Below are 144179 nucleotides of genomic sequence, written 5' to 3'. Positions count from 1 at the left end.
AGGCCATGGCCCAGTCTCTGCAGGCCATCGCTGAGGGCATCGGCGCCAGTGGCCATGTGCGAGCCGGCGTCGCACTGTCACAGACAGGGTTTGCCAGCCCCCTGGGCTCCATGGCTGCAAACCTGCAGACCCCTGTCGATACCAGCACGGGCCTCCAGGACTGGCAGCGCCAGATGTCGGGGGGGCGTCGGATGGCCAGTCCGTTCGCATCCCCCACCCATGTCGAGGCCTGGGGGCCATCGGGCATCCCGAGGGAGGAGGAGGTGCTGTGGTCCGTCCCGGCTCCCTCTGTAGGGGAGGTCCCGGTACACCGCGACACCTCGGACTCCCCCCCTTCCGTCCCAGGTGCATCGGGTGGGCAACGGGCAGGACAGGCTGGCAGCTCGCCATCCCAGTCGCCCGGGCCGCAGCCTGGCCCATCTAGGCCAGGACGCCCCAGGAAACGGCCGCCAAAGGGATCCAGTGTCAGAGGGCAGGAATCACAGGAGTCCACCTCCAGTTCTGCTGTACCGTCTGGGGAACCACGTAGACGTAGTCAAAGGGCCCGTAAGGCCAAACAATTAGACACTGAGTAAGTTGGCACGGTTGCAGGGCACAGATGAGTTTTAGGGGCTAGGGCACGTGCATGAACTCCTTTGGTTATTAAAGTCAATGTTACACCTACAGAAGCTGCCTTTGTGCTCTGTCCAAAGTGTGCAGGGGTGTCATGTACGTTGAGCGCAAGTGTGTGTGTGAGGGGTGGTCTTACTTCAGCCCTAGGTGAGTCTGCCCCCTTCCCCCTGGGCCGCCATCAACATCCCCCGGGCAGAGGACGGGACCGTGCGCTGCAGTGTCACAGCCGCATGCAGGGATGGTCCGGGTGGATGGTGGTACTGTGGCCATGGGTCAGACATAGTCCAACGATGTAGAGCCAGGAGCTCACCGCAGGGCGGGTTGTCATCATCCTCCATGGCCTGCGATAGACACGCGCCCACCCGCAACTGTGTGAGCCCGGCCCGTTGTGCCGCAGGTGGATCGGCAATGGGGGGGGGGGGGGTGCATGCGGGTGGGGTGGGTGGGGTTGGGGAGGGGGGTGAGGGTGCTGGGTGGGTGGGTGGGTGGGGGGGGTGGGTGGTCGGCTGTTGCCATGGTGTGCGGTCTGTGGCCATACTACCCGATTCCCACGCCCATCTAGTCAGTGAAGTGGGCGTCTATCAGTCTGTCCCGTGCCCGCTGGGCCAGCCGGTAACGGTGGACAGCCACCCGCCTGTGTCTACCCCGTCTGCCCTGACCATTACCCCCATCCCCCTCATCTGGGGAGGACTGCGCCTCTTCCTGCTGCTCCTCCACTCAGCCCTCCTCTGCCTGCGGCACATCGCCCCTCTGTTGGGCTATGTTGTGCAGGACGCAGCACACCACAATGATGCGGTCGACCCGATCTGACCGATACTGGAGGGCGCCCCCAGAGAGGTCCAGGCACCTGAAACGCATCTTCAGCACGCCAAAGCCCCTCTCTATCACTCCCCTTGTCGCTACATGGGCATCATTGTAGCGGTTCTCCGCCTCATTGCGTGGCCTCCGTACAGGCGTCATCAGCCACGATCGCAATGGGTAGCCCCTGTCGCCCTGCAACCAGCCCCTCAGCCGGGGATGGCGTCCCTCGTACATGCCGGGGATGGATGACCGCGACAACATGAATGAGTCGTGTACACTGCTTGGGTGACGGGCGCAGACGTGCAGGATCATCATGCGGCGGTCGCAGACCACCTGTACGTTCATCGAATAGGTCCCCTTCCTATTAGTGAACACGGCCCTGTTATCTGCAGGTGGCCGCACGGCGACGTGCATCCCATCGATCGCGCCCTGGACCATGGGGAACCCGGCCACAGCAGAGAAGCCCACGGCCCGGGCATCTTGGCTGGCCCGGTCCACGGGGATGCGGATGTAGCGGTGCGCCATGGCATATAGGGCATCTGTCACTGCCCGGATGCACCGGTGCACCGATGTCTGCGATATGCCGGACAGGTCCCCACTTGGTGTCTGGAATGACCCCGTTGCATAAAAGTTCAGGGCCACCGTAACCTTGACGGACACGGGGAGAGGGTGTCCCCCGCCAGTGCCACGCGGTGACAGGTGTGCCAGCAGGTGGCAGATGTGTGCCACGGTTTCCCGGCTCATCGGGAGTCTCCTCCTGCATTCCCGGTCCGTGAGGTCCTGGTATGACTGCCTGGGCTGGTACACACGGGGCGCCCTCGGGTGCCTCCGTTGCCGTGGGGCCGCGACGTCCTCCTCCCCCTCCTCGTCCTGTCGGTCGGGTGTCCCTCCAGCCTGGGCGGCTGCCGCCTGCCCCTCTGCAGCAGCCTGCGCCGCCTCTCTGACACGCTCCTCCTCCTCCTCCTCCTCCTCCTCCTCATCCAGGGCAACATAGACATGAGCGGCTGCCGCCGCCGCGGCCAGCATCGCTGGATGATCTGAAAACATGACGGCCTGATGGGGGGAGGGGAACGACGACATGTCATCATTGCCCATATCCCCTCCTCCCCCCAGCCAGGTGGCATGGACCGCACGGGTCCAACTGTTGAAGGCTGGCACCTGGCCAGGTGGACCAACTCACTTGCCCTCCCATCCCCCTCCCCAGCAGGGACCCCCCCCCAACCTCCACCCCGGCACGGACACCCCCCCCCCCCAACGTCCACCCCGGCACGGACCCCCCCCCGAAACCTCCACCCCGGCACGGACACCCCCATCCCCCTCCTCGGCACGGACACCCCCCCCAACCTCCGCCCCGGCACGGACACCCCCATCCCCCTCCCTGGCACGGACCCCACCCCCCAACCTCCACCCCGGCACGGACACCCCCATCCCCCTCCCCGGCACGGACCCCCCCCCAACCTCCACCCCGGCACGGACACCCCCATCCCCCTCCCCGGCATGGACACCCCCCCAACCTCCACCCCGGCACGGACCCCCCCCCCCACCTCCACCCAGGCACGGACCCCCCCCACAACCTCCACCCCGGCACGGACCCCCCCCAACCTCCACCCCGGCACGGACACCCCCATCCCCCTGCCCGGCACGGACCCCCCCCCCCAACCTCCACCCAGGTACGGACCCCCCCCCCAACCTCCACCCCGGCACGGACACCCCCATCCCCCTCCCCAGCACGGACCCCCCCCAACCTCCACCCCGGTACGGACACCCCCCCCATCCCCCTCCCCGGCACGGACCCCCCCCAACCTCCACCCCGGCACGGATACCCCCATCCCCCTCCCTGGCATGGACCCCCAACCTCCACCCCGGCACGGACACCCCCATCCGCCTCCCGGGCACGGAACCCCCCCCCCATCCCCCTCCCCGGCACGGACCCCCTCCCGGCACTCCCCCGGAGCCCAGCCTACTCTAACCACCCCCCCCCCCGCCGCACACACACACACACAACCTGAGACACACCTCTCCTCACGCATTCAGACTGCGGCCACGCCATCGCCTGCCCAGAGCCAACCCCCAGGCCGTCACTCACCTCCACGCTGGTCGGCGTGAACCTGGAGCACAGGGTCACGCCGATGAAAAGGAGGTTTGATTTACGTCGACGTGAACGGTCATCACGTCGATGGGACTTCGGCCCATCCGGAAGGGAGAATATCGGCAGGCCGAAAATCGGCTGCCTTGCGCAGACCCGTGACATTCTCCGCGGCAGCGGCGCCATTAACGCCCCGCCGACTTTTCTCCCTTCGGAGACTTCGGCAACCGGCGGGGGCGGGATTCACGGCGGCCAACGGCCATTCTCCGACCCGCTGGGGGGTCGGAGAATGACGCCTATGGTCCTGGGCTGTTTTTTAGACCTTCTGCTGATGGGGCCTCCATTATTGTGCTAAGCAGGAAAATGCAGGGGTTTTCGCACAGTGGCAATAAGAAATATAGGTCCGTAATCAGGATGGTGTGTGTCTGAGGAACTTGCAGTTGATGTTGGCCTTGTGAATTTGTTGCTCTAGTCTTTCATGGTCATTGTATCTTAGTGTTGGGATGGGTTGCAGAAGCAAGCTGTAATAATTTCAAGAGGTGCGGAGCCAAAGTCAAAACCGGTTTACTTTAAACTGAAAATAAAGCTGCTACCTTGGCACACCAAACAAACGCCCCAGTCCAGGACCATTGGGAACTGCTGGTCTGGGTCTGGGAGCTACATTTAAGGGTCCTGTGAATGTGCACCAGCTGTGTGGGCCTCCACCCGCTCACCACAGGAATTTGTATTCTATGAAGCCCATGGGGAGATCAATCACCGATTCACTCCGTGGCCCTTGTGAGGGTTATCACCTAAGCCTTAGCATTACTACAGTGCATCCTCTAGATAGCATGCGCTGCAGCCACAGTGTGCCAGTGGTGAAGGGAGTGATTATTGAATCCATTTGCAAAGATGTCAAACCTGTGAATTGCTTTGTCGTGATTGACGTCAATCTTCTTAAGTGTTGAGAAGATTCAAACGTGCAGGTGAGCAGCTCATGGTAAATGTTGAAGAAGCTTTGAGGTTACCACAGAGTAACAAGCCTCCGGCCTTCATCTGTCGCCATGGAATTGATATGGCAGGTCCAGTTACGCTATTGGTCAATGTTGACTTACAACTTGTTAGTACAGTATAACATTGTGCTTTACTTTTAAGAAAGTACTGCTCCACTAGATATTAAATATAATTTCTCATTGCCAGATTAAGATGTCACAAAAGATCATAGTTTATCCTTATTCCTTTTTCACCTGCAAGCCATGACCAGACATTCAGACCAAGCTGTGCTACTATTGGAAATTATACAAAATAGGTTTCTAGGCCAACCTTGTGATTACAATTTATGGAATCATGAAAAATAATTGGACAGTTGTTCAGCTGATGACTTTCATTTTGGTAATCGGAGGGAAAATATCCTTTTTCACCATTTTAGCACACTGTAAAATGCACTTTCACTGCTGATAATGAAAAAACCCAGCTCATGACAGTATTGCTGCAATAATCTAATTTAATTTAAGGAGCTAATAAGGCTCTTGATACTATGGGCTGGATTCTCTGCTTCGCGACGCTGGAAGCAAGAATCGCAATCGGGCGGAGAATCGCACAAAATAGAAAACAAATTTGCTTGGTGCCCGGTGCCAATTCCAATGCCATGGTCTGGTCCCTCGCTGGCAGCGATATCGATTCCAGGACCGGTGAACGGCTAGCAACGGTGATACACACGGCTCCCGCGCCGAAAACGGCCAGAAAATGGACAGGTCGCTGGCCATGCATGCCCATGGCTGGCAACCTGCAGCGGTCGCGCCGTACAACATGGCGCCGGCCGCGTGCAGACCCGACCCCCCCATCCGCGGGATTCTCCAGCCCCCAGCCGCATGTTTCTCAGCAGCAGGAGGCATTGCGCTGATCACTGGCGGAGGGATTCTCTGGTCCCGCCGTGTCAATGGGAATTTCCATTGAAACCTCCCCACGCCATCGGAAGTCCCTCGGGGGAGGGTGTGCTGCTGGCGGGACCCGAGACCAGTCAATGGCCGGAGAATTCTGGCCTAAAAGTGGAGATTAGGGTTTGACGAGCAGCAAGTGAATCTATGCAAATAACGTGGAGGCAATTACAGAGGTGGGGCCATTAAGCCAAGCAGGGATTTCAGACCAAAGACATAGGAGCAGAATTAGGCCATTCGGCCCCTTGAGTCTGCCCCGCATTTCAATCATGGCTGATAATTTTCTCATCCCCATTCTGCTGCCTCCTCCCCATAACCTCTGATTCCCTTATTAATCAAGAACCTATTTATCTCTGTCTTAAAGACGCTCAGTGACTTTGACTCCACAGCCTACTTTTTACAAGTACAAAGCTGTTATTGCCAGTACAGGAAATTAACGGAGCTTGATGACAGCAATGTGACAGGCTGCAGATTTTATTCAGTGTTTCCACTTCCCAGTATTTTGAACAATTTGACATCTGTGGGGGTTGGAAAATAAAGTGGTGATGAAGGCGTGTTGGTAATTCTTTTTATGAATTCACGGGATTTGGGTGCCACTGTCTGGGAATTTAAGAGTCAACGACATTACTGTGAATCTGGAAACACATGTCGGTTGGACCGGATAACAATGGCAGATGAACGAGATGGGGTTCAATCCAATCATTTCATGGTCATCAACTTTTAATTCCAGATTTTTATTGAATTCAAATTTCACCATCTGCCATGGTGGGATATTACCCTGGGTCTCTGAATTACTTGTCCCGTGCAATGCCACTGTGCCACCGCTTCCTGATGGTAATGGCTAAGATGGGCAATAGTTCAGACGTTGAAAACACCAGTGGCAGACAGGACATGGTAAAGGATATTCAGGCCAGAGTTAACCTGGACATGAGTATCTCATGTCTTTGGGTTAAACTGGGAGGTCAACTGAAGAGGGTTGAGGAAATGCAGGCCAATGGCATTGCTGTGGTACCAGGAGCCAAAGAGAGGGCTAGGGCTTTTCTAATTCAAACTGAAGTAAAATAATAAAATGAATAAATAATCTTTTTATTGTCACAAGTAGGCTTACACTGTAATTAAGTTACTGTGAAGAGCTCCTCGTCGCCACATTCCAGCGCCTGTTTGAGTACACAGAGGGAGAATTCAGAATTCTCAGCTGGCAGCAGGTCCAAGAATTGAACCCGCGCTGCTGGCAATGTTCCGCATTACAAACCAGCTGCCTAGCCCACTGAGCTAAACCAGCCCAAGTAAGTCAGTAAGTTACAACTCATCAAAAACTTAATGTTGGACAGGCAGTCGAGAAGGTCGAGAAATGATCATCGAATCATAGAATTCCTACAGTGTAGGAGGCCATTCGGCCCAATGAGTCTGCACTGACTCTCGGAAAGAGCACCCTACCCAGGCCCACCAACCCCACTGCCCTAACCCATGACCCTATCTAGCCTGCACATTATTGGGCACAAAGGGGCAAATTAGCATGGCCAACCACCTAACCTGCACATCTTTGGACTGTGGATGGAAGCCGGAGCACCCGGAGGAAACCCCCACAGACACAGGGACAATGTGAAAACTCCACATAGATAGTAACCCAAGGCTGGAATTGAACCCCGGTTCCTGACACTGTAATGGAGCAGTGCTAAACACTGTGCCACCGAGCTGCCCAATGGAATTGAACATGGAGATAGAGTTTGGTGTCACATGTGTATACGTGAAAACTGGCGACATACCTTCAAATTATTCTGCTGAGTATCAGTGTTTAAATGCCAGAGAGGGGTGGGTCAAGAATGATTTAAAATAGCAATAAGGCGAAAGGCTTTGTATCTTAGTGCACAAAGAATTTAGAATAAGGTATACGAAATGACGGTGCAAATCCCGGTAAATGGATATCATCTCATAGCCATTACAGAGATATGATTACAAGAAGATCAAAACTGGGAACTTAACATTAAGTAATATTTTAGAAGGACAGGAGGGAAGGAAAAGATGGTGGGTAATACTGTAACACTGTTAATAAGAGATGAAATGAGGGCAGTTATGAGAGACGATCTAGACTCGGATGATGCAGAGTCCATTTGTGTGGAGGTAAAAAACAAAGGAAAGAAGACATTGGTGTTGTGGTGTTATTTGTGGTTCCAATCCGAGAATGGTTGGCATAGTGTTCACAAAGACGACAACTCGTTTTTAGATTGAACAAAGCTAAAGATTTATTTACACTACTTAATTGGATTTGACACTCTCTCCTATATAATAAACAGTTGATAATAATACAATCAACACTCATTTACTACTAATCTGCACACTAATACAGTAACTATGAAATGCTCTCACTCACACTATCTTTCCTACAGTCTATCTTCCAGCCTTCTCCTCAACCTCTCACCCAGGAGGCTGAGCAACGATGTCTTATATAGTTCTGCATCTAGCTCCCTCTTGTGGTTGATTTGGACATAGCATTAACCCTTCCAGTTCTGTACATTTATCATAATGTCAAAGGTAGAAGTAGTTTGAGGCCCCCAAACAGTACCCACACTGTAGGAAAGGCTATAAATCAACAAAATAGGAGTATGAAAAAAGAATAGAGCAATAATTATGGGTGACTTTAAACTTCATGTTGTTTCATTAATCAAATTGGTAAGGGTAGCTATGTCAACAAATTCATAGAGTGCATGGGGGCTGGTTTCCTGGAGCAATATGTCATGGAGTGAAGCAGGGAACAGGCTATCTTTGATCTGATAATGGGTAATGAGGCAGGTTTAATAAATGACCTCAGGTTGAAAGGTCCGTGAGGAAGTAGTGATCATAACACAATTGAAATTGACATTCAGTTTTAGAGTGAGAAACTTGATTCAGAAACAACCATGTGTAACTTAATTGAGTTAATTGAGGATTGAGTTAGCTAAAATGGACAGGGTGTATAGTTTAGCAGGAAAGATAGTAAAGAAGCAGTGGCAGATATTTAAGAAGGTAATTCATGACTCTCAACATAATTACATCCCAGTAAAGAGAAAAGATTCTGAGAGAGAGATTACCCAACCACGGATAACCAAAGCAGTTAAGGAGAGCATTAAGTTCAAAGAAAATGCTTTAAAAAGGCAAAATTCAGTGAGGGCCCCGAAGATTGGGATAATAAGATTGGGATAAAAAGAGAGAAAATAAAGTACGAGGGCAAAGTCACAAGGAATATAAAAACTGACAATCAAAGCTTCTTGAAATATATAAAAGGAGAGAGAGGTCAAAGTGAACATAGGCCCCTTAGAAAATGAATCAGAGGAGATAGTTTTGGAGAACATGGAAATGCCAGAGCAGTTAAACATGTTGCATCAGTCTTTATGGTGGAAGATACTTTGAACATCCCATTGATATTAAAGATTAGCAACGAGGAATTAAATACCATCAAAATCATTGGAGAAGTAATAATAGACAAACTAATGTGGATAAAGGCAAATAAGTCCGCTGGTCCCGATGGCTTGCATCTTAGCATCCCAAAAGAAGTAGCTACAAAGATAGTGGATGCATTGGTTGTAATTTTCCAAAATCCTTGGATTCTGGAGAAGTATCGGAGGATTGGAAATTTGCCAATGTGACACCCCTATTCAAAAAGGGACGGAGGCAAAAAGCAGGTAACTATAGGCTGATTTGCCTGATATTTACTGTTGGAAAAATGTTGGAATTAATTATTAAGGAAATCATAGCAGCATATTTGGAAAATTATAAGCTAATCAAACAGAGCCATAAATCATGAATTTATTGTCTTGCTAATTTATTAGAGTTTTTCGTGGAAGTCTCAACCAGAGTAGATAGTGGGGAACCAGTAGATGTAGTGCATTTGGGCTTGCAGAAGGCGTTCAACAAGGTACTTCACAAAAGGTTAAGTCATAAGATAAGGACCCAGGGTGTTGGATGTAGTATATTGGCATGGATAGAGAATTGGTTAATGGGGAGGAAACAGTGAGTGGGAATAAGGGGTTCTTTTTCAGTTTGGTGACCTGTAACCACAGGGATCAGTGCTGGGACCGCAACTGTATATCATTGACTTGGAGGAAGGAAGCAAATGTACTGTAGCCAAATGCAGATGACACAATCTAGGTGGAAAGGCAAGTTGAGAGAGGGATATAAACAGTTTGATACAAAAGGATATTGGTAGGTTAAGTAAGTGGGCAAAATTAAGTACAATTCGGGATATGTGAAATTGTTCATTTTGGAGGGGAGAACAAAAGAATAGAGCATTACTTAAATGGAGAAAAACCACAGAAAGCTGCAACACAAAGGGACTTTGGGGTATTTGTGCAAGAAACACAGAAAGCTAGCACATAGGTGCAGCAGGTAATCAGGAAGGCTAATGGAATGTCAGCCCTTATTTCAAGAGGGTTGGAGTATAAGAGTCAAGAAGTCTTGCTGCAACTGTACAGGGTATTGGTAAGACCATATTTTGAATATAGTGTGCAGTTTTGGTCCCCTGATTTAAGGACAGATGTTGGCTGGAACTCCGACCTTTGGCATTCTCTTTTTCCACTGGCAGCACACACCCGCCTGTGCGTTTCCCGACAACATGGGGTGACTTCAATGGGAAATCCTATTGACAAGCGACGGGAAGAGAGAACCCCAGCACCAGCGAGCAGCGCACTGCCGAGAAAAACGTGGCTGGGGAAACCGGAGAATCCTGCCGATTATTTCATTGGAGGGGGTTCAAAGAATGTCAACAGAATGGAGGAATTGACTTGTGAGCAATGGTTAAACAGGTTCGGACTCTACTGATTGGAATTTGGAAGAATGAGAGGTGATCTCATTGAAACATTTAGGATTCTTAAGGGGTTTGACAGAGTAAACGCTGAGAGGATGTTTCCCCTCATGAGAGAGTCTAGGACCAGAGGGCATAGTCTCAGAATAAAGAGCTGCCCATTTAAGATTGAGATGAGAAGAATTTCTTCTCTCAGAGGGTTGTGAGTCTTTGGAACTTCTTGCCGCAGAGAACTATAGGGGCAGAGTCCTTGTATATATTTAAGGCCAAGATAGATAAATTCTTGACCAGTAAAGGTATCAAGGGTTACAGGTAAAGGGTAGGAAAGCGGACGTGAGGAATGTCGGATTAGCCACGATCCTATTGAATGGTAGAGCAGACGCGAGGGGCCGAATGGCCTACTCCTGTTCCTATTTCTTATGGTCAAATGGGTACTTGGCTACACTGGAAGGGCCACCTGGACACAGGAGTGTTATATTACACTTTGTGGTAATATGTCATTATTCTTTGCCTTTTCATCCAAAATGGTCCAAATGAGTTGATGATAAAGAAACCACCAATCTTTAGATTGAAACAAACCTAATTTATTGAATAACGATTAATTAAATAAAATTCGCAGAGACTACAGAGCTATAACTACTAATAAAGTAAGGGTGAATCTGTTAAACAATAATCTATAATCTAGTATGAACTAATGATGACCTCGTGCTAATTCTCTCTCATCTAAACTATTCCTTGTGCTGTTATCAGTCCTTCTCCTGTGTTAACTACCCAGCATTCCCTGAGGTCTGATATTTATACTGGGAACTGGTGGTGCCCTCTAGTGTCTGTATTACACTGAGATGTAATAATTAACCCTTCACTGGCGTGCCTATATACATATCATTACACGGAGGAAATGGTTAAAATCAATGGTGTGACTCATGATGGATAAGAATCGATTAACAAGAAAGTATTTCAATGAAAGTAGGCTGTGAGAGAGGAATATTGAGGAAGGTTTGAAAGTTTGATAAAGGAGAGATTGGCAAGTGGAAGGGGCATAAAGGGCCATGGTTAAAATCACATTGGAACTTGACCTAAGTAATCTCAATGACGTGGATAGGATATAAAGTAGTTTGTAAGGTGTCAAAAAGATCAAAAAGGGAGGAACATTAAACAAAGAACAAAGAACAAGGAAAGGTACAGCACAGGAACAGGCCCTTCGGCCCTCCAAGCCCGTGCCGACCATGCTGCCCGACTAAACTACAATCTTCTACACTTCCTGGGTCCGTATCCCTCCATTCCCATCCTATTCATGTATTTGTCAAGATGCCCCTTAAATGTCACTATCGTCCCTGCTTCCACCACCTCCTCCGGCAGCGAGTTCCAGGCATCCACTACCCTCTGTGTAAAAAACTTGCCTTGTACATCTACTCTAAACCTTGCCCCTCGCACCTTAAACCTGTGCCCCCTAGTAATTGACCTCTCTACCCTGGTGAAAAGCCTCTGACTATCCACTCTGTCTATGCCTCTCATAATTTTGTAGACTTCTATCAGGTCGCCCCTCAACCTCCGTCGTTCCAATGAGAACAAACCGAGTTTATTCAACCATTCCTCATCGCTAATGCCCTCCATACCAGGCAACATTCTGGTAAATCTCTGCTGCACCCTCTCTAAAGCCTCCACATCCTTCTGGTAGTGTGGCGACAAGAATTGAACACTATATTCCAAGTGTGCCCTAACTAAGGTTCTATAAAGCTGCAACATGACTTGCCAATTCTTATACTCGATGCCCCGGCCAATGAAGGAAAGCATGCCGTATGCCTTCTTGACTACCTTCTTCACCTGTGTTGCCCCTTTCAGTGACCTGTGGACCTGTACTCCTAGATCTCTCTGACTTTCAATACTCTTGAGGGTTCTACCATTCACTGTATATTCCCTACCTGCATTAGACCTTCCAAAATGCATTACCTCACATTTGTCCGGATTAAACTCCATCTGCCATCTCTCCGCCCAAGTCTCCAAACAATCTAAATCCTGCTGTATCCTCTGACAGTCCTCATCACTTTCAGCAATTCCACTCACCTTTGTGTCGTCTGATTGAAACCGAACAACACATTCTCCAACTTTGGAGAGAAAGGGAAGTTGCAAGTTTAGTGGACCAGCGGAGACAGTGGGGGAGTTGGAGAGGTGGCAATCCTAGTACTTGTGGAGGAGGTAGCTAGGCAAAGTGCTAGACCATCTATTTACAGCTTACTTGAGTATAATAAATGCCTTGCTTTGAAGAGATTGCATGTCACAATGACTTTAAAAAAATAAGATGACAGTTCCCAGATGTCAAATAAAATATGTACATTATGTAATTATTTGTGTAAGGTGCTTTTTGCTCTTGAACACAAAATAAACTTTCCAGATCAAAGTTCTATTTTAAGTCATCTGCTGTGGGCAATAATTTGTTCTGACTATGTGCCAAAACCCATTTCCTGAAACCCTCCAGTCAAAAACTAGTATCCAACGTTTGTGTTACATCATGAATTGATATAGGGAATATTGCATGCTTAGCAGTTTCACTGTTTTCTTCCATGTAAAGGAGAATAACAGCAAAGCTCATGGGGTTGCGAATTCCATCTTCATGGAGCTGCTGTAGATGCTGATATGTGAATCTTGTAGCCTCCTGGAGGTGCGTGCTTCAATGGCAGGTGCTTCCAGAGTGGTCTGGATAGTGCACCCTCTTGGAAAGTATGTCCATACAGATGTCGTCACGAACACCAGAAACAAGTGACAAGGCACATAGAACATAGAACATTACAGCGCAGTACAGGCCCTTCGGCCCTCGATGTTGCACCGACCTGTGAAACCACTCTAAAGCCCATCTACACGATTCCCTTATTGTCCATATGTCTATCCAATGACCATTTGAATGCCCTTAGTGTTGGCGAGTCCACTGCTGTTGCAGGCAGGACATTCCACGCCCTTACTACTCTCTGAGTAAAGAACCTACCTCTGACATCTGTCTTATATCTATCTCCCCTCAATTTAAATCTATGTCCCCTCGTGCTAGGCATCACCATCGGAGGAAAATGGCTCTCACTGTCCACCCTATCCAATCCTCTGATCATCATGTATGCCTCAATTAAGTCACCTCTTAACCTTCTTCTCTCTAACAAAAACAGCCTCAAGTCCCTCAGCCTTTCCTCATAAGATCTTCCCTCCATACCAGGCAACAGTCTGGTAAATCTCCTCTGCACCCTTTCCAATGCTTCCACATCCTTCCTATAATGCGGCGACCAGAATTGCACGCAATACTCCAATTGCGGCCGCACCAGAGTTTTGTACAGCTGCAACATGACCTCATGGCTCCGAAACTCAAACCCTCTACCAATAAAAGCTAACACACCGTACTCCTTCTTAACAACCCTCTCAACCTGAGTGACAACTTACAGGGATCTATGTACATGGACACCGAGATCTCTCTGCTCATCCACACTGCCAAGAATCTTATCATTAGCCCAGCACTCTGTCGTCCTGTTATTCCTTCCAAAATGAATCACCTCACACTTTTCTGCATTAAACTCCATTTGTCACCTCTCAGTCCAGCGCTGCAGCTTATCTATGTCCCTCTGTAACTTATAACATCCTTCCGCACTGTCCACAACTCCACCAACTGTAGTGTCATCTGCAAATTTACTCACCCATCCTTCTACGCCCTCCTCCAGGTCATTTATAAAAATGACAAACAGCAGTGGCTCCAAAACAGATCCTTGTGGTACACCACTAGTAACTGGACTCCAGTCTGAACATTTCCCATCAACCACCACCCTTTCTCTTCTTCCAGCCAGCCAATGTCTGATCCAAACTGCTAAATCACCCTGAACCCCATGCCTCCGTATTTTCTGCAGTAGTCTACCATGGGGAACCTTATCAAACGCTTTACTGAAATACACCAAATCAACTGCTTTACCCTCATCCACCTGTTTGGTCTCCTTCTCAAAAAAACTCAATAAGATTTGTGAGGCACGACCTCCCCTTCACAAAACCATGTTGACTATCTCTAATCAAATTATTCCTTTCCAGATGATTATACATCCTATCTCTTATAAACCTTTCCAATATTTTGCCCACAACAGAAGTAAGGCTCACTGGTCTATAGTTACCGGGGTTGTCTCTACTCCCCTTCTTGAACAAGGGGACAACATTTGCTATCCTGCAGTCTTCTGGCACTATTCCTGTAGACAAAGATGACTTAAAGATCAAAGCCAAAGGCTCAGCAATCTCCTCCCTAGCTTCCCAGAGAATCCTCGGATAAATCCCATCCGGCCCAGGGGACTTATCTATTTTCACACTTTCCAGAATTGCTAACACCTCCTCCTTATGAACCTCAAGCCCTTCTAGTCTAGTAGCCTGAATCTCAGTTTTCTCCTCGGCAACATTTTCTTTTTCCTGTGTGAATACTAATGAAAAATATCCATTTAGCACCTCTCCTATCCCCTCGGACTCCAAGCACAACTTCCCACGACTGTCCTTGACTGGCCCTACTCTTACCCTAGTCATTTGTTTATTCCTGACATATCTATAGAAAGCTTTAGGGTTATCCTTGATCCTACCTGCCAAAGACATGTACCCTCCTGGCTCTTCTTAGCTCTCTCTTTAGATCCTTCCTAGCTAACTTGTAACTCTTGAGTGCCCTAACTGAACCTTCATGTCTCATCTTTACATAAGCCTCCTTCTTCCTCTTGACAAGTGTTTCGACTGCCTTAGTAAACCACGGTTCCCTTGCTCGACCACTTCCTCCCTGCCTGACAGGTACATACTTACCAAGGACACGCAGTAGCTGTTCCTTGAACAAGCTCCACATTTCCATTGTACCCATCCCCTGCAATTTTCCTCTCCATCCGATGCATCCTAAGTCATGCCTCATCGCATTATAATTGCCTTTCCCCCAGATATAACTCTTGCCCTGCGGTATATACCTATCCCTTTCCATCACTAAAGTAAACGTAATCGAATTGTGGTCACTATCACCAAAGTGCTCACCTAACTCCAATTCTAACACCTGTCCTGGTTCATTACCCAGTACCAAATCCAATATGGCCTCGCCTCTCGTTGGCCTATCTACATACTGTGTCAGGAAACCCTCCTGCACACATTGGACAAAAACGGACCCATCTAAAGTACTCGAACTATAGCGTTTCCAGTCAATATTTGGAAAGTTAAAGTCCCCCATAACAACTACCCTGTTGCTTTCGCGCCTATCCAGAATCATCTTTGCAATCCTTTCCTCTACATCTCTGGAACTTTTCGGAGGCCTATAGAAAACCCCTAACAGGGTAACCTCTCCTTTCCTGTTTCTAACCTCAGCCCATACTACCTCAGTAGACGAGTCCTCATCAAACGTCCTTTTTGCCACCGTAATACTGTCCCTGACTAACAATGCCATCCCTCCTCCTCTTTTACTACCTTCCCTGAGCTTACTGAAATATCTAAACCTGGCACCTGCAACAACCATTCCTGTCCCTGCTCTACCCATGTCTCCGAAATGGCCACAACATCGAAGTTCCAGGTACCAGCCCATGCCGCAAGTTCACCCACCTTTTTCCGGATGATCCTGGCATTGAAGAAGACACACTTTAAACCACCTTCCTGCCTGCCGGTACACTCCTGCAACTTTGAAACCTTACTCATGACCTGATTACTCTCAACCTCCTGTATACTGGAGCTACAATTCAGGTTCCCAAGCCCCTGCTGAACTAGTTTAAACCCTCCCGAAGAGCATTAGCAAATTTCCCCCCCATCATGATGTCTTACAACCTTACCACTGATGTGATGCCAGACAACCTAACCTGGACCATACAATTCCAGGCAACAAACTTGTGCATCGGCCTACAAAACCCAAGTGCAGAGCTGTCGGATGGGCCCAGCAACAGTGCTATTTAAAGGACTAGGCACCCAAACCGACAGGTAAGGTGATTTTGATTAACCTATGCTATTGGAAAATGTCTGGTGTTTTTGGGGGTGAAGTGGTGAGTCCCTAGATTTGCCATAAGGTGTTGCAGGATTCTCACAGCAAAGGCAGGTGATTAGATGAGTGTTCACAAAAAAGATGTAACATTTGTGGAGCCGAGGTGGCAGTGCCGCTGAGTCAGGAGGACGACACAGAGTTGGGACGGAGGCTATGGAGAAGGAAAGCTCTACACAATGCCCTCTTCTAACTTAGTGCTCTTTGACAGTGACAAGGGGCTTTCCAACACGCCAGCAAACACACCCAGCATCTCGATGTGCATACTCAAAGTTACCCTGTATACTGCCTGCTTGAGGTTCTCATCTGAATCCTCTGTAACAGGTCTTTTCAGTGATGTCACTCTTTAGGGAGGTCGTAAATGAACTCTCCTTAATGCCCAACCTGGCAGAGGTCTCACTGGTACCCGATGATTCACCATGTGCTGATCCCATCTCTATACTCGGGTCCCAGGTAAGTGCAGTGTTAATATCTGTACCTATGGTTGTGTGTCAGCTGAAGTGACGGGATCCATTCATCAGTCCCCTGCTTTGTTTTGCTCTGCCCCCTTCTATTGTGTGTCACCTTGGCCTGAAAGACAGAGGGAAGAATGTCTGTGATTGTGTCACACTATTTAGATGATATGTCATATCTGAAGGTGGGTGGAGGCAATGAGGGATGGGTGTGAGGCTGTCAGTATTGATAGGTGTGTGAGGGTGAGGTAGAGTTATGGATGGTAGGCTTGTGTTCCAAGTACTGCTGCTGGCTGAGTGATAGGGATGAGGGGCGTGAGCAGTGTGAGAGGTAGGCTGTGTGGTGATCCCGTGTGAAGATACATTCACTGACCTTAACCAACTTGCAGAGATCAAAATACTTCTTGTGCTGTTGTGAGATCTTCAGGTCCAGACGCTGTTAATTGACCTCCCTGGTCACTTTCTCCGATTCCCTACTGAGGGTGATCCTCGAGGGCCTCCTGCACCTCCACAGAACCATTGTGACTCTCCCCTGGCACATCTACATCACTTGTGCCAGCAGCGCAGAATAAATCTCCCTGGTACCCTCTCCCCACTCCGGTGTTCCTTTGCCATGGATTAAATTGCGACAGCAGTATTCAGCGCATCTTCCCTCTCAGACTACCTTTAAACGGAGCCATATTAGCACAATACTGTTCTTCCCCATGCAAAGTGTAGAGGCAGCCAGCAATGTGACAAACACTTCACCCAAAGTTACAAGCGTGGTAATGAGATGACAGCACCAAATTTAGGTCTTGCCTTGCTGCAATAGAACCAGTCTTGGATCGTAAACCAACAATCGGGGTAAGCCAATTTCTGGCCCCAAAGATGAAAATGAAATGAAAAGATGAAAAGGAAATGAAAATATGCAAATGGCGGCACGGTAGCTCAGTGCTTGGCACTGTTGCTTCACAGCGCCAGGGTCCGAGGTTCAATTCACGGCTTGGGTCACTGTCTGTGCGGAATCTGCACGTTCCCCCCGTGTCTGCGTGGGTTTCCTCCGGGTGCTCCGGTTTCCTCTCACAAGTCCCGAAAGACGTGCTGTTAGAAAATTCCGTGTACCCGAACAGGGGCCGGAATGTGGCAACTAGGGGCTTTTCACAGTAACTTCATTGCAGTGTTAATGTAAGCCTACTTGTGACAATAATAAAGATTATTATTATTATTATATTTATGCTGCTTCTGCTTTTTTACAAAATTTCTTGTCAGATTGCCCGACAATAAATGTCGGGTCAGAATGCTGGAGCTGAATTCTCCGTCGGTGGGATCCTCCATTTCGCCGGCAGCGCACTCAAGCCCGCGGATTTTCCGATGGCGTAGGGGTGCCCACAATGGGAAATCCCATTGGCCGGCTGCCAGGACGGAGAATCCCACTGCCGACGGGGACGCGCCGCACCGGAAAACGGGTGCAGCGGGACAGAGAATCCTGCCCCTGATTTGTGTGATCTCACTGGTACGGTATGTGATATCCTTATTTTTAGCCTAAAGACGTAGACATTGACACCCCAAGAGTTTGCACCTCAGACCAGCAGTTGCCAATGCATCTAATAGTGGTGCAGGCATTTCACTATGGTGTAGTACCTCCCCCTCATCTGCTTCAGTATTCTTATGAGTCACTTCATGCTTCCAAGTCTACCTCTCCTCCGCCTCCTCCTCCTCCCGTTTCATTGTGTTATATGTGACAATTGCTGTTACACAGAAATCCTCTGAAACAACCATCTGTGCCCAATTTGATTCTGTCGCTGCTGCGGTTATTTTTCAGCTTATTTAGCTCCCTAACATCAGGTCTTCTCTGATGTTAAATGCTCACTTTATGGTTTTAACGTGCACACATTGCTAATCAGAGCAAGACCCATCAGTATGCATTCAGTGGTTTGCTTCACTTTTCGTCAATGATCTTTCCTTCATTATTGGGAAGATAGAAGTTGTCAGGGCAGAAAACAGATAGGGAATAAATTTCAACTGCAAGACCAGCCATATCAAATCAGGACTGACACACTGTCAGATTTTCCCTCCCACTGGACTCCAAAGTTGAATTTTACCCTCATTGTTTCTTAATGTTTTCTATGCTGCTGCACCATCCCAACCAACACTGCCAATTCTGTGAGGGATTTTGTGCGAGCATCAGGAAAACGTGGCTAAACACACTGGCTATGAGACTTCACTCCCTTTTGGTTGAATCACACCCTAAGCGTTGACGTTGGGACTGAATTGCATGTGGTTTGCATTCCGCTGGAGGTCTGTGCGGGGAGGAACTCAGGACATGCAAATGAGCCAGAACTCTCCCCACATGAATCTAGAGCAATTCCCATTTCCGCCAGCGTCTGATCTGCTGGGGTCAGAATTGATGCTGGAGAGCAATGCAAGCTAGAGTTGTTTATAAGCACTCCATCCCCACACTCTCGTTCCAAGATGTCACTGAAGAGATCTGCACCATGATTACTGGACGGTGATTTGGATCGGATGCTGGATGCAGTGGAGGAGAGACGGGACACCCTGGGCTGGATTCTCCAATTCTGGGGCGATGTCCCCCATGCCGGCGTGGGAACGACGGCGTTTTATGCCAGGAAAGTTGACTCAAAACGACCACCGATGCCCCGTTTTGCTGGGGGCTAGCAGGACGGCAGCGTGGAGCACATGGCTCTAGCTGCCGATACGCCCTGGGGAATTGCTGTGCCATGCTTTACGGCGGAGGCTACTCGCGGACCTGGCCCGCGAAATAACCTCCCCCCTTCGGCCGGCTCGCGCACAGCCACAGTGGCTAAGGCCCCCCCCCCACAGTACCCCCAGCCCCGAATATTGAACCCCCTCTACCCGCGAATTGGCCCTTCCCTGAATGTGGCGGTGCTGACCTGAGTCCACAGATGCCACGCTGAGTTCCCGACGGGCGAGACGCTGAGGGAGTCCCACCATCGGGAACTCGGCCGCTCAGGGCGGAGAATCGGGGGCGGGCCTTAGGCAATGGCCTGAGGCAGTCGATACGGTGTTCGGTGTACTCTCCAATGGGGCGGAGCATCACGAAAGTGACGCCGCCCCTGATTCGGTCGGGAAATGTGATTCTCCGGCCCCCTATTCCCCAGGGTGGGCAGGAGGCTCCATCCTGCCATTTTGAACCGGGCCTGAGAGGAGGTGGTAGAGGTGGTCAGCGGTACCGGCCAACCAGAATGTTGGTGAGAAGGTGTTTAATGGTGACTATGTACAGGCAAACCGGCACCCAGTGTCGAAAGGTGAATGAGCTCCTTAGGGCAGCTCGTGTGAGTCATCACCTCTCTTCCCCTTGCATCACCTCTGTTCCTCACTCTTCACGTCACTAACATCACCGCCCCCCCCCCTCCCCCCCCCACTCTCCTCGAGGCCAATCAAAACCCATCTGCCTGCATCTCCCTTACATACAACCCAACTCCAAACCTCAACATTTGTATTGTACTCAGGTTTCTTGCACACACGTACCACCAACTACAGATCCCGGCCCCGTATAAATCCCCTTCATGCATCTCACATATCATTCATGTGTCCCTTGGAAAAGACAGCCCACAATTGAAGGGAGTGGGAAAAGACCGGAGGGCGTGTCCAGGACCTCAGGGCTCGGACACCCTTGGAGCAGAGGGCGCTGGAGTTAGCCAGAAAGTACAGTAGAGGGCTGTGTCTGAGGTGGAGGTTGGTATGCGCCAACCAAGTGAGCCACTAATACAAAATGATGTCCCTAAAGCAAATGATTCACCCCACCCACAGACCATTCCTTCCCAAGATCTCACCATGTGTCTTTTCTTTTTTCTTGCAGGATCAGCATCAGATCATTCCAGGCCTACCAGGGTACCTCGGCCCCAGCCTGATCACCAGCACACCCCGGAGCACCAGTCCAGGAACTCGTTATCACTACTGTCACCTGCACCCTCCACCATCGTAGAGCCTATCATCTCAGTAGGGTATTTTAGTGACAAGGCTCCTGGGTCACTTTCTGATGCACACATCACCCATGCTGCGGCACATCAGGTGGAGTTAGGGACTGCTGAGGGAGCGGACAGTCGGAGGTCTGCCCAATCCCAGGAAATGGTAGAGATGCAGGCATGGAGCCAGGATTTGCAGGAGCTGGATGGGCCTGGCCAACTTTCTGGTATCACGGGTGATGAGGGGCTACCCTGTTCTGCCCACTGACCATGAGATGTGCCAGTGTCAAATGGGGGAGGGGGAATTCAGTGGCTCTGAGGTGTTCCAGCACCTCTCCTGGGGGAGGCACTGGCATGGACCCCATCACTTCCTCCTTCCTTGGGGTGCCCGATGGCTACGGGCTACTCCATGGAAATGAGCTGAGGCCGGAGCAATCTCCAGCGGCTCCACTGTCCTCTGGTACTGCCAGTACTGGAGGTAGTGTGGTAGTACCAGGTATTGCGGTACCTAAGACGCTGATGACCATTGGTTAGACCCAGGAGTCTACCATTGGCTGTTGTTACATAGCTCCGCCCTGACAGGTGGGGTATAAGAAACAGTGCCATCCCAGCAGCCTTCACTTTCTGTACTGAAGCTGCTGGGGAACAAGTTCTAGCAGATTAAAGCCTTCAGTTATGAAATCACTTCGTCTTGAGTGTAATTGATCGTGCATCAGGTAGTGCCAGATGACAGCGGGCAGAACAGGATGGCACCTCGTCACCTGTGCCATCAGAAAGTTGGCCATGCCCATCCAGGTCCAGGCGCTCCAGAGGACAACCACCAATGGCATTTCAGGTCACACGGCTTGAAATGCAGCAGGCCACCTCCATATCTGTATGAGGTTACACCCAGAAGGAACATTAGGGCATGGAAAATTAGAAATCAGATACCAGTTAAGTTGGGACAGGTGCCGCACATAGATTAGAGTTAGGGGTCAGGGCACATCAATGTATATAGTCACCTTTAAACACCTTCTCACCACCATTCTGACCTGCCTCAATGCTTTGTCTGAAGAGTATTAGGGATGAGCAGGGCTGGGTGTAGAGGGTGTGCTGGGTGGGGGTGTGGGATGGTGCTGGGGGAAGTGTTCGAAGAACAGCATGGGGCAGGACCTCTAGGGCACTTGAATGTTCCACCTGGTGTCACAATCAGAGAGGTGGCAGGGAACGGGACCAGAAGTACTGCCTTGCATGACAGCTTACCCAGTGACTGACCCATTCCACTCATCATCTCCATAATCATCCCCTCCCCACCCTACCACTCCAAAGAATATATGGGGCCCGTGGGATACAATGGCTAGAATACATGCAGATATAACCGGGGCGGACACTGTCAGAATATACACCAGTATATCATGGTGCAGACAGACAATGATGGACACACAGTGGGACCAATCAACATACACAACACCGCAGCCAATCACCAGTGAGAGCACATGCACTATAAAGACAGGGGACATCAGAGTTCCCGCTCTTGGGAGTAGCAGCCAGCAAGGAGCACAGAACTCGCAGCCTGTAACACAGACATTCACCATGTGCTGAGTGCATCAACTGGTTAGGACCAGGCGAAGGTCTATAGTTAAAGCTGGTATTGTATTTACCAACAGTTCAAGTATGTTAATATAGTTAACCTTGTAATAAAATAGAGTTGCACCACTTCAAGTGTTGGTGACCTGTTTGTGATCCAGAACACCCAACACATCAGACACGTCAGTGGAATGTGATCCTGAAGTTAGGAATCAGCTTTGTCAAACAATGAGGAGCAATAGAGTTCATCTCACAGTGGGTCATCATCCTCCACTCTCCCATTACAAGGCCCACTGATACTGCCTGCCCAGTGCCAACACCCTGTGGTGATGCTATAGGATCCTCAGATGGGCGAGGGAGAGCTGGGGGGGGGGGGGGGGAGCAAAGCAAAGGTGCAGTGAGGGGATGAGGGACAGGGAAGGTGGAGTGAAGGGAGGAGGGACAGGGAAGGTGGAGTGAATGGAGGAGGGACAGGGAAGGTGGAGTGAAGGGTGGAGGGACAGGGAAGGTACAGTGAAGGGAGGAGGGACAGGGAAGATGGAGTGAAGGGCGGAGGGACAGGGAAGGTGGAGTGAGGGAGGAGGGACAGGGAAGGTGGAGTGAGGGAGGAGGGACAGGGAAGGTGGAATGAAGGGAGGAGGGACAGGGAAGGTGCAGTGAAGGGCGGAAAGACAGGGAAGGTGGAGTGAAGGGCGGAGGGTCAGGGAAGGTGGAGTGAAGGGAGGAGGGACAGGGACGTTGGAGTGAAGGGCGGAGGGACAGGGAAGGTGGAGTGAGGGAGGAGGGACAGGGAAGATGGAGTGAAGGGAAGAGGGACAGGGAAGGTGGAGTGAAGGGCGGAGGGACAGGGAAGGTGGAGTGAAGGGAGGAGGGACAGGGAAGGTGGAGTGAAGGGCGGAGGGACAGGGAAGGTGGAGTGAAGGGAGGAGGGACAGGGAAGGTGGAGTGAGGGAGGAGGGACAGGGAAGGTGGAATGAAGGGAGGAGGGACAGGGAAGGTGCAGTGAAGGGAGGAGGGACAGGGAAGGTGGAGTGAAGGGCGGAGGGTCAGGGAAGGTGGAGTGAAGGGAGGAGGGACAGGGACGTTGGAGTGAAGGGAGGAGGGACAGGGAAGGTGGAGTGAAAGGAGGAGGGACAGGGAAGGTGCAGTGAAGAGTGGAGGGACAGGGAAGGTACAGTGAAGGGAGGAGGGACAGGGAAGGTGGAGTGAAGGGCAGAGGGACAGGGAAAGTGGAGTGAAGGGAGGACGGATGGGAAGGTGGAGTGAATGGAGGAGGGACAGGGAAGGTGGAGTGAAGGGAAGAGGGACAGTGAAGGTGGAGTGAAGGGAGGAGGGACAGGGAAGGTGGAGTGAGGGAGGAGGGACAGGGAAGGTGGAATGAAGGGAGGAGGGACAGGGAAGGTGCAGTGAAGGGCGGAGGGACAGGGAAGGTGGAGTGAGTGAGGAGGGACAGGGAAGGTGGAGTGAAGGGAGGAGGGACAGGGAAGGTGGAGTGAAGGGAAGAGGGACAGTGAAGGTGGAGTGAAGGGCGGAGGGACAGGGAAGGTAGAGTGAAGGACGGACGGATGGGAAGGTGGAGTGAATGGAGGAGGGACAGGGAAGGTGGAGTGAAGGGAGAAGGGACAGGAAAGGTGGATTGAAGGGAGGAGGGACAGGGAAGGTGGAGTGAGGGAGGGTGGATGGGAAGGTGGAGTGAATGGCGGAGGGATAGGGAAGGTGGAGCGAAGGGAGGAGGGACAGGGAAGGTGGAGTGAAGGGAGGAGGGACAGGGAAGGTGGAGTGAAGGGAGGAGGGATAGGGAAGGTGGAGCGAAGGGAGGAGGGACAGGGAAGGTGGAGTGAAGGGAGGAGGGATGGGAAGGTGGAGTGAAGGGCCGAGGGACAGGGAAGGTGTAGTGAAGGGAGGAGGGACAGGGAAGGTGGAGTGAAGGGAGCGTGCATGGGAAGGTGGAGTGAATGGAGGAGGGACAGGGAAGGTGGAGTGAAGGGAGGAGGGATGGGAAGGGGGAGTGAAGGGAGGAGGGACAGGGAAGGTTGAGTGAAGGATGGAGGGACAGGGAAGGTGGAGTGAAGGGAAGAGGGACAGGGAAGGTGGAGTGAAGGGAGGAGGGACAGGGAAGGTGGAGTGCAGGGAGGAGAGACAGGGAAGGTGGAGTGAAGGGAGGAGGGATGGGAAGGTGGAGTGAGGGGAAGAGGGACAGGGAAGGTGGAGTGAAGGGAGGAGGGATGGGAAGGTGGAGTGAAGGGAGGAGGGACAGGGAAGGTGGAGTGAAGGGAGGAGGGACAGGGAAGGTGGAGTGAAGGGAGGAGGGACAGGGAAGGTACAGTGAAGGGAGGAGGGACAGGGAAGGTGGAATGAAGGGAGGAGGGATGGGAAGGTACAATGAAGGGAGGAGGGACATGGAAGGTGGAGTGAAGGGATGAGGGACAGGGAAGGTGGAGTGAAGGGAGGACGGACAGGGAAGGTGGAGTGCAGGGAGGAGAGACAGGGAAGGTGGAGTGAACGGAGGAGGGATGGGAAGGTGGAGTGAAGGGAGGAGGGAAGGGAAGGTGGAGTGAAGGGAGGAGGGATGGGAAGGTGGAGTGAAGGGAAGAGGGACAGGGAAGGTGGAGTGAAGGGAGGGCGGATGGGAAGGTGCAGTGAAGGGATGAGGGACAGGGAAGGTGGAATGAAGGGTGGAGGGACAGGGAAGGTGCAGTGAAGGGATGAGCGACAGGGAAGGTGGAGTGAAGTGAGGAGGGACAGGGAAGGTGCAGGGAAGGGGAAAGGGACAGGGAAGGTGGAGTGAAGGGAGGAGGGACAGGGAAGGTGGAGTGAAGGGAGGAGGGATGGGAAGGTGGAGTGAAGGGAGGAGGGACAGGGAAGGTGGAGTGAAGGGAGGAGGGATGGGAAGGTGGAGTGAAGGGAAGAGGGACAGGGAAGGTGGAATGGAAGGAGGAGGGATGGGAAGGTGGAGTGAAGGGAGGTGGTTTGGGAAAGTGGAATGAAGGGAGGAGGGACAGGAAAGGTGCAGTGAAGGGAGGAGGGACATGGAAGGTGGAGTGAAGGGAAGAGGGACAGGGAAGGTGGAATGGAAGGAGGAGGGATGGGAAGGTGGAGTGAAGGGAGGAGGTTTGGGAAGGTGGAATGAAGGGAGGAGGGACAGGGAAGGTGGAGTGAAGGGAGGAGGGACAGGGAAGGTGGAGTGAAGGGAGGAGGGATGGGAAGGTGGAGTGAAGGGAAGAGGGACAGGGAAGGTGGAATGGAAGGAGGAGGGACAGGGAAGGTGGAGTGAAGGGAGGAGGGACAGGGAAGTTGGAGTGAAGGGAGGAGGGATGGGAAGGTGGAGTGAAGGGAGGAGGGACAGGGAAGATGGAGTGAAGGGAGGAGGGACAGTGAAGGTGGAGTGAAGGGAGGAGGGATGGGAAGGTGGAGTGAAGGGAGGAGGGATGGGAAGGCGGAGTGAAGGGAAGAGGGGCAGGGAAGGTGGAATGAAGGGAGGAAGGATGGGAAGGTGGAGTGAAGGGAGGAGGGATGGGAAGGTGGAGTGAAGGGAAGAGGGGCAGGGAAGGTGGAATGAAGGGAGGAGGGATGGGAAGGTGGAGTGAAGGGAGGTGGTTTGGGAAAGTGGAATGAAGGGAGGAGGGACAGGAAAGGTGGAGTGAAGGGAGGAGGGACAGGGAAGGTGGAGTGAAGGGAGGAGGGACAGGGAAGGTGGAGTGAAGGGAGGAGGGATGGAAAGGTCGAGTGAAGGGAGGAGGGATGGAAAGGTGGAATGAAGGGAAGAGGGACAGGGAAGGTGGAGTGAAGGGAGGAGGGACAGGGAAGATGGAGTGAAGGGATGAGGGACAGGGAAGGTGGAGTGAAGGGAGGAGGGACAGTGAAGGTGCAGGGAAGGGGAAAGGGACAGGGTAGGTTATGAGCAGCTATGGGGAAGGTGGCACAGCTTGGAAGGGAAGGTGGGTATGGAGTGGTGGGACAGGTGGGACAGGCTGGTGGAGCTACTGGGGGCAAGGCCTCTTGGTTGGCAGATCGTGAGGCGATGAGATTGTCCTACGTGCGGTAGCCCTGGAGCACACGTTGGTGGCCTCCATTGCCAGCCCGGGCTCCAAGCTCGATTCCTCCTGGCCATCTTCATTATCCTCCTCATCAAATGAAGCCTGCCGCTCTTCCTCCTCCTCCAGCATATTCCCCCCTCTGCTGAGCGATGTTGTGCAGGATGCAGCAGGCCAGCACGGGGTTAGAGACCTTCCAGGGGCTATATCACGTCACCGGAGCTGGCCAGGGATCGGAAGCGCACCTTGAGGATGCTGATGCACCTCTCAATGACGTTCCTGGTTGCTGCAAGGGCATTGCTATAACGGTTCGCTGCAATGGTCTGGAGCCTCTGGCCAGGTGAGATTAGCTAAGACCTCAGTGGGTAACCCTTGTGTCCCAAGAGCCAACACCTCACCCGAGGGAACATTTCAAAGGTGTCCGGAACCGCCGAGTGCGACAGAATGTTCGCGTCGTGCACGCTGCCTGGATATATGTCACGGCTGTGCAGCTGGTGGTCGCATCCAGGTGTGCCTTGTCCAGACTGAAGTTTCTATAGTCCTCTTCCCGGGTGCACAGGGCATCCATAACAGCGCTGATGCACCTTTGTACGCATGTCTGAGTGATCCTAGACAGGACCCAGCTCAGCACCTGGAAAGACCCAGAGGCATAAACATTCAGGATGACCATCACCTTGACAGCCACCAGGAGTGGATATCCTCCTCGAAGCCCCAGCGGTGCCAGGTGCGCCACAAATCTACGGACCTGTCGCCAAGTTGCTGCCCGCTACTCCCCTCAACCAGGACAGCCATCCCAGCAAGTGCTACAATTTTGAACACTTTTAAAAAGTTTCCTTACCTTCTCGCTTCCTCTCGGCAACCATGGCACCCAGTCCCCGTTTGTAAATGTTTGTAGTAAATCGTGCCCGCGTGTCTTCCGTTTGAGAGGGCCCGAGCATCGGGGAAGGGTGGACCGTGCTGTGTCCAACGCACTAAGTAGATTTAAATGCGTGCAAGTGCCAATTTTGTATGCCCCCACCTGCTCCCCAACCTTGTTTCCACCACCAGGGAGGGACCAGAGCATGTCTGGCAACTATCGAAGTTCGGTAGTTGCCCGACACCCAATTCTCCGCCCAATCCCGATTCCCGTTTCCGGCAAGGCGAGACGGAGAATCCAGCCCGATGCATGTGTTTGTTCCTTGACATACTGAGCCTCATTGCCTTGAGATTGTTTTCTTTTCTTAGAATTTTTGCCAAGTGCAGGAAACAATATTTTCATTAAATTTAGCAAAACGATGAATGGCAGCCACTATATCTTGGAGAACTGATCGTGCAAAATTATGCTGGTGGCAGTAATCCTCACTCACTAGTCACCTACAATTGTAAAGGTGGCCTATTTGTGTATCTTTTATCCTGTCATTCTTTCATATTGTTATTCTGCAAAGATGTTGGTCTAATGTGCTGTTTTTGTGCTAAACCAATGCGTAGTTTTCAAAACCGAACAATGCTGAGACATTCTTCACAGAAGGACAAACAAAAAGCAGCTTACTGCAAGATCAGCTTCAATCAACATTAAAATAAATGGAATCCTGTAGATTATTTCTGGCAGTGGAATAAGTTGCCATTATTTGAAAATTACTGTGGATTCCTGTGGTCGGAAGTGTACAAGATTCTGAGCTCTGGTTATAGTGCAGGAATGGGCCATCTGTTAACGTCTGTCAGACATTTTACTGAAAGGTTTCCTCAGGCCACGATAGGGAAATTGTTATGTCATCGAGCAGACAATGGGGAAGGGATGCAAATATCTGCTGCCTTCACGCAATCATATTTGTTTTGATGTCAAGCCTCTTTTTTAAAATTCAAGGAAAGCATCTAGTCTTGAATTTATATAGTCATAACATCAGCCAAAGCACTCTACAGCCATTGAAGTACTTGTTGAAGTGCAGGCGCTGTTGAAAATGTGGCAGAAAATTTGTGCACAGCAAGCTCCCACAAGCAGACACATGGGGCGAGATTCTCCGACCCCATCGCCGGGGGCTGACGTGAATTCCGCCACCGCCAGTTGCCGAATTCTCCGGCACCGGATATTCGGTGGGGGTGGGAATTGCGCCGCGCCGGTTGGCGGCCCCCCCCCCCGCGCGATTCTCCGGCTCGGATGGGCCGAAGTCCCGCCGCTAAAATGCCTGCCCCGCCGGCGTAGATTAAACCACGTACCTTACCGGTGGGACAAGGCGGTGCAGGCGGACTCCGGAGTCCTGGGGGGGGGGGCGCGGGGCGATCTGGCCCCGGGGGTGCCCCCACGGTGGCCTGGCCCGCGATCGGGGCCCACCGATCCGTGGGCGGGCCTGTGTCGTGGGGGCACTCTTTCCCTTCCGCCTTCGCCACGGTCTCCACCATGGCGGAGGCGGAAGAGACTCCCTTCACTGCGCATGCGCGGGAATGCCGTTAGCGGCCGCTACCGCTCCCGCGTATGCGCCGCCCGGAGATGTCATTTCCGCGCCAGCTGGCGGGGCACCAAAGGCCTTTTCCGCCAGCTGGCGGGGCGGAAATTTGTCCGGCGCGGGCCTAGCCCCTTAAGGTTGGGGCTCGGCCCCCCAAGATGCGAAGCATTCTGCACCTTTGGGGCGGCGCGATGCCCGACTGATTTGCGCTGTTTTGGGCGCCAGTCGGCGGACATCGCGCCGATACCGGAGAATTTCGCCCATGTTAACCAGATGATCTGTTTTTGTGATGTTGATTGAGGGATAATTATTGTCCAGGTGATCAGAGCTAACTCTCCTTCTCTTCTTCGAAACAGCACCATAGGATCTTTCATGGTCAATTAGAAATCAGAGAGGACCTTGATGCAATACCTTATCCAAAAGAGATTCTGACAGAACAACGCTGCCTCCGTACTGTAAGAAATGGTACTCTTCAGAATATTACAGAATTGCTATAGAACTAGCAGAAATAGAGCAGGATTCTCCGTCCTTTCACGGGAGCTTAATTCTCCGGTAGTGGGGCGGACGCGCAATGGAGAATCTCGGCCAGAGAATTGTGAACTCCCAGAAGAAGGAAATATGCTTCTCTCTCTTCAAAAACATTCATTAACAGTCCTGAGAAATGCTTGAGATCTCCAGGTTCAGGTTTCCATTTTGACATTCCTCAGTGGGTAGGATGGTGTCTTGGACCCTTTTCTCTATTCAGGAGTCTAGTAAAGGCTGACAATGGCACTCAGCATGAGATAAACTTACCTTAAGCTAAAGTGGTGGACATGTGGGAGGTGACCTGATTACACCTTTGGTTGCTGTCTTACAGCTAATGGCCAGAACTATTCTTGTAAGTGATTGATAGTGGATAAACAACCGGCGCATACAAATACAGCATATTAACAGGTTCTCGGGTCAAGGTAGTCCTTGTCAGACAAATGCCTTAGCTTCAGATTGAAGAAGATGAGGGAAGATGGAGGAAGTCTCCAAGGAGTATTTCCGAACACTCCGACTCAAGAGCGGAAGGCTACCGCCACAAACAACAGGGATGAACACATGCTATGTGATCCATCCACAGAACCTCTGGGATCAGAAAACCACTCCCGGCTGTCACAGGTTGTACGCCTTCCCTAACTATTCAGCTGATGTACGATATCTAAACTGTTTCTTTTTGACAAGCCACCTTAAAATTGCTTATGAGCTCTTCATCACCTATTTCAGGCAATGTGACTCCCAAACATTAAAATATACAGCACGGCACTGAAGCATCAACCTAGATTTTGTGCGCCAGTCCCTGGAGTAGGATTTGAACATGCAATCAAAAGTTGAGGGCCCAGCGACTGATCCATGTGGGGACACCACTTGTAAGATCCCGCCACCCAGAAAAAAAGCATTAATGGCTAGCTTTGGTTTCCTGTTAGCTAGCCAATCTTGTATCCATGACAATATGTTAACCCCAATACCATAAGCTTTGATTTTCATCAATTATTTTTGACGTGACAAATTATCAAATGCCTTCTGAAAATCTGAATACAATACTGTTATAACTTGCCTGGATTCTATTAGCTGAGGCTAATTGGTTACCCCAGATTCCTTGGGCAATATGAGCTTCCCCAATGGGGAGGGGAGGGCGATCATTAGCAGTGCAGCTGTATAAATAGAGCTGGCCAGTGTGGCACTGGCTCGAGACGGAACCAATAGTGAATTACTGGTACTGTGTACATATTGTTGTCAATAAATTTACTTTCTATTTGACTCTACAAACCATGTTGGATTTTTCATGGCCCTCACAAAAAGTACATTCACCGGGTTTCCCTTTCATCCACAGTGCACAACACCTTCAAAGAGCTCCAATAAATTGGTTAAATATGTAGCGTGATTTTCCCATTACATTACGTCCAGTGCCAATCCCGTTGTGCCCAGAGCATTGTGGAAGAGTCCCAAACCGGGCTTTGCGCAAGTACAAAACTATGTGTGAAGCACTCCACCTGCGGCACCTGGCACGATCTGGATCACACCCTCACAGGGCGTGATCCTGATAATTATATATAAATGAGCCATGAAACTAATCTAAATAAACTCAGCCTGTTTGAGGCCGTAGTCTCCCAGCTGCTAGGAATCACCAGCTGCAATGACGAGGCCTCACCTGGGCGCTGACTTGTACTGGTCTATACAAACGAAAACCAGAAAACCGGGGTTCTCGGAGGCATTAGAGCTCCCCAGGTGGTCGGGGACAGGGAAGGGCAGTGCCCTGGCACTCCTCCAACACCCGGCTTGCTGCCAGTGCCAGTCTGATACTGCCAGGATGTCAAGTTGGCACTGGCAGGGCATCAGGGGCACTGCCCAGGTGCCAGCCTGGAAATGTCAGGGTTCCATGTTGGCATTGCCATGGGTTGGGGCCTCAAGGGGGCCACGTCCTTGAAAGTGGGGTTGAAGGGGGGTTGTGAAGAGTGGGTGGCGAAGGGGGCATATGAAAGAGGATCATGAAGCTTTTTGGAGGGGGTGAAGGGGAGAATTCTTGAAAGAAGGGGCCTGAAAGAGGGTGGAACAGAAAGGGTGGACCCTAAACGTGGGGGTTCCCTCAGTGACTCCACAATGGGGTGTGTCCCCTAGCAGGAGGAGGGTGATGCTCATGTCTGCGGGGGTCACATTCTCCATGGGTGGGGATGTGGGGAACCCTTAAGACCACTTAGAAATCGGGGCACATTTTTCAAATGGTGCCCTGGGGCGAAATTCTCCGTTATCGGCGGAAACTCCGCCGATCGGCGCAAAAAACGGCGCAAATCCCACTTGCGTCACGTCATAAAAATGGGCCGATAGTCTGCGGCCCGAAATGGGCTAGCAGCGACGTAACGGGATCCGCGCTTGCGCAGTGGTTCACGCCGTGCAGCGTCATATGCGCTGCACGGCGTGACGGCTCATAAGGCCGCGCAGCTCCCCCCCACCCGACCGGAACAGCCGACCGCAACACCCGACTTGATGGCTGGCCGTCGCTCAGCCCCGAGGTTCGAGTCACGCGATGTGGAGGCGCTCCTGGATGCGGTGGAGCAGAGGAGGGACGCCCTGTATCCCGGGCATGGCCGCAGAGTTGCCCCACGCCACAGCCGGCGTCTGTGGAGGGAGGTGGCAGAGGCCGTCACCGCTGTGGCCCTAACACCACGGACAGGCACCCAGTGCCACAAGAAGGTGAACGACCTCGTCAGAGCAGGCAGGGTGAGCGTCCCCCATATCCCCCATATCCCCCCTCCCCCATATCCCCCCTCCCCCATATCCCCCCCTCCCCCATATCCCCCATATCCCCCCTCCCCCATATCCCCCCCTCCCCCCATATCCCCCCTCCCCCATATCCCCCCTCCCCCATATCCCCCCTCCCCCATATCCCCCCCTCCCCCATATCCCCCATATCCCCCCTCCCCCATATCCCCCCCTCCCCCATATCCCCCCCTCCCCCATATCCCCCCTCCCCCATATCCCCCCTCCCCCATATCCCCCCTCCCCCATATCCCCCATATCCCCCCTCCCCCACATCCCCCATATTCCCCCCCTCCCCCATATCCCCCATATCCCCCCTCCCCCATATCCCCCCTCCCCCATATCCCCCATATCCCCCTCCCCCATATCCCCCCCTCCCCCATATCCCCCCTCCCCCATATTCCCCCCTCCCCCATATCCCCCATATCCCCCCTCCCCCATATCCCCCATATCCCCCCTCCCCATATCCCCCCTCCCCATATCCCCCATATCCCCCCTCCCCCATATCCCCCATATCCCCCCTCCCCCATATCCCCCCTCCCCCATATCCCCATATCCCCCCTCCCCCATATCCCCCATATTCCCCCCTCCCCCATATCCCCATATCCCCCCTCCCCCATATCCCCCATATCCCCCCTCCCCATATCCCCCATATCCCCCCTCCCCCATATCCCCCATATCCCCCCTCCCCCATATCCCCCATATCCCCCTCCCCCATATCCCCCCCTCCCCCATATCCCCCCTCCCCCATATCCCCCATATCCCCCCTCCCCCATATCCCCCCCTCCCCCATATCCCCCATATCCCCCCTCCCCCATATCCCCCATATTCCCCCCTCCCCCATATCCCCCATATCCCCCCTCCCCCATATCCCCCCATCCCCCATATCCCCCCTCCCCCCATATCCCCCCTCCCCCATATCCCCCATATCCCCCCTCCCCCATATCCCCCCTCCCCCATATCCCCATATCCCCCCTCCCCCATATACCCCATATCCCCCCTCCCCCATATCCCCCCTCCCCATATCCCCCATATCCCCCCTCCCCCATATCCCCCATATCCCCCTCCCCCATATCCCCCATATCCCCCCTCCCCCATATTCCCCATATCCCCCCCTCCCCCATATCCCCCCTCCACCATATCCCCCATATTCCCCCCTCCCCATATCCCCCATATCCCCAAGTGAATCCAGCCCTAACCTTAACCTCTGCAATGCACGCGCAACCGATGGCGTGCATTCATATACCTGCCTAACACTGTTGCCTTTTACCCCTGCCACCACCCCCCCCCCCCAGGAGAAGCGCGCACACAACAATAGGGAGCATGTGAGGACTGGAGGAGGGCCCGCTGATGAGAGGCCACTGACCGTACACGAGGAAAGGGCCCTGGAACTGGCTGGCTGACCTGAGGACCGGGAGGTTGCTGATGCAGAGGTCGGGGCCCCACGAGCAAGTGAGCCACCAACAGCCCGTCCCCATATCCCCCCTCCCCTATATCCCCCTCTCCCGTATCACCTGATCACTGCCTGATGTCTAACCATGCATGCTTCATTGTGTATCGCAGGACCAAACGTCCAGGCACCCATCCCCGCAGATGCAGACCGCCCGCAGGATGCCCCTCGGAGACCACGGGAGACGGAGAGACCCGCACCCTCCAGCATGCGACGCCCGCAGGATGCCCCTCCGAGACCACGGGAGACGGAGAGACCCGGACCCTCCAGCATGCAACGCCCGCAGGATGCCCCTCGGAGACCACAGGAGACGGAGAGACCCGCACCCTCCAGCATGCAACGCCCGCAGGATGCCCCTCGGAGACCACAGGAGACGGAGAGACCCGCACCCTCCAGCATGCGACGCCCGCAGGATGCCCCTCGGAGACCACGGGAGACGGAGAGACCCGAACCCTCCAGCATGCGACGCCCGCAGGATGCCCCTCGGAGACCACGGGAGACGGAGAGACCTGGAGCAACAGGGAGACGACACCCCGTCACGTGCGGGAGCGACCACCCGCGATGAGGGGGGCAGCCACAGGCCCCCGTCACATCCGAGCCAGGACACCACTACCCAGGACACCACTATCCAGGACACCCCTACCCGGGACACCACTACCCAGGACACCCCTACCCGGGAAGACGAAAGACCGGACAGTGACTCAGAGTGGATGGGTGGAGACGAACCCCACCCCAAAGTGCCATGGACTCAGAGTGGGACGAAGAGCACGACACAACGCCACTGCTGTCACCAACACCCTCCACCATCGCAGAACACTCACCACGGTTGGGCACTTTAGTGATGAGGCGTCTGGTACACTCACTGGTGCGCACAACACAGCCGTCCCGGTACAGCAGGTGGAGGTAGGAGCCAGCAGAGGGACCGGGCGGTCGGAGGGCAGCCCAGGCCAGCGAACATCTGCCGCCCAGATGGATCCCGGGTTCCTGCAGTTACCACACCCACACATAGATCGATGCAACCACCGACACGGAGACGAGCGATAGGGTGACGGGTGGCTTGCGGCGGCTGCGGTCGCAGGTGGAGGAGTCCACCCGCGTCCAGGAGCTGGAGTGGTCCCGGTCATGCGTGCCACCCAGGCTGACACCGCACGGGTGGCGTCCGCGGTGGAGGCAATGGGTGCGACGGTGTCAGACATGGGGAACGGTTTGCGAGGCCTGGGGCCTTCCGTGCAGGCGGCGTCTGTGGCCCAGGAAATGGCTGCCCTCTCACAGGAGGCCATGAGCCAGTGCCAGCGCCAGATGCAGAGGCGCTCAACGCCATAGCCCAGTCTCAGCAGGCCATGGCCCAGTCCTCAGCAGGCCATAGCCCAGTCTCTGCAGGCCATGGCCCAGTCTCTGCAGGCCATGGCCCAGTCTCAGCAGGCCATCGCTGAGGGCATCGGCGCCAGTGGCCATGTGCGAGCTGGCGTCGCACTGTCGCAGACAGGGTTCGACAACCCCCTGGGCTCCATGGCTGCAAACCTGCAGACCCCTGTCGATACCAGCACGGGCCTCCAGGACTGGCAGCGCCAGATGTCGGGGGCGCGTCGGATGGCCAGTCCGTTCGCATCCCCCACCCATGTAGAGGCCTGGGGGCCATCGGGCACCCCGAGGGAGGAGGAGGTGGTGTGGTCCGTCCCGGCTCCCTCTGTAGGGGAGGTCCCGGTACACCGCGACACCTCGGACTCCCCCCCTTCCGTCCCAGGTGCATCGGGTGGGCAACGGGCAGGACAGGCTGGCAGCTCGCCATCCCAGTCGCCCGGGCCGCAGCCTGGCCCATCTAGGCCAGGACGCCCCAGGAAACGGCCGCCAAAGGATCCAGTGTCAGAGGGCAGGAATCACAGGAGTCCACCTCCAGTTCTGCTGTACCGTCTGGGGAACCACGTAGACGTAGTCAAAGGGCCCGTAAGGCCAAACAATTAGACACTGAGTAAGTTGGCACGGGTGCAGGGCAAAGATGAGTTTTAGGCGCTAGGGCACGTGCATGAACTCCTTTGGTTATTAAAGTCAATGTTACACCTACCGAAGCTGCCTTTGTGCTCTGTCCAAAGTGTGCGGGGGTGTCATGTACGTTGAGCGCAAGTGTGTGTGTGAGGGGTGGTCTTACCTCAGCCGCAGGTGAGTCTGCCCCCTTCCCCCTGGGCCGCCATCAACATCCCCCGGGCAGAGGACGGGACCGTGCGCTGCAGTGTCACAGCCGCATGCAGGGATGGTCCGGGTGGATGGTGGTACTGTGGCTATGGGTCAGACATAGTCCAACGATGTAGAGCCAGGAGCTCATCGGAGGCGGGTTGTCATCATTCTCCATGGCCTGCGATAGACACGCGTCCACCCGCAACTGGGTGAGCCCGGCCCGTTGTGCCGCCGGTGGATCGGCAATTGGGAGTGGGGGGGTGGTGTGCATGCGGGTGGGGTGTGTGGGGTTGGGGAGGGGGGTGATGGTGCTGGGTGGATGGATGGGTGGGGGGTGTGGGTGGTCGGCTGTTGTCATGGTGTGCGGTCTGTGGCCATACTACCCGATTCCCACGCCCATCTAGTCAGTGAAGCGGGCGTCTATCAGTCTGTCCCGTGCCCGCTGGGCCAGCCGGTAACGGTGGACAGCCACCCGTCTGTGTCTACCCCGTCTGCCCTGACCATTGCCCCCATCCCCCTCATCTGGGGAGGACTGGGCCTCTTCCTGCTGCTCCTCCACTCCGCCCTCCTCTGCCTGCGGCACATCGCCCCTCTGCTGGGCTATGTTGTGCAGGACGCAGCACACCACAATGATGCGGCCGACCCTATCTGACCGATACTGGAGGGCGCCCCCAGAGAGGTCCAGGCACCTGAAACGCATCTTCAGCACGCCAAAGCACCTCTCGATCACTCCCCTTGTCGCTACATGGGCATCATTGTAGCGGTTCTCCGCCTCATTGCGTGGCCTCCGTATAGGCGTCATCAGCCACGATCGCAATGGGTAGCCCCTGTCGCCCAGCAACCAGCCCCTCAGCCGGGGATGGCGTCCCTCGTACATGCCGGGGATGGATGACCGCGACAACACGAATGAGTCGTGTACACTGCCTGGGTAACGGGCGCAGACGTGCAGGATCATCATGCGGTGGTCGCAGACCACCTGTACGTTCATCGAATAGGTCCCCTTCCTATTAGTGAACACGGCCCTGTTATCTGCAGGTGGCCGCACGGCGACGTGCATCCCATCGATCGCGCCCTGGACCATGGGGAGCCCGGCAATGGCAGAGAAGCCCACGGCCCGGGCATCTTGGCTGGCCCGGTCCACGGGGAAGCGGATGTAGCGGTGCGCCATGGCATAAAGGGCATCTGTCACTGCCCGGATGCACCGATGCACCGATGTCTGCGATATGCCGGACAGGTCCCCACTCGGTGCCTGGAATGACCCCGTTGCATAAAAGTTCAGGGCCACCGTAACCTTGACGGACACGGGGAGAGGGTGTCCCCCGCCAGTGCCACGCGGTGACAGGTGTGCCAGCAGGTGGCAGATGTGTGCCACGGTTTCCCGGCTCATCCGGAGTCTCCTCCTGCATTCCCGGTCCGTGAGGTCCTGGTATGACTGCCGGGGCCGGTACACACGGGGCGCCCTCGGGTGCCTCCGTTGCCGTGGGGCCGCGACGTCCTCCTCCCCCTCCTCGTCCTGTCGGTCAGGTGTCCCTCCAGCCTGGGCGGCTGCCGCCTGCCCCTCTGCGGCAGCCTGCGCCGCCTCTCTGGCACGCTCCTCCTCCTCCTCCTCCTCCTCCTCCTCCTCATCCAGGGCAACATAGACATGAGCGGCTGCCACCACGGCGGCCAACATCGCTGGATGATCTGAAAACATGACGACCTGGTGGGGGGGAGGGGAACGACGACATGTCATCATTGCCCATATCCCCTCCTCCCCCCAGCCAGGTGGCATGGACCGCATGGGTCCAACTGTTGGAGGCTGGCACCTGGCCAGGTGGACCAACTCATTTGCCCTCCCATCACCCACCCCGGCACGGAACCCCTCCCCAACCCCCAACCTCCACCCCAGCACGGACCCCCCCCCCCCCAACCTCCACCCCGGCACGGACCCCCTCCCCAACCTCCACCCCGGCACGGACCCCCCCCCAACCTCCACCCCGGCACGGACCCCCTTCACAACCCCCAACCTCCACCCCGGCACGGACCCCCTCCCCAACCTCCACCCCGGCACGGACCCCCTCCCCAACCTCCACCCCGGCACGGACCCCCCCCCCAACCTCCACCCCGGCACGGACCCCCTCCCCAACCCCCAACCTCCACCCCGGCACGGACCCCCTCCCCAACCCCCAACCTCCACCCCGGCACGGACCCCCTCCCCAACCCCCAACCACCACCCCGGCACGGACCCCCTCACCAACCCCCAACCTCCACCCCAGCACGGACCCCCCCCCCAACCTCCACCCCGGCACGGACTCCCTCCACAACCCCCAACCTCCACCCCGGCACGGACCCCCTCCCGGCACTCCCCCGGAGCCCAGCCTACTCTAACCACCCCCCCCCCCCGCCGCACACACACACACACAAGCCGAGACACACCTCTCCTCAGGCAATCAGTCTGCGGCCACGCCATTTCCTGCCCAGAGCCAACCCCCCAGGCCGTCACTCACCTCCTCGCTGGTCGGCGTGAGCCTGGAGCACCGGGTCACGCCGATGAAAAGGAGGTTTGATTCACGTCGACGTGAACGGTCATCACGTCGACGGGACTTCGGCCCATCCGGAAGGGAGAATATCGGCAGGCCGAAAATCGGCTGCCTTGCGCAGACCCGTGACATTCTCCGCGGCAGCGGCGCCATTAACGCCCCGCCGACTTTTCTTCCTTCGGAGACTTCGGCGGGGGCGGGGGCGGGATTCACGGCGGCCAACGGCCATTCTCCGACCCGGCGGGGGGTCGGAGAATGACGCCCCTGATCACTGAGGAGCCAGTCTGTCTGGTGAGTTTATTCCCCCACTGCTGACAGAATTTCTAAATGTGGGCCTGACCAGTGAGTTACATTTGCTCAATTCCAATCGAAGGGCACCTTCCCTTGATCCAGGGAATTTTGGAAAATTAAATCGAACACATCAACTATCTCACGAGACACTTCTTTTATGATGCTGGGATGGAGTCCATCAGGGCATGAGGATCTATCAGCCCGCAGCTCCAACAATTTGCTGAGTGCCACTTCCCTGGTGATTGTCTTTTCCTGAGTTCCTCCCTGCCTTCCAATTCCTGATTTACAACTATTTCTAGGATTTTTCTTGTATTCTCTCTGGTGAAGACTTTTGCAAAGTACCTGTTCAATTCATCTGCCATCTCCATTATTTCCATTAATAATTCCCTGGACTCACTTTTTACAATACCAATACTAACTTTGTCAACACTTTCTGATTTAGGTATCGATAGAAATTTGCTAATGCTCTTCGGGAAGGTCTAAACTAGTTCAGCGGGGGCTTGGGAACCTGAATTGTAGCTCCAGTATACAGGAGGTTGAGAGTAGTGAGGTCGTGAGGAGGGTTTCAAAGTTGCAGGAGTGTACCGGCAGGCAGGAAGGTGGTTTAAAGTGTGTCTTCTTCAATGCCAGGAGCATCCGGAATAAGTTGGGTGAACTTGCGGCATGGGTTGGCACCTGGGGCTTCGATGTTGTGGCCATTTCGGAGACATGGATAGAGCAGGGACAGGAATGGTTGGTGCAGGTGCCAGGATTTTGATATTTCAGTAAGCTCAGGGAAGGTGGTAAAAGAGGGGGAGGGGTGGCATTGTTAGTCAAGGACAATATTACGGTGGCAGAAAGGACGTTTGATGAGGACTCGTCTACTGAGGTAGTATGGGCTGAGGTTAGAAACAGGAAAGGAGAGGTCACCATTTTAGGGGTTTTCTATAGGCCTCTGAAAAGTTCCAGATATGTAGAGGAGAGGATTGCAAAGATGATTCTGGATAGGAGCAAAAGCAACAGGGTAGTTATTTTGGGGACTTTAACTTTCCAAATATTGACTGGAAACGCTATAGTTCGAGTACATTAGATGGGTCCGTTTTTGTCCAATGTGTGCAGGAGGGTTTCCTGACACAGTATGTAGATAGGCCAATGAGAGGCGAGGCCAGATTGGATTTGGTACTGAGTAATGAACCAGGACAGGTGTTACATTTGGAGGTAGGTGAGCACTTTGGTGATAGAGACCACAATTCGATTAAGTTTACTTTAGTGATGGAAAGGGATAGGTATATACCGCAGGGCAAGAGGTATATCTGGGGGAAAGGCAATTATGATGCAATGAGGCAAGACTTAGGAAACATCGGATGGAGAGGAAAACTGCAGGGGATGGGCACAATGGAAATGTGGAATTTGTTCAAGGAACAGCTACTGCGTGTCCTTGATAAATATGTACCTGTCAGGCAGGGAGGAAGTGGTCGAGTGAGGGAACCGTGGTTTACTAAAGTAGTCGAAACACTGGTCAAGAGGAAGAAGGAGACTTATGTAAAGATGAGACATGAAGGTTCAGTTAGGGCTTTCGAGAGTTACAGGTTAGCTAGGAAGGACCTAAAGAGAGGGCTAAGAAGAGCCAGGAGGGGACATGAGAAATCGTTGGCAGGTAGGATCAAGGATAACCCTAAAGCTTTCTATAGCTATGTCAGGAATAAAAGAATGACTAGGGTAAGAGTAGGGCCAGTCAAGGACAGTCGTGGGAAGTTGTGCTTGGAGTCCGAGGAGATAGGAGAGGTGCTAAATGAATATTTTTCGTCAGTATTCACACAGGAAAAAGAAAATGTTTTCGAGGAGAATACTGCGATTCAGGCCACTAGACTAGAAGGGCTTGAGGTTCATAAGGAGGAGGTGTTAGCAATTCTGGAAAGTGTGAAAATATATAAGTCACCTGGGCCGGATGGGATTTATCCTAGGATTCTCTGGAAAGCTAGGGAGGAGATTGCTGAGCCTTTGGCCTTGATCTTTAAGTCATCTTTGTCTACAGGAATAGTGCCAGAAGGCTGGAGGATAGCAAATGTTGTCCCCTTTTTCAAGAAGCAGAGTAGAGATAACCCCGGTAACTATAGATCAGTGAGCCTTACTTCTGTTGTGGGAAAAATCTTGGAAAGGTTTACAAGAGATAGGACGTATAATCATCTAGAAAGGAATAATTTGGTTCGAGATAGTCAACACGGTTTTGTGAAGGGTAGGTCGTGCCTCACAAACCTTATAGAGTTCTTTGAGAAGGTGACTAAACAGGTGGATGAGAGTAAAGCAGATGATGTGGTGTATATGGATTTCAGTAAAGCGTTTGATAAGGTTCCCCATGGTAGACTACTGCAGAAAATACGGAGGCATGGGATTCAGGGTGATTTAGCAGTTTGGATCAGAAATTGGCTAGCTGGAAGAAGAAAAAGGGTGGTAGTTGATGGGAAATGTTCAGACTGGAGTCCAGTTACTAGTGGTGTCCCACAAGGATCTGTTTTGGTGCCACTGCTGTTTGTCATTTTTATAAATGACCTGGAGGAGGGCGTAGAAGGATGGGTGAGTAAATTTGCAGGTGACACTAAAGTCGGTGGAGTTGTGGACAGTGCGGCAGGATGTTCCAAGTTACAGAGGGACATAGATAAGCTGCAGCGCTGGGCTGAGAGGTGACAAATGGAGTTTAATGCAGAAAAGTGTGAGGTGATTCATTTTGGAAGGAATAACAGGAAGACTGAGTACTGGGCTAATGGTAAGATTCTTGGCAGTGCGGATGAGCAGAGAGATCTCGGTGTCCATGTACATAGATCCCTGAAAGTTGCCACCCAGGTTGAGAGGGTTGTTAAGAAGGCGTACGGTGTGTTAGCTTTTATTGTAAAGGGATTGAGTTTAGGAGCCATGAGGTCATGTTGCAGCTTTACAACACTCTGGTGCAGCCGCATTTGGAGTATTGCGTGCAATTCTGGTCGCCGCATTATAGGAAGGATGTGGAAGCATTGGAAAGGGTGCAGAGGAGATTTACCATAATGTTGCCTGGTATGGAGGGAAGATCTTATGAGGAAAGGCTGAGGGACTTGAGGCTGTTTTTGTTGGAGAGAAGAAGGTTAAGAGGTGACTTAATTGAGACATACAAGATGCTCAGAGGATTGGATAGGGTGGACAGTGAGCCTTTTTCCTCGGATGGTGATGTCTAGCATGAGGGGACATACCTTTAAATTGAGGGGAGATAGGTATAAGACAGATGCCAGAGGTAGGTTCTTTACTCAGAGAGTAGTAAGGGCGTGGAATGCCCTGCCTGCAACAGTAGTGGACTCGCCAACACTAAGGGCATTCAAATGGTCATTGGATAGACATATGGACAATAAGGGAAGAATGTAGATGGGCTTTAGAGTGGTTTCACAGGTCGGTGCAACATCGAGGGCCGAAGGGCCTGTACTGCGCTGTAATGTTCTATGTTCTATGTTACTATCTGTCTTTATATTTACAGCTAACTTTTTCTCATGCACCATTTTTTCCTTACTTTTTAATCTTTTTGTTATTCTTTGTTGTTCTTTATGTTCTGCCCAATCTCAGGTGTGATATAGCTTTCTCTCTGGTTGGCTCGAGATTGTGCTGTTCTAAGAAACTATGCTGAAAATATTCTATGAACTCCTCATCCAGGCAGCCTTTCTCCATTTGATTCTTCCAGTCTTTATGTGGATGAAAATCCCACATGGTTATCACTATACCTTTCTGACAAGGTCCCATTATCTCTTCCTTACTAGTCAGTCCTATCATGTAATTACAATTAGGAGGACACATCACTCCCACAAGTGACTTCTCCCTTTATCATTTCTCACCTCAACCCACACCGTTTCTACGTCCTAGTTTGCAGATGCTAGGTCATCCCTTTCGAATGCACTAATACCATTATAAATTAATAGAGCCAACCATCCACTTTTTCCGAACTTCCTGTCCTTCACATCCCCTTCAATATTCAGGTCCTAATCTATGTTACCCTGCAGCCATATCTCTGTAACGGCTTACCAGATCTTGCTTATTTATTTCTATTTGTGCTGTGAGTTCATCTGTTTTTTTTCGAATGCTATGTGCATTCAGCTACAGAGACTTTAGCATTGTCCTTTCTTATATTTTTGTAACCCCTAGCTTTGACTGATGTTTTACAGTTAGACTTGTGCACTCTATCCCTTCCTATTCAGTTCTGTTTATCCATTTTAATATCTTTCTATCTTGCCTTGTCTCTACTCTTTGCTTTACCACATCTTCCCAAATTGGATCCCTTGCCCCATTAATTAATTTATGTCCGTATGTTATATACCAGCAGCAAGGAAGGTGGAAGATAGACACCCCACCCTTAGGCTAATTATAGCATTTAGGTGGGCAATTAAGGGTCTAATCCCATGATTACTGATGTATTACAAGTGGTGGATGGGGTCTTTCCCATGTGGGAGACTGCCAGTTGCATCCTGGCAGTCCCCTTGTAGGTTCATAGGGTTGTGGTCCTTCTGATTGTATACTCTGAGGCTCACAATGCCTGCCCAACACCCCCAACCTCTCCCAGTAACAAGGGCTGCTAACCTTCCAAACAACCCCTCCTCTGCCCATCAGGGCCTGCCTGAATGGGCCCGCTGAGCCATGCTCCACATTCTTGAGTCTTTTCCATTGATGCTGCTGTTTGGTTGCAGTCCCAGCAGGGACCACCCAGCGGTGCTGCTGGTGTTGAAGGGTGCTGGCCATGTGACTTGCTGGGCGCTCTTTGGGGTAGGACCTCTAATTTTCATAGATTAGGAGCCCCGGCAGCAGGGCTGTTAATTAGCTGCTGCATGTAAAATTGGATTAGGAACCCCATCACCCTGCTGAGGCAGGACTTCCCTTTACTTTCAGGCTGATGGACAGCACCACTGCCAAGTTGTAGAGTCCTGGCCAAAGGTTTGATCCCTAAAACAATGCAGGATACCAATTTACATATTGATATTAAACGACCAGCAGTATCTGGCAGGAATGCTGGCCACCTATGTCATCTATGTCATGGTACTGCACCTGCCCGCCCCACACTACCCTAAAAATTGTCACAGGCAGATTTCAGCATGAACTCTTGAAAAATGTTTTTCCTAGTCCACACTGAAAGTCAGGGTAGTGGTGAGATTAAAATGATTCTGAATAAATGTTGACATTATGAACCAAGTGGGATTATTTCCTTTGTTCGCTATAGTCAACTCATTAAAAAAAGGTACACCAAAAGGTTTATTTTAGAATTTCACCAGAAACCATGGTCAGGATGAAAGTTCCAGCATTATGACAGTATAAGCAACCAAAGCAGTTTTTTTCCAGTATGGACTATGCAATTGGTGGCTAAGTGTTTGTACAGGGGTTCAGAGAGAGAGAAAATTAGTGAATAAAGAGCGAGACGTGGGGTGAAAATATCTCACAGATCACTTTTTTTGACTCTGCACATAGCTTTTTTAGTTGTCTTTCAATGTAGCCGTCTAAATGTTGAAATGAATTCCAGGTGCCATTCGACAGAATGATGAATCCCCGTAAATAGCCTTTGATTCTTCCCTCATCTGGTTACCATATATGTTGTTCTCCATAATCCATGTGATAAATGAAGGGATGTTTTCAGTTAAGAACGGATAATTACATAATGAGTGGATTTTCACAAGACAGAAGAGTTATTGATGGTCAGCAGGAGAGTGGCATAAGAACATTTTATACCACTGATTCGAGGTTTCTGCAGTCCATCCAATGGAGTGAGAGTAGACAGCAGGAAAATCTTTTTGGAACTTAATTTCATTGACTGCAGTATTGAATATTCTTATGCCACGTAGTGGAGAACTGCCCCCAATGTTAATCTTGCGGTCTTAGCGTCAGACATGAGTGTAGAACTCTCAGATACTGCAAAGTGCTAGATTCTACAAACATTTGTCAGATGATTTTAGCAGCCCAATATTGTGAAGTACTGGCTGGAATTCTCCGGATGTTGCGATTCACTTTTCCCGCTGGCCGTGTGTCTTCTGGCGGCATGGGGTGACTTAAATGGGAAATCCCACCACCAGCCAACAGCTCATTGCCAAGAAATGGAGACCGGAGAATCCAGCCCTCTATGTTCTGTGTAAATTTCAACCTTTCTCTATTTTCCACTCTTTTGCTGCAAGTTCTTTCAAAAGTATTGAGAAACTGAATTTTTTATGAAAACCATTATTAAAACCAGCACTGATGTGTGATCTGCACCTGGTAAAAATTGAAAATAATAAGTACAAGATTTGTACACAAGATACCAGACTAGAATCGGATTTGCCATTGTCCATTGTAGACCTATATTGAAAAAAACACTTTGGTTCATAAAAGACCCTTTTACCACATTTGCATTCCTTTAACATAATGAAGCCTGATAGCAATAAACATTTATTTCAAGTGCACAATCCCTTATAACAACAAACAGTGGAATTAATGGTCTCACATGAGAGGGTTCATAAACATTTGTAGCTGTCACTTAAAATATGGAATGGCAGGACCCAACAATGATAATGGATGGTTTAGTTTATGAAATCAGTCATGTAGCACAAATCCAGTTGTGTAAATCCTCAGGTTCATGGCAGCAAACAGATTGAAAGAGCAAGCTATCATGTTTTTAACACTCCAGATGTTCTTATTCCGAAGATTTATAGGGCAGAACTTTTGAATGTCTTGACAGCTTTAAAGCTCCCCTTGACGGGTGCTTCTGACAGTTTTAGAAATTGATTTTAACAGGAATGGTGACAGTTCCAATAAGCTTAACAATAATGAGTTGATGCATGTTTTCTGCACATTTATACCTACTTTTAATGATTCCGAATGGCACATAACCTGCCCTTCAGAAGGCTTTCGACATAAGATTAGCATTTAAAATGAAAGCAAATGGGATTGTATTGAGATGGATGGAAAACGGGTTGGCAGTCATAAAAGAAAGAGTATGAATAAACAGGTATTTTTCTAATTGATCGGCAATGACTAATAGGGTACTGCAGGGATCAGTGCAAGGACCCCAGCTAGTCATACTATATGTTAATGGTTTTATAAGGGAACTATATGTACTATTTCCAAATTTGCAGACGATTCAAAGTTGGGTGGACAGTGAGCTGCGAGGAGAATGCAGAGAAGCTTCCATGTGATTCGGACAAGTTGAGAGAGTCGGCAAATGCATGGCAAATGCAGTAAAATGTAGATAAATGTGAGGTTATCCATTTTGATAGCAAAAACAGGAAGGCAGGTTACTATCTGGATGGCTATAGATTGAAAGAGGGGAATGTGCAATGGGTGGCCTTGTGTACTAATCATTGAAAGTAAGCATGCAGGAGCAGCAGATGATAAAGAAATCAAATGGTAAGTTGGCCATAGTGAGAGGATTCGAGTACACGTGGAGGAATGACTTTCTACAATTATACGCGGCCTTGGTGAGACCACACCTGGAATATTGTGTGCAGTTTGTCTCCTGATCTAAGAAAGGATGTTCTTGTTCCAGAGGGAGTATAGCAAAGGTTCAACAGACTGATTCCTGGGATGGCGGGAATAACGTATGAGGAGAGATTGAGTCGGTTAGGATTATATTTGCTGGAGTTAAGAAGAATGAGGGGGGAATCTCATAGGAACCTATAAAATTCTAACAGGACTAGACAGGGTAGATGCAAGAATGATGCCCCCTTGGCAGGGCAGTCCAGAATCAGGGGTCACAATCTAAGGATACGGGGTAAGCCACTTAGCATTCGGAGCAATTTCTTCACCAAGGGAATGGTGAGCCTGTGGAACCTTCTACCACAGAAAGCAGTTAAGGCCAAAATGTATGTTTTCAATGGAATTAGATATAGCTCTTGGTGCAAAAGAGATCAAATGATATGGGGGGAAAATCAGGACCAGGTTACTGAGTTGGATGATTCGCAATGATCGTAATGAATGGCGTGCAGGCTTGAAGGGCCGAATGGCCTACTCCTGCTCCTTTTTTCTATGTTTCTATGTTTTACCCCACAGGGCACTTGACCTTGGCCAAATGGCACTTGTCCTCCACCAAAAGGTATCCAACCTCCCCCAAAGGAGTCTCTGCACCAGATCACAATGGGGTACCTTCCCTCTCCAAAGGAGTGCCAAGGCTATCCCAAATGAATCCACAAAGTTCAGACACTTCAGACAGGATTTTCTGACCCTGCAACATGAGGTTCCCCCATGGTAGATGCAGCGAGCCAGCCATAATTCCATTGACTTTGGTGGCACCGGTAAATCCCGCTGGCAGGAAAATCCAATGGCAAATTGGATGATTTAAGTGGCCAGCTGCCTCTGTAAACCGTGCACGTGTGAAATGCAAACCACCCCAATCCTCACCCCTATGAAAAGTCATGGCCGGGGGTGGAACTTCTGACTTCCGGTCACTTCCGCAGCTATTGCCGCAATGGAGAGACTCTTTGTCATGGCAAAAATCTGGGCCAATGCCTCCTACACCTCTCTCGCCTGCTCATCCCTGCCAGTACATTGTGATTCAGCTGTCTTACCTCTTCAGGCTCATGTTCTCCAAACCATGAGTCATGATGCTGCTGCTTGTCAGTGTTGGTGAGGATTTCAGAGGATGCTGTAAGGTACTGATTATTTAGGGCTCCTGCCAGGCCTGGCATGCTGCTCTTCAAATAATACAATAGCACAAGAGGTTTATCCTTTACATTTCTGACACTAAGAGAAGTCTTCATATAGAACTCTGCGTGCGATATTCAGTGCTATGATTTTTGCTTGACTGTATCCCTGTGTGTCAGTAAGTAGAGGGATAAAACACAAAGGCAGAATGACGAGGCCTGAGCTTAGAGAATGTGTTGACTTCATGTTTCCTCGTTCTGTCAATTTCCTCAAGCTAAATTGGGAAGAATCTGTAATTCCGATGCCAGCTCCATTTCGGTTTGTTCTCCTTAATTATTTGGTAAATGAAAAAGTTGGGGAAATTTCAAACTTAATTTCAAAGGGGGACCATTTCTCGTCTCCTACCCCGCTCAGATCAATAGGGCAACCAATTAGCAGGCCACTTCCACATTCTCCATCCAATTAAGGATGGCAGGCAGAATAGGAATGCAGGAGATCCAGGGAAGTCTGGCCAGCAACCCCGCCAGGAGATGTGAACATTGCTGAATAAGAGGAAAATGTAGAGGGCACCTTAAAATAAAGATGCTCACGAAAAGTTCCAATGTCAGGGTTTTTAAACATTCTTTCCTGGACATGCGAGCATCGCTGATGAGGCCTACATTTGTTACCTATGGGGCAGCGCGGTGGCGCAGTGGGTTAGCCCTGCTGCCTCACGGCGCCGAGGTCCCAGGTTCGATCCCGGCTCTGGGTCACTGTCTGTTTGGAGTTTGCACATTCTCCCCGTGCTTGCGTGGGTTTCGCCCCCACAACCCAAAGATGTGCAGGATAGGTGGACTGGCCACGCTAAATTGCCCCTTAATTGGAAAAAATGAATTGGGTACTCTAAATTTATATTTAAAAAAACATTTGTTACCTGTCCTTGGGAAGATGGTGATGGGCCATTGGCTTGAACTGTTGCACTCCATCTAGTGCAGATACTCCCAAAGTATTGGAAGAAGAGTTCTCCTGGGTTTTTGACCCAGTAACAGTCAAGGAATGGCGTTATCGTTCTGAGTCAGGATGATGTATGCCTTGCAAGGGAATTTGCAGGTGATGATATTCCTGTGCATCTGTTGTCCTTGTCCGTCGAGGCAGTAAAAACTTTGAGATTGGGGGATGCTGTCATAGGACCTTGGCAAGTTGCTGCAGTGTATCCTATAAATTGTACAGAGTGCAGCCACTGTGAGCCATGCTCTTAGAGGGAGTGAACGTTGAAGGTGATGGATTGAGTACTGATCAAGCAGGCTGCTTTGTCCATGATGGTGTCAAGATCCTTGAGTGTTGTGTGGCTGCAAAAACAATAACCCTGAGCTATGAGAAGCCTTAGAGTGGGAACAGAACCCTGATAGATTGTGGTTACTTGACCACAAAAGGTCATGGGACGTGTTGTGAAAATTCAATCTTTTTTAGTGATGAAAATATCAAAATAGCAGTACAGCATAGATTCAGAATCTAGCTGCAGCTATGCACAAATATACACAGGTTCCTTGCGATGAATGCTGAAACCCATGCAAGCCACGCCAGCGACATCACTAGCGCATATGTACACCTGCTAAAAACATCGATACGTATAATCAAAGAGAAAGATAGAATCATAGGATCCCTCCAGTGCAGAAGGAGGCCATTCGGCCCATCGAGTCTGCATCTGGAAAATCACCCGACCAAGGTCCAATCCCATGTAACCCCATAACCCCACCTAACCTTTGGTACAGAGGGACAATTTAGCATGGCCAATTGACCTAACCTGCACCTCTTTGGACTGTGGGAGGAAACCAAAGCACCCGGAGGAAACTAGAGTACCTGGAGTAAACCCATGCAGACACACGGAAAAGGTGGAAAATCCACACAAACAGTCACCTGAAGTCGGAATCGAACCCAGATCCTTAGCATTGTGAAACAGAAGTGCTAACCACTGTGCCGCCCCTAATGATATATTAATTAAGATCCTTACTATAACACTCGATAACATAGAAGAATGCCAGTGGCCATGATAGGACCTCTTTGAGCTTTGGAGCTCACTGATTATAGTATTGCATTCGTTCTCCAATGCCCCTTTGATCGCCCACCATGAGGCTGCCTCCAAAGCATCACCAGGTTAAGCAGGAGGCCCTGGTGACACTGAGAAACTCCCACTAATCTCAGCAAATGGCCCTCGATTGAGGTCACCATTACTTGGACTGTCTGCCCACCACCACCAAGGGATTGCTAATTACTGCACCGGGAAACCTGCCTGAAGGCAAAACCACACCGAGGTGCTGTTGTGACAGAGTTTCCTGCTATTTTCACAGCCCCAGCTCTTGACTTCCAAAAACCCCTAACTTCCAGAGCTTTCTGTACGGTGTCCAGAATATTCTGGCATGCGGTGTAAAAGTTGATAAATATTTCTCCCTCTCTTCAGCTCTGAAGAAGAGTCTGAAGGACGTGAAATGCGAATTCTATTTTCTCTCCACAGTTGCTGCCAGACCTCTTGAGCTTTTCCCGACTTTACTGATTTTGATAAATAACCTCTTGGTTAACAAAAGTGCAGTAACAGAGCTGTCGTGTTGGGTGTTCCGATACACAAACGAACCAACACGGCTGTAGATGGTACAACTCTGTTTTATTATTCTGTACAATATTAACTTCTGGCTGTGGTTCGTACTTCACCAGCTAACCTGTAGACCCAGCCCTCGCACTATCTTAGAGAGACACTCAGCACATGGTGTATGTCTGAGTGGCACACTGTGAGCTCTGTGCTCTGAGCTATCTCCTGTTAGAATGAGCAGGAACTGTGGTGTTCCCTGTTTTATAGTGCGTGTGCTCTCACTGGTGATTGGCTGTGATGTTGTGTGTGTGTTGGTTGGTCCATCTACCTGTCCATCAGTGTGTGTGTGTGATTGCACCATGATATGTTAATATGGATATTGTCATGTTGGGTGCTCTGCTACATAGACGAACCAACACGGTTGCGGATGGTACAACTCAGTTTTATTACAAACAATAACAACATCTGTAAACTGGTTACTGTGGTTCGTTCATTACCCTCTAACCTGTGGACCTAGCCCTAACACTATCTTGGAGAGGCACTCAGCACATGGTGAATGTCTGAGTGGCTTGCTGTGAGCTCTGTGCCCTGAGCTGTCTCCTGCTGGAATGAGCGGGCAGTGTCGTGTTCCCCGTTTTATAGTGTGTATGCTCTTGCCTGTGATTGGCTGTGATGTTGTTTGTGTATTGATTGGTCCGTTGATCTGTCCATCAGTGTGTATGTATGTTTGCACCATGATGTTTATCTGAATATCATGACAGATATCATGACAAGAGCGGCAAGCTAATTTTGATTGAAATAATTGAACATGCATCGTGCAGGTAGGGTGTGTTAGAAGAATTACGGTCTGCTGCCTCCTTACATCTTTGGTGTGATTGAAGAAACAATATATGTGAGGTGCAGCATGTCTGTGTGATACGTCATTATATGGCAATGTATACTCAGCAGACACCATTTTAGAACAGATTTTAGAATAGTTTGGAAGGGAAGTTACTTTGAAAATGTAACAGATATTGAGAACACACTTTATGACAGTTTAGACAGATTGATGCAATTGGAAACCACAAGGTAGCTTAATGTAACTTGCCATCTTTCTTTAGGTGTGCCACCTTTTTCTAAACTTGCAAACATGTCCCACTGGTGCTGCCCTGGGGGTTAACTCCTTCCGGTCAGTTTGAGTGCTTCCTCTCCAGGAAGGATGCCCTTGACTGCCACCGGCGTAACCTCACTGAATGCAGTAGGAGTTTGAGAAATGAAAATTGCTTATTGTCACGAGTAGGCTTCAATGAAGTCACTGTGAAAAGCCCCTAGTCGCCACATTCCGGCACCTGTTCGGGGAGGCTGTTACGGGAATCAAACCGTGCTGCTGGCCTGCCTTGGTCTGCTTTAAAAGCCAGCGATTTAGCCCAGTGTGCTAAACCAGCTACAGTTTAAGGGCACACGACGAGATAAAATTTGGACCAAACTAATGTGCAACTTAGACCTACACCCTTTCTCTTTTTACATTCAGTGGGAGCAATGTAAATGGCCGCGGCAATACTTTTAACAGCCGTAGCCGCACTTCATATCTCGCTCAGTGTTATGAGTTCCCAAATTTACCCTGTTGGGTAAATAGCATAATTACCATGAGTAAGTAATTATGTTAAAACTTAAACATTCTGTCAAGAGTGGGCATGTATTGCAAGTTAATGGGATCGTTCACAGCACTGCGTACAAACAGGAATCTTTAACCTGAAACATATTGCTGCAGAACTGTGCCATTTAAACTGAGCAGGACGCAAGTACTGATTAGAAGCTTTCAATTTGCTCAAGTTCCACATATGGTGCCAGAGTATAGTTCATTTGACATTATTTCCCAAGGGAATGTCATGCCGGATTAATCAAATTGCCGTCATTTTCTTGCTTTGTGAAGCACCTTGGGAGTTATTCTCCTTTGCTCTAAAGGAACTACATCGGCACAATCTTGTTGTGTTTGTTATTATTATCTGTTCATTCAAGCAAATTCCAAACCAGAAATAGTTTTGAAACACAAGCAACCCAGTCATCTGCAGCTTTTAAAAAAATTACTTTTTCCCTGTGTTCACATTTGTACAATGTCAGTGAAAGAATTCAGCACAGAACTTGGACTGGAGCCAAGACTGAAGTGCAACTTTCGAGGGCTAAGCCCTTTCGAGCAGGATTTTTCAGAGAAATGTGCACAACTGATCTTTAATCTGACAATGACAGAATATTAACAAAGGATCTATTTTAACCCCCTGAGTGCCAGATGCACTCATTATGTCACGGTTCTGTATGTTTTCTTTGGCGAGGATCCCCGCTCCAGGGTCAGGCACTCGGAAATGGGTGTATTCCTGGAATCTGTAAATCTGAACTCAAAAATGGTGATTGGTGACCTGCAGTTCCTATTTTTGGTTTGGAGGGCTGGGGAGCAGTGCGGGCCGGATTCAAAATTGGGACAGGCGAGCCCGAAAGTGATGAAGGCCCAGTGTTGGGCAGGCAGCTCGAGTGCAAATGAAAAGCGTCCTATCTAAATTTTCAGTCTAAAGACTAAGTTCTCAAAGCTGCAATTCCTGAGCCTTGGAGGAGACATTTTCGGGCTATCAGGTGAGTGTCAAAGCTGTAAATGCTGTCCAATTGTTAGATTATCCGAGACTGGGTGGTCCATCATGGGCTTTCCCAAGGGAGAATTGTCATTGCTGCTAGTTCTCAATGAATGGATATAGAGATGGTCATCCTCTAACCACTACTTGATGCAGATGATGCGCAGTGATATAGTAAGTTGGCTGGACTCAATGGATGAATAAACAATATTGCCATGCTCAGTCTCCCATCCACTTACACTGTTGCCACTTTTCTATCTAGATGCCTCCATGCTGTGGATCCTTTACCAGGTCCCTCACATTTGCACAGTGCTGTGGTACAACAGTCTGGATAAACCAATAGGGCTGTCAGTTGATATTCAGCACAGCATATGCCCTTGGAGGGACAATCGCAACATAAAGGACATCAAGTGTATGTATGGAGCCCTTCTCTCAACCACGCTGTTAAGAGTATTTTTAGATGAAATTATGTAAATGGTTAGTGCATGTAAGCACACAAAAGGAAATTAGAGCAATGTGTTCTGTTTTGCTCATAACCCTTTTCACCTTACATTTTCATCAATGGAATATCGTACAGTGGAGCTCTTTGGAAGATATCTGTCCCACGCTTTCCTGACTGGAACCGACAGGCCTTGGTAGAGGAGGTCCAAATATATATCCAGCTGGCTATTGCAAATCACCCACCATTATCAGGAAGGCATGGATTGCAACACCTTAGGAGCCACCAGAGATCGCGGATTCGGTGCTGCAGAGGGTTCAGTGAGCTGCAAGTTCCAGCAAGGTGAGCAGCTTGGCTTATAAGCACAGAGAGCCAAGGGACACTGCAGATAAGAGGCGAGACATGGTGCATACCCTTGTTTCAGCATTCAGGCATTTAGGTGCATACCCTTGTTTCAGCATTGAGGCATTTAGCTGCATGCAAAACTGTTGTGAATAGGCACTGTGATGCAGAGACGAATCAAAGTGCATTTTCTCTGCGTGTACTGTATATGAGGGCAACATAAAATCATGTTGCAGTTGTAAAACAATAGGGTGGGGGAACTCCAAGGAGATAGTCTGATTCTATGACCAGGTGTTGATCAACAAGGGCATCTCAAGCGAGTGTTAGACATTCATCTGCAATTCAGTGATGCATTTTGGCATTATTGTGGGCAGTACAGCTCAGTATTGTCCAGTTAATATCGATCGTCTGCGAGGCACACTGCAGTGCCTGCAATGGCATTCCCGGTATCACAGGATGTAGTTAGTGCAGTTTACAGCGGTATATGTCAGCCAGCAATGTGGTGCCTATTCTGAGAATAAGTCCTCCTGTCTTGCACTTCAAGTGCAAAACTTGGTTCTCAGACAGATTGTAGACATACTCACTACTTGTTTATTAGTACAAAATCTAAACAGCTTACAGAATAGGCACATAGCTCCGAGGCATGATTCCAACCTCCCTCTAACGCAGTCTAACACATGACTGACTAGTGTCAGTCACCATCATTATCTATAGTAAGAAATCTTACAACACCAGGTTTGTCCAACAGGTTTGTTTTGAATCACTAGCTTTCGAATCACCTGCTCCTTCCTCAGGTGAATGAAGAGGTGGGCTCCAGAAACATATATATAGACACAGCCAAAGACGCAATATGATATATATATTTTTAAATTTAGAGTACCCAATTCATTTTTTCCAATTAAGGGGCACTTTGGCAAATTCAATTCACCTACCTTGCACATTTTTGGGTTGTGGGGGCGGAACCCACACAAACATGGGGAGAATGTGCAAACTCCACACGGACAGTGACCCAAAGCCAGGATTGAACCTGGGACCATGGTGCCGTGAGACTGCAGTGGTCCCACTGCGCCACTGTGCTGCCCTGCAATATGATATTTTGAATGCAAGTCTTTGCAGGTAATTAAGTCTACAGGTCCAGATGGAGCAACTGGAGAGAGGGATAATCACAGGTTAAAAAGGTGTGAATTGTCTCAAGCCTGGACAGTTGGTAGGATTTCGCAAGCCCAGGCCAGATGGTGGGGGGTGAATGTAATGCGACATAGATCCAAGGTCCCGGTTGAGGCCGTACTCATGTGTGTGGAACTTGGCTATAAGTTTCTGCTTGGCGATTCTGCGTTGTCAGGCGTCCTGAAGGCCGCCTTGGAGAACGCTTACCCAAAAATCCGAATCTGAATGCCCTTGACTACTGAAGTGTTCCCCGACGGGAAGGGACTGGAAAGGGCTGGTTTAGCACAGGGCTAAAGAGCTGGCTTTTAAAGCAGACCAAGGCAGGCCAGCAGCACGGTTCAATTCCCGTACCAGCCTCCCTGAACAAGCGCTGGAATGTGGCGACTAGGGGCTTTTCACAGTAACTACATTTGAAGCCTACTTGTGACAATAAGCAATTTTCATTTCATTTCATTCATTTTTTTCATTCATTTCAGTTTTCAGTTTTCATTTCATTTTTCAACATTCCTGTCTGGCAATTGTCGCGCGATGTCCGTTCATCCGTTGTCACAGCGTCTGCATGGTCTAACCAATGATCCACGTTTCAGTACATCCTTTTTTGCAGCGTATGAGGTAGACAACATTGGCCGAGTCACACGAATATGTATCACGTACCTGGTGGGTGGTGTTCTCACGTCTAATGGTGGTATCCACGTCGATGATCTGACACGTCTTGCAGAGATTGACATGGCAGGGTTGTGTGGTGTTGTGGTCGCTGTTCTGAAGGCTGGGTAATTTGCTGCAAATAATGGTTTATTTGAGGTTGCGAGATTGTTTGAAGGTAAATAGTGGGTGTGTGGGGATGACCTTGGCAAGATGTTCGTTTTCATCGATGACTTTTGTGTCCCGTGTTTGTCTTCTGAGGAGGTCGGTGCAGTTTTTTGCTGTGGCGCGTTCGTATGAGGGGATATCTACAGACATCTACAGATGCTAAAGATGCCCTCATACGAACAGGATATGGTGCTCGACTCATCGCTAGACAGTTCCAACATGCCACAGCAAAAAAACGCACCGACCTCCTCAGAAGACAAACATGGGACATAACCGACAGGCTACCCTTCGTTGTCCAGTACTTCCCCGGAGCGGTATTACTACGGCATCTTCTTCGCAGCCTTCAACATGTCACCTCCACCCTATCGCTGTAACCAAGTAACTCCACCTAACCTTTTTGGACACCAAGGGCAATTTAGCATGGCCAATCCACCTAACCTGCACATCTTTGGATTGTGGGAGAAAACTGGAGCACCCGGAGGAAACCCACGCACACACAGGAAGAACATGCAGACTCCACACAGACAGTGACCCAAGCTGGGAATTGAACCTGGGACCCGACCGCTGTGAAGCAACTGTGCTAACCACTGTACCGCCCAGAACAGGCCCTTAAGTGACTGTGGCATCAATGTACAAGGTCATTTTATGGAGGTATGTCACCGGGGAATTGCCTGATGGCGGTTGTTATATTGGAGGACTTTATGAAAATCTATTTTGAACAAGGACCTATCTGCCGCTGATTCCCTCCTAGCAGCCATCCATGGATCTGCATTGGTGGTTGAAATATGTTTGGGAGTTGCAAATTCCTTAATATAAAAGAGACATGGCAGCTGACTGGGAATCTTGCACGCACTTGAAGAAAAACCTTATTGTGGTCACAAGCCACTAGAATATCGAATTAGTCAAAAGACTTGGTGGTTCCTAAAGGTGTCTGCACTGAGTTGGGGCCTTTATTGCCATGGGTGCAGGCAATTATGCCATGTACTTGAGGGAAGCCTGTCATTTGGGCAATGGTCTGTCTTTGTGAGTCCATGACACAAATAATGTATTCCCCACATGAGCAAACAGGGCATTAGTGCAGCTGTGTGCTGCTGACTGGGACATACCAATCCTGTTGAGTCCTTGAAAGAGCCAAAGGTACAGAAGCTTAATGTGGCAATTATCTTCAGAGCCACTGGCAGGTCATGGGGGTCAATGGATCATGGGTTCCATTTGATAAATGTCTCTCATAATATCACGGATCAAGCTGGATCTCCTGGATCAGGTTTGAAGTAAGATGTCTTCAATCTTACCTCGCAAAAAGGGATAACCTGATTGTCCTCCTTCTTGCTGCATGGCTGCTGCCTATTCCTCATGATTTTCTGTCCTCCCTCTCCCTCAGGCCTCTGGTTTGTCACATTAACTCGCTTCTACTGCTTCTCAATGGGAGAAGGCCATATCCAACCTTTGTGCTCCCTCGGACAAAGCACAATGTGCAATTCTGAAGCACTAATTGTTTGCACCCGGGTTCAAGAGAAGAGTCAGTGGGAGGGGGGCAGAGGGGTGGGTGGGGGGGGGGCAAAAATTTGCCCAGGCACACCATCAAGCCCACCCTCCCACTCGCTTGGGTTATGGGTATGGGAAGACAGTGAAAGTTCAGTTCTTGACACTGCTGGGCCTGTAAGTACAAACTAATATTTAACTCTGTAGGGGCACCTCACCGCTCCAAAGTGGGATCTTGTCTGTCTCAAAAACATTACACAAAGAATACACCTGACTGACATGGTCTGCTCTTCGCACTTCAATGTTCCAGCCAGACAGCAGAGACCTCAGTGCAGAAAGCTGACAAGTTAAATGATCAGCTGCCTCCACGGTCTGTGCATGCGCGAAGAAACCCCCAAACAAATGGAATTGGGAAATGGGAAAGAGACTTCTGCGAGCCTCTCTATCGTGATCAGTACAGGGACAGGTAGTATTGAGAAAGCAAGCGGGCTGCAGAAGGGCCTGGACAGGCTAGGAGAGTGGGCAAAGAAGTGGCAGATGGAATACAATGTGGAAAAGTGTGAAGTGATGCACTTTGGAAGGAGGAATGGAGGCTTGGACTGTTTTCTAAATGGGGAAATGCTTCGGAAGTCAGAAGCACCAAGGGACTTGGGAGTCCTTGTTCATTATTCTCTTTTCTTTTTCTTTTTTAAAATTTAGAGTACCAAATTCATTTATTCCAATTAAGGGGCAATTTAGCATGGCCAATCCAACTAGCCTGCACATCTTTGGGTTGTGGGGGCGAAACCCACGCAAACATGGGGAGAATGTGCAAACTTCAAACGGACAGTGACCCAGAGCCGGGATCGAACCTGGGACCTGGTTGCCCTGAGGCAACAGGGCTAACCCACTGTGCCACCGTGCTGCCCGCTTAATTATTTTCTTAAGGTTAATGTGAAGTTTCAGTCAGCAGTTAGGAAGGCAAATGCAATGTTAGCATTCACGTCTAAAGGGCTAGAATAGAAGACCAGGGATGGACTTCTGAGGCTACATAAGGCTCTGGTCAGACCCCATTTAGTTAATTGTGAGCAGCTTGGGCCCTGTATCTAAAGAAGGATGTGCTGGCCTTGGAAAGGGTCCAGAGGAGGTTCACAAGAATAATCCCTGGAATGAAGAGCTTGTTGTATGAGGAACAGTTGAGGACTCTGGATCTGTACTCGGAGTTTAGAAGGACGAGGAGGGATCTTATTGAAACTTACAAGTTACTGCGAGGCCTGGATAGAGTGGATTTGGATAAATGTTTCCACTTGTAGGAAAAAGTAGAAGCAGGGGACACAATCTCAGACTAAAGGGACGATCCTTTAAAACAGAGATGAGGAGGAATTTCTTCAGCCATGTCGTGTTGGGTGTTCTGATGCACAAATGATCCAAACGGCTGTAGATGGTACAACTCAGTTTTATTATCTAAACAACTGTAACATTTAACTACTGGCTTGGGTACGTGCTTCACCAGCTAACCTGTGGACCCAGCCCTATCACTATCTTAGTGAGGCACTCAGCACATGGTCTATGTCTGAGTGGCGCGCTGTGAGCTCTGTGCTCTGAGCTTTCTCCTGGTAGAGTGAGCGGGAACTGTGGTGTTCCCTGTTTTATAGTGCATGTGCTCTCACTGGTGATTGGCTGCGATGTTATGTGTGTGCTGGTTGGTCTAACTGCCTGTCAATCAGTGTGTGTGTGATTGCACCACGATATGCTGATGTTGATATCATGACATCCCCCCCTTTCACAAAGGATATGTGCCTACATGCTAATAAATATAAATGTGTACTGAGTGTATCTGAATATGTAAGTGCAATATTTACAACATGTACATGAGGCTAAACTATATACAGAGGAAGGTGTCAGGTGCAACAGAACAACGAGGTTGTACCAATAACAGAACAAATGCAATCAACAAACAACGAGAGAAAACTTCTGGAACAATGAACGACAAGAAAAGAAACTCATTAACAGTACTGTAAAACAATTCAGTGAGTCCAATGTGCTAAGAGGCTCATAAGTCAAGTCTCTCAGGTGGGCGATGAATTCGGGTTGACCGCCTCAAGGGTGGGTCAGGATCCACCGGCTGAGGAATGGGCCTGGCCACGGGCGATAGAGGAAGAGGCAGACTGTCAGGAAGCTCAACAAAGTCGACATCAGGGACAACAGGAGGGCGTCGCACCGGTGCATGATCTCGTAGCGAGCGCGGAACCAGACGAAGGGCCCGCCGATTACGGCGGCGAATGGAGCCATCAGGCATACGAACCAGGAATGAGCGGGGAGCCACGTGGCGGAGAACCTCGGTGGTTGCCGACCAGCCACCCTCTGGTAGGTGTATGCGGACGTTGTCTCCAGGCGCCAGAGCAGGAAGATCAGTCGCCCGAGCATCATGTGCCACCTTCTGCTGAGCACGCTGTTGTTGCATCCTTTGCAATACTGGAGCATGGTCGAGGTCAGGAACATGAATGGCCGGCACAGTGGTCGTGAGGGTGCGATCCATCAACAGCTGGGCTGGCGAGAGGCCCGTGGACAGTGGGGCCGAGCGATAGGCCAGCAGGGCTAAACAGAAGTCAGATCCAGCATCAGCAGCCTTGCAGAGGAGCCGCTTCACAATGTGGACGCCCTTTTCCGCCTTGCCATTCGACTGAGGATGCAAGGGACTGGACGTCACGTGTGTGAAGTTGTATGAAGTGGCAAAGGAAGACCATTCTCGCAAAGCAAGGCCCGTTGTCAGACATGACGGTGAGCGGAATTCAATGGCGAGCAAAGGTTTCTTTGCAAGCTCGGATGACAGCTGATGATGTTGTGTCGTGCAGGCGTATGACCTCCGGATAACTTGAGAAGTAGTCAATAAGAATAATGTAGTCCCTGCCGAGCGCATGAGAGAGGTCCACGCCCACCTTCGCCCAGGGGGTCATGGCCAACTCATGGGGCTGAAGGGTCTCGGGGGTTGCGCTGGCTGAAACCTCTGGCAGGTGGGGCAATTGAGCATCATGTTAGCGATGTCCTCACTGATGCCCAGCCAGTACACTGCCTCTCGGGCCCTCCGCCTGCACTTTTCAAGTCCGAGATGGCCTTCGTGCAGTTGTTCGAGGACAAGCTGGTGCATGCTGTGTGGGTTCACGATCCAATTCAACTTCAAGAGGACACCATCAATGACGGCCAAGTCTTCCCGGTCATTGTAAAATTGTGGGCACTGCCCCTTGAGCCACCCTTCCATCATGTGGCGCATCACACGTTGTAGAAGGTGGTCAGCCGCAGTCTCACGGCGAATGTGGGCCAGACGTGCATCAGTGGCCGGCAGATTGACCGATGTGAAGGCTACTTGTGCGTCGACCTGAAAAACGAACCCATCCGAGTCGGGCTGTGTGTTGACCGGCCTGGACAGAGCATCTGCGATGATGAGATCCTTCCCCGGTGTGTAGACAAGTTGGAAAAAGTACCTCCGGAGCATGAGCAGAATGCGCTGGAGGCGAGGGGTCATGTCGCTGAGGTCCTTCTGAATGATGCCGATCAGGGGGTGATGGTCGGTCTCCACAGTGAACTGCGGAAGACCATATACATAGTCGTGAAACTTGTCGATGCCAGTCAACAGGCCTAGGCACTCCTCAATCTGCGCATAGCGCTGTTCTGTGGGGGTCATGGCCCACGACGCATAGGCGACCGGAGCCCATGATGCGGTACCGCCCCAATGCCAGACTGGTTGGCATCAGTTGAGATCTTTGTTTCCCATGTGGTATTGAAAAACGTCAATAACGGGCAATGGTGAACTTGATCTTGAGCTCCTCCCATTAACTCTGGTGTGCGGGCAGCCACTGGAATTCCGTTGTCTTTTTGACCAGGCAGCGAAGAGCAGTCGTGTGCGAAGCAAGGTTAGGAATGAACTTCCCCAGGAAGTTGACCATCCCGAGAAATCGCAGCACTGCCTTCTTGTCTGACGGCTGCTGCATGGCTGCGATGGCTGCCACTTTGTCGGCATCCGGCCGCACACCCGACCGGGCGATGTGGTCCCCAAAAAACTTTAGCTCAGTCTGGCCAAAAGAGCACTTGGCTCGGTTAATGCGCAGGCCCTGATCCCGTATCCGTGCAAAGACACGCTGGAGACGACTGATGTGCTCCTGTGGTGTGGTGGACCAGATGATAACGTCGTCTACGTAGACGCGTACCCCTTCGATGCCCTCCATCATCTGTTCCTTGATACGATGGAACACTTTGGAGGCCGAAATGATGCCAAATGGCATCCTATTGCAGCAGTATCTGCCAAATGGAGTGTTGAAAGTGCACAGCTTCCTGCTGGACTGATCCAATTGAATCTGCCAAAAGCCCTTTGAGGCATCAAGCTTGGTGAATATTTTTGCCCGAGCCATTTTGCTCGTGATTTCTTCTCATTTGGGTATGGGGTAGTGTTCCCTCATGATGTTGTGATTTAAATCTTTTGGATCGATACAGGTACGGAGCTCGCCGGAGGGCTTCTTGATGCACACCATGGAGCTGACCCATGGCGTTGGCTCCGTGACCCAGGAAAGCACTCCTTGGTCCTGCAGCTGCTGCTTGAGGCGGCCCTTGAGTGGTGCTGGGACCCTATGAGGTGCGTGAATGACTGGGGTGGCGTCCGGTTTGAGCCGTATTTTGTACGTGTAGGGCAGTGTGCCCATGCCCTCAAAAACCTCCTGGCTGTGCGCGAGGAGTGAGTGGAGCTGCTCCCTAAAGTCTGCATCCAGGAAATCGGACGTGCCTTCTGGAGACAGTGTGTACCCGCTGAACGAGGTGGGGGATCTTGCACGCCTGTGCACCTAACAGAGAGTCCTTCGAGGATTCTACGATTTCAAATAATAATGTGGCATTGTGTGAGTTGTGTGTAACCTCGAGCTGGCAGGGCCCCGTGGCCGGGATGACGTTTCCATGGTAGTCAACCAGCTGATAGTGGGCTGGCAGAATCGGTGGTTTAATCTTCAGGGTCTGGAAGGCTGACCATGCGAGGAGCTTGGCGGAGGCACCAGTGTCCAGGCAAAATGTGATCTGGGATCGGTTGACGGTTAGGGTGGCACACCACTCATGCCCGGATCAATGCTGTGCATTGGCAGCGGCTGGTGGTTCCGACTTGGGGGACATCCGGTTCTTGTGGATTATCACAGCGCGGAAGGGCCCCCTGTCTTCGGTATCGCTGGTCTGCAGACTGTCTGGATATGACTCAGTGTAGGGGGGCTGAGTCGCCCGCACGTCCCTGCGAGGCTGGCGGAATTGTTGGGAGTTGGCAGGTTGAGCTGCTCGACAGCAGGCAGCATAGTGGCCCATCCTGCCACAGCGGAGGCATTGTCGCGCTTTGGCCGGACATTGCCGCTTTAAGTTGGCGGAGCCACAGTTGCCGCACGTCGTGATGTCATGGCGTTCATTGCGTTTGTTGCGCCACCGCTCATGCACGGTGCGGTCCTGCGTAGAGCGCGCCTGCGCATCACGTCCCCTGCGTCAACGTCCCCTCTTTTGGCGCGTACAAGCTCGGGAGGCCTCGGAAAGCGCGCAAAATGGCCGCCCTCATCCGGGCCGCGGGCCGGGAGGAACTCGATCGACTGGACCCGCTCCGCCTCGTAGGACCCGAGCTGTGCCGTTTCGGCCGCCTGGATTTGGGAGTACCGGCTGGTCGCGTTATCATGGAGGACGCAAGTCTCGATGGCAGTCGCTAGGGTGAGGCGCTTTATTTTAAGGAGCTGCTGGCGTAGGGTGTCCGAGATGACCCCAAAGACTATCTGATCCCGCAACATGGAGTCGGAGGTGGCCTCATAGCCGTAGGACTGCGCGAGGATACGGAGGTGTGTCAAGTAAGATTGGAAAGGCTCATCCTTACCCTGCAGGCGCTGCTGGAATAGAAGCTCAAAGCTCTCATTGACTTCCATGCTGAAGTGTTCCTCGAACTTCAGATGTACCGTCTTATATTTTGTTTTGTCCTCACCTTCCGCGAATGCCAGGGAGTTATAGATGTGGATGGCGTGTTGTGCCGCCGTGGTGAGGAGGAGGGTGATCTTCCTGGTGTTCGGTGTATTCTCCCTGTCTGTGGCTTCTAGGAAGAGCTGGAAGCGCTGTTTAAACAGCTTCCAGTTTACGCCGAGATTGCCAGCGATTCGGAGCGGCTGCGGTGGGCTGATGTTTTCCATGGAGCAGGATAGCGGATTTCTGAAAGGATGCAGGTAGGTCTCACAGTCGCTGGTTAGCTTCCACTACTGGTATCATGTCGTGTTGGGTATTCTGATGCACGAATGATCCAACACGGCTGTAGATGGTACAACTCAGTTTTATTGTTTAAACAACTGTAACATTTAACGACTAGCTTGGGTACGTGCTTCACCAGCTAACCTGTGGACCCAGCCCTATCACTATCTTAGTGAGGCACGCAGCACATGGTCTATGTCTGAGTGGCGCGCTGTGAGCTCTGTGTTTTGAGCTATCTCTTGGTAGAGTGAGCGGGAACTGTGGTGTTCCCTGTTTTATAGTGCGTGTGCTCTCACTGGTGATTGGCTGCGATGTTATGTGTGTGCTGGTTGGTCCAACTGCCTGTCCATCAGTGTGTGTGTGATTGCACCATGATATGCTGATGTGGATATCATGACAAGCCAGAAGGTGGTGAATTTGTGGAACTCTTTGCTGCAGAAGGCTGTGGAGGCCAAATCACTGAGTGTCTTTAAGACAGAGATAGATAAGTTCTTGATTACTATGGGGATAAGGGGCTATGGGGAGTAGGCAGGAGAATGGGGGTGAGAAACATATCAGCCATGATTGAATGGCAGGGACAACAAGGTGGTGCAGTGGTTAGCATTGCTGCCTCACGGCGCTGAGGTCCCAGGTTCGATCCCGGCTCTGGGTCACTGTCTGTGTAGAGTTTGCACATTCTCCCCGTGTTTAGAACATAAGAACATAAGAACTAGGAGCAGGAGTAGGCCACCTGGCCCCTCGAGCCTGCTCCACCATTCAATGAGATCATGGCTGATCTTTTGTGGACTCAGCTCCACTTTCCGGCTCGAACACCATAACCCTTAATCCCTTTATTCTTCAAAAAACTATCTATCTTTATCTTAAAAACATTTAATGAAGGAGCCTCTACTGCTTCACTGGGCAAGGAATTCCATAGATTCACAACCCTTTGGGTGAAGAAGTTCCTCCTACACTCAGTCCTAAATCTACTTCCCCTTATTTTGAGGCTATGCCCCCTAGTTCTGCTTTCACCCGCCAGTGGAAACAACCTGCCCGCATCTATCCTATCTATTCCCTTCATAATCTTATTTGTTTCTATAAGATCCCCCCTCATCCTTCTAAATTCCAATGAGTACAGTCCCAGTCTATTCAACCTCTCCTCGTAATCCAACCCCTTCAGCTCTGGGATTAACCTAGTGAATCTCCTCTGCACACCCTCCAGTGCCAGTACGTCCTTTCTCAAGTAAGGAGACCAAAACTGAACACAATACTCCAGGTGTGGCCTCACTAACACCTTATACAATTGCAGCATAACCTCCCTGGTCTAAAACTCCATCCCTCTAGCAATGTAGGACAAAATTCCATTTGCCTTCTTAATCACCTGAAAACCAACTTTCTGCGACTCATGCACTAGCACACCCAGGTCTCTCTGCACAGCAGAATGTTTTAATATTTTATCATTTAAATAATAATCCCTTTTGCTGTTATTCCTACCAAAATGGATAACCTCACATTTGTCAACATTGTATTCCATCTGCCAGACCCTAGCCCATTCACTTAGCCTATCCAAATCCCTCTGCAGACTTCCAGTATCCTCTGCACTTTTTGCTTTACCACTTATCTTAGTGTCGTCTGCAAACTTGGACACATTGCCCTTGGTCCCCAACTCCAAATCATCTATGTAAATTGTGAACAGTTGTGGGCCCAACACTGATCCCTGCGGGACACCACTAGCTACTGATTGCCAACCAGAGAAACACCCATTAATCCCCACTCTTTGCTTTCTATTAATTAACCAATCCTCTATCCATGCTACTACTTTCCCCTTAATGCCATGCGTCTTTATCTTATGCAACAACCTTTTGTGTGGCACCTTGTCAAAGGCTTTCTGGAAATCCAGATATACCACATCCATTGGCTCCCCGTTATCTACCGCACTGTTAATGTCCTCAAAAAATTCCACTAAATTAGTTAGGCACGACCTGCCCTTTATGAACCCATGCTGCGTCTGTCCAATGGGACAATTTCCATCCAGATGCCTCGCTATTTCTTCCTTGATGATAGATTCCAGCATCTTCCCTACTACTGAAGTTAAGCTCACTGGCCTATAATTACCCGCTTTCTGCCTACCTCCTTTTTTAAACAGTGGTGTCACGTTTGCTAATTTCCAATCCGCCGGGACCACCCCAGAGTCGAGTGAATTTTGGTAAATTATCACTAGTGCATTTGCAATTTCCCTAGCCATCTCTTTTAGCACTCTGGGATGCATTCCATCAGGGCCAGGAGACTTGTCTACCTTTAGCCCCATTAGCTTGCCCATCACTACCTCCTTGATGATATCAATCCTCTCAAGGTCCTCACCTGTCATAGCCTCATTTCCATCAGTCACTGACATGTTATTTGTGCCTTCCACTGTGAAGACCGACCCAAAAAACCTGTTCAGTTCCTCAGCCATTTCCTCATCTCCCATTAGTAAATCTCCCTTCTCATCCTCTGAAGGACCAATATTTACCTTAGCCACCCTTTTTTGTTTTATGTATTTGTAGAAACTTTTACTCTCCGTTTTTATATTCTGAGCAAGTTTACTCTCATAATCTATCTTACTCTTCTTTATAGCTTTTTTAGTAGCTTTCTGTTGCCCCCTAAAGATTTCCCAGTCCTCTAGCCTCCCACTGATCTTTGCTACTTTGTATGTTTTTTCCTTCAATTTGATACTCTCCCTTATTTCCTTAGATATCCACGGTCGATTTTCCCTCTTTTTACCGTCCTTCCTTTTTGTTGGTATAAACCTTTGCTGGGCACTGTGAAAAATCACTTGGAAGGTTCTCCACTGTTCCTCAACTGTTTCACCATAAAGTCTTTGCTCCCAGTCTACCTTAACTAGTTCTTCTCTCATCCAATTGTAATCTCATTTGTTTAAGCACAAAACACTAGTGCTTGATTTTACCTTCTCACCCTCCATTAGTATTTAAAATTCCACCATATTGTGATCGCTCCTTCCGAGAGGCTCCCTAACTATGAGATCCTGAATCAATCCTGTCTCATTACACAGGACCAGATCTAGGACCGCTTGTTCCCTCGTAGGTTCCATTACATACTGTTTGAGGAAACTATCGCGGATACATTCTATAAGCTCCTCCTCAAGACTGCCTTGACCGACCTGGTTAAACCAATCAACATGTAGATTAAAATCCCCCATGATAACTGCTGTACCATTTCTACATGCATCTGTTATTTCTTTGTTTATTGCCTGCCCCACCATAATGTTACTATTTGGTGGCCTATAGATTACTCCTATCAGTGACTTTTTCGCCTTACTATTCCTGATTTCCACCCAAATGGATTCAACCTTATCTTCCATAGCACTGATGTCATCCCTTACTGTTGCCCGGATGTCATCCTTAAATAACAGAGCTACACCACCTCCCTTACCATCCACTCTGTCCTTCCGAAAAGTTTGATACCCTTGGATATTTAACTCCCAGTCGTGACCATCCTTTAACCATGTTTCAGTAATGGCCACTAAATCAGAGTCATTCACGATGATTTGCGCCATCAACTCATTTACCTTATTCCGAATACTACGAGCATTCAGGTAAAGCACACTTATGTTGGCTTTTTTACCTCTGTTCTTAATCTTAACACCTCGATCAGTAACCTCTCCTAAGTGATATTTCCTCTTAACCTTTCTCCTAATTTTCCTTGTCGTTGAACCCATATCTTCATGTAACAACCTGCTGCGTCGCTTACCATTAATGTTTTCACTTCCCGTTTCATTTCTTTTAGTATTCCTGGTCCTATTCACTGAGCTCCCCTCAGTCACTGTACCTTATACTGTCGCCCTTTTTGATTTTTGACTATGGCTTCTCTGCCTTACACATTCCCCCTTACTGCCTTTTATTTCTGTCCCTGTTTTACTACCTTCCAACTTCCTGCATCGGTTCCCATCCCCCTGCCACATTAGTTTAAACTCTCCCCAACAGCCCTAGCAAACACCCCCCCCCCTAGGACATCGGTTCCAGTCCTGCCCAGGTGCAGACCGTCCGGTTTGTACTGGTCCCACCTCCCCCAGAAACGGTTCCAATGTCCCAGGAATTTGAATCCCTCCCTCTTGCACCATCTCTCGAGCTACGTATTCATCCTCTCTATCCTGACATTCCTACTCTGACTAGCTTGTGGCACTGGTAGCAATCCTGAGATTACTACCTTTGAGGTCCTACTTTTTAGTTTAACTCCTAGCTCCCTAAATTCAGCTTGTAGGACCTCATCCCGTTTTTTACCTATATCGTTGGTGCCTATGGGGGGGGGGGGGGGGACATAAATAATCAGCCCAGGAAACAAAGGTCAGAGAATTGGACCTACACATTCCGTCTGAACATGCCACTTTGAGGATTGGTGAATTTCCCCTTTAAAATAAATGTGTTACTGCCTCCATTAACACAGGACATTTCTGACTGTTGCACATTAAGTGAGTGTGACTTTAATTTCTACCCTGACATTGTTGATGACGCTTTTAGCAGTTGCCAACATTTAAGATTTTATTCAAGATCTATCCGTTCTATTCTGTAAGCAGTGTTAAATTTTAATGGTTCTCCTTAATGATGTATTTATATTACACTCTTGAGTTATTGTCCATTGGGATAGAAGTTCCTAATTTATTTTAAAAGATCAATCTTAATAAAGAATTGCAGTTAACATCATTTGGTTGTTTTCTTTCTATTTTTGCCATTTAAAAAATGCTTTTAATAGAAACTTTCAACAGAGAGTGCTGATGGTTACATCATGAATACATTATTGTCTTGGAAGAGTCACTTTGCCTGACAGTGCGTGGGAGAGGAATTTGACAAGCACAGGTGATCCTGACTCATTTCTTTCCGATGTTATTTCTGCTCCTTACCAATCCGATTCAGTGGAACCAATTTGGGTGTCCTGGAAACTGACAGGAGGTGGGAATCGCACCTGCCTGAGAACAGGTACATCAAATCCTGATGTATTCCTGGTTCAAAGCAATTGCCATATAGTAGGTGAGCTGTGGTTTCACCTCTTAAAGACAGAAAATCACATAGAGCTTACAAGAGACTGATCATTTTCTGCCCAGGGTGGTAGACCTATCTTCGGGAACTTCGCTAACTCCAGCTGTCAAATGCATGGCACTTTCTTAACTTTGAATGAACCAGTTGGCTGCTTTATGTTGCTGATTGACTGACATTGTGGATGCCCTCATTAACTGCCTTGGAGGGCCAAAGGCAAATAGTTCAAGTTTTCACTGAACTGCACTTGACCCCGAGGTGGACTAAAGGTCAAGACATTCATGTCTCTCAGGTGAAACAAGGCCTCAATTTCTGGGAGATAGTGTGACAAACAAAGTGCTCAAGAGTCTGGTTGCAGGTGGTGAATCTAGGCAGGTCAAAGATACTTAAACAAAAATTTCCACCGACTGTCATAATATGCACCCATGCTCATCATGAGGTAAAAGCAGGCAGTGACAGACACCCAGGTGAGCCAATCAACATACAGAACAGAACACGACCAATCACCAGACAGAACACCAGAGGGGGGCTTCCAACTATAAAACACACAAGGCATCAGCACTCTGCCTCTTTCCACTGGTGACAACTGTAGTGACAGTCAGGGTGTACAAATCATTCAACACCTTCTACATGTGGATCAGAACTAGTCTGGTCTAGATAGTTAGTGTAAGTTTATTTAGAGTAGTAGATTATCATAGAATTTACAGTGCAGAAGGAGGCCATTCGGCCCAGCGAGTCTGTACCGGCTCTTGGAAAGAGCACCTGACCCATGGTCAACACCTCCACCCTATCCACATATAACCCAGTAACCCCACCCAACACTAAGGACAATTCTGGACACTAAGGGCAATTTAGCATGGCCAATCCACCTAACCTGCACATCTTTGGATTGTGGGAGGAAACCGGAGTACCCGGAGGAAACCCACGCACACACGGGGAGGATGTGCAGACTCTGCACAGACAGTGACCCAAGCCGGAATCGAACCTGGGACCCTGGAGCTGTGAAGCAATTGTGCTATCCACAATGCTACCGTGTTGCCCCACGTCAACCCACAGGCAACTGTGTGCTTCGTTACTGAAGTTCAATTATTCTTATTGAACCAACGCTTATGTTAGTGTATGTTTTATCATTTAACTGCATCATGTTGCAGTCCGTGTTACCCCAGGGTGAATAACACGACACCGACCATCTGACACCTCATCAAATTCACTTGGCCAATGGACTTGAGCAGTCATCCACCCTACCATCTGATACCTAGCCAGATTGAGTGCTTGGCCAAGGACTTGAACAGTCATGGCAAGTTTCCATTTGTTTAGAGAATGATTACAGACAGGTAACCATGAGAGAGGGATTCTAAAAATCATAAATGTCTGTTGTTCATTGTCAACAGAGATCACTGAGCACTGTGAGATGATGGCATTCACGAGTCATACCTGATTAACTATCAGTGGCACATCTGCATGTTGAATATCACGTCAGACAGCACTGAGCTAACAATGGCTACAGCAACAGAGAATCACTGCTGTCCTGCAGATCCACAAGGGTTAGTTATAAATACAGGGAGCACACAGTATTCCTGCAGTGTGCCAATTGGCTGCACATTCATACAGCAGTACTACTCCCTCAGTTAAGTAAGCACTTTGTAAAAGGACGTAGAGCAGTTCTCAAAAGAAACGTGTGATTACTGCACCGAAACTCATTGAAAACTTACCCTGGCTTCATGAACTCACTTTTACCATTTTCTTTAGTCTGTCGTCCTTGTATCATGTCAAAAATAAAGTAGTTGTCCAACAATGAAACAAACAAAACATCTGCAGTATATGTGGGAAAACATCTGCAATTTATGTGAAAAACAATGTGAGGGATAATTGTCAATTCTCTTTTAAGAATGACAGAGATAAAATTATGGCATGACCTTTCGCCCTTAAGCCACCCCGCCACCGCCCCCCACCCCCCTCCCCCAGTTATTTTTAAGAACTTGCGCGATCCTTTTATTCCTCCTTTTATGTCTGGTAATGAAGTGCATAAGTATCTTATTAACACTCTCAGAATTCTTAATGCAATGTCAATCAACTCTGGCCCAGAGAGGCAACGACTTAAGCTGTTCAAATCAAGTTGCGCACAGTAAGATGCTCAGACAGCAGGGAAGTAAATCACATGTTAATTTGTTTTTGATGGTGTTGGCTGAAGAATAGCATTAAAGAAAGAAATAATATGAATTTATATAACACTATCTCTTATGTCTCAATGTCTCAAAGCACATTGCAGCTGGCAAAATACCTTTGAAGCATTGTAACTGTTGTTGCGCAAGAAACATGGCAGCCAATTTGCAGAAACGTTGGTGTTAGTACAGACTTGTTAAGATGCAATGAACACAGAAAATAATCAAAAAGGCTAACATCGACCTTACATCTAGAGGGCTAGAATACAAGAAGGCAGAAGTCATGCTTCAGCAAAGCCCTCATCTGGAGCACTCTGAACAGATTTTGGCATAGGTTGTATAGGCCTTATAGGTCTATAGGCCTTATAGCCTTAAGAGAGAGTGTAGCATAGATACCAGAATGATACCTGGACAGCAAGGGTTAAATTCCCAGGACCAGCTGTATACAATGGTTAGCACTGCTGCCTCACAGCGTTAGGGAGCCTGGCCTTGGGTGACTGTCTGTGTGGGGTTTGCACATTCTCCGCCTGTCTGTGTAGGTTTTCTCCAAGTGCTCCGGTTTTCTCCCACAGTCCAAAGATGTACAAGTTAGGTGGGGTTACAGGGTTATGGAAATAGGGCGGCGGAGTGGCCTAGGTAGGGTGCTCTTTCAGGGGGTTGGTGCAGACTCGACGTGCCAAATGGCCTCTTTCTGCACTGTAGGGATTCTACGGAATGAACAATTACACAGACTCGTGTTATATTCCCTGGAAAATGAAAAGCTAAGGGGTGGTTTGATTGAAGTGTATTAAAATATCAAGGAGATAGAATAGATAGAGAGAAATGATTTCTGTTTGTTGTGAGTCCAATAATAGGAGCGAAATCACGGTAGCACAGTGGTTAGTACTGTTGTTTGACAGCCCCAGGTTCCCAGGTTCGATTACCAGCTTGGGTCACTGTTTGTGCAGAGTCTGTATGTTCTCCCCGTGTCTGCGTGGGTTTCCTCCGGGTGCTCTGGTTTCTTCCCACAAGTCCCGAAAGACGTGCTTTGTTAGATGAAATGGACTTTCTAAATTCTCCTTCAGTGTACTCAAACAGGCTCCGGAGTATGGTGACTAGGGGTTTTTCACAGTAACTTCATTGCAGTGTTAATGTAAACCTACTTGTGACAATAATAAAGATTATTATTATTAAATTAGGAAAGACAGAAAGAATGGTCCACGTTTGGAACTCCTTTGCAAATTACAACTGATGCTAGATTCTGTTCTTTTAATATCGTTGTATATTTCTGTCAATCCGAATAGGCTCAATGCGTCTCCGTTTAATGTTTCATCTGAAACACACCGTTAGCAACAATGCAGCACTCCTCCATTCCTGCATGAAGGGTTAGCCTAGATTATGTGCCCAAATCTTGAATTGAGGTTTGATCTCGCAGGCTTCTATCTTTGATCCGAGTTGTGTCAGCTCATCTAAAAGTAAAGATTACTGTAATATTTAATGCAGTTGCCTCAGTTGCATTCGCTGGACAGAGAAAAAAATACAGATTCCTTTGTTTTGTCTTGCGTTTGGGATTTAGTTGGGAGTTTGTAGGGTTTTGCCCATTACAAAGAACAAAGAACAAAGAACAAAGAAATGTACAGCACAGGAACAGGCCCTTCGGCCCTCCAAGCCCGTGCCGACCATACTGCCCGACTAAACTACAATCTTCTACACTTCCTGGGTCCGTATCCTTCTATTCCCATCCTATTCATATATTTGTCAAGATGCCCCTTAAATGTCCATATCGTCCCTGCCTCCACTACCTCCTCCGGTAGTGAGTTCCAGGCACCCACTACCCTCTGCGTAAAAAACTTGCCTCGTACATCTACTCTAAACTTTGCCCCTCTCACCTTAAACCTATGCCCCCTAGTAATTGACCCCTCTACCCTGGGGAAAAGCCTCTGACTATCCACTCTGTCTATGCCCCTCATAATTTTGTATACCTCTATCAGGTCGCCCCTCAACCTCCTTCGTTCCAGTGAGAACAAACCGAGTTTATTCAATCGCTCCTCATAGCTTATGCCCTCCATACCAGGCAACATTCTGGTAAATCTCTTCTGCACCCTCTCTAAAGCCTCCACATCCTTCTGGTAGTGTGGCGACCAGAATTGAACACTATACTCCAAGTGTGGCCTAACTAAGGTTCTATACAGCTGCAACATGACTTGCCAATTCTTATACTCAATGCCCCGGCCAATGAAGGCAAGCATGCCGTATGCCTTCTTGACTACCTTCTCCACCTGTGTAGCCCCTTTCAGTGATCTGTGGACCTGTACTCCTAGATCTCTTTGACTTTCAATACTCTTGAGGGTTCTACCATTCACTGTATATGCCCTACCTGCATTAGCCCTTCCAAAATGCATTACCTCACATTTGTCCAGGTTAAACTCCATCTGCCATCTCTCCGCCCAAGTCTCCAGACAATCTAAATCCTGCTGTATCCTCAGACAGTCCTCATCGCTATCCGCAATTCCACCAACCTTTGTGTCGTCTGCAAACTTACTAATCAGACCAGTTACATTTTCCTCCAAATCATTTATATATACTACAAAGAGCAAAGGTCCCAGCACTGATCCCTGTGGAACACCACTGGTCACAGCCCTCCAATTAGAAAAGCATCCCTCCATTGCTACCCTCTGCCTTCTATGGCCTAGCCAGTTCTGTATCCACCTTGCCAGTTCACCCCTGATCCCGTGTGACTTCACCTTTTGTACTAGTCTACCATGAGGGACCTTGTCAAAGGCCTTACTGAAGTCCATATAGACAACATCTACTGCCCTACCTGCATCAATCATCTTAGTGACCTCCTCGAAAAACTCTATCAAGTTAGTGAGACACGACCTCCCCTTCACAAAACCGTGCTGCCTCTCACTAATACGTCCATTTGCTTCCAAATGGGAGTAGATCCTGTCTCGAAGAATTCTCTCCAGTAATTTCCCTACCACTGAAGTAAGGCTCACCGGCCTGTAGTTCCCGGGATTATCCCTGCCACCCTTCTTAAACAGAGGAACAACATTGGCTATTCTCCAGTCCTCCGGGACATCCCCTGAAGACAGCGAGGATCCAAAGATTTCTGTCAAGGCCTCAGCAATTTCCTCTCCAGCCTCCTTCAGTATTCTGGGGTAGATCCCATCCGGCCCTGGGGACTTATCTACCTTAATATTTTTTAAGACACCCAACACCTCGTCTTTTTGGATCACAATGTGACCCAGGCTATCTACACCCCCTTCTCCAGACTCAACATCTACCAATTCCTTCTCTTTGGTGAATACTGATGCAAAGTATTCATTTAGTACCTCGCCCATTTCCTCTGGCTCCACACATAGATTCCCTTGCCTATCCTTCAGTGGGCCAACCCTTTCCCTGGCTACCCTCTTGCTTTTTATGTAAGTGTAAAAAGCCTTGGGATTTTCCTTAACCCTATTTGCCAATTACCCTGAGAATGCTACTGTAGATTGTTATTCATAAAAATAAAATCTTGTTTATTTACAGATCTCAGTACATCTCTGTACTCTGAGCTCGGTTGGACTTCTGTTTCCCATCAGATTTCAGTCTTAGCCAGGTGACAATGAATATTGCATCTATCGTTACACCAGTATTGGTGCTCCAGATGTTGACCATTACAATTAATATTGAGGACTTACGACTTTAATCAACAGGTGAAACAAAACATTATTTATCTTTTGGAATGTGTGTACGTTAATAGTTTCATTGGTGGTAGACTTGCCAATCCTAACCCAGCTGCGTGTTCAGTCTGCAAGCTCAGAGTGGATGCTGTGGCGAACGACGAGCTCATTGCAACTGCCGTTTGAGCACAGAGTTGTAGATCAAATCTCTAACTGTGCGGTTGAGTCCTCTCCTTTCCATGTCAGATAGTTTTTGCAATACTTGGCAGACAGTGTTGGTCTGAATTAGCAGTACACATGACCATGGTTCTCAACAGTAAGATTGGTGGTATGGCCACAAATCAATTGGGCTGGTTTAGCTCAGTGGGCTAGACAGCTGGTTTGTGATGCAGAAGAAGGCCAGCAGCGTGGGTTCAATTCCCGTACCAGCTTACCCGAACAGGCGCCGGAATGTGGCGACGAGGGGCTTTTCACAGTAACTTCATACTTGTGACAATGAAAGGTTATCATTAAATCCTGCAAAGCTTAGTAAAGTGCTCCGTCCAGGTTAAATGAAGCATTAAACTTTTTTTCAATATCCTCTTCATCGCTTTTCCATGTGTTATGATTGACCTTTACAAGTCTCAACCCCATATCAGGCTGTAACAATGCAGGAAAGAGCAAAATAACACAGTAGAATGGCTCTTCCTTTCAAATTCCTTTCATCCTTCTTGTTAAGTGCATAATCTGTAGTCAGTAATTAAGCGAAAGCAGTGAAAAGCCAAACCAAATACGCGGGGAGAGTGGATGAAGAGAAAAACCCCACAAAGAACAGTAAAGACGAATCATGTTGTGTTATTATAATGATATAATATCTTGGAATTATTTATTGTGTAAGACACAGGGAAACAATCACTCATTAGAGAGCGGGTAAACATGTTGTGGGTTTATTTCTTAAGACTAAACGCATGAGAACAGTTATACTTAGGTATAAAGCTCTGCCTGTATGTGCTCTGCTCAAAACAAAAGGGATACAAAGACTGGATTAGATGACACTCTTCCCTTCTAATGATGTCACACTGATATCCCTTAAAAGCATATTACAAATTCCCCTTTCTTTTCAAAGATATTCGCCCCTTCCAAAGAAGTATAACTATTTACAATACATGTTCATATTCTGTTAGTATTATATAAGAACATTGAACTGATGAATCTATGGCCTGTATTATTCAGATAGCAGGTGCTCAAACCCCGTCAACTGGAGAGTCAGTGGGGAATGCACTCCTGCACTTGGGAGGAAGTCCGGCCTTGGAGAGTTGTCGGCCGATCAGATTGGCCGAAGGTTCTCCAGTCCATCGAGGCACAGCACTGCAACGGCTGGAAGAAGCACTGCTGTGCCATGCCTGGGATGAAGTGCAGGCAGCCGGTGTGAGGTAGGTGGTAAGAGTCCCAGGGAGGATAGGGTAGGGAGGCATATGAGAACAGTCACAGCTGGATCTAAATCGTGAAGACATCAGAGCGCAGTGCTGTGTTCTGCTCAAAACAAAGTTGAAACTAAGACTGGATAACATGATTCATGCTGTTAGCCCTTAAAAGCATATTACAATAAGTATGTAAAAGCAGTGAAAATCTGAACCTAAAATGTTGAGTAAGGTGGGTAAAGAGTAAAAAGAATAAGACACAGGACAGTAAAGAAGAACCAAAGGAAAACACAGTACATAGAACATACTGTGCAGAAGGAGGCCATTCGGCCCATTGAGTCTGCACCGACCCACTTAAGTCCTCACTTCCACCCTATCCCCGTAACCCAATAACCCCTCCTAACCTTTTTGGACACTAAGGGCAATTTATCATGGCCATTCCACCTAACCTGCACATCTTTAGACGATGGGAGGAAACCGGAGCAAACCCACGCAGACACGGGGCGAACGTGCAGACTCCACACAGACATGACCCAGGAGAGAATTGAACTTGGGACCCTTGCACTGTGAAGCCACAGTGCTATCCACTTGTGCTACACTGCTGCCCTAAGTACAGAGCACAGACAAAGAAGGAAATAAAGAGACAAGAAATAACATTTCCAAGTTCTCCTCCATGACATGGCATTTACCCATTACAGGTCTTAATGAATTTATCTTCTGCCAGGGGCATCCCAGGACTCGGGCATGCCTCCATTGCTGGAGCTCCAAAAGCAAAGGAGGGAAAATCAGGAAGGGATGTTTGGTACACTCCTCAGATCGAAAGGCTGCATGGAAGACTTCATCTGCCTTATGCCTGAGGTGATTGGGGTGACACTCCAAGTCAACAAGGTTAGCACACCTCAGCTACCGCTGCCATGGAGAACTTGGTACAAGACCTTTGTCCTGCACTGCCAGAAGTCGGCAGATTTTCCCGAGATCGCTTCAGTTGCCCCTCTATTCAAAAGAAGAAGCCAGGGGCCCTCGGGGCCCATAGGGAGAAGGATCAGCTGGTGCACATCCCAGGGTCATCCACACAGGTTATACCTCGAGTGTCCCACCCACCCCAAACCTCCTCTTCCTGAACACTTTAGCTCCAGGTCTACAGGACCCTAAAAGGTCTGGGCCCTCGAGATGATGCCCGCAAAGTCACCACAAACAACAAGGTATGGCAGGCAGCAGGTTACCTCCACCTCCGCTGTGGACATTGGGGATGTGCCAAGACATAGCAGCAGGGTAAGGAATGTTAAGAAGCTCTGATTGCACAGTATGGGCATGAATGTTAAGCACTTGTACATCATGTTCACCTCTGAAAATAAACTCCCACTAATTGCTCCCTTTCTATGAGTCCTTGTTCTGATGAGCCAAGCCCCTATAATTCGGACTAGAAAAACTGATTCCTGTGCTAGATAAAGGCAGGGAGCTCTGTCCAGGCTTCCTCCATGTGCTTTGTACAAGATCCCCAGCACATTGCTGGCATCCCTTCACAGTGACTGAACACATCAGTCGTGCCTGTATCTCATAGGGAATGAGGTTGTCTCCCACAATGTAAAGTGCTAGCGTCACTCATGCCAGCCATTTTCAACGTGTGCTCTCTGCACCTTTGAAAAGGTGAGGCTGTCCATGGCTGCCCGGCTGCCCGACCCCCCAGCTGCCCCCCCCCATCCCATCTGCTACAGCCTCCGGAAGCACTGCACCTCAAGGTGCAGCCCATGAAGGATGCCATTAGAATGGAGATGTACAACTTTATCCATTGCATCGCCATGATATGGCCCCATTCGTTGAGAGCAAACGAGCTGTGATCAGCCAAACAGGAGTCAGGCATTCACAGAAGTACTATGAGGATCAATTGGCTGTCCCCATCGCAAGTCATCATCATCCTCCTGAAATGTCGGACGCTGGGCATCCACTGCATCCCTGTGACAGGAGACTTATCACAGAGGGTGGGCAGTGTTATCAGCACTCACTGTGAGTGCTGAGCTTACTCTAGAGCACCCCCCCCCCCCTTCCCCCTGCCCCCGAGGTCAGCTCACCTATTGAAGCCAGCCGTGGTTGGCTCGTTCTGACATAATGACGCCGTGGATGGATGTTTGATGGGAGAGTACGATTCCGGTGTATGGACCTGATAATGAGACCTTAATGTATTAGAATTAGGATCCTGACTTTGAACGGTGCAACTATACTCAACACTGACAAGGGTAGGGGACGACCGTGGCAAGCTTTCGTGTTGACGAAACATGCGACTTTGCTCGACTCGTGAAACTAACTACTACCGCTGCCAAACCTGCCTGATGAGAACGGGAGCGGAAAATACCAGCATGAGAGTGTAACCAATCTATATATAATTAACTTGTGAACATAAGCGAAACAATTTGCAGATAAACCATGAAGGTACTTGTTTGATGTGTAGCTATAGGGTGGGGTTTCTGGTCATTCATGCTGGCGGGTGATGTGTTGGGTGCTCTGGATCCGTGGAACATATACAGGCCACCAACACTTAAAATAGTGCAACACTATTTTGTTAAGTCAGAAACTGTTGAACATACTTTCACTGTGGGTTAACACGATATTAGATTGAACTAAAGACCTATGCCTTGTCCTAACCAGTCTATGCACTCAGCACATGGTGAAGATCTGTGCTGCAAGCTGTAAGCTCTGTCCTACTAGGAGGCTGCAGCTCGAATGAGCGGGAACTCTGATGCCCCCTGTCTTTATAGTGAGTGTGTGCTCGAACTGGTGATTGGCTGCAGGTGTTGTGTGTGTTGATTGGTCCCGCTGTGTGTCCATCAGTGTGTATGTATCTGCACCATGATATACTGGTGTATATTATGACAGCGGGAACTTCCGGCAGTGGAGGGCATGGACAATGGAAAGCCCCGTTGACAGCGGAGGGACAAGAAGATCCCGCGGCTGACCAACGGGCTACCTCTGCTGCTGTAAAACATGTCGCAGAGTTGGGTGGGGGGGGGGGGTGCAGAATATCCCGCCCATAGTTCGGGCAGAATATCCCGCCCATAGTTCGGGCAGAATATCCCGCCCATAGTTCCAGCATTTCTATTCTCCTCTGCCCCATTCAACTCCATGTTCAATCCAGTCAACTCCCAGCAGTAAGTCAGACTGAAGGATTGCATGAATTATGGAATTGGGACTATTACCTTGACACCTTATATCTCCCTGTGAACGTGCTTCCTCATTGGGAGCGCAGGTTTGCCGAATTTATCATTTTGTTGCTTGATGTTTAATTTTACATTTTTGAAGTGTAATTTTTGAAATAGGTGGCATGGTGGTTAGCACAGCTCCCTCTCAGTGCTAGGGGTCCGGGTTCAATTGCAGCCTTGGGTCACTGTCTGTGTGGAGTTTGCATGTTCTCCCCTGTCTGCGTGAGTTTCCTCTCTGTGCTCCGGTTTCCTTCCACAGTCCAAAGATGTGCAGGTTAGGTGGATTGGCCATGATAAATTGCCCTTTGGTGTCCAAACGTTTAGGTGGGGTTACTGGGTATCGGAGATAGGGTGGGGATGTGGACCTAGGTAGGGTGCTCTTTCAGAGGGTCGGTGCAGACTCGATGTGCCGAATGGCCTCCTTCTGCACCATAGTGATTCTATGGTTCTATGAATGGGCACAATTATGGACTACTTGTCGCTGATTTCCAAAAAGGCATTTCTTCCAAATGCAAGAATCAACTCTGAAAATCACCACATAATGAATTCTTTCTATTCCACCTTCTTTTTTTTCAGCGTATCAGACATTGTACCTGCCAATTTTACTCTCCTCCCAAATCCCATAGTTCATTTTGGAAGGGAGTTTGACTTGAATTGGCTCAAAATATGTTCAGCCTCTTGAAGCCCAGAGGTGTTCACCATGCTGGTCCACTGCATGCCTTCAATTGCTTCAGTCAAGGAGCTCGCTTGCATGGATGCACACAGTAAATGTGTGCAAAGTTAACAAGCATCTGATTAGATTGCAAGAATCTTGGTAAATGTAAAATGCAGAAGCCTCGTAAAAGTACATTAACTGCTTCAACGTAACTTGAATGGAATTAATAATTAGCAGCTACCTAACATTTATATGCGCCTGGCAGATTGAAAACTCCACATGCACAAATTAAAGTTCATATCCAATATGGAGGACTATTTCATCTATTCACTTTTTGCAACGCAATGTGGCAAACACATGTATAACAGTCACTTTAACAATGTCTCTTCAAAAAGCAGAGTGAAGCTTTTCTAATCATTGTTCACATTTTTTTCCATCTGTCATAACTTTCAGTTTTGATTTGTGATCTGTTTTTAACCTAGGCTGCTGATAGGTCCCTCGAGGACAATCTATGTGGGGAGAAAGCATTACCCTGTAGCTTTAATGTCTGCTGGCGAACAGGGCAGCAAATGTGAAACATTTCAAGAATAACAAAAAAAAAAGAGTTGGACAAGATGATTAATTCCATCAACGAGTGTTGTAGAGTTATGTATTGCATTTCACTATTAATAATTAGTGGGCTACTTTGATGTCACAATAATGATAGCAACATGTGTGCACTCGTGTTGATGAGCTGCACCGAAGCACATTAATTTCAGGACAGAACTTTGGGATCGAGAGGACAGAACCACAGACTCAGGGCAGAGCTGGAGCTTAGTAAGGAGAGAGGTATGAGCTACGTGCTTTCAAAAATGAGATGTATAGAAGGTAGACACGTTTATCTTACTTCCCTGTAAGCAAATCAAAGTCATCACTTATCATCTACCACTCATTAGGTTCACTTTGTTTAGGAGCCCAAAATACCCCAATATAAAACAAAAGCATGCATGTTTTTGTAAAATAATTGGTACTGCTATTATCATGATCAGCAGGACACACTGTTATTGATAATTATTCAGTACACAATGAAGTTCATTAACCATAAGGGCTGTAATTAATCAAAATTCCTTTAGGAGACAGGTTTTCTGATATCTTCATTCATAATTATTCACATGACTCAACTCAATTTGTTAATCAGTTCTGCATTATTTGTATTGTTCCACATCATTTTTCTTTGGATGTTAGAACATACTGTCCCGTTGAGGAGATAAGTTGTTGATCTATTTTAAATGTTACTTTCCCTGTTAAAGGTTGTGTGCTCGTCAGGGTTGTTGATGGGTGGAATTTTCCATTTTGAGCATCCAGTGGCACAAGCAAAAATCCCCTGGGTAGTTATAGTACCATGAGATGTTAAATAAATGTGCCCACTAATCTACCCTCTTAATGGTTCATTGCATTAACCTCTAGACCTCATTTCCTCAGGGGGTACTCTGAGGAGACACACCAAGTAACTTTGGCAGAGGGAAGAGCCACTGAAACACCTGGCAAACAGTTAACTAACATTTTTGTGATGGTTCTGAGGCTCTTTTTCGAACGTTACCATGGTGTTTCGGGCTGGCTCTAGATTCCAGATTTCCGTTCTCATGTCAGGCGTGTATAGACGGAAGAATTCATTTGAAGGCCGACCATTAGGATGGTTTTTATTCCCAAGTATGCAGAGGGGGGGATAGAATTGAATTAAAAAAACAGAGCACCTGCCTGCACAACCCTTCCCGCCCCCCCCCACAACCGACCCCAAGTCCCATCCCTGCTAGCTTATTCTACCCCATATCCCACACACCCCAATGGTCCCTCAAACCCCCAAGATAATCCATGCACCCCTCATGACCTCTCATACCCTAAGTCAACCCATACTCCTCTATCCATCCTCATGGACTCTCAATACCCCCTTATACCACACCATGGCCCTACATAGTCCCTGCGCCAACCATGCTCGGCACACACCACTAATCTGCCATTACCCCCCTCTGTGGCAATACACCTAGTATCATTTGACAGTTCTTTGACAGCTTTGGACAATTCCAATGAGGTTATGTACTGTTTGTACTTTCTACGCACAATCATGTTTACTTTAACAATCTAAATGTATGCCTTATCTCTCCCAAAGGTACCCTGGGACAGTATTCAAACAGGTATTCAACCCCGCCTCTCCAAATGAATCTACCAAATTTAGACCAGCTCTTACCTGGCCTAATCTGTGCTCTGCGGCTTTCACATTCCTGGACAAGCAAAATCCCACTTCAGTGGAAGCAACCAGTGAATTAGATGGCCAGCTTCCTCCATAGGTCACTTGTGTGTGAGCCCTGGCCTAACTCAAGACACACCCCAGTGAAAATAGGGAGTGCCGAGTTCAGGGGGGGAGGAGGGGCTAGGTGGGGGTGGGGGTGACTTTGGATTTCCAGGCTCCACAATAGAGAGGCTCTCCGTTGTGATGACGATCTGGCCCTCGTGCCTCATACTGCATCCATGTCATTCCTTTTATTCCCCACGGTAAACATTTCATGGGCAGTCTGTGTGAGAGTATTAATTTAACACCAATTAGTTCTGAATACAGGAGAGTAATTGTGCTGCGGTCATTTGCTGTGGCTTGAGATTGCTTAGATTAGTTTGATGTGGAATCCACGCATTCAGCAGATGAACAGACTTGCATTCCGTCAATCCCCGCTGGATTGTAACTCCGATTCCCAGAACGAAAGGCTGAATTTGAACCCTTGCCACCTTCTAGCCTCCTTATGCCAAGAAGTCTTTTGCTTCTGAGGCAAAGATCCAGTAAGTTTTGCCAGTGTCTGCCCAATAGGATCTTCACATGGGACTGAATCTGAAAACAGAAAGAGGGCTGCTTTGTACACCACTCAAGAATGGCCCAGGTATGTTAAGGAAATACAATTTCCTTGGTATGGTGAACTCAGTGGGATACAATGGATCATTAAATGACCTAACTTTGGATGGTTGCGGTAATCATTTCACATCTTGTGCGCTCCACTGGAGTCAGACATCAATCCAAAATGTATAAATGTGTTTTCCCTTTGACGGTTTCCTCTCTAATTTTCACAGCTTCTCGTTTGTCAGGTCTTTTCATTTCCCTTGCCGCTGCTTTTAAAGAAATGTGATTACGGGCTCAAAGCAGGAAATTTCAGAACATGCTACAGTTATTGATTTTCTGAGACCTCCATTTTGACCCAGCTCTTTCTTTCTGCGATACTAAGAGTCGTATAGAGTTCTACCGCACTAAAAAGAGGCCCTTTGGCCTATCATGTCTGAGCCGGCCATCAGGCACCTACGTTCCATCACCTGAGGCTGTGTCGCTCTCTTGTTCAAATTTTTCGTAGCTGAGATCGACGGTTCAGTATTTTTGTGGAACTCAGCCCACATTCCTCTCTGTTGTGGTGCTGCAACATGCCAAAATTGTATCATTTTTAAAAACTTTTTTTTTCCAATTAAGAGGCAATTTAGAGTGGCCAATCCACCTACCCTGCGCATCGTTGGGCTGTGGGGCACAGGGAGAATGTGCAAACTCCACATGGACAGTGGCCCAGGGCCGGGATCGAACCCAGGTCCTCGGTGCCATGAGATAGCAGTGCTAACCACTGCGCCACCGTGCCACCAAAATTGTATCATTTTAAGTTTTGAATTTCAGCCGAAGTCTATTGATTGGGGTTCACGTTGGACTATCCGTGTTAAGATCCATTTGCAATGCATCTTTAGCCTCACTGTGAAGTGGCTTATGCTTTACATATGGTTCAGCACAAATCTGAAGGCAGGGACTTGCGAGAGTGGTAAGAGAAGTGGAATGAGACTTTTTGATGGACATTACATGTCAGATGAAACCGGTGCAGCATTAGGCTACATTTCGAAATGTTGTTGGCCTGGACAGAAGAATCATTTGGCTCCTCTTTTAACATTGCCCCCACCTGGAAGAAACTGGAGGGATGCTTAGGGGGTCAGTTGCACCTGGTGATCCTGCTTCCTTCCCAGTATGTCCCCATATTAATCTTTGCTTTCTGAGCAGGGAGGAAGAAGGGTCTTGTTTTAAATGTGCACATCAGGCTGATGATGACAGATTTCTGACCCAATCTCTGATCATGGCGAGACACCTCCCCTCTTTAGTCATGGCAGACACTACGGCAACCAACCAGGCTCTACACTTGATCAACAGCCAGGCTGGAGGCCTCCCAACAATATTTTAATTTCATAAAAATGGAAAATGCAGGAAACCAGGTCTGGCGGCACCTGCATGGACAGAAGTAGAGTTAACACTTCAAATCGAAAATATTTCCTCCAGAATTCACAATATTTTGCATTTGGATCAACATTATAATGAGGCTCTGCCATTACGGGGTGGGGGGGGGGGGGGGCAGGTTTCCATGTCCTTGGCGTTTCTCAGTTCCCTAGTTCAGTTACATGCACCCCTGCACCTTCCCTGGCTCACTGTTAACATTGTAGACAAAACTCCAGCCAGGAGCAGAGCGTACAAAATGGCTCCCTTCACCAGTTCAGGAAGGAAGCTGCAGCGAGCCGTGACGCCAAAACCGCCGAAGCAGCCGTGAAGCGGGAAATAATTTCAGCCCCCAACAAAACAAAAAGGTACTGAATCGGCAATCAATCAGTAATGCTTAAAGTGAAATTTTACCAATGTGAATGTAACCACACTCCTAAATCACGTTGGTTTAAGGAGGCTGAGTGTTTTTATTACCACAAAAGAGGACATTTGATAACACAGTGCAGAGCTAAGTCAAGATTGCTGAGTAATTGATTAACCAAGGTATTACAAGTATCCTAATGTGGAAAGCTTAGCATCACTGATTCTGGTATTCACTCTGTTTAATTTGAAAACAGGCAAGATAAACCCTTTTACTGTAAAGTTCCAGGTAAATGGGGAGCCTCTTAAGATGGAAGTGGATACAGGGGCATCAGCCACTGTGATGGGTGAGCATACATTTCAGTACCTAAGAGAGGGAGTAAAACATTGAAACTGAAGAGCACTTATGCTGAGTTAAAGACTTATATGGGAGAAGCAATAAAAATAAATGCCCCACATTGTTACCTGTAAGCTATGGACAACAGGCTACCCAGCTCCTTGTGACAATAGTGATGGATTAAAACCAATCCTTCTAAGCCATGATTGGCGTAAAGAAATCAAGTTGAATTGGGCCAAGATATTTCAAGTGCGGGAAGGGGGACTATCTGAACTGATAACAAAATACGAGAGTATCTTCTGTGATGAAGTAGGCAAAATTAAATGGCAACGAGCCATTCTGGTTCGTAATTGCCATTCTGGCATGTAATTGACAGAAATCTTTGGATCCTCGCTGTCTTCAGGGGATGTCCCGGAGGACTGGAGAATAGCCAATGTTGTTCCTCTGTTTAAGAAGGGTGGCAGGGATAATCCCGGGAACTACAGGCCGGTGAGCCTTACTTCAGTGGTAGGGAAATTACTGGAGAGAATTCTTCGAGACAGGATCTACTCCCATTTGGAAGCAAATGGACGTATTAGTGAGAGGCAGCACGGTTTTGTGAAGGGGAGGTCGTGTCTCACTAACTTGATAGAGTTTTTCGAGGAGGTCACTAAGATGATTGATGCAGGTAGGGCAGTAGATGTTGTCTGTATGGACTTCAGTAAGGCCTTTGACAAGGTCCCTCATGGTAGACTAGTACAAAAGGTGAAGTCACACGGGATCAGGGGTGAACTGGCAAGGTGGATACAGAACTGGCTAGGCCATAGAAGGCAGAGGGTAGCAATGGAGGGATGCTTTTCTAATTGGAGGGCTGTGACCAGTGGTGTTCCACAGGGATCAGTGCTGGGACCTTTGCTCTTTGTAGTATATATAAATGATTTGGAGGAAAATGTAACTGGTCTGATTAGTAAGTTTGCAGACGACACAAAGGTTGGTGGAATTGCGGATAGCGATGAGGACTGTCTGAGGATACAGCAGGATTTAGATTGTCTGGAGACTTGGGCGGAGAGATGGCAGATGGAGTTTAACCTGGACAAATGTGAGGTAATGCATTTTGGAATGGCTAATGCAGGTAGGGAATATACAGTGAATGGTAGAACCCTCAAGAGTATTGAAAGTCAAAGAGATCTAGGAGTACAGGTCCACAGATCACTGAAAGGGCCAACACAGGTGGAGAAGGTAGTCAAGAAGGCATACGGCATGCTTGCCTTCATTGGCCGGGGCATTGAGTATAAGAATTGGCAAGTCATGTTGCAGCTGTATAGAACCTTAGTTAGGCCACACTTGGAGTATAGTGTTCAATTCTGGTCGCCACACTACCAGAAGGATGTGGAGGCTTTAGAGAGGGTGCAGAAGAGATTTACCAGAATGTTGCCTGGTATGGAGGGCATAAGCTATGAGGAGCGATTGAATAAACTCGGTTTGTTCTCACTGGAACGAAGGAGGTTGAGGGGCGACCTGATAGAGGTATACAAAATTATGAGGGGCATAGACAGAGTGGATAGTCAGAGGCTTTTCCCCAGGGTAGAGGGGTCAATTACTAGGGGGCATAGGTTTAAGGTGAGAGGGGCAAAGTTTAGAGTAGATGTACGAGGCAAGTTTTTTACGCAGAGGGTAGTGGGTGCCTGGAACTCACTACCGGAGGAGGTAGTGGAGGCAGGGACGATAGGGACATTTAAGGGGCATCTTGACAAATATATGAATAGGATGGGAATAGAAGGATACGGACCCAGGAAGTGTAGAAGATTGTAGTTTAGTCGGGCAGTATGGTCGGCACGGGCTTGGAGGGCCGAAGGGCCTGTTCCTGTGCTGTACATTTCTTTGTTCTTTGTTGTTGTTTGAGAACATATCTGGTTCCGAAGGTGACTCTCTGATTCTTTAACGCAAGACCGGTGCCATATGCTATAGGAGAAAAAGTAGACACTGAGTTAAACAGGTTGGAACAAGTAGGCATTATCCAACCAGATCAGTTCTTGGAATGGGCAGCACTTATAGTCCCTGTATTTAAACCAAACAAGACCAACCACATTTGCAGCAATTATAAGCTAACAGTTAATCAGGCTGCCAAGCTGGATAAATATCCAATCACAAGAACTGAAGACCTGCAAAGCTGGCAGGAAGTCAATCTTATACAAGTCTGCATATGAGTTAAGGACACCAGCAACTTGAATTATCTGACACTTTCCAGGGGTACGTCACGCTAAACACACATAAAGGCCTATTCCAGTATACGTCCCTACCTTATGGCAAGTCTTCAGCATGTGCAATATTCCAAAGGACAATAGAGAGTCTGCTACATGGGCTACGGCAGGTGATATTATGCCTTGATGATGTCCTTATAACTGAATCAACAAAGGCCGAGCATCTAGCACATTTATAAGCGGTATTGAAGAGAATTCAGGAGGCTGGAGTTCACCTCAAGAAAGAGAAGTGCACCTTTGAAGCCACTGAGGTGACCTACCTGGGGCTCCATGTCGACGTACAAGGATTAAACCACATAGAAGACAAGGCCAAGATGGTAAAGGAGGTGCCTGCTCGCACAAACACAACGGAACTAAAATCATTTTGGGGGATGTTAAACAACTATAGAGATTTTTTTACCAAACTTATTAATGGTATTTGTCCCCTTGCATACCTCTTCATGAAACACCATTGTTGGTCTTGGAAGGCTCCCGAGGAGGAAGCTTTCAAGCGATTAAAGAAATTGCTGCATTCCTCAAATCAGTTAGTGCACTTCAACCCATCTGAAGAACAGATAGTGACCTGCGATGCCTGTCCAAATGGTGTTGGTACAGGCTTGTCCCATGAGATGGACGATGGCTCTGAAAGGCTGATAGGGTGTCAAAGACCCTCTCAGAGGCTGAAAAAGGCCTCTCGCAAATCGAGAAGGAAGGACTATCAACAGCCTTTGGCATCAGGAAATTACACCAGTATTACATGGTAGACACTTTCTATTGTTTCTGACCTCAAACCTCTTAGGTCTCTTCACAGAGGACAACAGTACCTGCCAATCGCCTCAGCCAGAATTCAATGGTGGGCAGTAATCCTATTCGCCTGTGAATACTCTTTCAAACAGGAACCTGGAACACACATAGAGAATGCGGATGCTCTTAGCCGCCTACCCTTGCAAGAAAGTATCACATGTACTCCAGTACACAGGAAATCATGAGGGCATTAAATGTTTAGAGCACATTGCCAGGCTCAGCAAAGCAGATTAGGTACTGAACCAATTGAGATCCATTTCTGTCCAAAGTAAGAGACAAAATACTTATCGGGTGGATAAATGAGGCAGTTTCCAAGGAAATGAAACCATTCTTTACCCGCAAGAATGAAGTGCTCATCCTGGCATCTCTAAGATGAAGATACTTGCCAGAAGTTGTGTGGTGGCCTGGAATTGATGTTGATATTGAGAAGCTAATCAAGCACTGTCAACAATGCAAACATTGCTCGCTATAGACCCACTGTACCCTTGAGGAATATCCTGGCAGCCATGAGTACGAATCCATATCGATAATATTGGTCTATTCTTGTACACAATATTTTTGCTTGTGATTGATGCACACTCCAAATGGATGGACTTTTTTCAGGTGAAATTACCTACATCGCATGCTACCATCGAAAGATTATGCCAATGCTTTTCAACCCACGGATTACCTGAAGTCATGGTTTCAGACAATGGAACCTTATTCACAAGTGCTGAGTTTCAAAGCTTTACCGCTCTCAACGGTATTAAAAGCATTTGAACTTTGTCTTACTACCCAGCATCAAATGGACTAGCCACGAGAGCCGTTCAAACTTTCAAGTTTGGCCGAAAGAAACTGTCCGGAAGAACCCTGGAGATCAAAATCTCAGGATTCCTCCACATGTTTTCATGAGGGTTCCACCAGTAGAACTGTGAATCAAACATCATTTCAGAACGAGACTGATCCTCGTGCTTCCAAATTTTCCGGGAAGGGTAGAAGCCAGCAAAAATAATCAAAAAGCAAGCCATGATTCACATAGTTCAGCACAATCATTGTGGTAAATAATGCCATATACATGAGAAACTATGGTAGTGAACCAAGCTCAATTCCCAGAATCTTTAAGATTGGACCCATTTCATACCAAATGGACATGAAGATGGATCATTCATAAACACGTGGTCTACTTTAGGAGAAGAGGGATACTCCAGCAGTCACTGTTATCATCAATAAATATTTTTGAACCCGTAAGCACCAAAGTATCCAATTGACCTGTTATCGACATAATTGATGGCTCCGTGGAAGCAAATAGTGACAAATCACCTGTGTTCGAAGAAGCAATTGCTGTTAACATTGATCCTGTGGAAGCATCTCAAACTACAGAATTGTGCCACTCTACAAGAAACAGAAAACCTATTCAAAGACTCAATTTATAATTGTCCAACTCTTGTACTTAGTATTTAGTTAATATTTAGGAGTGAATTAATTATTGAAGATTATATAAAGGAGCAATGTGGTGATTGTCACTTTAAGGGCAACACAGCAGAGTAAGAGTCACATGGCCTGTGTGACCAATCGGAACTCAGACTTTGTAATTGCCCCATGGTGACATAGGTTCTTAGGCAATGAGACATTTCGGGAGCTATTTGCAGCCAACAGGCTGCTGTACCATTTTTATTAATAAATACATTTTGTGTTCATTAGTGAAGACTGTGGAAGTGTTTCTTTACATAAACAAAAATGAGGTGCTGTCAACTGGTAAAATGTGTACAGAATTCCTAAAAAAGTCATGCCTGAACATAGTCATACACAGGTGACTGCAGGGGTCGGTTATCTCAGTTGGCTGGATGGCTGGATTCGTGACGCAGAGTGACGCCAAAGGGAGAGCAATCAATGGTCCTCGGCCACTATGGCGACTTTCATTTAATTTCATAGATGCAACTGTGTATGCATCCAATGCCTTGAGGTGAGTTCAGTTCAATTTTCCCCCCGATATCAGGACCTTCCAGTTCTCTGGACAGACCCAAGGGCTGGTGAAAGGATTTGGAAGGATAAAGGTATTCAGGTTTGACACTAGGATGAAGTTATCCAGGTTTAGAATTATGCGTGCCCAAGTTCGGGCATCAATTTCATTGCACTTGCTCTCAAGCGCGGTGCTGAGAATGTCTTTTTTCCTGAAATAGAAATAAAGGAGCCATTGGGTAAAAGAGAAGCTCGTTAATATGTTGTGAATGGAAGACGTCAATGCATCTGCAAAGGAGAGGGTGGTCTTCAATCTTTGAATGGAGTATTATTAGATTCAACTGTGACCTGGCATTGATGGGCAGGAATGTGGTATTGAGTAAATGAAGCTTGTCACGAGAGAACGAATGGGGAAAGAAATCTGAGAATCCGGTGCAGATGGACACAATGAGCAACATAAACGTCCATTCGTTAGCTGAACTGAAAAGAAATTGCAGGGAATTAGGAAGTACATGAATTGCAGGAGAATGAACAAAAGCAGGGCAGCCATAGAACTGAGAATAGAAGGAAGCACAAGAGACATAGAAAACAGTAAGAGCTGAAAGAATAGCCAGGGGAGGAATCAACAGTCAGAATTAGCATTAAAAAAAACAGCTGGTGGAAATAGGAGAATAAAGAATGGCAAGAAGAAAATTAAGATATAGCTGAAAGACTGCACTTGCGACAAATTAAGATTCAATCGCATGAGCCAGAAGCAACCTAACAGGGGAAACCTGTCAGGAACCTAAAGGAAAAGTGAGAAAGGAAGAGAAAGCTGGTTGGAGGCAAGTGTGTACTAAAAGGACAGATAAAGATCAAAAGATCATGTTCTAGCCTGAAAGGGCGGACCACCACAGAGGAAGAAAGAAAATTTTGCTCCTGATTAAATCAGTCCTTCCATGTGAATCTATGTTCCTGCGCTCAGGAAACATGCATTTATCAAATAGCTCAATCAAAACTGAATGAGCATCGTACATTATCAACAATATTGACAAGGACTAACATTTGTTTGGAAGAGTGGAAATTAAATGTTTTTGTTTTCACAAACTATGGTGTACTGTGGATTAACATGCAGCGACTAAAATCCACACGTGTTGGCTGCCCTGTTGAGAGCCTCCTACATTGCCTGCTTTTATTTAAAATTGAGGGCAAGTTCTAACAGATGATAATGAACACAGTTACAATGGACCAGACACTTGCTGTCAAAAGCTGAATTTTCAACAGCATTTTCAGAGATCTAACAACATTGAACAGTCCTGCTGTGCTTTTAATGCCGCGGCAATGATAGGCGGAAGGAAAATATCGGAACAGGGCGGGAATTTCCGTTCCTGCCCTCCGGGGGGCTGGAAATTCCCACCTGAAGTCACCGCATATTTCTCTGGCCTGTTACATTTTTTTGTCCCACTCGCAGTGATCTTTGCTGAGGGCGGGGCTGTAAAATCCTTCCCAAAGTTCTTTTGAAAAAGAAACTGAGCACAGACTTTTAACTGCCACAGGGGGGATTGAGGGCAGGAGGTGAAAGACTCAAAAATGCTGGTGGTTGGAAGCCTTACAGAATCACCAAATTATTACATTGCAGAAGGAGGCCATTCAGCCCATCGAATCTGCACTGGCTCGCTGAAAGAGCATTCTACCTCGTCCCACTCCTCTGCCTTGTAACCGTAACCTTGCACATTCTTTCTTTACAGATAACAATTCGATCCCTTCTAATACCTCAATCAAACCTGCCTTAAGCACCCTCTCAGAAAGTTCATCCCAGATTCCAAACACAATCTGGGTGAAAAATCACTTTTATTCCTTTTGCCAATTATTTTGAATCTTTGCCGTCTAGTTCTTGATGCTACTATTTACCCTCAACCTGATCTTGAATACATCTCTCAAGTCTCTTCTCGGTCTTCATTTGGGCAGCATGGTAGCATTGTGGTTAGCACAGCTGCTTCACAGCGCCAGGGTCCCAGGTTTGATTCCCGGCTGGGTCACTGTCTGTGTGGAGTCTGCGTGGGTTTCCTCTGGGTGCTCCGGTTTCCTCCCACAGTCCAAAGATGTGCGGGTTAGGTGGATTGGCCGTGCTAAATTACGCAGACACAGAAAGAATGGGCAAACGCCACACACAGTCACCTGAGGTTGGAATCAAACCCGGGTCTCTGGCGCTTTGAGGCAGCAGTGCTAACCACCGAGGCCCCTCTGTTCCTCTTTATAGTTTCTCCCTTTTATCCTGTCTCTCCACATTCTTCCTGACAAAATGAACCACCTCACACTTCACTGCATTCATTCACCTTCATCTGACATTTGTCTGCCAAATCCACCAACATGTCGCTGTTGACAACCTTTTCAATCTTCATATCTGATGCGTTCCTTGCCTACTCCCGGATTTTCCCAGGGCAAATTAACAAAAAACCCATTTGGAGTTGTCGGGCATTTAAGTATTTGAACAATCAGTTAATTCAATCTCTCACCCTAAGTTCTGGCCTTAATGGCTAGAACAGGGATGTCTCAAGGTGATTGAAATGCCCCAGCAACTTTCCCAACATTAATTGGGTTATTCATCGTGCTAGGGACTTAAATGGAGTGGAGTTCTTAAAATATATACAGGAGACCTTTTTAGCTCAATATGTACAGGGTCCAACAAGGGGCGTTGCAGTGCTGGAGCTAATTTTGGGAATGTAGCCGTACCGGTGGTTGATGTGTTGGTGGGGGAGCATTTTGCTGATAGCGACCACAACATGGTACAATTTAAGATTGTTATGGACAAAGAAATAAGCAAGTTGCAAAAAAAGGTTTTGGACTGGGGAAGAGTGGATTTTAGTAAAATAAGGCTGGACCTGGCCAAGGTAGACTGGAAAGAGTTACATGTGGGGAAACCTACAGAAGAGGAGTAGGTGGGAAGGGGGGCATTCACGAATAAAATGGGGAGGGTACAGGCCCAATATGTTCCATCCAGCCTAATAGGAAGGAGTAAAAAGCCCAGAAAACCATGGATGACCAGAAACATTCATGATAAGATGAGAAGGAAGGAGGCTTTTAGCAAGGGTAAGGGGAGCAAGTCTGCAGAGGCATTAGTGGAGTACAGAAACTGCAGGAAGCAGTTTAAGAAATTAATTAGGAGAGCAAAGAAGCAAGGTGAGGAAGCTCTGGCTGGTAAACATAGGGAAAATCTGTGGGTGGAGCCAGAGGACATTGGAAGGGTGTTGAACAAATACTTCACATCTGTGTTCACCCAAGAGAGTGAGGAGGTAGATGCGTAACTCAGGGAGAAAGACTGTGAGGTTCTTGAGCAAATTGTCACAGGGCGTGACAAGGTATTGGAGGCGTTGGCAGGTTTAAAGTTGACAAATCTTCAGGTCTGGATGAATTGTGTCCCAGAACGTTGTGGGAGACAAGGGAGGAATTGTAGGGGCTCTGATTCCTCTCTGGCCTCGGGGGAGGTGCCAGAAGACTGGAGAACAGTTAATGTGGTTCCAGTGTGTAATAAAGGTTGTAGAGATAAGCCAGAGAACTATAGACCAGAGAGTTTCATGTCAGTGGTAAGGAATCTATTGCACAAAATTCTGAGGGAAGGAATCTATCTCCATTTGAAGAGGCAAGGTTTGATGAGGAATGGTCAGCATAGCTTTGTCAGAGGGAGGTCATGCCTAACAAATTTGATTGCAGTTTTTGAACATGTGACAAGGTGCATGGATGAGGGTAATGTAGTTGATGTAGTGTGCATGGATTTCAGCAAAGCCTTTGACAAGGTCTCACACGGGAGACTTACAAAGAAAGCAAATGCACATGGGATACAGGGTAACTTGATAAGGTGGATTCAAAATTGGCTTCAAAATAAGAGACAAAGGGTGATGATAGACGACTGCTTTAGTGACTGGAAGCCAGTATCCAGTGGCGTACCACAGGGATCTGTGCTGGGTCCCCTATTTGTCATTTATATAAATGATATACATGACTATGTGGGGGGTAGGATTAGTAAGTTTGCGGAATACACAAAGATTAGCCGGGATGTTAACAATGAGGTTGAATGTCTTGGGTTACAGGAAGATATAGAAGGGATGGTCAAATGGGCAGATAAGTGGCAGATGGAATTTAACCCTGAAAAGTGTGAGGTGATACTCTTTGGAAGGGGTAATTTTACAAGGAAATATTCAATGAATGACCTGACACTGGGAAGTTCTGAGAAATAAAAGGACCTTGAAGTGTTTGTCCATAGATCTCTGAAGGCAGAAGTGCAGGTTAATAGGGCGGTGAAAAAGGCATATGGGACACTTGCCTTTATCAATCGAGGCATAGGTTACAAAAGCAGGGAGGTAATGTTGGAATTGTGTAGAACTTTGGTGAGGTACTTTAAATATCAATTCCGTAGTTGTGGGTTCATGATGGCAACCTCCAGCCACTTTGAATGTGCATCAACCAGGACCAAAAACATGTGCCCTTCGACTGGTCCCGCATAATCAACATGGATTCTTTGCCATAGCCTGGTAGTCTATTCCCATGGATGCTAAGGTAATAATGGAGGAACAGTTCTCAGTACAGCGCAGGATTGGCATAACTCCACCTTCTCTACTTAGACATCCCACCTGGGCCACCAGAAGTAGCTTCTCGCCAATTCCTTCATTCTAACTATACTGAGATAGCCCTCGTACAGTTGTTCCAGGATTTTCCCTCATAGCCACAGTGGAAGTGGAACAAATACTTTAATAACCCACAACAATGTTCCATCTTGTACTGTCAACTCAAGATACCTGGTAACATGGGGTTCAAGGCCTGAATTCATTCTGTTCTCTTGTGTGGAGTGCCTTTTTGAATTTTGCCCAACATCATCACCGGATGTGTTCGGGGAAATCTTCACACCTGAGAAGATATTACTGGAATATTTTCCACATGAGGCAGATAGAATATGCCATTGAAGAGTTCATCAGATTCATGCTTATGTTTTTGGTCTTGCTGATCTTGCGACGGCAGTCTGGGTGAAGCACCCTCGTTCACTTTCTGTTCAGATCAATGATATTCAATGACATAATCATGTGCCGACAAGGTCAACGCTAACGGTGTAATCGACTAGCAGGGAACAAAAGGGATCCCCTTATGGGCTACAAAAATTGTTGCTAAGGGACGATGGTCGGTCAAGAGAGTAAATTGACATACAGATAAATAATGGCGGAACATTTAAATAACAAAAATAATGCTGAGAGTTTCTCTGACCAGTTGAATATTCCTGGAAGCTAATGCTATTGGGTGCTCTTCGCCTGAAGGCATTATATGCAAAACAACTGCTCCAACCCCGTAAGGTGACAATCACAAGCAAAACTGCAGCTTCAGTTTTGGGTTTTAATGGACCAATTACTCCGATTCCTGTAATTTCGTTTGACATTTTGGTAAACATCCTCACAATCTTTCATCCAGTACAAAGCATTGTGTAAAGGCTACAGCCTTGTTGCTAGGTGCAGTACGAACTTTCCACAGTAAATGAATCATCCTGGAAATGACCTTAACTGAATCAGGTTCTGCAGTCGTAGAGCATTCAGGATCTCTGACATTTTCTTAGGTTCTTTTAGCAGACCGTCTTGGTCGATGATGTGTCCAAGATAGTGAATAAAGGATTTTAAAAATTCGCACTTCTCTTTTGTTACCCTCTCTGGTTGGCTCTGAATATGGCGGTCAATATGGTCGCCTTCCGTAATCCTAATTTTGTTTGCTCTAGAGTCGCCAGGTGTCTTTCGATACCGCCACAAGGTTCAGAACCGAATACTGATCAAAGACTCGGTACCCCAGTTAGTTAATTCAAAGTCAATGCTTATTTATTTACACACACAGTTAATATCTATTCATGTACGAAATGCTATAGACTAAACTATCACTACTGTTAAAGCCTATACTTAGCTTCGGGCGCTCACTCAGTCAGAGGAACAATGGCCATTGTTCAGATCTGAGGCTGCTGGGGTCGAAGTGGTGAAGGGGAACAGCTAAGGTCATCCGTCTGGTAGCGAGCGTTGACCTTGGACTTACTTCCTTCTGGTGCAGCTGGTGGACGGGTCTCTCCGCTGTGAGAGCCAAGTCCAATAGAGAGATTCTTTCTCGGGGCCTTCTTCTTATACCCAAAGGGGCTTTGCGCGGGGCCTTGAACTTGGCCCCAATCAATTGGGCCGTTTCCTGATCATTCCTATTGATTTCATCCAATAAAGGGGTGGGTGTCCTGATAGCTGGGCGTGTCCTAGGTTGCCGTTGGCCTGCTTTGTTTCGGTCTCCTCTAGCGTCGGGGTGTCTGCCTTAGTATTGGTTACTCAAATGTTACTCTTTTGTTCCCGGAGATGGGCCATTAGTATGCTAATGGGCCTACAGTTTTGGTCTTGCCTGGGTGCTGCGGTTCCAATATACAGACAAGCTCTGAACCTGCTTGTTTTCTCAGCATTGTCCATTTCCCTTGCAATCTGCAAAGTGTCCATTTTGTAATCGGGAAGTGGCCATCCCAGATGGCTACACTTTCTTGACCCTGAGATTATGTAGTTGCAGCCTTGCAAGAGTAGGTTCTGGGTTCTTTACATGTTCTATATCATTCACACCTGTAATAAAAATATCATCCAGGTAGCATTGCACACCCGATCGCCCACTCAAGACCTGATCCATAGCTGGTTGGAATAGAGCCGATGCTGACATTATCCCAAACGGAAGCCTCCGATACTGAAAACTAGAAAGAGTAAAATCTAAAGACCACTCCAAACTATCTGGGTTGTGGTCTTTGGGCATCTTCTATCCAGGAACTTACTTAATATGGATCATCATAATTTCAAACATGGGAGTAGGTATGGTGAGCAATATAATAGCCTCGCCCTACTGTGATAAGCATGGATGAGAGATGAGAAATCCCAATGGATTTGACAATGCGAACCTCACACAATGGTCTGCATCTTTCATATTTCTCCTGGAGCTCCCCTTGCTCTGTATCAAAGGTGCCCAATGGTGGAAATAATTTAAACCTCACAATCAACTGCATCCAACAGATCCTCATCTCTTGCACTACCTTTAAAGATTTGACTCATTTCAATTTTTCAGAGATGCAGCTTTAAAAGACCTGCTGGGTATCTTTGTGATACCATTGCCCATGATATGCATACTAAGAAAAACACACAGAAATTATATGAATATATTTTCTTATTTTTTTCTGAACAAATACATATTATTAACAGAAATAGTTTTATTAATATAATGGATGCAGAGTCATTTGCTCATCACCATTCTGACCTCCACACTGGAAAACATGTTTGGACCTGAATTGCATTGGGCTGACCACGAGAAAGAAAGTGGGTTCCTCCCGCATTATGTTTGTGTAACATTTGTGGAAGCGAATGGTTCGGTTTTCACATTTCACCCATGAGCAAAGAAAAAAATTCATGCTGGCAGGGTTAATTTCACTTATGTTGTTGTGAACTTCTAATCTGAGCATGTCTGATGTGTGAATTGATTGATTAAGGCAGTTTGTCAGTGAGATCTGTAGTTCGAGATCTCCCACTTTTCAATATTTTTAGTTCGAAGGGTAACAAAATAAAGTGAATCATTGTATCCGGTTGATGTATTAGTGTCGTAATCACCAGTAGGTTCCAAGTCCTGACTTTAATAACAAAAGACAGACTAGAAGGGCTACTCCTGTACTCTTCCTAAATAATGGCTGATGCGACCATCAATTCACTCGAGGCGGGTGTAGAAGTAAACTGTGGCTTTAATCAACTTAGAACAGTGCCTGCCTGCGACTGATCCAATACTGAGAACCACCTACAGGTCAACTGCTCTTTATCCCTCCCTTCAAGGGGAGGAGCCATGGGCAGAGCCCAAACAGGCCCCAACATGTTCCCCTATGGATAGTGCCATACAGTGGCCCACAGGAGGAGCCCACAAGGGCAACAGCATAGCACAGATACAAATACAATGGCAACAGCACAGATACAAATACAATGGTGGATCATTGGCACAATACATTCACCATAATGGCTCCAGAGACAACTGTCGCAGAGACTTCAAGTTAAATGATTCTCCCTGCAAGGAATGGTATGAATTGTAAATATTCCTGCAATAAATCATAAAGGAGAAATTAAGAAAGAAAAATTAAATTTATACTGTGGGGACTGCCTATAAGTTCAAAGTGGTGCTATAAATAATAAAGTTTAATGAACAGGCAAAAAACAGACAGAAATAGACACATAATCGCCATCTACGAAGCTGTAGACATGAACTTGTGTCCTTCCGCCCTATAAATCAGTACACTAAAGCACTCAATACAGCAAGAAGGAAGCGGCATGAGTGTACAGGGGATACACGGCTTCTCTTCTGACAGGGAATCAGGTACTGGGTTCAACTCTTTCGATGCAAACGACTCGTGCCATCAAGCAGAATGGGTGCAGCACAAGCTCGGCAACTGGGTGCAACCTTTTATTTCTCCCTTTCATTGTGTGTTAGGCCTCAGGAATGGGATCACAGTGCCAGAAAAAGCCGACTCTGAGGATTCGGAGCTTGCCCGGGCAGAATGCAATTGAACGCCATCAGTGGATTGCAGGTCTGGCATCTTTAAAAATGAGTTCCTTGATTGGAGCTCTCACTCAGGGGCCAACCAGAAAGCTGCAACAAGGCAGACGTGGGAAGTGCTGAATTTTGCCCTGACCCCAACCCAAGTAGGTGAACATCCCAGTTCCCAAATAGATAGGAAAGATGACCACAAAAGGAAGAAAGAAAGACTTGCATTTATATAGCACCTTCCACAACTTTGGGATATTCCAAAACTCTTGATATTCAGTGGAATACTCCTGAAGTGTAATTATAATGTAGGAAACATAGGAGCCAATTTGTGCACAGCAAGCTCCCACAATCAGCACTGTGATAATAATCAGAGATAATCTGTTTTTGTGATGTGGATTGTGGGATAAATACTGACCAGGACACCTGGGGTCATTCCCATGGTCTTCATCAGAATAGTACGTTCGAATCTTTTACATCCCCCTGTGAGAATATTTTGGGTCGAGGTTTAACATCTCATTCAAAAGCCAGCACCTCCAACGGTGCAGCACTCCCTCAGTACTGGAAGTAAAAATTGTGCCTGTCCACTGGCTCTGTGAATTCTGGTAGAGGTCAGAATTGACAGAGTGGGTGCAATCCAATTCAACTAATAGGATCACAGTTTGTGGAATATTGGAGTCTGAGAGTCAACTACTAAAGAAGTGATAAATAGCAATTGATCTGACGAAATTCTCTGGTTCTGCTACAATGAATGGGAGAATGGGCAAGCACCAAATTCTCCGTCCTCACTAGCAGTGGTCGGGGGGCTGACTCACAATGGAGAATCCTGGCCCATACCACACAATCTATTAAGTGGTGTGTTTAAACCCTTTATGAAAAGTATTGCGATCCACAGTGTTAGAATTTATTTTTTGATTTTGAGCCAGAATTGGAGAGAGTTGTTACGTGGAACTACATATGAAATTAAGTTGCAATATCACTGAGACTGAAAATAATTCATTGAGTAGGTTGCATTAGTTTTTGGCTCAGAATTATGTATTTCTTGACATAACACAATGCTGTGGGTGAAGTGCAACGAGGAGCTGATAAACCATATTTTCCAAAAATGTTGGTGCAATTTTTAATACAGCAGCAAGTAATTGTCTGCGGGATAAAGTAATATATCTGGTTTTGTAGTCACTGGAGCCAATGAGTGCAAGAATTGCACATAGCTTAATTTTGCCGGGATTTTAACACCTTCAGAGAAAAGAAGGTTGTAGAAAAACAAACAATACTCTTGTAATGTGCTGTGTGTTGGTTGGCAACCTCACCAAATATTAGGAAGGAATAGCAGATTCTAAAGTATTGTGTCGTGTTGCATGAGAAGCTGTGCATTATGAATATTTAGTTACCTACAAAGGGAATTGAGGTGAGCAATTTAAGCCAACATATTAGCCGTCCATTTATTATATAATAGGCAGAATAATTTGATTCATATTTCTCAACTATAACACATTTTATTGGAACACCATAAATGTTTATCTTTTTCACATGTGAATTTTATTAGTTTCAATGAAAATTCCTAGCTTTATGTTTTGTTTTATGAGCCAAAACCTTTGCAGCATTCCCTGCTTCACAAGGTGGGGTTAAATATTCCCTCAGAGAAGCAGAATGTTGTTCAGAAAACCTACTGGACCAGTTAATAATTATTGAAGTAATCCAGAGAGTGGAGGTTTTTTTTCAAGCACCTTGGTCTCAAACAGAGGTTAGTGCTTCTGGCAGGCAGGTGGTTGTGTGTTGTAAATGTGCTGCCTATGAATTTTCATCAATTATGACAAGAAATCACATTTCTAATGTCCTATTCATAACTCCAAACATGCGCATGTGGAAGTTTCTGGAATTGTCTTTTATATTTTGAAATTGACACTCACAAGTTGGTGAAGATAACTTTGCTTATTCAACACAGACTATTCCAAGCTTCAAAAAAATTTGAACTGAATCACGCTGGGTCTGCACCTCTCGCTGTAATAGACCATAGCACCATAGAATCCCTACAGTACAGAAGGAGGCCATTTGGCCCATTGAGCCTGCACTGACCGTCCAAAACAGCATCCCACCTAGGCCCAACTCTTATGGCCAACCCCCATAACTCCACCTAACCTGCACATCTTTGAACACTTAGGGGCAACTTTATCATGGCCAATCCACCTACCCTGCACACCTTTGGACTATGGGAGGAAACTGTAGCACCCAGAGGAATCCCATGTAGTCACGTGGAAAAAGTCTAAACTCCACACAGACAGACAAGATAAATGTGATCTGTGGGAATTACATGTGCTATTGCCTGTCATTTGTCCGAAATGTAAAGATCTCAAGATTTCCCATCTCTAAGATCCATGCTTCTCAAAATAAAAGCTGAAAATACCAGTTATCCACAATATAAGTACAAAGAAATCACCCTGTATCACTGACTGTACATCAATGGCCTTTTAGTTTTAACTATTCTGGGTAAACAGTAGCTGTTGGACATGTGAATGAAATTGGCTTCCGATACTGAAATCCTTTTTCATCCCAAGGCCCTGGAAAGGCATGTGCAGCGTGCAGAAGAACACTGAAAGTACAGCTACTGTAGACAAGGCAGTATCGTCTTTGTGTTTTGAAGAACCAGGAGGGTGTAAAGTCTTTAAACGACTCCCAAACTGATTCCAAAACTCAAAGTCCATCCGTGAAGAAGTTTGAACTCCTGATATGAAAAATCATTACTGCCGAGCTTCCTGACTTAGTGAAGAGTCATCTCTTTGAGGGAATTCTGCACCGATCTGGATATCAGACTTCAGCTTGTCATAGGGCTATGCCATTTTATTTTTGAAAAGGTGAGTTTGCAGCTTTCAACTGACTGGAAATTTTACAATTTGAACTGAGGCGGAACAAGTTGTTTAAAAATGGAACACCCCATTCCATGATGAAGGTGAGAAACAAATGAATCACCCTCAGGGTACTGTGAACAGTGAGACATAATCTATAATCTAGAAGCCAACTCTACCAGAAATGTACCAGTGAACTGAGATTTTGGGTGGGATTTACCGCGCAACCCGTCGCATGATTCCCGGTGGCAGGAGGCCATTGGTGGGCGGGTCGGATACCATGGCCCCGCCGTTGTCAGAGATGTTTCCCATTGAATGTACCCCTCTCACCGTGGAATGCACAACGGGGGTGCACCATCGGCAGGGCCGTAAGACCCCTCCTGTATGGAAGGCCGGAACGTTCTGACTCTCATAATAATTATAATGGGCAAGATCTTCCGGCTGTTCATGCTGGTGAGATCCTCCAGTCCCGCCGATATCTCACCCCCACCCCAGTAGGGGCCAGAATTATCCGTGGTGTCGGCCCGTTCACGCCGTCGTAAAACACAATGGTGTTTACGACGGCGTGGACACTCTGCCGCGGGATTAGAGAATCCCGCCCCTTTGTCATTGGTTCCTTATTGCTTATAGTTTAAATGGTTCTTTACAGTGTAATTTAGAAAAGGCATATCCTCGTGAAAAAGAAACGTAAACCTTGGTGGTGATTAACTGAGGACATTGAATAGAAGGGAACCAGTTCATCCCTTCTCACTGGCCATAACAAGCTGTTTGAATGCATCTGAAAGACAGTGTGGAAGTGGAAAAAGGCTCCTGTCGTGTTGGGTGTTCTGGTCTACAAACAGGTCAACACAGCTGGAGATGGTGTAACTCTATTTTATTAACAACTCAACTGTAATAACATACTGTAAGCTTGGGTACGTGCATTACCAGCTTATCTGTGGACCCTGTCCTATCACTATCTAGGTGAGGCACTCAGCACATGGTGAATGTCTGAGAGACAGGCTGTGAGCTCTGTGCTCTGAGCTGGCTGCTGCTAGAATGAACGGGAACTCTGGTGTCCCCTGTCTTTATAGTGCGTGTGCTCTCACTGGTGATTGGCTGCAATGTTGTGTATGCTGGTTGGTCCTACTGTCTGTCCATCAGTTTGTCAGTGTGTTGTGTGATTGCACCATGATATGCTGATGTATATCATGACAGCTCCTTTCCCCACGAGGCCCACAGTGACTGATCTCCTACAGTAAGCCAAATGCATGAACTGTTAACTATTCTTTTGGTTTAACAATCGTGGAAGTGCGCTGTCTTCTTTTGTATCTTTTTGCCTATCTGATGTGTGACTGAGCTAGAGTTCTGATTAGAGGTGAGTGTGGGGATAAGGAAACTTCTTTACTTTTAAACCTATGTTGCTGGTTCTTTAAATTGACCACACACTAAAGGAAGCCATAGAAGCACACGCCTCTCCCTTTTCAAAATAGCCACACTGATTGTGGACTGTAAGGGAAGGGAATGAGGGGATCGGATCAGTTTATTTCTTTTGACCCTCCCCCATCCGTAACAATTTGCCATTTCACACAGCCAAAGGAAGTTTGGAGAATATATTTGCATGCATTGAGGTTTGTTCAATGGACAGAAAGTGGAGAGTACAACTAAGCAGGTCGTTCTCAGAATGGCAGGGTGCAAGAAGTGGGGAGTTGCAAGGATTAATGCCAGGGCCTCAGCTATTGACAGTCTGCATTACTAACTTAGATAAGGCTGCTGAGTGTAATGCAAGCACGTTTACTGAAGAATTAAAGATAGGTGGGAGCGTAATCTGTAAGGGAAATGTGAGAGGCTGCAGAGGGATATTGACAGGTTAAGTGCTTGGCCAAGATGCTGGCAGATGAAGTAAATTGCGGGAAAGTGTGCACTTTGGTGGGAACATAGGAAAAGCAGAATATTTTTCACAGTTAAGTGACCTGTAAAAGTTGGTAAACAGATGGATTTGGGAATCTATGCGCATAAATCACAGAAAGTTAACGAGCAGGTGTAACAAGCAATTAGGAAAGCACATGGTAGGTGCGTCTTTATTGCTGAGGTCGTAATATGAGAGGAAGGAATTCTTGCTGCAATTATACAGAGTTTGAATTGTTGTGAACAGTCTTGGTCCCCTTATCTAAAGGATATACTTGCTTTAAACGGAATGGAACAATTGTTTACTAAGTTGATTCCGACAATGAGAGGGTTGTCCTTTAAGGAGCGATTGAGAAGAGTGGGTTAACATTCTCTCGAGTCTATGAGAGTGAGCGGTGAGCAGTGAAGCGTGCAACATTTTTCGAAGATTTGAGAGGGTGGATGCTGAGGAACTGTTTCCCCTGGCTGAAAGGTCTGGAATTAAGGTTGTGTGGTAAACCACTGTTGTACCTATATTAGAGGATGTACGGTAGAACCTGCACTACAGCTTCGCCTGTGGCCCCTACCTGCTGGCTCCACCCAGGAGGCAGGGTATAAATATGCGTGTCCTCCTGCTCGCAGCCATTCCGCCAGCTGCTGTGGGAGGCCACACATCTGAGAGCAATAAAGCCTCAGTTTGGATTCAACTTTCGTCTTTAGTCAAATTGATCGCGCCTCAATTTACTACTATCAGTTTTGAAGGATGGACCTCAGTATTAAACCTGATTGCCTGCAGCTGGATCTGCACTCAAGCGACACCAGAAAGGAATTCAAGAACTGGCTAGCTTGCTTCGAAGCGTATATCAACGCAGCGCCGACCCCTGTTCCGGAGGCTCAGAAGATTCAGATCTTATATTCCAGGCTGAGCTCCAAAGTCTTCCCACTAATCCAGGATGCACCGAACTACGCCAAAGCCATGACTCGGCTCAAGGACAACTACGAGCAGAAGACAAACACGCTCTTCGCCAGACACGCGCTCGCCACTCGCTCTCAACTACCTGGTGAGTCCATAGAAGACTTCTGGAGGGCCCTAATCCCACTAGTCCGGGACTGTGACTGCCAGGATGTTACAGCCAAGGAACACTCAGACCTCCTTATGCGGGACGCCTTTGTGACTGGAATTGGGTCAGATATCATACGCCAGCGACCTCGCAGAGACTAAAACGCTAGCGCTCTCCATGATGGTTGCCCTGCGCAACATCCAGTCCTACGTCCCCAACCGCATGGCCCACCCCTCCTATGCTTCATGGACCCCACAGACAGCTGCCCCAGCGGGGGCGCAGCCCACCCAATACGCCTGCGCTACATGCCAGCCAGCGAACCCCGGGGGGGCCCCAATGCTATTTTTGCGGCCAGCAAATGCACCTCCGCCAACACTGCCTGGCCCGCGCTGCCCTTTGTAAAGCCTGAGGGAAGAAGGGCCACTTCGCCGCGGTGTGCCAGGTCCGCTCAGTAGCCACGATCGCCCCCAACACCCCCCCCCCCCGGTCACGGACAATGGCCGCCGCCATCCCATCTCCCCAGACCATGTGCGGTCAGTGGGCGCCGCCATCTTCCCCTCCGCGCGACACGTGCGTTTCATGGGCTCCGCCATCTTGTCCCACCCCCGCAATGTGTGTTCCATGGGCGCCGCCATTTTGGAACCTGCAAGATCTTCGGGCGCCGCCATCTTGTCTACTCCTCAGCACATGGGCACCACCAGCGTTCCAGGACCTCAACTCAACGGCCGCCCCATTACCCGACGACCAACCAAGGCTCGCCTCCATGTCACTCGACCAGTCTCGCCCGCATAACCTGACCAACACATCCACCAGCGTGAAAGTCGATGGCCACGTAACCTCTTGCCTGCTGGACTCCGGGAGCACTGAAAGCTTCATGCACCCCGATACGGTAAGGCGCTGCTCCCTCACGATACACTCCACCAATCAAAAAATCGCCCTGGCCTCCGGATCCCATTGCGTAGCGATCCGGAGGTACTGTACGGTCACGCTCACGACCCAGTGCGTAGAATTCAGCGGCTTCCGCCTCTACGTCCTCCCTAACCTCTGCGCTGCACTAATCCTCGGCCTGGACTTCCAGTGCAACCTCCAGAGCCTAACTTTGAAATTCGGCGGGCTCTTACCACCCCTTGCTGTGTGCGGCCTCGAGACCCTAAAGGTCGTCCCACCTTCCCTCTTTGCCAATCTAACTCCAGATTGCAAACCCGTCGCCACCAGGAGCAGATGGTACAGCACCCAGGACAAGACCTTCATCAGGTCCGAAGTCCAGCGGTTGCTTCGGGAAGGCATCATCGAGGCCAGTAACAGCCGCTGGAGAGCTCAAGTGGTAATAGTTAAAACTGGGGAGAAACACCGAATGGTCGTGGACTACAGCCAGACCATCAACCGGTACACGCAGCTCGACGCGTACCCCCTCCCATGCATATCTGACATGGTTAACCAGATAGAACAGGTCCGGATCTTCTCAATGGTAGACCTGAAATCCGCCTACCACCAGCTCCCCATCCATAAATCGGACCGTCGATACACCGGCTTCAAGGCAGACGGCCGCCTATACCACTTCCTTAGGGTCCCCTTCGGCGTCAGTAAAGGGGTCTCGGTCTTCCAAAGGGAGATGGACCGAATGTTCGATCAGTACAGTTTGCGGGCCATGTTTCCGTACCTAGACAATGTCACCATCTGCGGCCATGATCAGCAGGACCACGACGCCAACCTTGCAAAATTTCTCCACACCGCTACTCTCCTAAACCTCACTTACAACAAGGAGAAGTGCGTGTTCAGCACAAATCGCTTAGCCATCCTCGGCCATGTGGTCCTGAACTGAGTTCTGGGGCCCGGTCCTGACTGCACGCGCCCCCTCATGGAGCTCCCCCTCCCCCACTGCCCCAAGGCCCTCAAACGCTGCCTGGGGTTCTTTTCATATTACGTTCAGTGGGTCCCAAACTATGCAGACAAGGCTCGCCCGCTCATTCAGTCCACCCACTTTCCCCTGATGGCCGAGGCCCAACAGGCCTTCACCCGGATCAGAGCTGATATTGCCAAGGCCACAATGCACGCTGTAGATGAAACACTGCCTTCCAAGTAGAAAGCGACGCATCAGACGTCGCCCTTGCTGCCACCCTCAATCAGGCAGGCAGGCCCGTGGCATTCTTTTCCCGCACCCTTCATGCCTCTGAAATTCGGCACTCTTCCCTCGAAAAGGAGGCCCAAGCTATCGTTGAAGCTTGGTGAATATTGGAGGCATTACCTGGTCGGCTGGAGATTCACTCTCCTCACTGACCAACGGTCGGTAGCCTTTATGTTCAACAACACACAGCGGGGCAAGATCAAAAATGATAAAATCTTGTGGTAGAGAATCGAGCTCTCCACCTATAATTACAAGGTTATGTATCGCCCTGACAAACTCAACGAGCCCACAGACACCCTATCCCGAGGTACATGTGCCAGCGCACAGGTAGACCGACTCCAGACCCTGCACGACAGCCTTTGTCATCCAGGAATCACACGGTTGTACCACTAAATTAAGGCATGAAATTTGCCCTACTCCGTCGAGGAAGTAAGGACGATCACCAAGGATTGCCAAGTCTGTGCAGAGTGCAAGCCGCACTTCTACCGGCCGGACCGCGCACGCCTGGTGAATGCCTCCCGCCCCTTTGAATGCCTCAGCGTGGACTTCAAAGACCCCCTCCCCTCCACCGATCGTCACACATATTTCCTCAGTGTGATCAACGAATACTCCCAGTTCCCCTTCACCATCCCATGTCCCGACATGACGTCTGCCACCATCGTTAAAGCCCTCAATTCGATCTTCACTCTGTTCGGTTTCCCCACCTCCATCCACAGTGACAGGGGATCCTCATTCATCAGTGATGAGCTGTGTCAGTTCCTGCTCAGCAGGGGTATCGCCTCCAGCAGAATGACAAGCTATAACCCCCGGGGAAACGGGCAGGTAGAAAGGGAGAATGGGACGGTACGGAGGGCCATCCAGCTGGCCCTACGGTCCAGAAACCTCCCGGCCTCCCGCTGGCAAGCGGTCCTCCCTGATGCACTGCATTCCATTCGCTCATTACTTTGCACTGCCACTAACAATACACTGCAGGAACGTTTTTTTGCCTTCCCCAGGAAGTCCACATCCGGGGTGTCGTTCCCGACTTGGCTCACAGCCCCGGGAACCGTGCTTGTCCGTAAACATGTCCGACTCCACAAGGCGGACACGTTAGTGGAGAGGGTACACTTGCTCCACGCAAACCCCCAGTACGCCTACGAGGCATTCCCCGACGGCCGCCAGGGTACTGTCTCACTCAGGGACCTGGCACCAGCAGGTTCCACCCCCACACCACCCCCGTCGCCCCCGGCCCCACCCTCCCCTCCCCCGTCACTCACAACACCACCCCGTCGCTCACTAACTGATGTGTGACTGAGCTGGATTCGGGGAGCTAAGCGATTCCACGACAGATGCATCAGATCTAAGCTCTGCAGTCCTGTCACAATCAGCCGTGAATGATGGTGGATAATTAAACAACTCACTGGAGGAAGAGGTTCAACAAATATCCCATCCTCAGTGATGGAGGGGCACAGCATATCTGTGCAAAAGACAAGGATGAAGCATTTGGAACAATCTTCAGCCCGAAATGCCGAGTGGATGATTCATCTCGGTCTCCTCCGGAGGTCCCCAGCATCACAGATGTCAGTCTTCAGCCAATTCAATTCACTCCACATGATATCAAGAAACGGCGGAAGACACTGGATACGGCAAAAACTATGGGCCCTGACAATATTCCAGCAATAGTACTGAAGACTTGTCCTCCAGTAATTGCCATACCCCTAGCCAAGCTGTTCCAGTACAGCTACAACACTGGCATTTACCCAGAAATGTGGAACATTTCCCAGCTGTGCCCTGTGCACAAGAAACAGGACAAATCCAACCCAGCTAATTACCGCCCGATCGGTCTACTCTCCATCATCAGCAAAGTGATGGAAAGGGTCATCAATAATGCTACTAAGAGGCACTTACTCATCAATAATCTGCACACAGATGCTCAGTTTGCGTTCCCCTTGGGTCAGTCAGCTCCTGCCCTCATTAAAGCCTTGGTTCAAACCTGGACAAAAGAGTTGAATGTCAATGTTGAGGTGAGAGGGACTGCCCTTGACATCAAAGCAGCATTTGACTGAGTATGGCATTAAGGAACCACAGCTAAACTGGAGTCAATGGGAATCAGGGGGAAGCTCTCTACTGTTTGTAATCAAACTTGGCACGAAGGAAGATGGTTCTGGTGGTTGGAGGCCAATCATCTCAGCTCCTGGACGTCACCAGAGAAGTTCCTCAAGGTAGTTTCCTAGGCCCAACCATGTTCATCAATGACATCCCTTCCACCATAAGGTCAGAACATAAGAACATAAGAACTTGGAGCAGGAGTAGGCCATCTGGCCATTCGAGCCTGCACCGCCATTGAATGAGATCATGGCTGATCTTTTGTGGACTCAGCTCCACTTTCCCGTCTGAACACCAGAACCCTTTATTCCTTTATTCTTCAAAAAACTATCTATCTTTATCTTGAAAACATTTAATGAAGGAGCCTCAACTGCTTCACTGGGCCAGGAATGCCATAGATTCACAACCCTTTGGGTGAAGAAGTTCCTCCTAAGCTCAGTCTTAAATCTGCTTCCCCTTATTTTGAGGCTGTGACCCCTAGTTCTGCTTTCACCCACCAGCGGAAACAACCTCCCTGCATCTATCCTATCTATTCCCTTCATAATTTTATATGTTTCTATAAGATCCTCACCAATACCTTATACTGGTTGCAGCATAACCTCCCTCGTCTTAAATTCCATCCCTCTCGCAATAAAGGACAACATTCCATTCGCCTTCTTAATCACCTGTTGCACCTGTAAACCAAGTTTTGTGACTCATGCACTAGCACGCCCAGGTCTCTCTGCACAGCAGCATGTTTTAATATTTTATCATTTAAATAATAATCTCTTTTCTGTTATTCCAACCAAAATGGGTAACCTCACATTTGTCAATATTTTATTCCATCTGCCAGACCTTAGCCCATTCACTTAAACTATCCAAATCTCTCTGCAGACTTCCAGTATCCTCTGCACTTTTTGCTTTACCACACAACTTAGTGTCATCTGCAAACTTGGACACATTGCACTTGGTCCCCGACTCCAAATCATCTATGTAAATTGTGAACAGTTGTGGGCCCAACACTGATTCCTGAGGGACACCACTAGCTACTGATTGCCAACCAGAGAAATGCCCATCAATCCCCACTCTTTGCTTTCTAGTAATTAACCAATCCTCTATCCATGCTATTACTTTACCCTTTATTTTATGCAGCAACCTTTTGTGTGGCACTTCTCAAAAGCTTTCTGGAAATCCAGATATACCACGTCCACTGGCTCCCTGTTGCCTACCGCACTGGTAATGTCCTCACTGGTGATGTTCGCAGATGACTCCACAATGTTCAGCACCAATCGCTACTCATCAGATAATGAAGTAGTCCATGTCCAAACGCAGCAAGACCTGGACAATATCCAGGCTTGGGCAGACAAGTGGCAAGTTACATTTGCGCTACACAAGTGCCAGGCAATGACCATCTCTTACAAGAGAGGATCTAACCATCCTCCATGACATTCAATTGCATTACCATCACTGAATCCCCCACAATCAAAGAATCATAGAATTTACAGTGCAGAAGGAGGCCTCTCGGTCCATCGAGTCTGCACCGGCCCTTGGAAAGAGCACCTTAATTAAGCCTACACCTCCACCCTATCCTCGTAACCCAATAACCCCACCTAAACATTTGGACATTCAGGGCAATTTAGCATGACCAATCCACCTAACCTGCACATCTTTCGGTACTTGTGGGAGGAAACCAGAGCACCCGGAGGAAACCCATGCAGACACAGGGAGGGTGTGCATTCTTCGCACAGACAGTGACCCAAGCTGGGAATCGGACCTGGACCTTGGAGCTGTGAAGCAACAGTGCTAACCACTGTGCTAAAGTGCCGCAATCATCATCCTGTGGGTTATCATTGATCAGAAACTGAACTGCACAGGTCATATTAATACTTTGGCTACCAGTGCAGGTAAAAGGCTAGGAATCCTATGGGGAGTAACTCACTTCATGACCCCGGCAAAGCCTGTCCACCATCTACAAGGCACAATTCAGGAGTGCAATGTGTCATGTGAGAGTACCTTTAAGAAATGGGTGTTTAAGAAATGTGCCTTTAAGAAATGGGTTTTTATCAGTGATGTCAGAGTGTGGGTGGAGCTGGGCTGTCTATCAGCTTTTTACTTTTGTTTTAGGCTGTTTGCTGCAGGGTGTGCTTTTGTTTTGTTTTCAGTGTTGGAGCTGAAGCCAGACAGAGCAGGTGTACTGCTGTTCTCTCTGCCATGAAAAGACTATCTCTTGATCATTTGGTGCATTCAGAATTATAAATGTTCTCAGTAGTGAATGTAAATCTAATGTGTTTCTGTTAAAAGGAGTTTCTTAAGTCTTCTGGATGTTAAAAGGCCAGCTTACGGATTACTTTGTGTTGTATTCTTTGGGGGTTGTATTTCAATTGATGGTTGCTAAGATGTTCACTGTATGTTTTAAAAAGGTTAACTTGAGTTCATAGAATAAACATTGTTTTGCTTTAAAAAATACTTTTCCATTTCTGCTGTACCACACCTGTAGAGTGGGCCGTGTGCTCCCCAGACCACAATCTATTAAACGTTGCGGGTCAGGTGAACTCCATGATACAATTTGGAGTTCTCTAAACCCTGACCCATAACAAATGGAATACTCTCCAATTGCTGGATGAATGCAGCTCCAACAACACTCAAGAAGCTCCTCACCATCCAGGACAAAGCAGCCCACTTGATTGCTATTCCTTCCACAAACATTCAATCCCTACAATACTGGCAAACAGTGGCAGCTGTGTGTACTATCTACCTGATGCACTGCAGTAACTCACCAAGGTTCCTTAGGCAGCACCTTCCAAATCAACAACAACTACCATCTAGAAGGACAAGCGCAGCAGATACCTGGGAACTCCACCATCTGGAGCTTCCTCTTCAAGTCACTCACTATCCTGACTTGGAAATATATCACCATTCCTTCGCTGTCACTGGGTTAACATTCTGGAACTCCCTCCCTAACAGCACTGTTGATGTACCTACATATCAGGGACTGCAGCAGTTCAAGAAGGCAGCTCACCACCACCTTCTGAAGGGCAAATGTGGATGGGCAATAAATGCTGGCCTAACCAGTGATGCCCAGATCCTGTCAATAAATAAAAACCAACACTGCTGAAGATTCACAAGCACGTCTCAATTAGTGATATATCTGAGTCACATAGAATTTGACACTCCAATGTAGCATTAAGGGAGTAAGGTATTATCAGAGATATTGCAAGGCTAAATTGGTTTGCTCGATAACTTGAGAATGGGTTTTGATGTTGCTATCTGACTACTCTGCATATTTAGGGTCATGCCAGAATTGGACAGGAGTGGATATCATTTTTCACCTCAACTTTCAGCCATACGCCAAAATTACTGACTCTACAGAGCTATTGTTCGTAGCAGCCATCTTTTGAATGATAGGCTAAACTGATGCTAATTCAGATGAATTTGTGAACATCCAAGGCACTACTTGAAGAACAAAGATTTCTCTAGGTATCCTGAAAAATATTCATCTCTCACTTCAACACCATCGAAAAAAAACCCATCATGGACTTCTGGTTGCGGCTATGCCGAGGTAGGTCGCACGTTCAGCAGCTCCCGCCAGGAACGGACATTTGGGCTCTTTAGAGGGGCCCCCAACGGAAATTGTTCGACGGCTCCCAGTGTGGAAGGTGACAGCAAGGTTCCCCCGGCACTGTATGGATTGGACCAGGAGTGGAGCGGTTAAAAAAGTGATTCTGGTGCAGCGGAAAGTGCGAGGGAGGAGAAACAAGATGGCGGCAGGTGGAGACCAAGCAGCGTGGGCGCAGTGGTCGCAGGAGCAGCAGGAGTTCCTCAAATGCTGCTTTGCAGAGCTGAAGACAGAAATGCTGGCGCCAATGAAGGCATCGATTGAAAAGCTTGTGGAGACCCAGAAGGCCCAAGAGGCGGTGATCCAGGAGTTGCGGCAAAAAGCCTTGGAGAATGAGGACGAGATATTGGGCCTGGCAGTGAAGGTGGAGGCGCACGAGGCGCTGCACAAGAGGTGGCAGGAAAAAATTGAGGACTTGGAGAATAGGTCGAGGAGGAAGAATCTTCGGATTCTGGGTCTCCCTGAAGGAGTGGAGGGGCCCGATGCCGGGGCATATATGAGCACGATGCTCAATTCGCTAATGGGCGCGGGAGCTTTCCCGAGACCCCTGGAGCTCGATGGGGCTCATCGGGTCCTGGCAAGGAGACCCAAAGCCAACGAGCCGTCAAGGGATGTCGTGGTGAGGTTCCACCGCTTTATGGACAGAGTGTGCGTCCTGAGATGGGCCAAAAAAGAACGGAGCAGCAGGTGGGAGAACACGGAGATCCAAATCTACCAGGACTGGAGTGCGGAGGTGGCTAAGAAGAGGGCTGGTTTTAACCGGGCTAAGGCGGTTCTCCATCGGAAGGGGGTGAAGTTCGGGATGCTGTAGCCAGCGCGATTGTGGGTCACGTTCCAAGATCGGCACCACTATTTTGAGACGCCCGATGAGGCATGGAACTTTATCCAGTCTGAAAAGTTGGACCCAAACTGAGGGTTTGTCGTGTGGGGGTGTTTACTGCGTTTGGGGAATGTTCTTTCTGTTTTGGTGCTGGGTGGGGATGGGTGAATGGATTTGATTTGGGGGCTGTGGGAGAGTGTGTTGGAGAGGCAGGGCCCCGCGGAGGAAGAGGGGGGGTGGAGGCCCGGGGATGGGGAGTTGGGGTAAGGCCGCAAAAAAGGAGCTGCGCCAGAGGGGGCGGGGCCGGCTCAGACGGAAAGCGCGGGCTTTTTCCCGTGTTAGGGAAGGATGGGGCGGGGCCGGGGGGGGAGGGCAGTGCTGGAGAGGAGCGCACACTGATTGCCAAGGGATGGGGGGATTCTCACACTGGGGGGTCGATGGAATTGCGGGAGAGGCCGGGGTCAGCAGGAGTCAGCTGACTTACGGGAGTGTCATGGGAGGAACAAAATGGCTAGATGAGGATCTAGCGGGTGGGGGGGAAGGGAGGGAGGGGGGGGGGTAACTGGGTTGTTGCTGCATTGGCCAAAGGGGAACTGGAAGTAGGAGATGCAGTCGGGGAGGGGGGCCGTCGCCTGGGGGACTGGAGGGTGCGGGAGGCGCGGGCACGTAGCTCGCCTAGAAAAGGAGATGGCTAGTTGGCAGGGGGGAGGGGGGGCGAGTAGCCCCCTGATTCGGTTGATAACTTGGAATGTGGGGGGCCGGAGGGCCCGGGTGTTCGTGCACTTAAAGGGACTGAAGGCAGACATGGTTATGCTCCAGGAGACGCATCTGAGGGTGGCAGATCAGGTTAGGCTGAGAAAGGGATGGGTAGGACAGGTCTTTCATTCAGGGCTGGATGCAAAGAACAGAGGGGTTTCAATACTGGTGGGGAAGCAGGTGTCGTTCGAGGCACTGAATATTGTAGCGGATAATGGAGGTCGATATGTGATGGTGAGTGGTAGGTTGCAGGGGGTGCGGGTGGTACTAGTGAATGTATATGCCCCGAATTGGAATGATGCCGGATTTATGAAACGCATGCTGGGTCGGATTCCGGATCTGGAGGTAGGAAGCTTGATAATGGGGGGACTTCAACACAGTGCTGGACCCAGCACTGAACCGTTCTAGGTCCAGGACGGGTAAGAGGCGGCTGCGGCCAAGGTGCTCAGGGGGTTTATGGACCAGATGGGGGGAGTGGATCCATGGAGGTTTGCCAGGCCGCTGGCGAGGGAATGTTCCTTTTTTCCCACGTCCATGGAGCCTACTCCCGGATAGATTTTTTCATCTTGAGTAGGTTCCCTCCCGAAAGTGGAGGGAACGGAATATTCAGCCATAGCCATCTCGGACCACACCCCGCATTGGGTGAGCTGGAGTTGGGGGAGGAGAGGGACCAGCGCCCGCTGTGGCGCCTCGATGTGGGACTGTTGGCGGATGAGGGGGTGTGCAGGCAGGTGCGGGGGTGTATTGAAAGATATTTGGAGGCCAACGACAACGGGGGGGTACAGGTGGGGGCAGTCTGGGAGGCGTTGAAGGCGGTGGTCAGGGGAGAGCTAATCTCCATTAGGGCCCACAGGGAGAAGAGAGAGAGGAGGGAGAGGGAGAGGCTGGCGGGGGAGATTTTAAAGGTGGACAGGAGTTATGCAGAGGCCCCCGAGGAGGAGCTATTTAGGGAGCGACGGAACCTCCAGACGGAATTCGACCTGTTGACCACGGGGAAAGCAGAGGCACAGTGGAGGAAAGCGCAAGGTGCGGCGTGTGAGGATGGGGAGAAGGCGAGTCGGATGCTGGCACATCAGCTTCGTAAGAGGGAGGCAGCGAGGGAGATTGGTGGAGTTAGGGATAGAGGGGGGAATATGGTGCGGAGTGCGGTGAGAATAAACAAGGTATTTAGGGACTTCTATGGGAATCTGTACAGGTCTGAGCCCCCAGCAGGGTAGGAGGGGATGTGACGATTCCTAGATCAGCTGAGGTTCCCGAGGGTGGAGGAGGAGCAGGTGGCTGGTTTGGAGGCGGCGATTGGGCTGGAGGAGCTGGTTAACGGATTGGGGAGCATGCAGGCGGGGAAGGCCCCGGGGCCGGATGGGTTCCCGGATGAATTTTACAGGAAATACGTGGACCTGTGGGGCCCGTTGCTAGTGAGGATTTTTAATAAGGCGAGGGAGGAGGGGACCTTGCCCCCGACAATGTCCAGGGCACTGATTTCTTTGATTTTGAAGTGGGACAAGTCTCCATTGCCATGTGGGTTGTATAGACCGATCTCGCTCCTCAATGTTGACGCTAAGTTGCTGGCGAAGGTGCTGGCTACGAGAATTGAGGACTGTGTCCCGGGGGTGATTCATGAGGGCCAGATGGGAATTGTGAAGGGTAGGCAGCTAAATACTAATGTGCGAAGGCTCCTCAATGTGATTATGATGCCCTCGGTGCAGGGGGAAGCGGAGGTAGTGGCAGCTATGGACGCGGAGAAGGCCTTTGATCGGGTGGAGTGGGAGTATCTTTGGGAAGTGTTGCGGGGGTTTGGGTTCGGGGAGGAGTTCATCAGTTGGGTCAGGTTGCTATATAGAGCCCCTGTGGCGAGTGTGGCTACGAACCGGCGGAGGTCGGAGTACTTTCGGCTGTACCGGGGAACGAGACAGGGGTGTCCCTTATCCCCCTTGTTGTTTGCACTGGCAATTGAGCCGCTGGCCATGGCACTGAGGGAGTCCAGGAAATGGAGGGGATTGGTTGGGGGGGGAGAGGAACACCGGGTGTCGTTGTATGCCGATGACCTGTTGTTGTATGTTGCGGATCCAATGGAGGGGATGCCGGAGGTCATGCAGATCCTGAGGGAGTTTGGGGACTTTTCCGGGTATAAACTCAACGTAGGGAAGAGTGAGCTCTTTGTGGTGCATTCAGGGGACCAGGGAAGGGGGATAGACGAGCTCCCGCTGAAGAGGGCGGAAAGGAGCTTTCGGTACCTAGGGATCCAAGTAGCGAGGAGTTGGGGGGCCCTGCACAAGCTCAATTTGATACGCTTGGTGGAGCAGATGGAGGAGGATTTTAAAAGATGGGATATGCTGCTGCTCTCACTAGCGGGTAGGGTGCAGTCGATCAAAATGACGGTCCTTCCGAGGTTTCTCTTTGTATTCCAGTGCCTTCCCACTTTGATCCCAAAGGCCTTTTTCAAACGGGTAAGCAGGAGCATCATGGGATTTGTGTGGGCGAATAAGACCCCAAGGGTGAAGAGGGTGTTTCTGGAGCGTAGCAGGGACGGGGGTGGGGGGGGTGGGGGCTGGTGCTGCCGAATCTATGTGGCTATTATTGGGCAGCCAATGTGGCGATGATCCGTAAGTGGGTAATGGAGGGAGAGGGGGCAGCGTGGAAGAGGCTAGAGATGGCGTTCTGAGTGGGCACGAGTCTGAGGGCGCTGGTGACAGCATCGCTGCCGCTCTCGCCGACAAGGTACACCACGAGTCCGGTGGTGGCGGCGACGCTGAAGATCTGGGGGCAGTGGAGGCGACACAGGGCGAGGTGGGAGCCTCGGTTTGGTTCCCGGTTCGGGAGAATCATCGATTCGTCCTGGGAAGGATGGATGGGGGGTTTCGGAGCTGGCATCGGGCAGGGATTAGAAGAATGGGGGACCAGTTCATCGATGGGACGTTTGCGAGCCCAGGGGTGCTGGAGGAGAAGTTTGGGCTACCCCTGGGAAATGCTTTCGAGTACATGCAAGTGAGGGCATTTGTGATTTGCAGGTGAGGGAATTCCTGCTGCTTCTGGCATGTAGGATTCAGGACAGGGTGATTTTGGGTGTATGGGTTGGAGAAGGCAAGGTTTCGGCGATTTACCAGGAGCTGCAAGAAGAGGAGGAGGCCTCGGTGGAGGAGTTAAAGGGCAAGTGGGAGGAGGAGGTTGGGGAGGAGATAGATGAGGGTCTGTGGGCTGATGCCCTGAGTAGGGTTAATTCTTCCTCCTCTTGCGCCAGGCTCAGCATAATACAGTTTAAAGTTACTCACAGAGCACATATGACACGGGCGAGGTTGAGGAGGTTCTTTGGGATGGAGGACAGATGTGGGAGGTGCTCGGGGAGCTCAGCAAATCACGTCCATATGTTTTGGTCGTGCCCGGCGCTGGATGGGCTTTGGAGGGGTTTTGCGATGCCTATGTCCAAGGTGGTGAACACCCGGGTCAAGCCGAGCTGGGGATTGGCATTATTTGGGGTATCGGATGAGCCGGGAGTGCAGGAGGCGAAAGAGGCCGGTATTCTGGCCTTTGCGACCCTGGTAGCCTGGCGGAGGATTTTGTTACTGTGGAAAGATGTGAAGCCCCCTAGTGTGGAAGCTTGGATCAATGACATGGCAGGGTTCATCAAGCTGTAGAGGATAAAGTTTGCCTTGCGGGGGCCTGTGCAAGGGTTTTTCAGGCGGTGGCAACCGTTCCTAGACTATCTCGCGGAGCATTAGGAAGAGGTCAGCAGCAGCAGCGCAGGGGCGGGGGGGGGGGGAGGGGGGAGGGGTGGTGGGAGAGGGAGGGGGGAGGGAGGCGGGGGGGGGTTCTTTTGGGGTGGCGTTTGGGTTAAGGTGGGGGTTTCCCTATTTGTGTTTTCCACTGTTATATGGGGGGTTATTGTATTTGGGGGAAATCCAATGTATAATTTCTGCTTTCTTGTTGGGGGGGGGGGTGGTTTGTTGAAAATGTGTTGAAAGATTTGAATAAATATATTTTAAAAAACAAAGAAAAAAAACCATCATGTACCTCATTTATGGTGCCTTGCTATGTACAAAGTAGTTTTTGCATATTCTGTCTACAGAATAACATTCACTGTCCTTCAGTAACTTAAATGTGTAGGTTTATGGGAGCATCGACGTTTACAGCATAGAAAGTGACAGCAGGTTGAGCAACCCTTATCCGAGATTCCAAAAACCGAAAAGTTCCGAAATCCGCACTTTTTTTGAGCGTGCCGCACATGTGCAATTCCCAACGTTCTGCACATGCACAGTTCTCAACGAACCTCAAACATGCGCAGCTCCCAACGTTCCGCAAATGCGCGCCACACCTGCGCAATATTTCCGAAATCCAATTCACACTCAGCCCCGAGCATTTCGAATAAGGGATTTTCAAAGTGTATTAAACAAAATGGGGTAAATTGCTGTCCTGGAGCCAATTTGGCAAAATGGATCACGTGTTTTTATAAAACCAATATGGCTTCACCTCCATTGAACTGGGATCGGTCTGTGTCGTTAATAATATTCTTGTGATCTTTTCAAATGGGCAGCCAAAAGAATATGGCAGTGTGTTGGCCGAATTATTGGATGAGTAATCCAGAACCCTGGAGGAAGTATTCATCCCAATATCATTGGTTGAGAGTAGAAAAGAAAACTGAAAATCAAAAGGTGGGCTCAGTAAAAATGAAGCTGTCAGATTGTAGCAAATAAAAAAAAATCCAACTGCTTTACTAATGTCCTGACCTCCCCCAGCACATATGTGGCACACAGCAACACATCGGACTCTTAATTGCCTTCCGGCATGGCTGAAGAAGCCATTCTGTTTTATTAAATGTTTCAACTGCAAGTTGGGATGGTGTTGAAATACACATCCCAAGGACGAAAATGAAAATACTTCTCCAACTGCACTGAGTCACATTGCACACAAATTGTTTCTCCTCCTACCTCCCTTGTACTTAAACCATTCTAAATAGTTCATTATAAATATAATTTTCTTTTTCTAAAAGAGTTCCGACTACCCAAAACTAATGGGTATGAACTGGGGCAAGGTTGTCATTGTCCTGCTTTTGGAATTTAGTTTAATTTTTCACTGAAGGAATTCTGTTGAATGGACAGAAAGAAAAGAAGGAAGTTTTTGCATTTTTTATTGCAATTTCGTGACTTCAGGACATTCCAAAGCACTTTACGGTCAACAATGTACTTCCAAGTACATACTTATATTGGTTTCATGCAGAGAAAGTATAATGAGATGAAAATAATTTAGTCACGATCTATAAGATGAACAGAACTGAAAATCACTTTTTGGTGAATTTTTGTTTCCTATCTTATATCATTGATTATGCTTCACAAGTACTTGATTGGCCATAAAGTGCTTTCAGATGTCATGAAGTGATGGACTGTACGATATGAAGGGAAGCTTTTTTTTCATTCTTGGCTCTTTCCTGTTTACTTTTAAGCATCACATTGTTTTCTGAGTGTCCTTGTAAAGGATGCTAATTTAGGACAGTCCAGTCTTTGACATATGCCAGTTCGCAGTTAGAAACTGAAAATGAAAAGTGAAATTGAAATACGTATATTAGCTATCAACTCTCCTGAAGGAAATCTGAGACTGTATTTAAATCGGTTTGTTTCTTTTTCACTGAATAACATGGCTCCTATAGTTGAAGCTGAAATGCATTGGTTGAAAGAATAGATAAAAAAGGTCATAATTTGACATGTCCAAGAAATGGTCACCAGTTTGACTTGAAATTTAAATTTAAATCACAACATTAGCCAGGATAAATATAAATCAAATCAACATTTTGAATAGTGTCTTTGCTGAAGACATGATTTTTGACGGTGCAACCCTATTAATGGAAAACCACCATCCTTAATTTCATGACTAATAAGAAGCCTAACCAATCTTCTGATTTTGGCCATTGTATATTTCACTGGCACAGTTGCAATTTCAAGTTGTCGGGAGTAGAGATTTCCCATTATTCAAGGCAGTTGTTTCATGTTGTGTACGAATCCTTGTAGAAAAACAGGATAAACCAATTATTCAATTATACTCTTTCAGTCCATCTATTTGATCCCTTATGCTCCTCATTTTGGAATACAACCCCTTTGTCAGATAGCCTCACAAAAGTACCAATGTCAAGGAATTGGAGTTAGCTCAGAAATTTCCCTCCAGGCATCCGTCAAAGCTGGAATCTTCCACATAAATCTCTTTGAGGATATTGAACAAATCCATTTTTGTGTCCGTAGCAAGAATGGCATGCAGTTAAGTTTCATTTCTCTCCAAACTCAACCAGTTTCGCAGAGCTGTAACTAGCTATCATTCATAAGCTCGGTATAATCAACATTCAAATTAATTTTAGAATAGCTGCAAAGGACCGGGGGACAGTGGAATTTTCAATGCTTCAAACGATTTGAAAGGGGCATTCTAGAAATCAATGCCGAATGTGCCACATCATTCTCACTCCTGACCTGTTGCCATTTTGTAGGGGTGCTTTGAGAAGGGTGCTGGGAGCAACTGTCTGTTTCAAATGGGTGCCTCATTATTGAATGCAAATGAGGCTTCTTTGATGTGCTTAGACTCCCAACACAACGTACAGATGCCAACGTGCAGACCATTGTCACGCATGCTCAAACTATTAATACGAGATGCAGAGCGATACAACTTGTAGTCCTCAACTGGACGCCTAAAGTCCATCAATAAATACCCCAAAAAGAAGCTGTGCTACTCATCTTGGTTTGCCTCTGCTGGAACATCTGTTCCCTCCTGCCCTGCAATAGCCTCTCTATTTGCCCCTCGTCCTCCAACTTATACCTCTGTTGCCCTGGATTTCCTGTCCCCCACATCCAATCGGTGAAGTGTCTGTGAGTGTTTGTTTCGCATTCGTCTTGCACTCCTACATAAGTGTGAACTGATTGTTAAATTGGCTGAAGTCTCTCACCAAAGACATTAGACAGATGGCACAAGGCGGCCATTTGTATGCAATTAGTTGAAATGTGCACCAACATTTTTCTGTTGAACGTATCATGTTTGACAGTGACCTGATTAAGCTGTCTTTAAAGACATTCATGCCAATTCAAAATATTGGGCTCGATTCTCCAGGAAGGTTTTGAAGTGTTGTAGTGATCGGGAATTGCCTCGAGCTTCCCGGCGTTCGGACCAGCAAGGCCAGCAACACCATTCAATGTTAATTAGTCGACTTAACGAGGCCTCACGGACTTCTTGCCGCAAATGAAGGCTCACCAGCTGATTCACCGGGACGCGCTCGCCAGTGCCCCGCTAACAACGTCGAGCAGCACATAAGGTGCATTTGCTCAGCCAACCCCAGCAAGCTCGCAACAATGGCGCTGAGGAGACCAGCACCATGATTCGAGAACACTGACCTGGGAAGGGTGTTAGACGCCGTGGAGGTCAAGAGGGATGTCCTGTTCCCCCGAGGGTCCAGGAGGGTCAGCCATATGGCAGCCAGTGCTGCCTGGGATGAGGTGGCAGCAATTGTGAGCGCCGGGAATGTGACCAGGAAGATTGACCTCTAGTGCAGGAAGATAGTCAAGGACGAACACTGGGCAGCACGAGTGAGGAGACACAAATGTCGCCCACCCCAAGACCTTTCTGCCCCCATGGAAGTATCCACCCCCCCAACTCTCCATGCGATCCCCAACCCTCATTCCACCCCCCCCCCCCCCACCCTTGCTTCACGCACCCTCTCCCACCAATGTGAACCACACGTCTGGCTTATGACGCCCTCTCTGTGTCTCCCCACAATCGCCAGGAGAGGGCCCCGACTGGCAGAGGCGTGCCAGACATCAGAATCCTCACCACCTTCGAGGAGCGTGCCTTGGAGATGACTGATATGGCCGCGGACAGGGCGGTCACCAACGCGGAGTCCGGCGAATGCCACAGAGGTGAAGAACCACTGGGCTCAACCCGGGGGACCTGTCAAACACAAGTTGTTATTGCCTTACTGACTGACTGACCCATCCGTCCCACTGACCACATGTCCATTCTCCCGCAAGTCCTCCAGCCGACAGCGACGGCCCATTCCGGGTGGCACCCTCTCCAGCCTCCCGGGAGACCACCCTGGAGGGGAACTCTGAGGATGCCACCATAACAGTCATGTCACAGCTGTCATCCCCAACCTCCACCAGTGCAGATATACACACCTCGGCGGGACATGTTAGTGCTCAGGGTCCTGGGGCACAATCTGGTTAGAACCACACTGCTGCTGAGGTGGAGGCAGGAACTCCCAGGCGGTAGAGCTAGGAAGACAAAGAACATTGAGGATCACTAAGGGTACCAGGGGAGGCGGGGACAGGGTGTGTGGGGGTGGGTAGGTAGGGGTAAGGGGGGGCGGTGGGGGCGGCACCATCGGGAGAGTGGGGAATTATATTACACATTAAACACCATTGTGCACAACCAGTATGATAACTCTCTCACTTTCTTCCGGGATGTGGGCCGACCTCCAAACCCTTGGCCCATCTCTCCAAGCCACCCCCCATCCCCCCATCTCTCCAAACCTCCACCCATCCCCTGGCACACCCTGTGTGATGGGTGTGAACGAGCACTCAGCAGACAGGCAGGCGTCAGAGGATGGCATAGTTTGAGGAGCACTGGCGCTCAGCTCTCTGAGGGTTATCATCACCACCCGCCCCTGCTGTCGACAGTGGCCCGCTGATGGCACCGACACAGTCCCAGCACCGTGTCGTGATGTGACACATACCCTGGGAGGGTGGGAAATGGGAGCGGTGGGTGACGGACCACGCCACGTTCTCAGTGAATCGGGTGAGTATGAGGGCCTGCCTGGCACTCCGTGCTTGCCGGACCCTCGCCACTGCCGCCTGTCCTGCAGCCTCCAGCAGGTCCTCAGGGTCCTCCCCAGCCTTGTCCCCCATCCCCTACTAGTCCAGCACCACCTCATCCATTTCCTCCTTCTTGGAGGTGCTCACATGATCCTCATCACCAACCTCCAGCATGTTGCTCTGCTGTTATGCAAGGTTGTAGAGGGAACAGACCACCACAAAGTGGGTGAGCCTCCGGGCAGTGTACTGGAGTGCGGTTGAGGCATCGAAACCACATCTTCAGGAGTCCGATGCACCACTCAATCACAGTCCGGATGGCCACATGGGCCTTGTTGTTCCGGGTCTTCGCTTCTGTCACTGGCTTTCATACTGGTGTCATTAGCCAGGTCCTCAACGGGTACCCCTTATCCCCCAAGAGCCAGGTGTTCATCTTGGGGTACTCCTCGAATAGGCCGGAGATAACCGACTGCCCCAGAGTGTAGCTGTCGTGCACACTCCCCGGTAAGCGGGCACACACGTGCATTATCTTCATCTGCTGGTCACACTCAAGCTGTCTGTTCAGGGAATGGAGCCCCTTACAGTTAACACGGGGGACCCCCAGATGGCCCGGTGAGCGCAGGGCAACATGCATGGCATCTCTGGACCTGGGGCAACCCGGCAATGGCAGAGAAACCTGCAGCCCAGGCACCTTGCTGGGCATGGTCTATGTCAAAAATTACGTAGTTTCCCGCCTGGCATACAGGGCATCCGTGACCTGTTGGATGCTCCTGTGGGCTGTGGCCTGCGAGATGTCACGCAGGTCCCCACCCAAGCCCTGGAATGATCTCAAAGCGTAAAGTTCAAGGCTGTGGTGACCTTGACGGTTACCGGGAGCGGGTGTCCTCCTCCTCCATGTGGTTTCAAGTCCGCAAGGACATGGCACAGGTGTAATACCATCTCCTTATTGACGCGGAGCCTCCTGTGCATGAGCTGTCTGTCATCTGTTCGAATGACCAGCAACGCTTGTACACCCTCGGCAGTCTTGCAACTCCCCCTCTGGGTCCCTCCTTGGCCTGATGGGTGGTCGGGTCCTCAGAGGGAAGGGTGGGGTCCGATATCCACATACGCTGCTGCTGCCACCATCTCCGGAGCCTGGTCATCCAGTCTAGCATCAGTATCACTAGGGAAAATCTGCGTACAATATCCCTGCCATAGCGTTCAATATCTGTGCGGAATTGGGATTGGGTGTTAGACTGACAAGCAGCGGTGGCTCCCACCCTGGGACCCTCCAATCTCCCATTGATTTCCCCCCCCACCCGGAACGCCCTGCCTGTGCACTCCTGGCCACAGAAGGCCCTCCTCACTGGACCCCAAACCCTGTACCCTGGACACCCGATCATAATGTCACCTGGGTGCTGGTCTCCTCCTCGTGGCACTCACCCACCCTTCGGCCATGGACATGTCTCTGAAGCTGTGTCCCATCACCTGGGTGTTCGGGTGTTGGCTGCTGCATGTGTGCCATTGTCTCCTGCTATGTTCACAACGGTGTCCAGGCATCACGGTCTGACTGGGATTGACACCCACATGCTACATGGCCCGCACATCTATGGGAATCTATGTGAAGTGCTCACAACTACGATTTCCAATTCCATATTAACAATAGCCTTCAGCCACACGGCCAGAGGTCTTGCCAGTCGGCGGGGGTTATGGGTGTGTTGTACCCTCAATAACAACACTTAGAGACTAAACGGTAAAGAAGGCTTTGATAAGCTAAGAACTAGCCTGGTACCCTTATATACGGCTCCCAGATGGGCGGAGCCAGAGACGGAGTCCCCCAGGGTTCCAAGTCCGGTCTTAAAGGGGACATCACCTTACATGATGTCAAGGGTACAGTATTACAGTAACCGTTCATCACATTCACCCCCTGTTTAAAAAAAAGTCCGGCGGGGGTGAAGTGCCACCATAAGTCCATTCGTCTCGGTGGCCTGATCGTCCTTATCGACCTCCTCAGCTCGGGCGGTGGTGCGGCGGACTCGGGTACGTCCGGGAGCACGGTGGTCAGAGCCTTGGTCCGGGTCGGGGTAGGGGAGCCGGCACCGGCGGGGTGTATAGAGGGGGGGGCGCGCTAGGGGGCGCGTGGAGTAGGTGCCCACCAACGGGGAGTGGGGCCGGGAGGGGGGGTGTTGTAGAGGGTGCGGGGTCCTGCAGGGGAGCGGCGCGGGAAGGGGCATCTGTAGTGGGGGCCCCAGCAGGTGCCAGATCCCAGAGGGAAACCGTATCTTGCCTGCCGTCGGGGTACTCAACATAGGCGGAACTGGGGTTGGCGTGCAGTAATCGGACCTTCTCGACCAGGGGGTCCATTTTATGGCTCCTCGTGTGCCTCCGCAGAAGAACAGGTCCCGGAGCCGTCAGCCAAGGGGGAAGCGAGACCCCAGAGGTAGACGTCCTGGGAAGACAAACAATCGGTTGTGAGGGGCCTCATTTGTGGCCGTGCAGAGGAGTGACCTAATGGAGTGTAGGGCGTCGGGCAGGACCTCCTGCCAGCGGGTAGTTGGGAGACTTCGCGACCATAGGGCCAGAAGGACAGCCTTCCAAACTGTCGCGTTCTCCCTCTCCACCTGCCCGTTTCCCCACGGGTTATAACTGGTCGTTCTGCTCGAGGCGATGCCTTTGCTGAGCAGATACTGACGCAGTTCATCGCTCATGAACGATGTACCCCGGTCGTTGTGGATATAAGCGGGGAAACCGAAAAGGGTGAAGATGCTGTGCAGTGCCTTTATCACGGTGGCAGAGGTCATGTCGGGGCAGGGAATGGTGAATGGGAAGCGGGAGAACTCATCGAAAATGGTGAGGAAATAGGCATTGCGATTGGTGGACGGGAGGGACCCCTTGAAATCCACGCTCAGTCGCTCAAAGGGCCCCGAGGCCTTCACGAGCCGAGCCTTGTCTGGCCGGTAGAAATGCGGTTTGCACTCCGCACAGATCTAGCAGGCCCTGGTCATGGCCTTGACCTCCTTGGTTGAGTAAGGTAGGTTGCGGGACTTGATAAAGTGGACGAGCCTGGTAACCCCCGGGTGGCAGAGGTCAATGTAGATGGCTTGCAGGCGGTCCTCCTGCGCGTTGGCGCACGTGCCGCGGGACAGGGCATCTGGGGGCTCGTGTGAGCCCCCCCTGGACGATACTTGATATCGTACGTGTAGGTGGAGAGTTCGATCCTCCACCTCAAAATTTTATTCTGTTTTATTTTGCCCCGTTGCATGTTATCGAACATATAGGCGACCGACCGTTGGTCGGTGACGAGGGTGAACCTCCTACTGGCTAGGTAGTGTCTTCAGTACCATACAGCCTCCACAATGGCTTGTGCCTCCTACTCGACTGCAGAGTGTCGAACCTCGGAGGTGGTGAGTGTCCGGGAGAAGAATGCTACTGGTCTGCCTGCCTGGTTGAGGGTAGCAGCCAGGGCGATGTCTGATGCATCGCTCTCTACCTGGAAGGGGATAGTTTCGTCCACCGCGCGCATAGCGGCCTTGGTGATATCGGCTTTGATGCGGTTGAAGGCCAATCGAGCCTCAGCCGAGGGGGGAAGTATGGTGGTCTTCATGAGTGGGCGGGCTTTGTCCGCATATTTGGGGACCCACTGGGCGTAGTAGGAGAAGAGGCCCAAGCACCGTTTGAGGGCCTTGAGGTTGTGGGGGAGGGGAAGTTCCTTTGCATGCGGTTGGGGTCAGGACCTAGGACCCCGTTTTCCACGACATAGCCGAGGATGGCTAGCCGGGTTGCGTGGAAAATGCATTTTTCTTCATTATAGGTCAGGTTAAGGGTTCGGGCGGTCTGGAGGAACTTTTCGATGTTTGCGTCATGGTCCTGCTGGTCATGGCCGCAGATGGTGACATTGTCCAAGTACGGGTATGTAGCCCGCAAACCGTACTGGTCCACCATTTGGTCCATCATCCTTTGAAAGATGGAGACCCCATTTGTGACGCCGAAGGGGACCCTGAGGAACTGGAAGAGCCGGCCGGCTGCTTCGAAGGCAGTATAGGGGCGGTCTATTGAGGAGCTGGAGGTAGACGGATTTGAGATCGACCGTGGAAAATACTCGGTATTGGGCAATCCGATTGACCATTTCCGCGATGCGAGGAAGGGGGTACGCATCAAGCGGCATGAAGCGGTTTATGGTCTGGCTACAATCCACGACCATCCGTTTCTTATCCCTGGACTGGACTACCACCACTTGTACTCTCCAGGGCTGTTGGTAGCCTCGCTGACCCCCTCTCCCAGTAAACGCTGGACCTCTGACTTGATAAAAGTCATGTCTTGGGCACTGTACCGCCGGTTCCTGGTGGCGACGGGCTTACAGTCGGGAGTGACGTTCGCGAATAGCAAGGGGGGTGCGACTTTCAGTGTCGCAAGGCTTCATACCGTGAGGGAGGGGCAAGGGTCCGCCGAACATGTGTGTCAGGCTTCGGTGGCTGCACTGGAAATCCAGTACGAGCAGCAGAGGGGTGCAGAGTTGGGGGAGGATATAAAATTTGAAACGGGTGTATTCGGCGTCCTGGACCGAGAGATCCGTGATACAGTACCCATTGATTTGTACCGAGTGGGATCCGGAAACGAGGGCTATGGTTTGGGACGCAGGATGGGTGTGCAAGGAACAGCGCCTTACCGTTTCTGGATGAATAAAGCTCTCCGTGCTCCCGGAGTCGAAAAGGCATGCAGTGTCGCGCCCGTTGACTTGGACCTTCATCATCGAGTTTTGCAGATGTTTTGGCCGAGTTTGGTCGGGGGTGATCGCTCCCACTCGGGGGTAGTCCGAGTCCTCAGCCGAGTTGGACTCGTAAAATGGCCACCACTGTCGGTTGCACATGTCGGGTTGAGAAGATGGCCACCGACAAGATGGCCGCTCCCATGATTGGCACGAGGCGGATGACGCGTCAGAAGGGGTCGGTGCGCAGCCGCATTGCGAGGCCTGCGGGCCTGAAAGCCTGATTTTCGGGCCGGCTGTTCTTTGTTTTTTTGGCCCCTGGGACTGGCCAGACAGACCCTTGCAAAATGCCCCTTCTTCCCTCAGTCTCTGCAGTTCGCGGAGCAGGCTGGGAAGCGTGGGCGTGGATGCTGGCCCTACCCGCAGAGGTAGCACGCCTTGCCCCCAGGATGAGCGGGTCACCGCGCGGCGCAGGCCCATAACGTGGCTGAGTCTGAGCAAGTCCGAGAGGGGATCGCAGAGTCCGTGGGGTATGTACCCAAATTATGTCGGGCCACCTCTAGCGAGGAGGCGAGCGTTTGTGTGTCCTGGAGGTCTTTTGCCCCGTTTTTGAGTAGCCGCTGCTGGATGTAGGTCAAACGGATGCCGGGCATGAACGCGTTTCTGATGTGCAGGTTCATATGGGTTTTCCCTGTCACATCTTGATGGTCACAGTGCCTGGCAAGCGCGGTGAGTTTTTCAACTAATTAGTCTAGCGATTCCCCCGAGCGCTGCCGACAGGTAGAGAGCAGATGCCTGGCGTGTACCTTGTTGATGGGTTGACGAACCGCTTGCGGAGTAATTTGACCGCCTCTTCATAAGTAGTCGCCTTTTCGAGCGTGGCGGAGATTCTGTGACTCACCCGGGCGTGGAGTAGGCGCAGCTTGCGTGGCCCCAGGATGGGGGTCTCTGAGGAGTCCAGATAGGCCTTGAAATATCAGATCCAGTATTTAAAATTTTCTTTTGCCTCCAGTGTCCGTGCTTCCAGGTTGAGCTTCTCTGGTTTTAGGCCTGCGTCCATCCTGATGTAGTTTAGCTCATTAAATTGTTGTACCCTCAATAACGACGCTTAGAGAGTAAACGGTAAAGAAGGCTTTAATAAACTAAGAACTAACCTGGTGCCGAGACGGGTGCTAACAGAGGTGCCGCCCACAAGGCGGCCCCTTACGTACGGCTCCCAGATGGGCGGAGCCAGAGGCGGAGTCCCCCAGGATTCCAAGCCCGGTCTTAAAGGGGACATCACCTAACATGATGACAAGGGTACAGTATTACAGTAACCGTTCATCACAGGGTGGTTTTTCGGCCAGACGGGCAGGGACAAGGGCTGCCCCCAGAATGGGTAAACAGGATCCGGGGTCAGCATGGTGGTGCTGCGAGCGATTGCCCCACTCCCCCCAAGCGCCTCCCTCCTTCCCATGCCAGCCCACCCCCATCTGATCTTCCCCCATCCCCCACCGAGCACTGGGACGGCAAGCCCAGAGCCCCTGGCCTCTTTGCCTGTGAGCAAAGATGGCTACTCACCTCCTCGACTCCCTACAGAAGCTCTTCTGTCACGTTCACGTTTTTCAAAAGGAGTATTAATCAGCGCCAGCGTGACCACTTGCTGGAGTGGCCGCTGAATGATGGGAGGCCAGAGGATAAGGTGTGGCTACCGTTAATTGTATAGAAATAGGGTTAAGTGGTGATAATTGGTGCCTCACCATGCTACGGCGAGATCCCGATTTTGCCTACGGAAGCAGGCCGTTTGCATCTCAAACTGTTTGGCACCTGCCGCGGTTCTTGATTTCTGCGTCTCCTGCGATTCACCGGCTTCATTTCGCTTGAGCGAGAGCGTAACGAGGCCGGAGAATCACGCCCATGATTGCTTTTTAGTAAAGATAGTTTGCATTGTACATTTTATATTACTGTGGGCTTGAAATTGGTTTCAGCCAATTTTTGGGTTGAGGGATCATTATTCATGGCTCTATCTGCACGTTACATCTATATGATTTTGCACAGACTCCAGCAATGTTTTTCTGTGCTTCAAACTGGCAGTAGGTTCTGGGCACAGCAGGAGGGAGGCCCTGGTAGCTATGTTTGTTAATCACATGATTCAGGCAGCCCTGCTCACACTCTTTCAAAGGGATGCTACAATCAGTCATTTTTTAAAAATACATTTAGAGTACCCAATTCATTTTTTCCAATTAAGGGGCAATTTAGTGTGGCCAATCCACCTACCCTGCACATCTTTGGGTTGTGAGGGCGAAACCCACGCAAACACGGGGAGAATGTGAAAACTCCACACGGACACTGACCCAGAGCCGGGGTCGAACCTGGGACCTCGGTGCCGCGAGGTAGCAGGGCTAACCCACTGCGCCACCGTGCTGCCCCGCTACAATCAGTCATGACAGATAATCAGTTTCCAACCCACCCTAAAGTACACAATTGGCAAGGCTTTTGTGGTGTTGCACTTATGGGGAGGTGGTGGTATAGTGGTTTTGTCACTAGACTAGTAATCTACAGTCCGGAGTTCAAATCTCATCGCTCTTCAAAAATGCCATCTTAAATGGTCTAGCAAGCCAATCAACTATAAGTAAGTAAAGAGGGATGAAATTGGCCGGTCCACCAAGCATCAACCTCGGCATAGTAAACGACAATCAGCTCTGACGACCCTGACAACACCTCCTTACTAAGGTTTCAGGGCATTTGCGGAAACTTGGAGCTCTTTCACAAGACACAGTCATATTCACAGAAGCATAACTTGCAGTCATCTCCAAGATGCCACCATAACCATCCCTGGGTAGGTCCTGTCCCACCAGCAGGACAGACCCAGCAGGAGGTGGCGGCGTGGTGCTGTCCAATTAGGAAGGAGTTGCCTTGGGAGTCCTCAACATCGACTCTGGACGCCTTGAGGTCTCAAGGCATCAGGTAAAACATGGGCGAGGAAATCTTCTGCTGATGACTACGTAGCCCCCCCCCCCCCCCCCCCCCGCTGATGAATCACTACTCCATGTTGAACACCACAGAGGGTAGCAAGGGTGCAAAATGGGTGGGGGATTTCAGAGTCCATCACCGAGAGTGGCTCATTCACACCATTACAGACCAAGGTGACCAATTCCTAATGGACAGATCTGCTACTCTGGGCCTGCAGCAGATGGGGAGGGAACCAGGAAAAGGGAAAAAACATATTTGATCTCCTCCTCACCAGCCTGCCTGCTGAAGATGCATCTCTCCATGACAGTTTTGATAGAAGTGACCACCGCACAGTCCTTGGAGACAAAATCCCATCTTCACATTCAGGGTATCCCCCATTGTATTGTGTGAGACTACCACTGTGCTCATTGGGATACATTTTGAACAGATTTAGCAACTCAGGACTGGGCATACATGATGTACTCTGGGCCATCAACAGCAGCAGAATTGTACTCAACCACAATCTGTAATCTCATGGCACGGCATATCCCCCAATCTACCATTAGCACCAAGCCAAGGGATCAACACTGGTTCAATGACGAGTGCATGAGTGGATGCCAGGAGCAGCACGAGGCATGTTTAGAAATAAGGTGAAGGTGCAACACAAGAATATTCGTGTGCCAATAGTATAAATCACAAGTGATAGACAGAGCTAAGTGATTCCACAACCAATATACTCTGCAGTCCTGTCACATCCAGTGTTAATGACGGTGGACAATTAAACAACTTATGGAGGAGGGGACTACACAACTACCCCCATGCTAAATGATGTAAGAGCGTAGCACCTCAGTGCAAAAGATAAGGCTAAAGCAATTGCAGCCATCTTCAACCACAACTGCCAAGTGGATGGCCCATCTCAGCCTCACAGGTGCCAGTCTTCAGCCAATTTGATTCACCCCACGTGATATGAAGAAATATCTGAAGGAACTGGACACAAAGGTTATGGGCCCTAACAATAATCTGGCAATAATACTGAAGACATGTGTTCCAGAATTTTCCATGCCCTTAACCAAGTTGTTCCAGTACAGCTACAACACTGGCATCCTCTTGGCAATGTGGAACATTGACCAGCTATGTCCTGTACAGAAAAGGTAGGACAAATCCATCCCACCCAATTACTGCCCTATCAGTTTGCTCTTGATCATCTGTAAAGTGATAGAAGGGGACATCGGCAGTGCTATCAAACTGCATTTGCTTCACAATAACCTGGTCATTGATGGTCAATTTGTGTTCCACCAGGGCCACTGCACTCTTGCCCTCTTTACAGTTTTGGTTTATATATGGACAAAAGAGCTGAACCCCAGAGGTAAGATGAGAGTGACTGCCCTTGCCATCAAGGCAGCAGTTTACCCAGTTATGGCATCAAGGATCCCTAGCAAAACTGGAGTAAATGGGAATCGAGAAAAACGCCACTGATTGGATGACAAGGCTGTGGTTGTTGGAGGTCATTCATCTCAGTCCCATGATATCACCGCAGTAGCTCCTTAAGGTAATGTCCTTCGTCCAATGTTTTATCAATGACCATCCTTCCGTCATAAGGTCAGAAGTGAAGTTGTTCAGTGATGATTGTACAATGCTCAGTACCATTTCTCATTCCTCAGATGCAGAAGCAGTCCATGTCCATGTCCAAATACAACAAAACATGAAAAATGCCTAGGCTTGGGCTAACAAGTGGCAAGTAAATTTGTGCCACACAAGCACCAGGTAATGACCACCTCGAACAAGAGAGAATCTAATCTTGACATTTAATGGCATTACCATTGCTGAATACCTCACTATCAACATCCTGGGGGATACCATTGACCAAAAACTGTACTCAACTAGCTGTAACAATACCATGGCTACAAGGGCTACAAGGGCAAGTCAAAGGCTAGGAATCTTGTGGCGAGTAACTCACCCCCTAGTCCAACCTTCCCGTACCAGACGCCCCGAACAGGCGCCGGAATGTGGCGACTAGGGGCTTTTCACGGTAACTTCATTTGAAGCCTACTTGTGACAATAAGCGATTTTCATTTTTCATTTCATTTCAACAACATTCAATCAAGAAGTTTGACAACATCCATGATAAAGCAACCTGCTTGACTGGCATCCAATTCACAAACATTCACTTCCTCCACTACCTGCGCACAGCAGCCACAGTAGCCACAGTCTGTACCATCTATAGGATGCACTACTCCAAGACTCCTTCGACAGCACATTCCAAACCCATGAATGTTACCAGCTAGATGGCAGCAGACACATTGAAACGCCACCACCTGGAAGTTCCACTCCAAGCCACTCACCGTCCTGATTTAGAAATATATTGCCAATATTTTTTTTATCTGGCCAAGCACTTGGGTGCAAAATGATCTTGCTTCTTGCAGTTCAAACACTGCTTTCCCCATGCTGGGCAGTCCTTTCTTGTGCATGGTCTCCTGTGCAATATTTGCATCCTGCTCTTTGCCAGTAATAGCACAGCTCTTTTGGCTTGGGCTGTCTAACAACATAACGTATCACCCGGTGTGGTCTGCCATACATATGTTCTACCTGTTGTTTCACAGCTTCTGCATTTCAACACATGATAACATTTTTGGTCGCATCAGTTTTGCATCTTTCAGCAGACTTGCTCTCACCGAGCGGTCTCTCATGTTTAAGACTAATCTATCTTTAATCATATTGCCTTTTAGTTGTCCAAATTCATAAGATTCTGCTGGCTGTGCTACAACAATAATATGCCTTTCAATGATCTTGTTTGCACTCTAAACTCTAATGCTGATTACATAAGGTGCATATGGAGCATTTACTTCAAAATGTACATGTTTTTTCATTGTCGGTCTGTTAGATTGAGGGTGTAGCAGTCCCTCTCTGGTAGTGTTAGGAGTGTGGATACTCTTATTGGTTCAGGCTTGTTAGTTAAGTCTGTTGCAATCTCATAACTTTGCCACCATAAATGAAAATCTGCCAGCATTTCCATGCATCATAATTTCACTTGAGGTAGTCTTGGAAAATTTACTGCAGCCATTTCTACACACTCAGTAATTTAATTTAAGCTTCTATCTGTGATTTGTTTGCCCTTTTTCTCTGTAGCCAGTAATTTCACTTGCAACTGTGCGCTCTTTTCATTTGTCCTGTTCTCAATAGTCAATAATTTCATTTGCAGCTTGTGTTTTGCTTTTGTCCTTTTTTCAACCAACTTTATTGCAAAATTATACTTTTCTGTGTGACTTTCTGAGCTGCCTCACTTGCAACCTTTGCCTGTTTTCCATTGTTCTTTTCAGCAGTAGGTAACCTTTCCGTGTTCCTGGATTCTCAGTGTCTACTCTATCATTTCCAGGGTTTAAAAACATCTACTTTACTTAACTTCTGTACTGCATGTTTCATGTATAAGGACAACAGTCTTCTTTAGTGTGTTTCTATGAGAAACTTTATTGAACTTATTCTGCCTGCCTCCAGAGGTAGCCACATGGCATAGTCACATGACTACAGAACGCCCAAGTTGTCAATCAGACTGGTTATATTTCAAAACCCAAACATATCTGGCTACACTTGTCACAAGCCATTGCACAGATCATCGAGCTTATCCACTTGATCATGGAAATTGTGGTCAACTGAGATTCCTAAATTTTTTACATCCTTCCCAAAGCACCAATACTTAGATTTGGACACAATATTCCAGTTGAAGCTGAACCACTGCTTTATAAAGGTTCATCAAACTTCCCTGCCTCTGTACTCTTTTCCTTGAAGTTTAAAGTCCAGGATCTCAAATACTTTTTTAAAGCACTTATGCACATATATTCCCAGGTCCCTCAGTTCCTAAAACTACTTTTGTCTGGGTCCTCTAGTTCACATTGCCTCCCCTCATTCACCCTATCAAAATCTATCAACCAACACCTCTCTGTTATAATTCATCTGTCGGGTGTCCATCTATCCCAGCAGCCTGTCTGTGTCCTCTTGAACTCTATCACTGTCCTCCTCACGGTTCATATTACTTCCAAGTTTTGTATCATCTGCAAATTTTAAAGTTGTGCCTTGTACATCAAAGTCTAGGTCATTAATATATATCAAGAGAGACAGTGGTCTGACTCCTGACCCCTGGTGAATTGTACTGTCTGCTTTCCTCCTGTCTGAAAAAACACCATTCACAGCTTCTCTCTGTTTTCTGCCACTCAGCTAACTTCACACCCTTGCTCCACTTTCCTTTTTGTTTCGTAAGCTTCCAGTTCATTGGCAAGTTTATTATGTGACACTCTTGGACATCATTTCAAGGGGGCTGACGTATAAAAATAGAGATGCCTAGCTACAGTTTCACAGGGCGGTGTTGAGACTGCATCTGGAGTACTGCACACAGTTTTGGTCCTCTTACTTAAGGAAGGATATACTTGGGTTAGATTAGTTCAGAGAAAGTTCACTAGACTGATTCTTGGGAAAAAGCAGTTGCAGATTAGGCCTTTTATTCATTGGATTTCAGTAGAATGAGCAATAATCTTACTGAAACATACAGGATTCTGAGGGGGCGTGACAAGATAAATGCTGAAAGGATGTTTCCTCTCATGAGGGAATTTAGGGGGCACCATTGGGTTCTCCGATATCAGGCAGAGTTGCGGAGGAATTTCCTCTCTCCAAGAGTCACTAGTCTTTGCACTTCTCTTCCAGAGAGAGCAGCGAAGGCTGGGTCACTGAATAAAGTCAAGGCTGAGTTAGACAGGTTTTGGATTTGACAGTTATGAGTTCTGGGGCACAGCTAGAAAATGGAATTGAGACCGCAATTGGATCACTGATGATCTTATTGAATGGCAGAGCAGGCTTGATGGACCAATTGACCTACTCCTGCTTCTATTTCTTATGATCTTATAACATCTTATAAGTATAATCATAATAATCTTTATTAATGCAGGCTTACATTAACTCAGCAATGAAGTTACTGTGAAAATCCTAGTCGCTATACTCTGGCGCTTCTTCGGGTACACTGAGGGAGAATTCAGAATGTCCAATTCATCTAACAAGCACGTGTTTTCAGGACTTAGTGGGAGGATATTGGAGCATCTGGAGGAAACCCATGCAGACACGAGGAAAATGTGTAGACACCGCACAAACAGTGACCCAAGCCGGAATCAAACCCAGTCCCCTGGCACTGTGAAGCAATAGTGCTAACCACTTTGCTACCATGCCACCCAACTTTATGTACACGACATCAATCATAGTACCCTTATCAACTGTCTCCATTGCCCCATTAGAAAACTTAAATCAAGTTAGCAAACATATTTTCCCTTTAACAAATCTATGCTGGTTTTCCTTAATTAATCCAGACTTGTCCAAGTGGCTGTTTATTTTGTTCTGCATTATTGATTGAAAAGATTCCCCACGGCCCACTGAAGTTAAACTGACTGACCTGTCGCACCCTGTAACATTTTCCAATCTCTCGATCTCTCGCACCATCCCAGTATCTAAAGTGAGTGGAAGATTGTGAACAGTGTCTTCCACAATTTCCGTCCTTACTTCCCTCAGAATGCTTAGATGCATTCCATTCAGCCTTGATGACTTGTCAACTTTGCGTACAACCAGCCTCTCCAATACCAGTTCTTTCTCACTTTTTATCCCATCCTGAATTTCAACGACCTTGCCTTTCACTATGGCTTAAATTTTCTGGCCGGTCTTGCAGGCGGGTACTGCCAATCCTATTGACAGCAAACCCCGCCACAGGCTCTGTGGTGGAGGAGGGTGCGAACAATGCGAAACCCCACTGATAGCAGTGGCACTGGGATTGTGGTAGCATCTACTTCCTTGGTATAGGCAGATGCAGAGTATACACTTAGTATCTCAGCCATGCCCTTTACCCGCCCCCCCCCCCACCCCCCCCAGTCCCATGCAGATACCCTCTTAGTACCCTTTTATGAAGTATGGGAGGATGACATTAAACTCAGTGGACGTGATGTAACCAAATTGCAACAGACTTCCCTGTTGAGTATGTTTAACCAGGTGCTTCCCGGTGCTCACAGCAACAAGAAAGACCATGCTATCGAACGGGACTCTGTTGCAAGGGCCTCACAAGGGAACGCACTTAGTCTTGTTCCTACACTGAGGAGCTCCGCTCCCAGAACCCTTCAGTTCAGGAGGAGCTGGCACCATGACCTCTTGGCACCCCCCCCCCTCGCCACAATCCCGGACATGACCCCCGGACCCCACCCCAATGCACCTATAATAGGGATCCTCAGCCCCTCACACCCCACCTCACATGGGCAGGGCACCCCTGGTGTGGTACCCAGGTGGCACTGCCTGCGAGCTCGGCTGGTAATTACCACCAATTAATGGTGGTGTCGTTATGATGGTTAGGTTGTAGAGAATGCAGCAAACCCACCACCGCAATGCGTGAGGCCTCTCTGGATCATATGAAAGGATACCGTCTGAGCAGTCAAGGCAGTGGAGTTGTTGTTTCAGAAGACTGATTGCCTGCTCCATGATGTTACGCATACTCCCTGGCTTTCATTGACTTTGCTTGAGAGGTGAGCTGGCACAAGGGTATTGATAACCCTTGGCACAGACTGGTCACCAACAGAATCTTCTTTGATGATAGCAGATGGTTGTGAAGGCAGATTATTGCTGGATAAACGCCTTGTGGCTGTTGACATTCACCAAGTTCTCCTCCCTGATTGTAATCACCAATGCAACAAAACACCTCCAACAACACTCGACAGTGTTCTACCAACTCTATCTGTGCACATTTAAGAGAAATCACCTCATTTTCAGCTTGTTGAATGTTTCTTGAAATAACCCGGGTTCAAGGTCCCTTTTGCCCTTCTGACCTTATTCTTTTTTGAGCTATAACACACATGTAGACAGGACACGCATGCTCCAATTTGCAAACCTGGTGCTGCCCAAGCCAGCGAGGATAATGTCTCTTTACAGCATTCTTGTGCACACCGGGGACATGCCTGTCTGTGCCCTTCTTGAGCAGTAAATGCCGTGTGCGCCTTGCAGAAAGCAGCTGGTATTGCGGCCCATATTGAGTAAATGTCACCACGCCTGTACAGCATCATTAAAAGTGTAGCCACGCCATTCAATTTTGCATCATATTTATCATTCTGACTCAGCTGATGGAGCAAGTCGGAAGGTTCTGATCTCAAATATCACTCCAAGTCATCAGTGTAAGGTGATACTCCAGTGCACTGCTGGGAGAATGCTGCCTCAAACTTGTTGTCTTGGGAGAGAGGGGATGTTAAACTAACCGCCTGCTTTTGTAGATCAGGTAGATGTGAAAAATCCTTTGGCACTATTCCAACGAAAGCCTGGAGTTTTCCCAATGTCCTGGTCAGATCTGCCATCAAACAGAAGGGGATTAACTGGTCATTCATCATTTTGCTCTTTGTAGAATCGTCCTATGAGTAAAATTGACGACAATTCAACATCCACCACACTTCAAAGTAAGGCATTGTATGTGGAACACTTGAAAATGCTTTTGAAAGATATGATAAGCTGCCATAAAAGTGATTTACTTCTTTCCCAGTTTTGTGTATTTGTGTTCTGTGCAATGTAATAATTATTGTACGTGTTCCTGAGCAGCTGTTCCATTGCAAAAGTGCTGGCTCCAGTCCAGCGCACATTTGAATTGTATAATGCAGTCTTGTGATCACAATAGCTCTTTCCATCTTCATGATCCAAAACAGTTAGAGTACCAGACAAGTTTATTAAGATAGAAAAATCTATGTAACCTTAGTTTGCTCTCTGGGCAGATGTTCTGCTTCACATTAATTGGATCATCAAAATGTATGCAGTGAGATGCATGTTTTAGTTTATTCCATTTTGGTCAGTAAAATTTAGCATCCTACTGACAATTTATTGGTCTTCGGTTCAGAACACAATTATATTAACACATGTGATGATTTTAACACATGGCTACATATCACTTTGCCTCTTATTTTCTGCTTTATAACTCAAGGAGTGTGGCGTTAATGCCACATATCATTGGTGTAAGTTACCACAGCCAGTAATTTACCCTCACAGAACACAAAACATGTAATTCAGTGAACTTTTTCAGTGTAGCAATGCTAAATTAACACAACCTTACTTTACAACGTGGGCCCATTAGTGTCCAAAGCATGAAATATGCAATGTAATTGTCCTTATTTCATATACTTATGAAAACATCTGACAAATTGGGCTAGAAACAGATGTATTACTGTACTCTGCTGTAGGTCAGTCGGTTAAGCTTTGGGCTAAAGATCGGAAGGTCTTGGATTCATATCGCAGCTGAACTTTCAGCCTTTCAAGCTAAATGAGATGAATGTCAGGGCCTTGAAAGTGACTCATGTCAGAATCGGGACGCGAGCTGCGGGCACCAGTTCCAGATTGTTGTTTGCAGGGGGGGTAGGGCGGAGTGATTGCAGACTTGCTGAAGTGCACAGGAGTGGGGGGGATACAGCAGGGTGAATGCACAGCCATCCTGGACTAGATTCACTGCATCTTCGGTCACTGGGGAAAATGAAGAACTTGACTGAAACTGACATTTGCAAACTAAATCATAACATTTGTTCAAAGTTGATTAAAATACAGATTTTCATGTGATATGATGTATTTATGCTGATCAAAATATACAAACACTAATAATTATATTTTGAGTGTCACAATGCTGCTTTATTACTGTTTTGCTTTCATTAGCATTTGGGGTCATGTCAATTTTCAAATGTTAAAATGGGATCCCATTGCAAATTGATTTGGAAAGCACTCTTCTATGTTTAATAATAAAGTAAGAAGTTTTACAACACCAGGTTAAAGTCCAACAGGTTTGTTTCGATGTCACTAGCTTTCGGAGCGCTGCTCCTTCCTCAGGTGAATGAAGAGGTATGTTCCAGAAACATATGTATAGACAGATTCAAAGATGCCCAACAATGCTTGGAATGCGAGCATTAGCAGGTGATTAAATCTTTACAGATCCAGAGATGGGGTAACCCCAGGTTATAGAGGTGTGAATTGTGTCAAGCCAGGACAGTTGGTAGGATTTCGCAGGCCAGATGGTGGGGGATGAATGTAATGCAACATGAATCCCAGGTCCCGGTTGAGGCCGCACTCATGTGTGCGGAACTTGGCTATAAGCTTCTGCTCGGCGATTCTGCGTTGTCGCGCATCCTGAAGGCCGCCTTGGAGAACGTTTACCCGGAGATCAGAGGCTGAATGCCCTTGACTGCTGAAGTGTTCCCCAACTGGAAGGGAACATTCCTGCCTGGTGACTGTCGCACGATGTCCGTTCATTCGTTGTCGCAGCGTCTGCATGGTCTCGCCAATGTACCACGCTTCGGGACATCCTTTCCTGCAGCGTATGAGGTAGACAACGTTGGCCGAGTCGCACAAGTATGTACCGCATACCTAGTGGGTGGTGTTCTCACGTGTAATGGTGGTATCCATGTCGATGATCTGGCACGTCTTGCAGAGATTGCATTGGCAGGGTTGTGTGGTGTCGTGGTCACTGTTCTGAAGACTGGGTAGTTTGCTGCAAACAATGGTTTGTTTGAGGTTGCGCGATTGTTTGAAGGCAAGTAGTGGGGGTGTGGGGATGACCTTGGCAAGATGTTCATCTTCATCGATGACGTGTTGAAGGCTGTGAAGAAGATGCCGTAGATTCTCCGCTCCGGGAAAGTACTGGACGACGAAGGGTATTCTGTCGGTTGTGTCCCATGTTTGTCTTCTGAGGAGGTTGATGCGGTTTTTTGCTGTGGCGCGTTGGAACTGTCGATCGATGAGTCGAGCGCCATATCCCGTTCGTACGAGGGCATCTTTCAACGTCTGTAGACATCTGTTACGCTCCTCCTCGTCTGAGCAGATCCTGTGTATACGGAGGGCTTGTCCATAGGGGATGGCTTCTTTAATGTGTTTAGGGTGGAAGCTGGAGAAGTGGAGCATCGTGAGGTTATCCGTGGGTTTGCGGTAAAGCGAAGTGCCGAGGTGACCGTCCTTGATGGAGACGAGTGTGTCCAAGAATGCAACAGATTTTGGAGAGTAGTCCATGGTGAGTCTGATGTTGGATGGAACTTATTGATGTCATCGTATAGTCGTTTCAGTGATTCTTTGCCGTGGGTCCAAAGGAAAAAAATGTCATCGATGTATCTGGTGTATAACGTCGGTTGAAGGTCCTGTGCGGTGAGGAGGTCTTGTTCAAACTTGTGCATGAAGATGTTGGCGTATTGGGGTGCGAATTTGGTCCCCATGGCTGTTCCGTGTGTCTGGATGAAGAACTTGTTGTCGAAGGTGAAGACGTTGTGATCCAGAATGAAGTGGATGAGTTGCAGAATTGCGTCTGGAGATTGGCAGTTGTCGGTGTTGAGTACTGAGGCTGTTGCAGCAATGCCGTCGTCATGGGGGATGCTGGTATAGAGTGCCGAGACGTCCATTGTGACGAGGAATGTTCCTAGTTCAACTGGTCCATGGGTGCTGAGTTTCTGTAGGAAGTCTGTCGTGTCGCGACAGGAGCTGGGCGTACCTTGTACGATGGATTTCAAGATGCCCTCGATGTAGCCAGAGAGGTTCTCACACAGGGTCCCAGTGCCTGAAACGATAGGACGGCCTGGTGTGTTGGCCTTGTGTATTTTCGGTAGGCAGTAGAGATCTCCAATGCGGGGAGTACGTGGGATGAGAGCACGTAGGGTGCTCTGAAGATCTGGATCCAAGGTCTTGATCAGTCTGTTAAGTTGGCGTATGTGTTCCTTGGTCGGATCTGCGGGTAACTGTCTGTAGTGTTCTTGGTTGTTCAGTTGTCGGTATACTTCTTTGCAGTAGTCCGTTCTGTTCAGTATGACAGTGGCCCCTCCTTTGTCTGATGGTTTGATGACGATGCTGCGGTTGGTCTTGAGAGCGCGGATGGCATTGCCTTGTGCTTGGGTGACGTTCGGGGCTGTCTTGTGAATGCGACTGATGAATCTGGCATTGACGCGACTCCTGACGGCTTGAGCATACATGTCGAGTCCAGGGCAGCGGCCTTCCGGAGGGGTCCAATTCGACTCTTTCCTCTTCGGTTGCCGCACCGCAGATCTCTCGGTCTGCTGTTCTGGTTCATTGATAGTCTGCTTGGGTTCGCTGTTGGCCTCTTGGGGTCTGTGGAAGAATTCCCGGAGCCTCATTCGCCTGATGAATTCCTCCGTGTCTGCCGCAAGACTGATGGGGTCCATTTTGGTGGTGGTGCAGAAATTGAGCCCTCTGCTGAGGACTTCGATTTTGTCTGGTTGAAGGGTGTAGTCTGACAAGATGACAATAGATTTCCCTGTATTGTTTTCTACTGTGGTACCGGGGGTGGCTTGGTTGCTGCTGTTGGTGATGCCGAGTTTCTCAAGCTTCCTGTTCTTAGTATGCATATAGGTGGCATAGTATTGTTGTCTCATCTGTTTGGCGGTGTTCCACAGCTGGTCTGCTCCGTCCTGAGCGCAAGTTGAGAATATGGCCTCTATCTTGGTTTCCAGGTTGCATCGTCTGCTGTAGAGCTGGCGTACAAGGTTGTTGAGGAGTGCGAGAGAGGTGCGACGGCAGAGTCTCTCAGCGTAGTCTGTGTTGTAGGTCGACTTGAATGGGTTTGTGATATGTAGCCCTTTCGGGATCTTCTCTGCTTTCTTGCATCTTTGTAGAAACTTAATGTCAGTGTCTATATGCGCGATCTTCTTGGAGATCCTCTCCACTTTGAGCCGGCAATTTGCGGTGTCGATGGTAGCCATGATGTGGAGATGCCGGCGTTGGACTGGGCTGAGCACAGTAAGAAGTTTTACAACACCAGGTTAAAGTCCAACAGGTTTGTTTCGATGTCACTAGCTTTCGGAGCGCTGCTCCTTTCTCATTTAATAATAAAAACTGGAATCAGAGCTGCACTGAGATGTTTGCATGAAGGACCAAGACCTCTGTTGTTTTGCCGATTTCTCTATATTGTTAAACAATTGTTTTCACAGTCCGATCACACATTAATCAATCTTGTGTCTCAGGCAACGAGGTCCAAGTTTCAGGACGGAAAAAAAAAATCGGTACAGAATTAACATTGGGGTCAATTAAGTAAGTTCAAAAAGACGGGTTTTCAGAATGCTTTTCCAATTGCACCTCATCTGTATCAGAAGGCTTTGCCTAAATGGACCGAATCAAACTTTGAGAGAGCAGACATTAAAAAGAATTACGGGGCGGCATGGTGACACAGTGGCTGGCACTGCCACCCTTGGCGCTGAGGACCTGGGTTTGGCCCTGGCCCCGGGTCACTGTCCGTGTGGAGTTTGCACATCCTCCCCGTGTCTGCGTGGGTCTCACCCCCACAGCCCAAAGATGTGCAGCGTAGGTGGATTGGTCACACTAAATTGCCCCTTAATTGGAAAAGAAAATTGGGTACTCTGAATTTATTTCAAAAAAATTGAAACAAATTATAATTCTTCCATTAATCAATCATTAATAATTAAGGTTAGGGGCCCAGAGTATCTCAGGATCAACCTACAATTTAACATTTTGTCCTAAATCCTATTCGTTGGAACCCTGGGGTGCCTTTGGCCTGTATTTTCTAGGTAGTGACTGGGTGGTGCCTTTTGCAGCTGCCCTCGTATCTTTGATGTTTGAGCATGGACACTGTGCACCTGCACATGCACCCTGCCATTGACCCACTCAGCCACAAGGAGGAGAGAGGAGAAGGACTCATCAAGGCCGGTGCTATATTAAAAATTCAAATTGTCTCATCTTAATTTACCTTTTTTCCAGTTTCCACTATTGTTGCAGCCAAACATCAGCAACAAAATCAGTCCGAAAAAAACAGGCAAAATTATTACTTCTCCACCATGACGTGATCGCAGATCCACTTGCAGTTTCTTTCCTTAAGATGAGCCAGCTCCTTTCACACCAGACCTTCTGACTCAGGTTTTGCGAGAATGGTGCACTGGGTTCCTGAGGCCTAGTGTCGCGGGCAGAAGTGTTGGAGATGAGGAAGCCATGCCCCCTTTCTTACAGCATGGGTCGGGTTAAAGGTCCAGTCGCATTGAGAAGATGACAAGTTTCCAAGGTAAGTGGGTAGGAAGGAGAGGGGTGGTTCTAGGGCGGGTTGGTTGGTCATTGCGGGGGGTTGGTCAGTGTGGCGGACGAGCTCAGTGGAGGAGGGTGTCCAGTGGTCACTGGGCGTTTGTCAGTTGAGTGGGGGTGGATTATGGCCAGCAGGAGGGATGGTTTGTGCAGGGGATTGGGTGGGCAGCAGGGGTCGGGTTGTTAGTGGAATATGATCAGTGGGGGGAAGGGGAGAGTGATTCGGCATATAGTCAGCGGTTGGGAAGGGCAGTCAAAGGCCGCGGTATGTCGTTCAGGGTGGCGATGAGGTGGTTGGGGGACTGCTGAGGTATCAGAGAGCGGTAAGGTAATGGGGGGTGGGGACTGCAGACAGACAGGTTGGGGAGATTAGATGGGGATGGTCCCATGAGTGTCAGAGTAGGAGGGCAGGAGGCATCAGTACAATAATTTTGCAGAAGTTGAAATTGTTTTTAATTCTTCAATCTTTCTCGAACCCAGGTCCCTGGCGCTGTGAAATAACAGTGCTAACCCTGTCTCCGGCGAATGGGTGGCGCGGTAGCACAGTGGTTAGCACTGCTGCCTCACAGCTCCAGGGCCCCGGGTTCAATTCTGACCTTGAGTGACTGTCAGTGCTCTCCCCATGTCTGTGAGGGTTTCCTCCGGTTTCTCTGGTTTCCTCCCACAGTCCAAAAATATGCAGGTTAGGTGGATTGGCAATGATCAATTGCTGCTTGGTGTCCAAGAGGTTAGTTAGGTTAGGTGGGGTTGCTGGACCAAAGGGAAAGGGGTGGGGTCCTGATCCTTGGTAGGGTACCCTTTCAGAGGGCCGGTGCCAATGGGCTGAATGGCCTCCTTCTGCATTGTAAAGTGATTCTATGATTCTTTGAATCTATACTTACGCCGGTGATCAAAGAGTTAAGTTTTAAGGAGGTGGAGAGTTTTCCGACACTGTTGTTTCAGATGTTTTAAGGGAGGGATTTGTTGGAGGTCCTGGAGCAGTGAGATCCTCGAGCAGCGAGGAGGTCCTTGGGAAACAGAGTGTAGTGTCAAGGAGGCAGTATGCAGAGCAGCAAGGGAGCAGCGTGGAGTGTTGAGTGGATCGAGGAGTCAGACTATGAGTAAACTATATAATGTGTGGAATGTGTTGAATGGTTTAATTTTGTAGTTGAGCAATTTCCAATTTCCTTACACAAGAACTTTATTTTACTGGATGGATGGTTATCAAGAAAACATCCCACATCCCCTCTCCCCTCCACATTGCCTCACCAGCACCACTGCACTATCATGGTCCCTTGTTTTAGTTGCACAGAGTTGGTCATTCTGAATAGTGTCACGATGATGTGACGTGCAAGGTGCAATATTAATCTTTAATTTCATCTGCTGGTCAGATAAATATCAAATTTTTTTTATAAAGAAATTTAAAGTAAGAAAACATATTGACTTGCAATGGTTGCTAATTTGCAATTGTGAAAGCCACTCAGGGAGTCTATGGAGTGCTCAGACAGACAATAGCATAAAAGTGTGAAAGCCTTCTTGGTACATTGTCAAGGATAAAATGGACTAATCGAGGAGTTAAAAACTGACACATTCACATTTAATCGCCTTTCGCTATTTGTTTTGAAAGTCAAACTTTAAAAAAAAAATGTTAGAGTACCCGTTTCATTTTTTCCAATTAAGGGGCAATTTAGCGTGGCCAGTCCACCTAACCTGCACATCTTTTGGGTTGTGGGGGCAAAACCCACGCAAACACGGGGAGAATGTGCAAACTCCACACGGACACTGACCCAGAGCCGGGATCGTTGAAAGGCAAACTTAACATTGAGAGAGGAGGTTGGGAAATTCGACTCCCAAAATATCTCAGAGATATTTTTCCGAGGTGGGGGGCAGAGTGATTAGAACTGCTGCCTCACAGCCCCAGAGATCCAGGTTCGATTCCGACTCCTGTGTGGAGTTTATACATTCTCCCAGTGTCTGAGTGGGTTTCCTTCAGGGGATCCGGTTTCTCCCACAGTGCAAAGATGAGCAGATTAGGTTGATTGGCCATGCTAAATTGCCCCTTTGTATCCAAAGGTTAGGTGGATAGGGTGGAGATAAGGCCGGGGTGGCCTAGGTAGGATGCTCTTTCCGAGGGTCGGTGCAGACTCGATGGGCCAAATGGCCTCCTTCTGCACTGTAGAGGTTCTATGATCTCGCATGTGCATAGACTTGGAGAAGGTGGCATTTTGAGGTTCTTTGGACCCAGCGCACCTGCGCAAGAAGAAATATAGCATGAAGAACAACCAGACAAGGTGACCAGGAGTACAGCCGAGTGTCCCAGTAATGGGACAGGGAGAGGGGCCAAGGAGAGACCCTCAAAGGCGTTTCTCAGTGAGGAGAACAGCAACCAAACACCACTCAGTCGTGATATTACATTTTATTGTGCACAGCTCGAGAACGTTCCAGTAACTGCAGCTCATGTCCAACGACATAGAAAAAATGATCCTGTGATGGGGAAGGTACTCGAAATGGTTTGAAAGGAAAGGATGGCAGGAAAGCACCCTGAATTAAATTCGCACATTTTCAGAAGACTCGAATTAACAGCACAG

The sequence above is a fragment of the Scyliorhinus torazame genome, chromosome 15 (assembly GCF_047496885.1).
Source record: "Scyliorhinus torazame isolate Kashiwa2021f chromosome 15, sScyTor2.1, whole genome shotgun sequence".
Classification (NCBI taxonomy): domain Eukaryota; kingdom Metazoa; phylum Chordata; class Chondrichthyes; order Carcharhiniformes; family Scyliorhinidae; genus Scyliorhinus; species Scyliorhinus torazame.
The sequence above is the reverse complement of the archived record's forward strand: the minus strand, read 5'-3'. Positions refer to the sequence as shown.